The sequence below is a fragment of the Nothoprocta perdicaria genome, unplaced genomic scaffold (genome assembly GCF_003342845.1).
Source record: "Nothoprocta perdicaria isolate Ctin4 unplaced genomic scaffold, notPer1 scaffold_269, whole genome shotgun sequence".
NCBI lineage: Eukaryota > Metazoa > Chordata > Aves > Tinamiformes > Tinamidae > Nothoprocta > Nothoprocta perdicaria.
In genome coordinates, this window is record NW_020455498.1 from 455,452 (window position 1) to 569,145 (window position 113,694).

The 113,694-nt window shown below is 41.2% G+C and overlaps 2 protein-coding genes and 1 long non-coding RNA gene across 3 annotated transcripts; 2 read left to right on the forward strand and 1 right to left on the reverse strand.

Moving 5' to 3' along the window:
- Window positions 1-56,748: 56,748 nt before the first annotated feature.
- Window positions 56,749-69,238, forward strand: LOC112948555 (probable G-protein coupled receptor 141). Its single transcript, XM_026040809.1, has 2 exons — window positions 56,749-56,811; window positions 68,291-69,238. Exons 1-2 carry the CDS (start codon window positions 56,749-56,751, stop codon window positions 69,236-69,238), a joined length of 1,011 nt encoding a protein of 336 aa, XP_025896594.1.
- A 17,277-nt stretch (window positions 69,239-86,515) lies between these two features.
- LOC112948560 (probable G-protein coupled receptor 141) lies at window positions 86,516-87,379 on the forward strand. Its single transcript, XM_026040814.1, has one exon. The coding sequence runs from the start codon at window positions 86,516-86,518 to the stop codon at window positions 87,377-87,379; it is 864 nt and encodes a 287-aa protein (XP_025896599.1).
- A 13,393-nt stretch (window positions 87,380-100,772) lies between these two features.
- Window positions 100,773-103,844, reverse strand: LOC112948569. The gene is made up of 2 exons (XR_003249647.1): window positions 103,719-103,844; window positions 100,773-101,928 (listed from the first exon to the last, which is right to left on the reverse strand). It is a non-coding gene; the product is annotated as an uncharacterized LOC112948569 (long non-coding RNA).
- Between the last annotated feature and the right edge of the window lie 9,850 nt (window positions 103,845-113,694).

Sequence of the window (113,694 nt, forward strand, 5' to 3'; positions counted from 1 at the left end):
AAAGAAAAGAAAAGAAAAGAAAAGAAAAGAAAAGAAAAGAAAAGAAAAGAAAAGAAAAGAAAAGAAAAGAAAAGAAAAGAAAAGAAAAGAAAAGAGGAGCTGAAAGCAGGAGGAGCCTAGAAGCCAGAAGTGGCTGTGTAGTGTTAGCAAGGCTACAAGGACAAAAGAGACTAAGGAAGCTTCTCTACTCGGCAAGTCAAGTCACATAAACAATTGATAAGCACAATGTGATTCACAGGAGCAGGATTCACAGTGTCTGCCTGCTCACCTGGGGCCATAAAGTAGCTCTAAACCCTTTTAAGCACACACTAGAAAAGCTACCACGACACCTGTTCCCTCACTCCGGTTGCACTGGGGGAAAATTCCGAGTGATCTCATAATTGACTCAATCTCCTAATCATGCTCGTCACAGATGGGTGCTACTGAAAACAATTAGTAATTAATTTACAGAAGATCAAGAATAGTGGAAAAACATTATTCATTCAATGAAGATCATCGGTTTGCTGGCTCTGGAAGCATAACTGCGTATTAAGCAATAGGAAGGGACTCTGTTCTGTTCTTTCCCCCCCCCGCCGTATTATTTTGGGTAAGAATACACCATAGAAATGAGATATATACTCAGATTTTCTACTAGCTGGAAAGAATGAGAATTACTTGGAAAGACAAATTTAATTTTCCCCCAAAGTTTCCCTTTTCCCCTGGTGAAAGCGCAGCAAAGCCATTAAAATATGGATGAGGGAATCTAGGCTCCAGTCTGCACGACAGAAATCTTGCCATTGATTTCAGCAGGGCCAGAATTTCCATCTTAATGAAAAATGCCTTTTCATTTAATACAGAAGAAGAACCGCCTYGGCTTCAGCAACATTTGGAGGCCTGCATTTTCAAAAGCTACTTATGATTTTGGATGTTTGATGGAAGAAACGTCGCAGTGCCTGTCACGGGTCCCATGAAGGGCACAGCAATTCTGTACAATAGCACAGTTGGTGGCTGCTGCTTGGACAAGACTTAATTTGTTTGTCTCTTGTGGCTAACAGACGGAAGGAAAATGGGCTGAATTTGACACTCATTTGCTCTAGTGTAAATCCAGAAGGGCACCACTGGAAGAGAGGGGTATTTTTCAGGGTGCTTCCCCATTCTCTGGGCAGGAGCAGAATTTGATCTGGTGTCACTCCACTTTTCATAGGAAGAGTGATAAATTAGGATTAGTGGGAAGCTTTTCCTTTTGCTAATGCTTGGATGGGCACACAGCACATTTCAGCRTGCTGCCTTGCACAGCTAGAAACCTCCTCTGAGCCTTTTCTCATTTTGTTCCAGCAAAACACAATGGGCAGCGCTTATTTTCATACCGTCTTTCACTGCAAAATCCGCACAGTAATAAACCTGTTGGAATAACAAGGTTCTGGCTGCTGAACGAGAGGCTTGTCCTGAACAGAAGCTTGGTGAAATTTGCTCTGGGCACAGAGCCAGCGTGCACGAGGCAGCAGGTCACTGTGTGYGTGTGGGGGGTTCTCACCTCCTCGCCCCACACTTATTACAGGATGTCCTCGCAGAGCGGAGCGAGGCAGCACCCCAAGGATAGCACTGAAATGCAAAGCTCACCTTGCTCACGGGAGCGGGAGGCAGAGGGGGAACGGGCAAGGGGTGTCCCCAAGTCCCTTTTCCACTGTTTCTGCTGAAACAGAAAGCTCATCCAGCGCYTAGTGTTGGGGGACGAGGGTCTGCAGGAGCAGTGAGATTTTAGGGCACCACCGGCTGCGCTTTCAGAGGCAGCCTGGAAAACAGTGAGAAGCACCAGTGAGCACATTTTTCATGGGGAGTGAGTATCACAGACCATTTCCYGGGCATTGCTTGGAGGTAGAGACTGCTATTTTGGCTCCTGCAAACCTCTTGTTATGCTGAAGTCGATTTGCACAGGAGAAATAACCTAATCTTAGAGGGTGCTGCTTAGAAGAGTTTTACCTTGCTTTCAAATTGCATTGATATGAAAGCACATCCTGATACTGACACAGGGGTGTAGGTAATAGCTAACCTGCCAAGACTGCTTCAGTCCTTTCATCTTATTTTGGATTAAGATTTCCTTTTTTAAAGGAAAAYACATTCACACACGTATACACACACACACACATACCAGCAAAGTGCAAACTGACTGCCACTTTCCTAAAATCTATTCTCATGTCTCACTTGAAATTATATGAAAYGCTCTATTGCTTATTTTACCCTGAGGGGTTTAATAGGATTTCTTCTCTTTAAAGAAAAGTTCACAGCAAAATAGTAGGTTTTATGGCATACGTTGCTGATAAGCTGTGAGAGGCTGATCAATAGTCTCGCCTAAAAGATCATCTGTTTTTATTGGCTTCCATTTTTTAGGGATTCCTTTATGTCTCAGCGCTAGACACTTATCCTAGCAGTTCACAAATAATTGTATTTGACTGGTTGAGACTACCGAGATTTAAAAAATACAGACTCTATCTCATCTTAAAGGTGCTATTAAAAATTAGCAGCTTGCCCCTTGCCCAAGTTGCACATTATTCTAGTTCTAGAATCTATAATCTCCAGGATGATTCAGAAGGATCTGGAAAATACTAGTCCTGAAAAAAATTAATCTGTCCAGAAAAGGAAGAAAATGAWGTAGTTTTGTTTACTTTTGTTGCAGGGGGAATCAACAGCAGCAGTAATCAACTAAATGACCTGGTACAATTTCCTCTTGTCTTGCTAGTTTACTGAGTTTGTCAGTTTGATTACATTGCAAAAATGGCGTATGGGAGCTGGAGCACGGGAGAGTGGTTTCTGATGAATATTTTTAAAATGTAAGACATGTCATAACAGATGGTACCATTCCTGCATTTCGCATCTTCTCCTTAGCACTGACCAGCAGTCAGTGCTAAGGAGAAAGAAAGCAGTGCTTTCCTGATGCTTCAGGAAAAAGAAAAYACATGAGGCATCAGTGTGTTCAGGAGTACTCTGTGAGAAACTCCTCTCTTGTACCTACTACTCGCCATGATCCCACTTAGATCTCAGCTTCTTATCACCATTTTAGCAACTGTTTCCTACAGCACTGAAGTTTTTCATCAGAGGAACATTCAACTCCATGGCATTCCTTGCCTGAGAAATGTTTGCAAGATCTGACCTAGACACTGTTTCTTCATCAGCTGCTTTTGTGAGAAGCTAACTGGGCAACTGATTATTAGTGAGCTATAAAGCAATGCACCTTTAGTGGGTTATCTGCTGCCTTGGCAGGGCCCATCTGAACAGATTTCTGCACCTGAGCATTACCCAGTGAAGTCCACATTAGCTTTAGTCATGGGCCTGAGTCCTCAGAGCAAGAAGAATCTGCCCTTCTGTCTTTCTGGGCAGAAAGCACCGTTGCCTGAGTTCCTCAAAGCACTTGTGGCTGCTTTCCTCCTGTTGCAGAGAAGRGAAAACTATTTTTATGTATGTCCTGCTGTGGGAGAAGTGATACAGCTGGAGGTTTTACTGGTCACTGAGGCATGGAGTGTGTTTGCAGCAAGTTATTCAAGTGCAGAAGGAAGGGCAAGAAATATATCCTGGTATATCCTAAAGCTAGAGTGGGTTAGACAGCTTTTCCTGCTACTTATCTGAGAACTTGATGTTCCAATTTCAGGGCAGGTGAAATAGTAATAAATATTCAATGCCAGCATCATCTTTGATGAATAACCAAAATGCTAATCTGCATCYCCGCATGCTAACAGAGAAATGTCAAAAGCTGCACAGACTATGGTGTTCTCCCAAACTGCCTATTTCAGAGTCAAGAGAACCAGAGTTAAAGGAGGGAGGGAATTGAGGGAGAAATCTAATTGGAAAACAATGCTCACTGCAGCCTAAAGGGGTGTTCACACAGAGGTAAGGCCCAAGTAATCTGAACTTTTCTTAAAACAGCTGTTAAGCAGAAGATAACCACTATTATCGCTCAAAAAAAGAAAGAAAAAAAGAAAACCACTTTTCTTTTCTAAATGTTTTTGTTGCTCTACTTAACATATGCTCCTAAATGTGTACAGTAAATACTTTTTAAGTAACATGCTAAGATCTTTTCACGGTCTTCATTAAAGATCTTCTGAGATCCCAGAGATAGGAATACAAACTGTGTGTCCTACTGATTTTTCATGAAAACACATCAGGCTGCGGATGCCCAGTCTGATGCAGAGGACAGATGGCTGCTGCCAGCACTCGAGCTTCATTTTTGTCAGCAAATGCTTCATAACAGGACCAACGGTAGCAGCAGTCACATCAGATATATTCACACTGAACAAAGGTAAATAAATATGTTCTTCCCTAAACTGCAATCCAGGAGAGCACTGAAGCTCACCTATTCCCCATGAGAAATTGTTTTTGAGTTTCCCCCATCTCCTCCCCACTGGAGATATTTCCTCTAAGGGGGATCCTGTCCATAAGGGATTGCTCTTGTGTAGTAAACAACTTCTCTGAGGTCTCTCTGCTGTGGTCTTACCTGTAATTCAGCTTGTTTCAGCATATTGACAACCTTAAACATGATGAAAATACCCAGCATATTTCAGCATCACCTAAATAAAGCTGGAATGAGGTGGGGGCAGGAACAAGCCAAAAGCTTGGAGCATTTTCCCACCCTCCGCCCGTAACCAGGATTTCAGCATCCTGCTAAGGAAGAGCCCTGTGCAGATGCCTAGACAGGCACCAGAGCTGAGCCCTGGGCACCCAGCACCCAGCATGGGGCTGGCTGCAGGGCCTGGGCACCTGGGCAAGCATCGCTTGAGCACTTGCCCCTCAGGCCACTGCTCACACTGGGTGATCATGCCAAGCAGACACCTAMCATATCCAACACAGATCTTGCAAGATGCGTGGGTTCTTCTGCTAATGAGCTCTTTTGGGTTCTTCTGCTAARTCATGTGAGGATAGCAAGGAGCTTTTTCCTCACAGCTTGAGCACAAATTAATTCAGGGTCTGTCAGCAATGGACAACTAAAACTTCCTTCAACACAGCCTGGGGCTCCTTAGGAAAGCTCCCATTTTTACCCCAGCGGATGCTGCCCTGTGAACTACATGCAGAAAGGGGTGAGATCAGAGACTCGGTAGCTTGAGGGCAGAAGCTAAAAATACTCCACAATGGGGAGAAGCCTTATTTTTATCTGTATTTATAGCTGTGGCAGATGAAGACACACAAAGGCTGTATCCCTATTTCTGGACTTTATATCATCAAGGACAGTTCTTCAGGGAAACTTCGAAAAAAGCAAGCAGAAAAGTTAACACCCCAACAAACCACCCTTCAGCTAAGCTGTTTAAGGCCTATTAAAGGGAAAAGTTCTAAGTTCATAAATGTTACTGAACTTTTGTTTGCAGCAGAATGGCAAGGAAGTTTCAGATTTTATCTTTTCTAGGATATTGCTCCGTTTAGGCACTGTGTCTTTCAGTGTTTGGATGATCACACCTGCAGGAAGACTTGACAATGCTTATTGTATTCTCACCTCATTAAAGGGCCCCTTCTTCCTTAGTTACTTGCAGGTGTCAGGTATGCCTTAAAAACAGGGAAAGATAGGATTAGTCCTGGTGGATAGCGGCCAGTATTGCTACAAAATGTTGGTGCATGTACATACATGTCTGAGAAATGCACAAAAAGAACTCCAAGAATAAGATGTGGGTACTCAAGAGGTGGGAAATGCTGTGGTAATCGAACTGTGCCCTGGTACTTGGGAAATGTGAGAGATCCGTGGCACAGAGTATTAAGGTCTAACTGGATTCACTCATCAGTCATTCCCAAACTGTGCAGGAGTAGTAACTGTGTGGTCCACAGAGCTGAATCACTTGGAGCACCTCCAAGGAAAACTTTGATGCTATCAGGACATGTTGGTCTGTGGCAGTTGTCCATGGAGAAAGAGTATGGGAAAAAAAGTACGCAACCTTGTGAACAAGTCTTTGTTCTAGCGAGTGGGAAGTGAGAAAAAGGCCTCCTTCCTTTTCCCTTCCTGATGACCTGGTGGGAGGCAAAGCCCTGGGCTCTCAGGCTAAAACAAGCGGTACCACAATTGCTGCTGAAGCAGAGCTGGGGTTAACAAAACTGAGGGTTGGTTTTGGAAGGGTCCCTCCCCTCTTTTTTTGTAAAAAAAAAGAAGAAGAAGAGAGAAATAAACACCTGGACAATATCACTTTTGCCAAAAAATAAACCAGAATTCATAGATGTGTTGTACACTGCAATCTAGGCAAGGGACTTTTCTAGTAGCTTATAGAAGCCTGAGCTGCCCGAAAAGATTAATTTTCCTGGAGGAAAACACTGGGAAAAAAAATCCATCCAGGATATCATAGTCTGCACAGTCTCTGCCCAAACTCAGAGAATAGTGAGCAGGCTATGTCAGCCCCCCGCGCTCGGCAGCCAGCAGAAGGTGCCAAGCACGAGGTGGAAAAGGAAGCAGATGTGGGAGAGGAGACGGAGCGTGGAAGTCATCTGAGCGGCGGCCAGGGAGCTCCCCAGACRTCTCGCTGCAGGCAGCTTCCCTCGGAGAGAGGAGCTGAAGTGCCCCGCGAGTCTGCTAGGGAATGAGAGCCTGATAAAGAGGCTGTTTATTCTGGTTCACTTCCTATAACTGACTCGGTGACCTTTAGCACTCGCCTGCTTGGGATTTGAGTGGCAGGCTGTCAGCACGAGTGCCTGCCCTGCAGACACCTATAAAACACACAGCTCTTACAAAAGGGAAGCTTAGCCCATATGTTTATCTTGCTGCCAAGGCTGGGGAACTGGTGGCTCTGCTGGAAGTGTATCCTCTGCTCCCCGTGGGCTCGGGCTTGGRGAAGCAGACCCTGAAGAACATCAGGTTCTTCCTCATCTTTGTGCTGCAGCTGATGGGCAGACTCTGGAGATCTACATCTTGCRCAAGATCCCAAACTCAACCACTGAATCCTGTCTCAAAACACTCTCTCCAACACCTGCAAGTTGGCCGGGCTGCTTATGGAGASAGAAAACAGCCATAAGGCTTGCTCTTCTCTCCAGTGAAGACTACCAATTTCAATAYGTCCTTGGTAGCAGAGGGCCACCTTCTCCCTGGATTAGCTCCTACAGGGCAAAGTGGCCCTGGGAAAATGGAGAATTCTTCTCTAGAGACCCTCTGCCTAGTAGTATCTCTGCAAGCAAGCTCAGCATTTTCTTATGGCTAAAGAAATAATTCATGATCCTCCTCTATTCATGAGACACCAGGTTTCTGCTTTTCATAGGCCTTAAAACTCATCCATTTGTAGAGGAAGGGGTTTCTCCAGAGCTGAGAGTATTTATACCTGGTCCTCTGACTATGAGCATCCCACATGCATGTTCATGCATTGCAGCAAATTGCACATATCCTCATACTCTTGCTTGCCACTTTTTCAATTACTGTTTACCTTAACCAGGCAATCCAGGATAAGCAAACAGAGCAGTAATGAGAAGAAGGTTAATTTTTACAACCCAGATGCGTTTCAATTTCTTAAGTCAACACTTTCCAAGAAACAACAAATATAGTTTGTTTCCCCAAGACGCACAGATTTCTCCCTGTACCCATCACCCTTCCCCAGTAAAGGGGTTGCAGAGAGGCGCAGAGAGGGCACAGCAGAAGTGCAATTCTACAGATGCCTCTGATGTTGGATGCCATGTGAACTCCACTAGAAAAAGGTGAGCTTGTGTTTCTCCTTTCAGGATCTCTCTGGTGTTGGCTATGTCACCTGCATAAAGGGACAGATTTCTAAGAATCTAGACTTCCTACTGCAGGTATTGCAGAGATACAGGAGGATGAGATGGGACTTAGGTTCCCCACTCTGTTCCACTAAGTGCAGCGCAGTGGGATCACACCTAGTGACCACCCAATCTCCAGAGGTGCTGAGATCACTTTTAGGCTATTTCCTTTTCTCCAAATGTTTTATTATTTTCCACTTCAGCTTCCACAATAGCTCCAGGCTGGTCTGGTGGGTGCATTTCAGTGATTCCCCATACAAACCTTAGCAACATTTCCTTAGAAATACCTTTCTCCTAGCTTGATCATTAAGATAGCTCCAGAAGAGTAATACACTCCCCCTTAAAGTCGTAATAATAAATTATCAACATTTCTCATCTCTTATTTAATATACTGCCTGCTTTCCCATTCTTTCCACAGCTTCTGCTAAGCTGTTTACCTTTTATTTGCATTTGTGCAAGTTTGCATTTTTTTTCAATAAAGTAAGCACTAATAAATCCTGGAGGTTTTTGTTGTCTGTCCATGTTGTCTTCCTTTGCTACTTTATGCTTTCCTGCACGGACATAGGCATTATCATCACTTGCCCTGCTGGCCTATATCCTGCTTCCAAAACTGGATTATTCTGGATTTGCAAGAAGAAAACTCAGGAGGAAAACTGTAGCTTCTTTTGATGTTACTTCATTGTAGACATACTTGCTGTTGCTTGATACCCCAGCTTCAGGTGTAGTTCCTCTAAACATCCTCCAAAACCAGTTGCAGTTGAAATATCTTGCARGGATGGAGCTCTGCATTTGATTTCAGCTATTTCTTGCCTGCCCTGAGACCTACAAGCAGGCAATGGACTGATGCCCAGTAAGTGATTCTGAAACCCGTAAGACCACAACTGGATTGAGGCTGCACTTTCCCGTCCCACTCCCCCAAATAGGAGTCTCTTTTCCTAAGTCCCAACCCACCGTTTCCACCTAAATAAGCTGCACTTAACATAGACATGCAATGCCTACTAGTTGCTGATAACCTGCTCTCACAAGCTGATAAGGCATCAGACACTTTCCCCTGTATTCCCCTGCTCCCAAGCAGAAATCCGTCCTTTCAGATGCAGGCACAATTCTGTACAAGACATAGAACAAATCCCTGCAGCCCATTCATAAAAATACCCTACAAAAAACAAACAAACAAACAAACAAAAAAAAACCCCAAATATGAATATATTACTGTAAAGAAAAAAAAAAAAAAAAAAAAARAAAAAACAAGCCATCTTCTTCCCATTCAGATAAGATGCTGTTCAGAAAGATTTCCTGTAAAGGGCAAAAATGGCTCACAATATCCCGAGGTAAGTAGTGGCAGCTCCATAGAATCATAGAATAACAGACTCATAGAATGGTTGAGGTTGGAAGAGACCTCTAGAGATCATCCAGTCCAACCCTCCTGCTCCAGCAGGGACACCCAGAGCACAGGGCGGTATCCAGGTGGGTTTGGAAGATCTCCAGAGAAGGAGACTCTACAACCTCCCTGGGCAGCCTCTTCCAGGGCTCTGTCCCCCTCACAGGAAAGAAGTTCCTCCTCAAGTTCCTGTGGAACTTTTGATCCCTCAGTTTGTGTCYGTTTCCTCTAGTCCATCAGGAAAATAATTTAAAGTGAGACTGAGAATAGTCCCAGCTGGGTCCAACCCTACACAGACAGCACACGACCTGGTGTTTATCCCCCCSCATCCAGCTTCTGACTGGTGAAGACGGGCATGAAACCACCCGTGGTGACTGGCACCTACTTGTTGGCAAAAGCCCCTCTGCCAGAAGCCGCCAGCCCTGCTGCAGCCTGGCCTGGGACGGGGCTCCCCATGGGCACACAGTCTGGCCAGGGATGGGGATCCCCATGGGCACACGGCCCGGCCGGGGATGCTCCTCTCCTCCCGCTGCTTGCTGAGGAGCGGGAGGAGGGCCTGCCAAGTGCACTCATGACTCACACACGAGCTCAACACAGCGAGCATCAATATTAGGCAAGCCTCTGACACAGGACAGCACTCGGTCCTTGGAAAGATTATTTATTGCCCAGTACAATGGTTTTATAGCTGCTCTTTGACCGCTCATTAGAATTAACATGAGCTAATGCTGAGAAGTGTATGGATTTATTTTTACAGTTCAGAGCACTTAAGGATTCTGTATTTTTTTCAGACWTTTTACCCTCCCTCTAGAAACATGTGTTTTTGTTATGGGCTATTGCTCTCTTTGAAGGAGCTGTCATGCCCTTGACTGCAATCCCATCCACATTTTATTTTCCTCTATTCCTCTCCTAGTTTCTGCTTTCAGAAGGAATATACTCAATTTGTTGGTTTGTTTTTCCCCCACCAAAAATAAGGAATACAGAGGACCTTATTTGCAGTCTTTTTTTTCCTCTGACCTATCAGCCTCTGTCTGTTCATTTGCCAAAGTGCTTGGCAGCAACAGTTCCCTGAAAATGAGATAATTTGYGAGAGAAGACATTAGCTATGCCATGTGCGCTATCTTATTGGAATGCAAAAACATTCACAGCTCTTTAGGAGGTATCAGGTGATCTTTTTGTGCAAGATAACCCCCCAAAAGAGGAGAGCAACAAGGAAACAGAAGTGTTTCCCCACCAAATGTTTATTCAGTAGTTCTGGACAATTTAATCAACTGCCCTTGGAGCCAGACAAGAGTTGCAGGAAGGAACACTGCAAAAGAAGCAACAGCCGTTTGAGCATTTTCCATCATGCCTTTAAAAGTCATTTTGCCACTTCCCAAGGTGGCAGCATCTCCCCTTCCCTGGAATTTCTGACCTCAGCAGGTTTAGCTTTGCCTTTGCTCCCTGTCTCTAGAGTTAGGACACAGCAGTGGAGAGGGAGTCTTGGAAATTACAACCCTTACCTTGAACTGCAAAATCTCTCTTCTCTCTACATTTCCTTGTCCTTCAGTAGTGTCTTTCTTGGACAGAGCCACGGGCGTTCAAGAGGCTAATTAGGCTTTGTGGGGAAACACTTCTGTTTCCCTGTTCCCCTGCCACAGGGGATGAAGGTCACCTGCCAAGTGGATCTGCCTACTTTTTTAACAATACATTTTCATACAGCTCAAAGAAGAGAAAATGCTTCTCGTCCTTCGGTTAGTGAAAACCTACAAAGAATTTCTGACTTCTTGTGGTGGGATTGATTGGGTTTTACTTTTTCCTCTCCTATTCACCAGCAATTTCTGACAAATGGCATCAGCCTCTGGCTGCACACAACTCCTACCGGTGCTTCTACCTCCCAGAAGCACCACAGAGCAAGTAACATCTCCCCATAACAGAGTTTTGCTGGGAATTTGGAATAGAAGAAAGAAAAAAGTCAAGCTTTGGAACCTCTTTGTCGCGTAGTTGGGATTCTGATTTTTCTAAGGCAAATAGAAGTTTTGATCTGAAGCATTCTCACAGGGACATACTTTCAAAAACATTGAGCTTCCAGCTGCTAGAAGATCATATTCCCTTGTAGCATCCCTGACTTAGGATGCAAAAACATTGAGAAYTTTACCTAGGAGCTATCATCTAACCAGGCCACAATGAAGGAGACTGATATGGCCAGGACCAGGAACACAGCTCTAAAGCTCTGCAGCAGGACTGAGGCTTGCAAGTCTAGCTCTAGCTCTAGCTCTGCTCTTCTCCTTCCTCCTTGCTCTTCCCCTTCCCCTACAACAWCCAGGCCCCTGCCAGCAGCTGGCCATTTATTAGCAGCATCACAGATTTCCCCCACCTGGGACACACAGAGGCCAGATCGTTTGTTTAATTAAAGTGGCCTTAACAGCCAAATGGTTTATGGGCTTTCTTGCTGGTTTGTTGCAGAAGGATTATTTTACACACAAGGAAAATCTTTTGAAAGGCTTCCAATTAGCTCTAGTTTAAGCCATATGGGAAATGTTAAATGATGTGTCAAAATATCACTCCTATTCATTTAAGCAAAGTTGGTCTGAACCTTAATTTCCTTTATGCCTTAAACCCTTTTCATGATCAATTTTCCCCAGCGTCCAGTCCCTTCTACACTCTGATTGCACTTCATATTAATTATGAAATACTGCAGGATAAGTTCACGGGTTGTTCTCTACTCYGCTCTGTTATTTTGCCATTTTGTCATTCAGCCCTAGAATAACCAAACATCTATGAACTGCAAGCACTATATTTTAAAAACARTTTGCAAAAAATGTCAGCGGCGGGACACAGCTGGCTGTGATTTAATGACTATGGAGTATTAAGAATAGAAACAATTTCAGAATGCACCAAAATAGCTAGACATACAAGACCCTTGGCTGACTTAAAGYCTAGCAGTCTCTGTGTGAACAAGATGAATAGAACAGTTTCATAAGATCTCTTAATTCCAACAAGCAATTGGCAACCACACTTTAACCTGCTGATGCAGAGTCCTCTTGGCTCTGCCTTTTATCCTGGCTTTTAAGATAGATCTAACCAAGACCTGGCTCACATATGCTATACTCTGAGCTTATTTCCTGCCGGCTTTTATTACTGTCAGTTGCTCTTGCTGCTGCTTCAGAGACAAATTCAGATATTAAACACAGTCGACTTAGGCTTTGAAGCTGAACAAAGCTCTATGCAGATGTTTGACAGGAAACGAGAGTCTTAAATTCCTAGCAATTTTCAGAAATAGTTGTTTCTGATTGCCAAGCTGCCTCATGCATAAATAAAAACGGTGCAAACGGAATTCGCAAGGGACGCAAATCCTGGGACAATGCTGTCAGTACTCAAGACAGATACATTAATATCTTTTTAGGGATTTGTCCCTTGATTTCTAAATTCATTCACTATTTCAAAACACTTTTCAAGATCGCACAAATCTACGTCTTCAAAACGCATTTATTTTTCTCCATTCTTACCGTTTGCAAGCTTTACTTAAAAAAAAAAAAAAAAAAAACCTTAAGAAATTCAGCCCCTGAATCCCTTCCCCAGCAGGAATGCATGCTAGCCTCTTAAGCCTTTAGTTGTATGTTTTCTCAGTATCAGATTCTCAGGAAGGGACAGTGTTCGCTCCATGGCTTCCTGCTTAGCCCTCGGATTTACAGCTATGGCTGGGGGTTTAGAAGTGAAAAGCCCTCTCCTTCCCTGGATTACTTTTTCCACAAGGGGGTGTGAGTAGCCACATCCCCTTTTCCAGGATRCAGGAAGCAAAGGGGACAATGAGGGAAGCAATGGGGACAAGCATGTGGCCAGGCGTAGCCACATCTCTAATTTGACAGTCCATCTGCAATTGAATACAAATGCAGACTTGTATTTGCGGCAAAGGAGCAAATAAATGCACTCCTTCTGTTGGGCTGTCAGAGAGATGAGGGTTCAAGGACACAGAAGACAACTTGTAAAATCTGTAAACTGTAAATCTGTAAAATGTAAAATCTGAGAACTCGCTGCAGCTGAAGGGCCATCATTTCTGCAGTCGCATAACCTGGGGCCTGCTGGCTGCACAATCCAGGCAGGCTACGCAAGCAAAACAGGTCAGCTTGCAGCCTTCGGCTTCTGATAGCTTGAAAATATGCCTATTAGAGACAGACTTGTTCTGCACTTCTAGCCTTGATGACCTTATGCACCCTCTACCATCAATTATCRTAAATAGAAGTGAATTAGAGCAAAACATGATGTCCTTTTCCTATGTAATTGTGTGATGGAAGGAGTAGGGCAGATAAAAATCCACATCAAGTTTCCCTTGGCCACAAAGGTTGCTGGCAGGCTGTCTGATGCTATCTGTGGATCAAGGTGAGCAGCTCCAAAGCCACTTCGGGGCTGCAAGAAGGGATAGAGCCCTGAAATTTTCTCATAGCTTACCTTATAGGCTAGGAACTCTGAAGGGAAAACACTTTTAACAGGAAAAAAAATTTACTTTATTCAGATTTCATTTACAAAAAGCATGTGCATTGCACAGCTCTTCGAGACAAAGGGAAACTTCTTTTAACAAGCCAATCTACGACCAGTGTTACGGCAACAAATACTGCTTTAAGGCATTTACTTCTCTGTGATTCTGTCCTAGTGATGGCAGTGTCCAGGTGACACTGGTCAATGGCAGCCCGTGTCCCTGTGGTTCCCCCAAGCTGCACCAGCTTGGCCACATTACCTCTGCAAGGCCCAGCAATCTGCAGCCACATGTTATAACCAATCATGGGGTTTATCAGAGCAGGGCAATTGTTGACTGGGATGCCAAATTYGATTTTGTCTTCTCTGATAATTTTTGAGGCTTGCTTGTACCCAGGATGTATTTATTACTTGCACTGCTTCCCCCAGCCTGCTGAAATCTGTGTTTTATGAACTTTAGTGACTTTTTATCCCCACAGAGCCCTGTGTGTCCTGCTGTTCTCTGCGAGGCTGGGCAGCAAAGAGGTGCCCAAAGATGGCCAGGCTGTGAGGGTGGCCTCCTGAAGGGACATCTGTACCCCAAACGGGACAGGCTGGAATGCTCAGGGACTTTGGATAAGGAGGGCTGGCAGAGACAATTTACTATGAGAAAAAAAATGATAAAAAGGCAAGAAAAGGAGATAAGAAATAAGGAAGAAAAATGGATTGAAATTACAATCATCAGCTGCTGAAGAAGTAGATGTAGAAAACAATTAGCTGTGACAAGTCAGAAAACATTGTTAGAACTGGMGTTTTTTTTTAAATGCTTAGAAATCTCATTGTAAAGAGTGGCCAGTTACTCTGCAGAAGAGAACTCTCCCTTTCTGAAGTCTGGTCCATGGCTAGAACATCAGCGAACTCTGTAGCTTCTTTGTTGTTCTCATCTGTGTTAATATTTCTAGTGCTTCTCCCTGGTGCGAGAAACAGACATGATGTCTATTCTCCTTGCCCATGTAGGATCTTTTCTGTATCTAAAGTCTCAGAATCACATTTCACTTATTGCCAAGTGAAACTCTACAGAAATGCTACCACATTCCTCCAAGGATCACAGTACAACTCTGTAACTTGCAAGTTATCAATAAGTTGATATCTTGCTTTTCTTTTGTAGCAGTATGCTAACTGATGAACAGGAAAACTATGCTAAATGAGGCTAATCCCTCCAGAGTGTTCCTTAATGTAAATCACTTTACTGATGTTTAATTTCTATGTGGAAGAGATACTCATCAGAAGTGTCTACCATTGTCTTTCACTGTCATACCTCYGAAGAGTGTGCTCCTTGGGACTAAATTAATCAACTTCCAAAAAGATCTGAACTCCTGATTTGCTTGTGAGGTTCTGAAAAGAGTTTCTAACCATAGCTGTGCATTTATGGGCAGGGTTTGGCATGCTGTAGCTTTGCGGTTCTCACAGCACAGGCCATGGACACAAGGAGCAGGAGGAGAGGATTTTAGAGGGCTGTTTAGTCTTCTCACCTTCCAAACTTCACAGAAAAGGATGTCCTCTCCTTGCAGTTTTTGTTTGTTCACAGTGATGAAGATTCAAWGACGCTTAAAGCTAACTGGCTTTTTAAGCATAGCAATTCAACTGTACCAGTATATATAACATATATATATATATGATTTATAATCCATTATTGCCACAAAACTAGGCTCCCTGGTGAGSTAGGCACTATTCAACTATGTAAGTTTTTCTGATCCTGCTTCCAAATACTTATGGTTTCTATAAAGAAGAGAGGCAAATTAACCGTAAATCTTCTGGGCTTCAGATTACTCCTCTTAATGACATAAATAAACTGAGAATCACTCTCAACCCACAGGCCACTATGGGAGCACAGACTATACCAAATCCAGCTACTCTCAAATTTCTCCCATTTATATTTCCAGTCTATTTCGAGGCCCCCAAAAGGAAGCAACTTTTTACCAGGGATGGAAGGAGAAACTGGAGGTGCCACCAGAGATGGCCATAGGCTTGTGAGAGTGCAGCCATTAGACTGCACTAAGTCTAGTGTAGCACTAATATTTATAGGGCTGGGAGAACGTGCATAGGCGGAAGATCCCTCCTACTGCCTGCAGACTTACCTCCCCAGGATGGACCTGTCCCTGTCCATGGAATCAGGTGGCCAATGCTGAGGGTAATGTGTGGCACGGTCACGACATGCTGCCTGCCTCCCGAAAGAACTGTTGTGGCAGGATGTTTGTGTAAGGCACTGAGAAAACAAAGCGGTAGAATGGTGCATAAAAAGACACATTATACTCAAGAGGATTGAGCAGAGTGCTGCAATGATGCAATGCCACATAAAAATRATGCCATTTGCCAGCCCAGAATCATTTCCCAGGCAGTAAAACTCGTTCCTCAAAAGGGTCGGGGCGGCCTGTGCTGGCAAGTTGCCAGCCTGGGCGGCTCGTCTCTGAACGACAAGGGCAATTGCTGTTAGTGCCCCTTGGGCTGGGAGCTACAGGCTTGTGAAGCAAGTCCTGGCAAACTGATAAAAGAAAGAATGATGCCTTGAGACACTTGACCCGCTCCTGGTTTTGCAGGGTGAGGTGTTCGTGTTCTAGAAATTCCTTAAGGCACTGATTCCTCAAGCTGGAAATAACACAAGGCTCATCATTCTGTTTTTATCCCTTTTCAAGGGTGGAAAAGAAAATATTCTCCCTTGTTTTCTTAAACAAAATGGAAACAATGCAGCCTTGTTTGCCTTTGTTTTGATAGTTCCCTTGCTGATGCACCAGCATCTCCATTTGTGCTAGCACAGCTGTGGGAATACACACGATCCCTCTCTCTCCACTGGGCCGTGTGCTCTCCAGAAGCAGGACACAAAACAATGTAGGCCCTATATTAACAATGTYATTTGTGCGTGCCTGTAGGACAAGAGGGAAAGGGGGAAAGGGCAGGACGACAATGCTGTTTATTTATTGCATGCTTATTGCTTACATGCTAATTGGAGAATTCACCCCACTCCTCCCACACCAAAAGACACACGAATTAATTGTCAATTTATTTTATGTATGCGAATAAACGAAGATAAAGTGGGGGAGATAAAAAGAAAGAGGAAGTGGTCTATGAATGCAATCATTCTTATTTATGCAGAAAAGTACAGCTCTGTGGATTTCCCCCATCTGTTCTGTTATATAGAACCAAATTGGAGTTAAATGCGCTTTTAGAATAAATCATTATGGTCTAAATTGAACATGATTTGCAGGAAAATAAAGCCATATGTGTTACATTAATTTCTCATTTTTGCTCCATCCCGCTTCCATTTGGTTGGATGTGTGTCATGCTCTTTTCCTAAATGGTGTCACTGCTGCTGAGAGTAGAAGGTGACACTCCATTTTCCAAAGCAGGCTCAATCTTTCAGCTGAGTTACTAAAATGCAGGGGAGTCCCCACAGCTTCTGGAGGTAACAGCGTAAAGTGTCATTTGCACAGGTAGAAACTACGAGGAAATCTCACCAGGTTAATCAAACCACACCACTATAACACCCAAAGGAGAAGGTGATGCAGAGTGCAATAATAAAAGAAATTAAGCCCCTCTTGCCTTTGCATCATACATCATTATTTCAACGGAACAGAATGAGTGTTGCACCAAGCCATCAGTGACAGGGTGTACTTTAGAGTGGCACCTGGATTCTCAAGTCATATATGGAGATTTCATAGCAAGTTGTGTGGCCTGCTCTTGTGCAGCTGGAGTAGGGAATGGTCACTGGATCCAAAGGATCTTCTAAGGGTGCTAGATACTGAGCAAAGCCTGAATACCACTGCTAATTCCAGTCTCATATCATTCCTGATGGCTCTCATGGGCATGAGTTCCAGGTTCTGCTGGAATATTTCTTAACAGGAAAGCAATAAGCTTTGCAGCAAAAGAAGTGGCTGCAGGGCGGCTCACTAAAGAGTCTACTATTGCAGGTTTACTGATTTTTTATGTGGTGAATGGGGAAGTCTGTTTGAGCTCTTTCGCAGAGAGCACACAGGCAGTTTCTAAACTATGGTATGGTTAAGAAGCAAGCAGGATAAATGTTGAGCTTAATTCCTCCTTTTTTTTTCATCCTTGTTCCCACTACATRTATAAGCATTACAGAAGACATTTAGTGGAGAAATATTTTTTGAGGTTTCTTATAAAACATATTTCAGTTTGTGTCCCCTGTGGAAATGGATATACCCAAGTTTTAAAGCTGTTGGAAGTCCAGAGGAAAAAGGGAAGAAAGAGCCATGTTTACATCATGCACAAAGGCCTCGCTTTGCAGTTTAATGAGAAATGACAGCAAAAATGATGGCCCTTTGAGCTGCAGCAAGTTCTCAGATATTACATTACTTTACATGCAGTTATCTCCTGCGTCCTTGAACCCTCATCTCTCTGACAGCCCAAAAGGAGCATCTCTGGCTTCAAGGTTTCTATCTGCAGCCCTTCCCACCATGCTGCAGAGTGGAGATGACTCCACTGTCTTTCACCCAACCTGCCTTGGGTCTGCTGGCATTCTGGCTCTTGAGAAGGATCTGGCTACCATATAAAGAAACACATAATGTTTCTAATCCAAATTTTTAATGATTCTAAGCAGTTTTTTGGTTGCAAATTGAACTCACAAAGTTTTCCTCACCCCTCTGAAGTCAACTATTCCTGTTCATGCACCTACCTGTTCTTCYTAGAAAGCATTTAGGTCACCACCACCAGTGGCCGCTCACTGAGGGGCAAAATTGTGCTTTGCAGGCCAACAGAAAAATGCTCATTTTGTGTGGAAGATGCTGCTTGTCTCTAAGGACATTGAAGTTTGCACAGAGCCAGGACTGAAAGCCCTGGCACTGGAGACTCATGTTGCACCCAGACCTTTGGYCTGGCTCAGGATCTGTCCCAAGGACTCTGCTCCTGAAGCTTGCAATACTTCCTGCTCACCCACTAGCTTTACACACTGCTAAGGACCCAGAGGAAATATTTCCCAAGTAACTTGTATGGAATAGGTGTTGTTTCRTGTGTCATCCTATCATTTGATGGCTGTTGGTTGCTTGCTCTTGGCAGTTGGCTGCATACTAAGTGATAAATTAAGTTGGTGTTAGTATTTCTTTCTCRGCTCAGATTTGACTGAGCAAAATTTAATTAACTGTGGAAAAACACCATAGCATGAAATCCCAGTGCTCATTGGACATTTCGCTCTTAGAGGATTTCCTAATGAAAATCTGTATAAATGCACAGAATCCTATCAGTCAATTCAATGACTACATAAGGCTAAAATAATCACAAGCATTGAGTGCAGCATTAGGCACTATTGGCAGACAGGGACACTTAAGTCTATCAGCTCTGGGCCTTTCTTCCATCACTGCTCTCGGGCAAATGAAGTGCCCAAACTCTCTGGTTGGGTTCATGTACCTGTCACTGGCAGCAGTAGCAGTGCCAGCTTGCAAAGCTCATCTGCCTGGATATGGATARTTTGCAGCCTTTTAACCCTCCACACTATTAAAGGCCTCACCTTGGCTTTTACTAGGCCYGATGGGCAGGCATGAAGCTTTCTCACACTGCTGCTGGTGCTGTCACTGCAGGACAGAAAGTGCTTTCTGTCATCCTGAAAAGGGCCCATGTTTTGTCACGTTGTTCAATGCACTCAGTGAAACAGGCTGGAGCTGTATGGAGCACCAGAGTCAGCACGTCACAGGTTCCGAGGCCCATGAGAGGTTATCAGTCCTCCGCGGAGCCCGTCTTCCCCACTGGCTCCAGGGCAGACATGGAGTAAGTGGAGGGAAATCGGGAAGATAGGAGCATTTCTTCATCCTCCAAGCTGYTGGGAACACATGGCTGTGTAGTCCTGACCTTCCTCATCCTTCACCCTGTTCAGACTGTCCCTGCTGGAGACTCAGCAAAACCAGCCTCACAAATACTCAATTTTTCCTTGGGTGCAGCAGCATGGATGATTCACTTAACCTCTCCTACCTTTATGTATCTCTTAACTAATGTACCTCTAGCTGAACCAGCACTGTACTTGGCTGAATTGATCTACAGAAAGCTTTCCTCCACTTGAAATTCTTTTGGCAACAGGAGCTCATTAYAGAGCCAAACCACGTGTTGCAAATATCCTAGAGCCTAAGCCAGGGTCCAAGGGCAACACTGATAACAGGAGTTTCGTCTTTGTCATCTCACCACTCCAGCTGTGGGAATTGCATGGGGCAAAGCACTCAAGCTGCACACTGTCTTATAGAGCTGAAACACATTTTTTGATAGACAAGCCTTGCGAAACCAGCGTGGCTGGGCTGGTCTGCCAGACCTGAGCACAACCGTTGCTCCAAGCACAGGGCATGCCAGGCATGAGCCTGCTGTGCACCAGGCCTCTTTCATGTTACCTTCTGTTCCTGATCCAGCTTTCCCTGATCTTTACTTTTTCTTGGACAGAAGCGTGGGCATTTGGGCTGAAAGGCGCACTTCAGAAAACCTGCAGTCTGGATGCTCCCATGCCTGGGACCCCCAGGCATGCTGCAGCAGAAGTGATTGCCACATCAGCTGAGTCCCACCACCTCTGGTAACAAGGGCACAGCTTGCTAGGACTGGCACAGGAGAGGAGAAATAAGTGATAAAATTATCATTACATTATCCCTTTTCATTGTTTTGGCAGTATCCAGAGGGGAAATTTCCCAAACATTATCTTCATCTCTMTATATAATACATAAGCACTTTCTTAAGAAGAATACATGTTTTGATTTACAGAAAAATAAAATTGGAGCATCAGTATGCAGCTACAAACACACCCCGACCAGGACCAGGAGGAGGGAATACCCACTCCATATTACCAAATCTTGTGCTCATCTGCTGCTTGTCCTTTACTACAACATCTGGGGCAGCATTAAAGCCTTGGCTGCCTCAGATTAGGCACAAAACTAATAATGACCTGTTTTCCAGTGACACCAAGTACTTGCAGCTCCCAATGGGTCTCTGTGAACTTGGTCCTTTTTGGAAACAAGAAACCAGGCCTCTCTATAATCACATGTAAAAAAGCATCTGCAGCTGTTTAAGTAGGGCATGATGTTTTGTCCTTAATGAAGTGCACAAAACTAGACCTCCACCTTCAGTTATACAAAACCTCTGCATTTCAGTTACTGCTTGTAGTGAGTTGTGGCTACTGAGAGTAACTCATACCCACTGCTGTTTGGCTCAGTGGATGAAACGCAATATGTAAAACACCAGCCGTTGAGGTTAGCAACAGATGAAGGATTGTACAGTAGTGATAGGAGCTTTGCTATCCTTTTCTACAACTTGGAAACATGAACTTTACCAACAAAGCCCAGTTGCTTTTCAGCATCTAAATTTCACAGCACATCTGTTGTGTCTCTGCTAACGAAACTGCATGGATCTAGTTGCTTCTTCCAGAAATTTGCTCATGTCTGGATTGTTGCAGTAGATGCATCTGTCATGTACTGAATAACCAACTGGAAGTGTTGAATTAAATAGGATATTTCAGATTATTCTTATACAGACTCACAAATAACATTTTTTTTTCTGATTCCACTTACTATCCCTGTAATATCCAAAAGGAAATGGAGGAGGGAAATGACTGGAGAAGCAAGAAGAAGGGAAGGTTCTTCTACTTGAATAGAAACCAGTCTATAATATCCCGAATGTGGGACTACAACATTAGCTATGTTAGTGTTAGTGAAATACTTCCCCCTACCTTTATAGTTATGCATTTTCTCCAGGACAACTCCATGTAGGTAACACTTCATTAAGCCATATCATGAATTATATTACCTGAAAAATATTTCTGTATTAGCACATGGACAACATCTTGCTAGTGAGTGAGGAATGCCACAGGAAAAGCATTTGCAGATGAACCTGGTGATATGGTCAGGAAAAAATGGAGAACATGACATTTAGAATTGGCAGATAGCTATCATGCCTCTGTTTTGTGACATAGTYTCTGCTGGTGCCTTTCTTTTGGTTGAGGTTAAGTGTCTGGAAAGGCAAYGGGGATCCTTAAGACAGCACATGATGAAATCCTGAGAGGTTTTGGGTAGGTTGAGCTATCTATGTCTGTGCCCTCCCCACTGTGCATCTTCTGCTGCTACTACCTAGTTACATGAGCAGAGATTTATGCACCACTGATTTTATCTCACAGCTGACAAGGCCAAAGAGAACGGCAGTGGGGAAATTAAATGTAAAATGTTACCTTGACTGCATCTTTAAAGAAATCACTCCACTAACAGCACCAAATTAACTCTTGCAAAAATCATAACTCAAAGCCCCTTGGGCATGTGTAACATTTTGTATCACAGTATGAGATGCTAACTTTATGTCTTATTATATACATGTACTGAGACTGAAATATAGCAGCTCAGGGAACYATAACCTTGAATTATCCTGACTTATTTCAGGATGCCAAACCTCAGCCAAAGGATTGCTAGCGCATGGACTTTCCAACCTTTAGTGACAAAGAATACATCTTGTTTCCTTTTATTGGCTAAACCATATATTTGTAATAAAGTCTTGTAGGACTGCAAAGGAAAAAAGCAGACTCAATTTCAAAAACTGAGCTCTACTGACTGCAAATATTTAATACATAATATACCTATACTTTWAATTTAGACGTATAATAGTTGTTTTAGAAGCTTGCTTTTAAATATCAGCATCTTCACAGGTTTTGACTGGCAAATACAGTAACAGAATACATCCTTGTTGTCAAGTGTGCTAAACCTATCATAATGGATGCTGAAAGACAGAAATCAGTTCAATTCTCCTTGCTCAGCTGGAGAATAACTAGTAACATTATTAATCGTTATCATAATCAAAGACTGTGTGGTATCCTTCTGCTTATGGTTGAARGGACCTTGCTAAATGCATTTGCTTCAGTGAATTCAGCAGCGGCCTTCAGGCCTAGGGCAGTAAATAGGCTCTTTGGACAGCCCTGCCCAACTGGGGTAGCACTTGGCTTTGCATCTCCTCTGAGCCATATATGACACCCTGCTGCCCTAGGATACAATTACTGTTTTGGATCTAGAGGCTTTTTTTTCCCCCCAGCTATGGCATTAGTAAGAATATGAGGATGATGCTGCTCCTAACAGAGGAGAGCTTTTTCTAGCMTGAGACACAGGTTAGATATTGTCTATCTGTGCAAAATCTGCTGTGATAGCCTGGGAGGAGTGTAAACAGAGAAGACCACGGATTCATGCACGTTGCCTTATAGGAAAGGTTCTTGAGGAGATGTATCCCAGAACAGCTCATCCCATTTTGGATGAGACTATTGGGTTTGCTGAATGATGTTGAGGATGAGGTAGCAATTACACAGTGTGGCAGACCAGGGGAACAGAATCTGGAGTTGGGCCCAAGAGTTACTGGACACTGAAGCCTGGGCAATAGAGGTCCCATGCTTGGGGCCAGAAAGGGAAACAAATCTTAAAACTTCTCTTCATGAATCCTGAAGTTTCTATATAATGCAAGGAGATAAGCTGAAGCTCACTCTGAACAGTATCTTGAGGGAAGGTAAAGATACATGTGAACCCAATGCTGCCAGTTTTGCAGGTAATATAACCATCCTGTAGGAGGTAAGTAAAACATTGAAGAGATGTCTTCTATACATGTCTTGCCTTTATGATCTGTAGGGACTTTCATGTTCATCTGTTGTAAACTGGCAAATTCCATTGCGTGTCTTACATGCTTCAGTTTGCCAAAAATGCATCCTCTCCCAAAACAATTCCTCTGAAACAGGAAAACTCCCTCATCCATCATTAGCCATAACTAGAAATGAAAATACAATGGAAGCTAAGCCTCTGCTGTCACAGATGGGTGAATGAACAAGGTGGTGTGTCTCTCTGACAAAGATCAGGAACTGGAATATAAAGTCTTTTTCACCAACTGTCCCTTTCTGTTTTCTCCCTTCTTTTTATTTAACTGGGAATTTCTTAAATTCTTTAAATCTGAACTTATTCTTCATTTTGTRGGTACTAACATAATCAGCCCTGACATATTCTCTTGTTAAGAGCACAGTTTCAGCGAAGTGAATCATTTGATCAAGTCAAGGCTAGAGCTGCATTGTTTTCACTTGAAATGGCTACAGAGTCATCTGAATGAAAGTCTCATAGGAAACTCTCACTTTTTTTGACTGGTTCCTCAAAAGATATTGTTAGATTAGCTTATCCTATGAAGTCATCTTTTCTAGGGTGCCACATAGAGGAAATGCTGGCTCTCTTAACTGATTAATCATCATGCTAATRCCTGGACTTTCCCCCACGACCTGTTTTACCAAGCCAGAATATGTATTATCTGTAGCATATAGATACATATTTAGAAAACAGTGATACCATAAAGGGCATTATTGTTTTGTATGGGTTACRATAGAAATACTGCTCCATCATGACATTGCCTTGAGGAGCTGAGGTGTCAACAGAGTAGCCATGTGATTTGGGCGTGGAGACGCCACGAGTGGCTTCTGCCCTTTAAGTGTACCATTCACTGCAGTGACAGCAAGTGCACCTTGGTTTTCCATGAATCTAGGTGCTTGGGGAAAGCATAAAAAGGTGAACATCTTGTTGAGGATGGTGCCCGTACGGTGTCACAGAAAAAGCCCACAGCCAATGTCCTTGGCTAATGGCAACCACCTTTGTGACAAGGACATGGCTTCGTGTCATGGACACTATCTCTTTTATATCATGCCACCAGAAAAATGGGTCTTCTCAGTAATAAAAAGACCCAAGCAAACTATAGCAAAAACTTGTGTACATTTTTCAGAGTGAAGCAAACAAAGTGGGTTTCTCCCAGTACTAGTTCTTGAATTTCACATAGGTCATTTTCATTTCAAAATCATAATACAGAGAGAACAGTCATAGCTATAAGTCACACATAGTTTAAAAGCTGGAACTTACTGAGAGAGGAGTCAGCATCGCCTGGAGTGTTTGAAAGATCCCTCCAAATCCAAGTGCAAACGTAAAGAAAAGTGATGAGGGTTTGAGCAATACAACCTTTAGAGAAATAAAATCAAACTGAATTTTAACAAACAAAATTTTTGTTTATTAAACATAGCCTGTACTTCTATACTTTCAGGGTAATTAAATGCAGCTATTGTACAGCTTCCCTAGGAAATCAGAACAACRATGTGCTGCTAAAAGCCTCCTTACTCCAGGACTTCCTATGGTAACTTCAACTATAACAGTACGTTTTACCATATAACAGAAAACATCATCAGGTTGACAACTCTTTTCCCTGCTTTGTCCTCACAGTTTAGATATCTGTCTTTTGATTTGTCAGAAACTCTCCTGAGCCAAAGCCTCAAAGTAGAATGCAACTTGGACCTTGTAAAAAAATACGTATGCACTTCTGCTTCCAAACACTGCAGATGCATCTTATCTTCTCTGGTCTATGAGCCAAAAACCTCTGTCCAAAGATCTCCAAATGCTGGGAAGTATTACCTCCAATCCTCACATTCTGGGCCCGTSTTTAGTTATACTAAAAATAGCTGGCTAACTTGACTTAAAGTGTGTCAGCCTATGTAAACTGCCTTGAAATTGCTTTGGAAGATTTATTCTCTCAATCCTCTCTCACCTCTTGAAGTCCAGACTTAGGAAATTTTATTTAATTCAAACCCACAAGAATTTTTTCAAGTGGCATTGGCCAATGACCTACAGTATTCCCAGTTGCTTTGAGCCCTGTATTCTGGTTCAGTAATCCCCAGGATCTCCTTTGTGGGTTGCTGCAGTTTTCTTCTTCATTTCTTTTCCCATAACTACTGAAAAGCTTCTATCAGTACAGGAWGAAAAGCTCTGAGTTTGCACATTTGGAAAGGTTTTTGCCTGGGCAGTTCCTAGGGTGGGAGCAGCCCTGAGCATTGTGCGCTCTTTCTGTCTTGGAGAACTGTATTCCAGTCAAAAAACATGCTTTTGAAGGGACCTTGTATTTGAGGGCAAAAAAGTTGTAGTGGGATCTGGTGGCTTAAAACCTCAGTCACTGGAAGGCTGGAGTCCAGAGTGCACATCCTGATTCTACTGGCAGGCAAGAAGGAAGAGCTGCACGTTAGCCCTCACGGGCATCCTGCCAGCTCTGGATACTGCGTGTCCCTACAGCAGTTACCAGCCTGCTCTTCTTCTCGGGTAATAACGAGAAAAACACCCCTGGCTACTGAGTTAGCCCTTCACAGGACTCACTGTCTCGCTAGACCAGGCAGGGCTGGTTATGTGGTTGCCAACAGGTTCTGAAAGCAGACACTTCCACGTTTGCTTGTTTAGGAACAAGGCCAAATAAACTGACAGTGCTGAATAAATAATAATCATGATTGATTTCCCCTTTTAAAGTACGTTTGGCCAAATCATTGMATTATCCTGGATTTTTACTTCAGACCTCTCATTCTGCAGGCAGAAGCCACTTGAGTAAGATTTTAAGAAAATGAGGGAGTCTGTTGAAAAATTTTTACCACTGCAAGTATCCAAATAAATCTTATTAAATACCTACAAGCAAGGCTACATGGAAACTACTCTGCTCAGTGAGGATAAGGGACCTCACAGGACTCTGGCACTAGTGAGACCCCATGTTCTGCTAAAGACAAAGCTACTCACAGTGCTTGGTTGCCTTGAACTGCACAGACGGGTAACACCTGATGGTTATCAGAAAATTCAACTTCAGTGGCTTTGAGTTGATTAGAATCTTTTTTTTTTTTTTTTTTTTTTCCGGTCTTACCACAAAAGATATGCTTAAGATATAGCTGTAGAGGAAAATACGAAAGTCTATTCATCTGCAGAGCTTCTTCCTTTGAAAAGAAAGATGATGGTTTAGGACAGAAGACTGAACCACTGAGTATAAGGCATTTTTTTTTCTCTCTTTTTTTGTGCAATATTGCCAACTGGCTTTGAAGATTCAGATCCTATCCCTACCCACTTCTCTGCAAATAACTTCAGAGAGGGCCAGGGACAAATTACATTTCATTCCATTAACTGCAGCTATAGTCAGACCAAGAAATTCTCAAATGTTTAGCTGTCAGCAGCATCCCATCAGTCCCTGACAACATGGACTGCTGGAAAACTATTGCAGTTAAACAACATTTTATATGCAGATGAGTTTGATTTCTTCAAAAACCTTGCTGCAATGCAGAGGCAGTTTCTCTACAGTTTTCACTGTATTTGTAATAATGCCTGCCCCAGCCAAAACCATTCCAAGGCACAACCAATCTCCTGTGCTAGCTTACAGGGGAAAGGTAGATCTTTTTCTTTATTATTGTGAAGTTTTATTTATATCTCAATGGATACCTGACCTGCCAGGTAGAATGAAGAGCTTGCCAAAATAAAGGAGATCAATGCTACGAGAGACATAATGTAGTGTAACAGGCCTGAGCCCACACCTTTAAATTAGTGGCAATTTTGCCTCTGACTTCTGAGAAAAAGTGGGCCAATTTATTCARTATTTATAAGCCCAGGAGAGTGCTGCGAATTGAGTCCTGCACGGTAAGAGACAAAGTCTGCAGTAAACTGAATGCTGCAGCCATGGCAACTCACAACTCAGTTAATAATTTTCCAACATAGAAAGATATTTTTTCACAGCTCCCGAAACAGAAGCAATTTACAAAACTGACTGAGGTGAAGGCATTTGATATTCGCTGTGTTTTTCATACCCTTGGACTCCTGTTGGAGCCTCAGCTGCCCCCCGGGATGTCAGAGGAGTGAGGTCCCCCCCAGGGTGTGGGAGATCTCGGAGTGGGTAGGGAAGGAGGTGATCTGCCACTTGTGCTTTTATCACACCAGGTTTTCATATCTAGCGTATGCAGAGCATAGAGCTGCATGGGAATGGGTCAGAAAAGATATGATTTTTTCCCTGTGGAGAATTTCAGCACAAATGAAATTTTTTTTTTTTTTTTTTTTTTTTTGTCTATGCTTCCACTATTATAAAATCAGGGGAGGAAGCACTGCTGCAGACTGCCACCATAGAGACAGTGCAGGTCCCCGTTGCGCCCAGTTTCTGCAAGAAAGAGGCTAGATGTCCATTTTAGCAGTGAAGTACCCTTGCTGCAACAGCTGTGTGTGCTCCTAGCATGAACAGTTCCTACATGAGGCAAGCTCTCCTTAAGGGCCTTGCTATCAAACAAACATTTGAACTAGTTAAGTTTAGCTTAGCAATATTTTTCATATCAGGAAGGTGTAATACTCCTGGCCATTACATTAGAAGTATTGGTCATCTTATTCCCTACTGAGTGCAAAATGCTCCACAGACAAAAGGCAGCAATGCTAGTAGTTCACCACCAGTATTTACTTCTCCTGCATTGCTGGTGAAGCACAACAATTTTCTCACCCCCAAGACAAATTGTCTCCTTTTTTTTTTTTTKTTGTTGTTGTTATTTGTTTGTTTGTTAGTTTTTTCCCTATGAATCAATAATTTCCAAATGAGAGTGACTTATATTTCCATTCAAGTCTTTGCCATATAGTTGTGCCACCAGTGAAAGCCAAATGAAAACACCAAGTTGTTATCGTATGTTGGTATATTAATTAATTTATGAAACCTTACTGCATCTGGAAAAGTCAGCTAAGATTAAACACTCTTTTATCAAGAAATTCCTGGTTGCTGCTAAGGATATCAGCACATCTGTTTCTCCATGAAGTGTTGAATTTTGCTGTGTTGTTTTGCTTAACAGGAAAACTAAAATACCACCATAGCACCACTGAAGCAAAACCAGTGATTTAAATTCCACTCCATATTTTGGACATACCAGTGTAATAAAGATGATCATGGGCTATGGAAAATCCTTTTATTTCCATGAAAAGGGATCATATAAGGAAAGTGGATTGGGGATAGTCAGCCTCTGCTAGAGGGACTTTTCTGTAGGGCCTGTTTTTCTTCCTGCAGCAGCTGAATTGCTTTCCCATGAAAATGCCAGTAGCCCTGCTCTGATATGGCACTGTAGGCACCAGTCTGGCATTTCTTGCGTACCTAGTCATGAGCAATTCCCAGCGGACCTGCATCAGATAAATACCTTGGRGCTGTGAGGCCCCATCCTTTGAAGAAAACCTATCTGAAAACTATAGAAGGTGCAGGCAAGGGGGAAGTAAAAACTGAACCATCTGTTACCCTGAGGTCATGGCAGAAAGTAAGAAGCGCCAGGGAGAGTTGCAGTGGAAGAACAGTCTGCACAGCACTGCCAGTGTCTTCATTGCTAGGGTCACTACCTGCCTTCGTTTACCTTGGCCTTCATCACCCTGGATAGAGAAGTCAAAGTCAGTCTGAGCAGTTAAAGGGTAAGATGAGGCAAGGTGACATCGTCCAAAGAAGAAAGAATTCAGCTTTTGAGTCAGCCACAGGAAAAAGATTTTTTTTTTCTGAAGTTAATACATATTTTTAAAAAGAGATGGGTCTACCCGAAGACCCGAAGACCCGAAGACCAACACAGCTAATGGGGCCACAGCAAAAAAAAATTTGCTGTTCAAAGAGCTTTTCAAGTTATTAGTATCAAAAAAAGTCATATTCAAGGAGTATCACTTGACTAAAGCCTGATGTAGTTAAAAATGTGGAGCAYACAAGGACTCCTCAAGGCCATTTTTGTTTGTAGATAATACTCTCCTTGATCAGAGCAATTTCTCTGTACCTGGGTGCTTGGAAACAGAAAAGTGAACTGACATGGAAATGTTTCTTAGCGAGGGGAAACAATCAGTAAAGAGATACAAAGAACATCCTCGGGATCAGTTTAATTCCCTATATCAAGAAATAGGAAAGTGAATATGTGTTGAAGTGCATAATCTTTCTGACAAGGGAAAATGTTGAGTTGCCAGTCCAGCCTAAGCGATGTTCAGAATCATACAGAGTCATAAGGAAATCTAAGGTAATGAGGCTAGGGAGAATTTTAAAAAAAAAAAGAGAGAGAAGTAAAGAAGGGAAGGGGGAAAATGTGCTCTCTCTGGCCATATGCTGAAGGCACTGAGCAGGGGGAGAAACAGATGGTGTAGTTCAGATTTAAACTATAGTTTTCTTAGTTTTAAGCAATTACATTAATGTTCACAGAAAGTTTAACATTATCTAGAAGATACTAGGTAATTTTCCCCTGAAAATGACAACAGTGATTTAATCTTCTTCCTTTTCTCAATCCAGATGATTGCTGGATGTTGGCCACAAAGGAATGTAAGTTATAAACCTCATTGCCAAGCCAGATTTTTGCTTAATAAATTATCAAAACTTATTTAAGAAAATTAAGCTGTTACTCTATCTGATCTCTAAGAAAAAAAGAAAAAAAGAAAAAAAGGAAAAGAAACATTCAAAACACTCAAGAGAGAAATGTCTGCTCTGGTATTTATTCAATAAACCCTTTGATATGGAAATTATKGGTGTTAACTCCTGTAGCCTCAAGCCTCTCTCCAGTAGTTCAGATAATGTGTGCAAATACTCAGACATGTCACCCTCTGTAATCACAGGGGAACAGGCTTGCTGGTCCTCTTCAGGCTCATCCTCTCTGTCTTCTCTTTAGTGATATCTGAATATCTCAGCCTGCCAGTGCAAGGGCTGCATTTGTACAGCAACTGATAAATCACGGCTGCTCATTCTCCCAGGAAATACTGGTAACCCGGCACGGTTACAAACAAGACACGTGAATATCTAAATGAGAGGCCATCAGCATATCTGCTGAGACAAACCAGGATAAATGAAAATGCTGCATTGCCACTGAATTACCTGTCAGCAAGCTCATTTGCTGACCAGCCTGCTGTCCCATGGGCCTCCTTGTCAGCAGTAAAGCACCCAGACCTAGTGAAGGGCACTGCAGCAAGACTAGCCCTGTTCACCCCTTGTGCCAAACAGAGATTAGGAAAGACTTCCCAAAGTGACCGTGGGATCACGTATTCTTTATTTCTCCAGTATCCTTGATTTTGCAGGAGTGAAGGAAAATATGTCAAATTTTGTTAGAAGTGATAAATGTGTTGAATATGCAGAATGCTTAAGAATGACGCCCTTAAGCASGTATCCAGGGAAAAGTAAGAATAGGACAAGAATATATGGCACTTCCCCAGAGCACTGTCCCCACCTCCTGCTATTTTCAGCTCAAAGGATTACCTAAGCTTGATGTGGTTTGTCTATCTAGCCATCTTCAACAGACTTCCCTTCCAGCTATTTATTCAAGCTTTCAAACTTGAATCCATCTAACCTTTTTGCAGCCAAATCACCTAGTCCTTTGTGGATGAAGAATAGGAAGACCTGTAGAGTGGGGCAGTGCTGGGAAAAGGGTTTTGCAAACACAGGAACTAGCACATGCATGTGCCTGAGGTGATGAATCTTGGTAGAGTGGCATCTCAGTAGGGTGCATCTAGGGCAATAAGAAAGTTTCTATTAGCCTTGAGTAGAGACCTGCAGCAGTGAAGGAAGGAAGAAATGACAGCCTTGTCCAGCGGCTCCAGAAGGAGTTGATGAAGCCAGGAAGAAGAGAGAGAAAAAATATGTCTCTGTAGGACAGAGTGGGACCACAGACTCAAAGGGCCTTCCTCGCTTAGAAGAATAAGGCACATTGATCTAGGAAGACTATGCATACAGCTTTGGAGATTTGGCAGKTTTTTTTCAGTCTTGCACTCTTCTTACTCTCCAAAACTTGGAGAAAGGCAGGCCCCATTGCACACAAGAATTTCCTGACATTCACCTACCTCTTCCCAGGACTTCATCCCAGCTGGAGAAAAATTTGCATCCAGCTAGTTTTCCACAGGGCCACATTCAGGGAAGAGCTGTGTGTCCCCCTCTGCTCACAGAGTGCCCCTTCCTGCAGGCATGTGCCCGTCCCAGCTCTGGGCTGTCACAGTGCAGGAGCTGTGACACAGTGCAGACGTGTGTCCCTGTTGTGGAGCTGTGAGCAGACGTGTGTCCCTGCTGTGCAGGAAGAAATTGTCAGAGAATTCTTCTGTAGTAACCAACGAGCCTGTGTTTGCTGTGTACCTGCTTGCACATCTCTGGAAATATGGAAATAGGGAATCAGGCCTAGCTCAGGAAGGGGGACACCTGATAATCTCATGCAGAATAAGGCTGACAATTCATGAAAGAGGGGTAGTCCGTGGTTTGGCCAACTGAGACCTCACAGCAGCAGACACATTACATCAAGATAGTCCATATGCATTTGGCATTAGCCACAGCAATGTCGATGTGAGCCACAGTTTGCAAATTTCGTCTCTATCCAGCAACTTGCTCTCCTGCTCCTCACTCCACCCGTAGAAGGGATGAGGACAGACACTTGGTCAATCTGCATCCAAAAAGGTGTCTTTTGTCAGATGAAAGAAAGGCTACAAGAGAAAACTTTCTGTTCTGTGAAACAAAGCTGGATACTTTTCATCCAGAAATCAGATGTGCTTGTGGGTAGGGAAAAGCAAACAGCTGAAACAGAAGACAATTAACTTCCAAGATAAACTTAATTTCATCCAGCGCTGTCAGTGGAGCAGATGGGCTGGCACCCGTTACCCAGTGTGGGGATGAAGAGAAGAAAGTCCCTGTTTCAGTGAGGTTACCTGAGCAGGAGAAACTGAAGAATAGAGGAAGGTGTTGCAAATCCCCCTAACCTCAGTGAACACATAGCGTGCCTGAGGCACACAGACCCAGGCAGAACTAAAAAGCCAAACTCAGGATGTGCACAGGAAGAAGGCAGATAAGCAACGGTATTGTTCCTTCTTTTAAGTCTTGTACAATAGGTCTTTGTCAATGCGTCTGTGGCAATTCACTGGGCTTTCAAAGGTCCCACGTGGCAGTACCTTCACCATGGCTTCCATCACAGCTCCCATCAAGACTCTCATTGCATCCCATCCACTTCACCAGATGCAGTTGCGAGTCATTTAATACTTTTTCTTTTCTTTCATGCCACCACAAAGTGCTTATCTTATTTTTTTTTTTTATCTCACTTTATGGTCAATTTGCTCACAACAATTTTTAATCACAGAGCCAAACAACAGTACTAAATTTATCCTTTGCTACATTTTCTCCTGTTAAGGGTTTCTGTCATAATGTTCTCAGCCTGTGGGCTATGACAATTGCAGGGAAGGATGTAGATGGTTTAGGAAAACTTTTATAACTGGAGCAAAATAACAAGCAGATTCTCATCTTAAGATGAGACTTCCAAATTTGCCTTCAAGCTGTGTAAGCCCATCCTCACACAAAGTCTGGGGCCTCAGAACCAGAGTGTCTGCATTGGGAGAGCTGGATGCAGGAAAGCAGCATGGAATGTACCATGCAATAAATCATATGAGTTAGATGATATTTTCACAGACTTTCACAGTTGTTCTTCATATGATGAGGTTCTATCACAATTTGTATAAGTGTTCTGTCTTACAAGATGGGCTTCCTACTGTCCTATTACCTCTTAAATTAAAAGCTCTATTTTCTACACAGAAGCAAAACATTTTGCTGCTGCACTTTGCTTTCAGCACACTTTCTCTCTGTTGTAAACATTTTCTGTGTGTTTGCTTTCCAAAACTTGAGTGTTTCAGCCCCCGTAAACATCAGGTACCTTTAACAAAAGGCTGTTGGGCATTTGACAAGCCAGCCCTGCAGAACAGGTCTCATTAGAGAGCAGCTTTCATGTTTTCTCTAATCTGTGAAAAAGAGCAAAAAAATCCTCAGCAGCAGATAACAAGAGGAGGAAATTAAAACCATTTTCTGAGATATTTTAAACTTCCATCAGCAATAATTCACTGTTGCTTGATTTACTCCGTATCAACAACMAGGTCTGTCTCTCATGCAGCTGATGGGCAGTAAATCTGGAAGATGCAGGAAAGCATCAGTGAGGCTTGGAGACACAGGTACCGGCTGATACCTGCTGAAGCACTGACGTGCCCCTTTCAAACACAGAAGCAGATGTAGCTTCTACACTGAGATTACTCTGGTTTCTTTTCAAATAAGGAATTGGCATGAAAAGTTGTAACTAAGTTAAGTATTCTGCATGGCTTACRATGAATGCTTCAGTAAAACATGCAAGGTAGCACATTTTCCATAGTGTCTGCTTCCAAAAGTGATTCAAGGAGGGAGGAAGCACAATGCCCTTCTTGAGAGTAAAATTTAGGAATCTGAAGGACCATAAGAGCAACAAAGSCCAGAGAGATGGTTGCACTGGAATCTTCTTTAAGCCTCCATGAGCTGACCTGTGGGAACGGTGAGCCCTTGGTCAAGGTCTATTGCACTTTGCTATGGATGGGGAAGGCTGACTGCTCAGTGAAGCACACAGAAGATATAATGATGATCTCTGTCTACACAGGATTTTGGAAATCTGCAACCCTGACTGTCCTACACTTGGTCTGTGCAAGGCTGATGCCTGCAAGATATGTGAAGGCTACTCACAGCCTGCAGATTGCCCTACACTGTGAGCAAAAGGAGGCACCTATATCCTACCTGATGTGGATGTGCTTTGTGTGTATAGGAGGGGCCATCTGTAGGATTTTTGTCCCTAGGGAGCAGGGTGGTGGATTGTGTGGAACACTAATAGTCACAGAAGTGACTGGTCCTGAGTCTGGCAAACAAAACATTTTGGAGAAAAATTTCAGCTCCTGCCAGTTGTCACTGCTCCATTGATAGTGGAGTCATTTCAATTTTTATCAACAGAAGATGCTATTTAGATTTCATTACAGATTTCCTGCACTAATGCCTGTGAGGATAGGGGCAGGGCATTCTGGGATTTGGGGAACAGATCCGAATATGGAAGTTGGACAATTTTTTTGCAACTCCAGCACACCTCTAAGAGCAAGCATTCCCTAAGCATACTCCCTCTTGCGATGATACATGGTCTTTTTCTTCCTCTGAGAAGCTGGTGTGGTTCTCACAGRAAGGCACAGATGAAAGCATCTTTCTCTTAGCACTGATGAAATCTTTATTTAAAAGTGAGATCTCCTGAGAAACAATATGGCAATCTACAGAAAGCCAGTCTGGAGGACGTAAAATCTTCCAAGGTTAGTGTGGCCAAAGGCAAGTTTTATAGTGCTGATGGGAGAAGTTTTTCAGTAGCCAACATATCCAGGTCACACAAAAGGAAAACCTATAATATAAAACCAGTACTACACAAGAGCAGCCAAAGCACAGTAAGAGTCTGCCAAACAGTCGAGTAGAATTCCTGCAAAAAGAGAGACAGACAGGTAACACAGAGAAAATAAAGGCAATGCAGAACTGTTAATTTGAAGCCTACTGGCGTATCTCATCTTGTATTTTGTTCCCTTAGCCAAAACAGAATCCTTCCTTCCTGCTTCTGTCAGTATTAAATACTGAGAAATGCAGTAAAGACAACTCTTTTCCCTAAGGTTTTGTGGTGTGAACAGATGAAGAGGACACATAACGGAGAAAATAAATACTATTGTCATTTTACAGGTGGGGAACTGAAGTCCAGARGGGAGAAATTTGCCTGAGGTCATAKAGGAAGTATGTAGCCCTTGCTGAGAGACCAGCCATGCTCTTGATAATACAGCATGTCTTTTGTTTATTGTTCAGGCAAACMCCACATGCTTGTATCTGCTCCACTTGAGAGATTATTCCCACAGGTAAATGCCCTCTGCTAGCAGAAACAGTTTCCTGACATTAAAATGTACAKGTTTAAATGAAAATGAAACTCCAAAAATCAAACAAGCCAGAAGTACTTGCTAATTGTGTTTGGTCATGCGGCATTAAAAATGGTTCTGTATCCACAGGAGGGTAAAYAACATCAATCCATCTTCCTGACAACCCTCTACAAGATCCAGGCCAAATCTCGGTGCCATATAGGAAACAAAAWTGAAAACTAAACTCTTTTGATAAAGCCACTCCAAGACTACCATAGGAAGGCAACTAAATATTGGGAAATACTCCTGTGGTTGTTGGAGTGATGAATGAGGATAGATTGATGAGGTAAATGGATGSATTGATGGATAGAGATGAGGTAAATGAGCTACTGTCGCTGATCCTGACATTGACAGCTTTCAAGAAATATTCTATAAATAGCTGCAGCAGTAGTTCTACTCTGACAAAAAGACAACTAAATGAAGAACTCATCTCCTTTTCTTCAAACTGCCTTCAACCTGAACCTTGAAGACTAAGAAAACAGAGGAACATCATCACTTGCCCTGTTGCTCTAGGTCTCCATTCACTTCAGTCTACGTGTCTGTTTTACTTCAGTGCAGGCAAATAAAAGGAGAATGTCTCCCATAAAGAGTAAGTAGCCCACCTGTCAGGACTGGGCTGCTGGGGTAAGAACTGCAGAGAGGTGGTTTAATGGAAGGCTGATAATGAGYCGTTCAAGAGGAGAGAATCACATGCCCAAACCTCCAGTCTTCCTTCCTCTCCTCATGATAAAGGAAGGAGACAGCTGCCAGCAAGCAAATAGGTGCTGCATTTTGGAGGTGCTATGTAATCATGTTCATAGTTAAGGGCTCAGAATAGAGTTTGCACCCTGATTTCTTCACTCTGTTGCTTCACTAAGTTTGCATGCACACGGTTCTCCACTTCCACACATTCTTCTACATTCATGTTTCTCTCATGGTACTCCAGCACTTGCCAAAGTAATCCTGACTCCATGGTGCTCCAAATGTGCATGCACTGAGAACATTTTACCTACCTAAGCCGGGAAGAGGTTTTTTTTAAGTAACCAGCCATTGAACTCTGGGCCTAGAAAGAGAAAGAAGAGACATGAATCTCTTTGAAATTATGTTTTCTCATTCTAGGCTAACAAACCTTAAAGAATTACAGATGTCATGCAAACTAATAAAACTGAACAAGAAGTGGTGAGCCTGAGGTCCAGGGGTGGAGAAGCTATAAGGAAGCAGCAGGGTCAAAAACCTCAAAGATGAGTCACAGATGACAAAACAAGGTCTTCAGCCTGGAAGGAAGGAAGACAGAGAAGGCCCTGCAAGCCCCACTGTAAGCGGAGCAGTGCAATTTTCTTTCTTACCAGTTTCAGCATGGACATCTTTGGAGTAGGAGGTTTTGCATAGTTGTCCACCTGCTCTTCTTGTTGGCTGTGGAACAAAAAGAAATACCAAAGGAGAATGCAAGTAACTCAGTCTGAAGCAAGCAGAGATGGAGACAATGAACATGCAGCAAGAGGAGTTACCACCTAACAGATGCATGGGTTATGAAGAGGGATTCCATCTCTCTTCCCATTATAAAAGTGATTGCAGTAAAAAAAAGTTGTAGAACTACACCATCAAAGACAAAGACTAAATYGGTGGCATAACAAAGCAAAGACTTCTTTCTCAAGAGAAGAAAGAGGTCCATTTCTCCCTATCTTGAGTCTCATGTTTCTAGATTAGGCTGGATTTGGCCTTTTGTCTTCCAAAAGTACATACTGCTATGCTTCATTCTCAAGCTCTCTCTACTTTGCATGATGTAAACGTAAGCAAGGACCTCATGGACCTGGTGTGTAAGAGCAATCAACTTCTAAAATGAATTTCTCTCTAACTRCCTCTTAAGCAATGGAGAAGCAATAAAGATTCCTAGGGTGGAATCAGCTATTAGGATCAACAGCAGAGGCAAGGTAAGGCAAATGCTAAATTTCCAAGACAAGCAACACTATCRGCTGGCTGGGCTAACAACCTGAAATCTGCATTTTGTTCCTTGTCAGCCTTTACTGCTAAGCTGTTCAAACTCCTTCCTCCACTGTACCACATGCTTTTTGTGCTCCATGTTAATTTTCATCTTCTCTTTTACCTGTTTCCTGTTTCCCAGACTGCTATCTCATTTGGCATTTCCTTTGAGGTTTTTCTGTAATCAAAAAGAAAAATAATGATTTCCAGACACTTAGATGTGCTTGGGCTCATTATCTGCCTTAGGAGCAAAGGCTGAGAGAGCTGGGCCTGTTCAGCCTGGAGAAGARGAGGCTGAGGGGGGACCTGATCAGTGTCTATAAATACCTCAAGGGAGGCAGTGAGGAGGAGGGGGTGGCCTCTTGTCAGTGGTGGCCAGCGATAGGACTAGAGTAAACGGCCACAAGCTGAGGCACCAAAAGCTCCACAGGAACTTATGGAAAAATTTCTCAACAGTGAGGGTGACAGAGCCCTGGAAGAGGCTGCCCAGGGAGACTGTGGAGTCTCCTTCTCTGGAGACCTCCAAAACCTGCTTGGACGCAGCCCTGTGCCACGTGCTCTAGGTGACCCTGCGTGAGCAGGGCGGTGGACTAGATGATCTCCAAAGGTCCCTTCCAACCTTAAGGATTCTATGATTCTATGTTTCTATGATTCAATGATTCTGTGATTTCAGGGCTGCTATGCTACACAGCCTGCTGTTGCATGTTTTACAATTGTTTGCAGAGAGCCCAAAACTTCTTCTGATCAGACAATTATCCCTTCTCATCTGTTTGCATATTTTCTTGCACAAGTAATAAAAATAATTTTGTGTAGTGATACAGTAGATTTTTTTTTCTACTCCTAGTTTAWGAGCTTGAATGTTGTGTGTCTTTTACTACATGAAACAACTGAATCCATGACTTTATCCAGTCTTGGATTAGAAGTGATAGGGGGAGAGCCTAAAGTACCCACATGGTGGTAAGAGTGACCACCAATGAGACAGAGCTTGCTCTATTTGAGTTATTTTATTTAAGGAGGACATCAGTACTGCTTGTTCACCCCTCATCAGATATAATCCACCATGGTAGCAAAAAAAGGGAAAGGGRTCTTTTATTTTCTTCTGTGATGTTATTCCACTTTACCTGATGGAAGACATCACAGTATTAAAAATGGATGATCTGTACTGCACATTAAGTATGGAGGGTAGCGCTAGCATTGCAAACAATGAGGGAATTGAAAACTTTCTTCCAAAATATCAATTTTTGCATGATATTTCAAACTTCATTGCTCGCATTCATGTGGCACATTCAAAATGTCATTACATAACTCTTTGCACTACAGTATGAGAACATGAAAATGAATCCTGAAACACTTGACATGATTGGAAGAGGAGTTTTCAAACCAGGCTAATATTTACTGCTGACACTTCTCACTCTGCCTAATTTGGAAGTGATTGCTAGAAGGCAATACTTAATCCCTTGTGTTTACTGAATTTAGAGGATTTCTGCATTGCAGAGCAGTTGAGAAAAGGAAGAAAGAGACTGAAAAGACCTGTACTTAGACCCACATGGTATGAGCTCTGTATTTAGATAATGCAGTGGAGATGTATTATTTTGGAACACAGATTTTATATACCCCGTTACACGCAGGAAAGTACAGCCCAATAGTGAGAGAGGAGACATGCTTTAAATGGCACTTGAACTCAGGCCAACAAAGAGAGCTGCTGCTCTGAAAATAACCGTGTGGCTGCAGGCTCTGCTGCTGCTTCTGCTATTTATTCTGCRAAGGATAAATTAAGAACCTTGAGCAAAATGCTGAAAAATGGAGTTGCAATTGATAGTCAAGATATGCCCCATGTCTTTAGTCTTCTGAGAAAAAGATAACCTACTCCTTGCTTCTGATGGATGTGAGACAAGACTTTTCCTATCTAAATCTCACTTACATTTCTGTGGTTGGATGATTGGAGGATAGAGAATGAAGCTATTCTGTATAAATACCAGGTGCATGTTTGATAAACTATAAACCATACTCACTCACAATCAATAGCACATACTTCAGGCTGATTTGGAAATATTTTGAATATCATAAAATGACAAACCCAGAATAYAGGGCATGGCTAATACTTACAGCCCAATGAATTCAAAATGTTGCTTGAACTGCTCTTCTAAGTTGTTTACTTTTGTCTGCAAGTCCTTAAAAGTTCAAAACAAAACAAACTGATTAGTTTATCAGCCTGGTATACAATAAAAGTCAAATCAGAGCTTATTAGAGTAAGATAGCACCAATGCTGCACATGACTATTACTTTTTTCTGCCACATTGACTCTGATTGATAGAAACCTACAAGAATCTTCTCTCCAGGTATTACTTTTATTACTGTAACTTCATTCATTACTCATGTGCCAGTAATGAAGGGCRTCTCATTTTAAAGTTGGACTTTCTAGTTTGAAGACTATTGCAAATTAAAGCTTCTTACCACTGTTTTTTTTTTTTTTTTTTTCTTGCACATGAAACTATGGGCAGTCTCTCTGCAGTCATACCTATATTATATCTTACTCAATTGCTTTACAGTTTGACCTTCTTGTTATTGGCTTTGCAAAAGCTAGTAAGAAAGAAAGGCAGGCCTGGGATATGTAACAGGATGTCCTACCTCTAATACCTTGCCCTGCTGTATGACTACTCCTCTTGTTGACAGAATTTCATCTTTTTGCTGAAAAGCAATAAAATCAAATATATTTTGTTAGGAGCACAATATGAATGTGAAAACAGTAGTTCTGGTTAAGCTTTTAATGAAAAGAGATCTACCAGGAAGCTCTGACCCTGCACTTTCTATCTATCAATAGTTCATGCAGAGAGTAGATTATGTGACCATACTATCTATTTCACAGTGTTTTCAGACCCAGACGTTCGGGCTGATTTCAGTAGTGAAGAGGAATCTTAAAGAAAGAAGATTCCTATTTGTTCTGTAAAAACCGGCAGCTGTAAAAGAGACAGAAGCTGAAGCTCGTGTTTGCACAGAGATAAATGCTTGCAAGGGTAGCCTCATGGTTTTATCAGGCCCCAGAGAATCTATCCATACAGGAGGAAATTGTTTATGTCTCCTGGGATGACTTTTTCTTTTTCTTTTTTTTTTTTCGTTATTAGTGGAAACTTGAATTCTGCCCAGCTCCTGTGTGTGACCAGCAGCTAGTGGGAGATAGATTAGATACAGTATTTGACATCATGTGGCCACAGGCACTCTCGCTTACCCCGGGCTACATGACTCATGGGCCATGAGATGCAGAAACCTGTACACTCATGGGTGTAACAAGTCAGCTAGACATCCTGGCTCTTCTGTCGCTGCAAAGTGCACACATTTGGGACTTCAGAGACTGCAGGACCCAGAATCCTGCCAGTGTCACATTGCTCTCCGCAGCTGGGCACTGCAGGAAAGGCCCAGGGGATCCTGCTGGGCAATGAGCGGGGCACAATTCAGCAACATGGCCCTGTGGGACACCCAGGGCTATGACCAGCACAGCCCATAGGTCAAGGGAASGGATTATTGCCTGTAGCCAACATTCATTAGACCATGCGGAGATAGTGTCCAACTTTGGGTACCTCAATACATAAAAGATATAGACAAACAGGAGAATGCTCAGGGCAGTGTCCCACAATGCGGGTGCAAGAGACCTCAGCCCCTGAGGAGAACGTGCAGGATGGGACTTGGTCAACCTGGGGATCCGGCAGATTGAGGTAGAGTCTGACAGCAGTCACATAGGAGCTGATTGAGGAGGTGGAGCCAGGGTCTACACTGCGGTGCAGGGCAGGAGGGCAAGCTACAGCAGATTTAAGTTCAGATCAAGAATATGCAGAATAGCTATAAGGACAAAAGAATCCCATGATGACAGATCTGCACTGCAGTAGTTGCCCAGGGAGATGGCTCAGGCTCTGTTTTCAAGACCTGCCTGGATTCAGCCCTGAGCAACCTGGTCTGGGTTGACTCCACTGAGCAGGAGGATATCAGACCAGGTCCTCCTCTGGCTCCCTCCAAATTGCATTATTTGGTGATCTATGTCTCTGCTGACTAGACAGCTTGCTTTATGGAGGYCCCTCCTCTGCAGTATAGAGTGAATTCACAGACATCTGTGCCATTTCCAAACTTTGCTGAAGATATTGTTATGACAAGCACTTGCATTTAATTGTTTAGCTGGGAAAAAATAATCTCCTCTATTCATACTAAACAAAAAGAAACTATCAAGCAGTCAAAGGGGAGAGGCAGGGAAAAGGATTTGAAAGTCAAAACACTATTTTATTTAGCGCTACGCTTTTTTGAAGTCTGGAGATGAATATGAAGGATTTTATTTCCAGGAGGCTAATTAAACACCATCCATGTGTTTAGAAACCCTAAGTCCCTTCCATTGGAAAGACAAACCAAGGCATTAGCTACCCAGGTACTTGTATTTGTTCCAACAGCAAAATGGGAGAAGAAAGCCTGTTGACATGAGGCTGCTATTTTGCCTTCAAAATAGGAGATAAGGAAAATGCACGGCTAAAAATTGGTCAGTTAGCAGCTGATATCTGCATAGGAAAGGTGGGTCACCTACATCTCTTCATGGATGGATGTGTCATGAGAGTAAACACTKCGAGCTACTTTTGGGCAGCATCAGAAGAAAGCATAAAGACCCAGTAAGTCACAAGACTGAAATGTCTCTTTCCCAAACTCCTTCTCACCCTAAAATCTGTTCTCAGGTAATCCTTGTGTTCAGTGACAGCAGTGACGGTGGAGTTGTGGTCATGCCAATGAGAGCCAGAAAAATCTCTGGTCAGTCTGTGTCTGGGCAGAGTTAGATATTATACATTCATTTATTTCACTGCTGTAGGGGAAGCCCAAACTTACAAGGCATTTTTAATAAACTTACACTAAACTCTCACTCTCTTTCCTCATATTTCATGCATATTTCTTCCTTCACAAGTATATTTTAGTACCTTTATAATGTCCTTTCTCTTCTCTTCCATCCATCTCTCCCACTCCTGCAAACAGATCTGACACAGGAAAATGGTTAGAACTGGGTGAGGCTGGGCAGAGTGATGGATAGGGAGAAGTCACAGGTTTGGCAAGGTGGGAAACCAAAAATTAATCTTCTTGTAAACTTTTCATATCTTCTAAGTGACTACCCACTGACATTCTTAATGTAAACTAGGACATTTGGTTTAATTCCTATTAGAAAATAATGAATCATATCCTTTCTGTGTTGTTTTTTTTTCAGATCTTTTTCAAGTAAATGAAAATGAAGAAAGAAATGTAAAATGTGTGTGCATCTTTGTGTCCTCAGTCTACAACAGGTCTCTTATTGCAGCCCCATGTTGAATTAAGTGAAAGAGCAAGCATAATAGAAAGGAGGCATCATCCTTGCTGTTACCAACAAGAGCAACTGAAGTTTCAAGCCTTACTGTGTGCTAGATGGCACAAGTTTTAGATGAGGATATGGATTTTAATTTATGCATGTAAAATATCTGCTACAGCAAACAACATTCCTGATTAAGGACCCTGCCACAGGTGGCTTTACCAATGACCATGTCCCTTTCACCTTTATTCTTCTGCAGAAAACAGCCTCTTGAATCAGTTAGCAAACCCTTGGAAAACAGGAATATCTTATTGCAAATATTTGTATGCATGAAGTCAAGCTGCAAAGTTTGCATGCTTCACATTTTATGAAATGGAGGATGAATTACTACTTGCCCACTTGCCTTCAACTGATTTATGTCCTCCATACACAGAAGTTCTTGATCCTGAAGAAATTTATAGTCATACAATTGAGAAATCTGAAAGTTAAAATCAAATACATGTCATGAAAAATAAACAGTAGAGAGATGTAGATTCTTCTCTGTTCTCTTTATACAAGGGGATTTGTCAGATTTGTCAAATCTATATGTTTCTAGTTCAAAATGACAGCGAGTTTTTCTGTGAAGCCTAGATTTGAACTAGAATGATACAAAATGTAAAAATGACTCGAGATGTGCCTTTGCAGGCAATGCCATTTTAGTTATGCTTCCCACAAAGGACAAAATTAAATTTTCAATAAAGCCTGAAATATTAAGAAATATTAAGTGACATTTACAGCAATGGAAAAGTAGCACATGAAGGCTACTTCAAGGTAAGTCCTCAATATATTTTGGGGCATTTTTCAGGTTGTGCTTAGTTATCAGGAAGTTAATGCTATTTGGGAAGTGCATAGATAAAACTTGAATTTCTTTTTTCTTTTTTTTTTTTTTCATTTTCACTTCTCTGAAATATGCTGAAGTATGTAGTAAATATTCTGGTCTCAAGAGTCTTTCTTTACAGGTAAATATGCAGCAGGTAAATACTTTGGTCTTTGTGTGTATACACCTTCCCTCTTCTCATGAAACAGAGAATGAAGTCCTGGCCCTAGCTTGAATTATCACAATTATCACAAAGAATTCCAGAAAGAAAGACTCTAGTGTGACCAAGAGAAGCTCACAGCTGTGTGAATCAGTTGCAAAAGCTATGAGGCAGCTGCGTGCTTTCCCAGAGCCACAGATATGAGTTAGCAACTCCAACCAGACTGTAGTACCCTACCTCTTCCATCTTCCACTCCAAGTCCTTCTTGACCTTTGCAGGAGTAGAGCCTGTGTCATCCTTCTCTTTCATCTTGGTTCTTGGAGGCAGAGGCGAGCTCTGAAAACTGTAGGAAACCATGTCACATGAAGGACAACAGTTTGAGTGACCCCTCTGCTGTGATGGGAAGAATGGCAAGGTGGGACTGAGAACACTAAAACTGAAATTCAAGTTTTGTATTATTCCTTTTGTTTTCTCAACTCATCAGGTATATTTTTTCTTGATACACAGTACAAGTACACAACAATTAAATCAAGCCTTTTTATGCAACAAGGACTTAAACCCACCATTCAACAACAAAACATTTTGATAACATCCCCCTGGGCCCTGCCCCACAAGTATTTTTGTGCATTTATCAATTTTGCACTTTTTCATTACCTGATTTGATCAAGAACTGAAAGCAGCAAAACATGCAGGGTATAATTTTATCTCACATTTAATTTAGCCTAATTTGTAAAAAGAAGTAGACAAAATCTCAGAAAGTAACTGTGCTTTCTTTATGAGTTCTGGGTATGTTGGGAAACATCTGCATTTCTGGTCAGGCCTACTTTATACCAGAAAACATTTATGTTGCAATCTTTGTACTTATGCAAAACAAGAAAAATGTTTGTTTCCCACTTGTTCTAGGAAAACAGGAATTCAGCTCTGGTGGAATGTGCTTGGAGTGGCAGCCATACTTGACACAATTGTGAGCAGATCTCCTCAGACTGTATTTACCTCTCAGAATGTCTGTTTTCACTGAGGAGCTGCTTGTTTTCCTCAAGTAATTTATAAACCATCTTGCTGAGATCTGTCTTCACACTTTTCAGTCTCTCTGCAGCTAAGGTCAGGTCTGTAAACAGTATGTTCCTACAAAAACATTTGCTCAGAAAAATCTGTTGTTTTGCACKAAACATTGGGTCACGTCCCTTCTCCTACAGAGCTGGAAAGAGATATTCTGTTGGGGTGTGTAATTGCCTCTTCCAAAGTTTTTGTATCTGAAGACCTCACAATGGGTTGTCTGTTTTATGTTTAATATCAATTTCTTCTGGACTTTTGAGACAAGTTTGTAGGGAACGAATCCTCTTACCCAGTTCCTACAAAGCAAAACAATGTATTTTGTAGTAGAGACTCTTATAAAACTGCAAAAAAAGAAAGACAAACATGGAACTCCCTGGCTGTTTTTTCAATCCATTAAAATTTTAATCTCAACATTATTATCATAATGATTGAATGWATCTCTAAATTCACCTTCAGGCACAGAGAGGCTTGGGGCACTCATATAGAATATGCTGGTCTTGGCTACGAAGAGGAATTCCCATTAGGACTTCGGCTGTGAGGATCAGATGAGTTGGTGGCTGCGTGCCCATGCCCTGAGGGACCTCGAAGGGAAAGGACTGAGGTAGCACAGGCAGAGTCTCCTCAGCAGCAGGAAGTACTGGGTGAGGCCATAATACTAATCTTGGGATCTTTTCTTCATCCCAAGCACGAAAAGCTTTACTGCAATTTTGCTTAGGCTGTCAAGGACAAAATAATCTCCTTTTGGTGCTTTTGGAGGCATTTCCCATAGATAGTTCTGTGGTCCGATTTACACAGTGAAAAGATGGAGTTTTTACTCTGGTATTCATGGCTGGGATGACGTATAAAAAATAGTGATACTTTTTGGACAACTGTTTTTCTGAATGCTTCAGCTGCTTGGTTAACTGTAAGTAAGGAGGTAAGTAACTAAGAAGGATCTTGAGAAGTTGGTCCTTGTCAAGGTGACCAATATGAAAATGGTGACAGAAACCATTTTTTTACCAGAGAGAGCACGTCAGAGAGAACCTAAGGCTGTGTCCCTAAAATGTGGAGTAACACCTGCTTTTCCAGGCAACCATACTTGGATCCTAGGTTGGGCAAAATCCTATCTCCTCTCTTCTGATCTCCTCTTTCTAAGTAAAAGCATCACCTTTTATCCTGCTTTTGTGCCTTAGCTCTCCTTCATTTTGCCATCCCAGCAGAAAGAGGACTCCAGGCTTTAAAGAAGCTTATTCTCTATATTATCCTGTAAATACTTGTATTAGAGAAGGGATGGATTGGATGTATTGAAGGGCTGTGAGAGATGCTTGAATCGTCACTGCATAATCTGTTCTGCCAAAATTCATCACTTTAGACCAAGCGAAGAGAGACAGAAACCTGAGAAGAACTCACAAAAACAACAGAAGTCTCTTCTACACCTTCAAACCACTGTGTTACCAAGATATAGCACATTCCAAATAAATGTGTACCCTGTATCTCAGACAGAAAAACAACAACAACAAAAACAACAACATGGAAAAATGGGAACAAGATGATGAAAAAAATGAACTAAATGTGAAAGTTATGTTTGGAGAAGGCTGTCTTCCTTCACTTAGGAAGAATGAGTTCCACAGGAACTTCACAAAAATTTCTTGACARTGAGGGTGACAGAGCCCTGGAACAGGCTGCCCAGAGASGGTGTGGAGTCTCCTTCTTTGGAGATCTTTAAAACCCGCTTGGACGCAGCCCGGTGCCCCGTGCTCTGGGTGACCCTGCGTGAGCAGGGGGTTGGACTGGATGATCTCTGGAGGTCCCTTCCAACCTCAAGGATTCTATGATTCTATGATTTTCCAAATACCATGACAGTTATATCTAGTACTTTTTTCTCCCTAATGTCCTCGGGTATAGTGAGGTGGTATAAGACAATAATTTCTTAGTTAACAGAGACTACCCAGCTCTGAGAAGGACTCTTTGACCTTTTCCAGTGAGGCTCTAACTCAAGAGAGCCCTTTTTAATTAACTGCAGTGGCTGGAGAACAGTGGAGATGAACTACAGTTCTGGGGCCTCCCCATGTTTTCACTGCCATCAGCATCTTAAGCTGTGGTCATTGCGACACCCCAGGCATGGTCTGCATGGGCTTCCTGTCTGCTTCCGGTTGCATGAAGACAGATCTTGGAGGAGAGAGCAGCCACCCATGCGGCAGTGACACTCCTGGCGCTGCTCCCTCCGCCTGCCATGAGCAACCGCGCAGGACTCCTGGAAGGGCAGGAGTTCGCTTCTGGACCTCACATCCCTTGGAAGCTCACCAGACGTGGACCTTCCCCAGCAAGATGTAAGGCTCTTTTATTTTGCTTGTTAGTTTTCGGTTTCACTCAGAAATCTCTTTCTCCTGATAGTCTCAGGTAGCAGACATGTCATGTCAGTGGGGCTCTTAATTCTCATTGTGAATAGTGTCCACAGTTTCCATGTGATGGATTTGGTGGTAAAGCAGCTAAGGTCTTGAGACAGARAGGCATTCAAAAAACTTAAATTTCTAATACAGGATTGCTTCATATCCAGGACTCAGTTCAGTAAAGCCTGAAGAAAGCCTTATTATTCCTAAGAAAAGGAATAATAACTTACTTGAATGGGAATATTAATACTTAAATCTAATAATCTAAGCTAATATTCTGTTTTGAAAAGTGGGATTTGTATCATGCCTATCAAATAATTACTCTGCTCAATTGCAAGCTCCAGCTAACAAATACATGGCTTGGTCTTTCTTTCCTCAAAAAGAGAAACTGTTAGACATAGGGTCTTGAAAACCTATCAGAGATCACTAGCTAACACAGCAAAGACCAWAAATACGTTAGCTAGTTCCCTGTTAACTCTTTTTAATTGTAAAATGCAGTGTTCCAACACTTCARTGAAAATCACTCAAATACTCTAACAAAGGGAGTATGTATTATAAACCAAAAAGGGGAGGCTTTCTCCTCTTTGAGGCAACCTCTTCGGGAATATGGAAAGTAATAATTTTTCACATGTCCTTAATTCTGAGCCTTCTAGGATGCATAAAAAYGACCCACCGAAAAGTAAATCTGAATGACAGAAATTGAGAAGGATTAATGGGAAAGCGCAGGAAAGGCAGGATGCAGAGGCCGTGCAGGCAGAGCTCAAGAAGGTGATTAGAAGTGACACATAATTGAAAAGCTGGGTAGTCTCACGCAGGCATTGGTTACCATCAGGTGTACTGTAAAAGGAAAAAACCCACATTGCTCTTGCTAACCAATGAGTGCTATTCTACACCGTAGTAATTTTACAACTATACTTATGCTAACCCCAGAGACATCCTAACAAAATTAAACTGGGGCCCCTCAGTGAATTTATAGATTAAGCCGCGTGCTTCTACAGGACAAGACTGTGATCTCAAAGCTTGTAGCTATTTCAACAGGAACAGTGTAATGGATAAATACTGTGATACAGTTGTGGTTGGAGTGGTTCATATAGCAAGTCACAACAATTTTCTTTGTCATTCTGTAAGTGAGGTCTGTGGTGAACATCAGAGGTAGGGTGTTATTTTTCAGAGACAGCCTCTGAGGAACCAGAGATGTCAAAGGCAGATTTGGTGCCTCATGCTAACATGTGGGCTTCAATAAGCTGCAAAAAATTAGTGCTTCAGTCTATACTGCTGGAGCTGGTATTAATTCCACTAGTCCACAAATGACTTCCTCAGTTTTATTCCACATGTAGGAATGACTTTGTTGTTGTAGGTGTTGTTGGTTTAGAGTTATTATGTAGTTTGCTTTTGCGTATCTCTTCAATTTAAAGAGAGTCTTCTCCATGCCAGCCTCTAGGGACCAAGTGGCACGGTGGTGGTGGTGTAGCACATGGAAGTTTTCCTTTGAAGTGCCCTGCCGTGACTGCAAAGGGGAACCAGAAAGCAGATTATCATGACAATTAGCATGCAGATCTTATCCTGTAGGTGTCTGATGCTTTATCACTGAGCATTTATTTTTAGTTCAGACATATAAAAACCACATCCAAGTAAGTTCAGCTTTGGATTATAAAACAAATCTATCTAAACCAAGACACATATGCATATGTACAGAGGCTCAGATGTGTGATCATGTGCGTGCAGATGTATATAGGTAAAAAAAAAAGTATTATATGTCTAAGATCAAATACTTGAGGCTCTGCACCCACTTCTGGGAATACCTAGATGAGATGGGAGMTACAGCACCGAGCCTTGCCTGAAAGAAACCCTATCTTGGCAATAGAGGGAGTGTGAGTGAAGCCTTAAGACTCTCCTTAACCTCTTTCTTCATAGACAGGGTAGTACAGAGGGTCATTGAGTGTAACAGCAATGGTGTAGGAGGTGAGAAAAGATGCCTAAGTAATAAGGAGGATGTTCAGTTGTCTCAGTTTAAAATAGCAAGTGCTGTTTCTTTGATGAAGCTTTATCTTAACTGCCTGCTCAGACGGGGAGCTCCGAGACACAGCAACTGTCTCTCGGTCATGTACCAAATGCAGTCAGTGCAATGGGGAGCTCATGCTGAATGCCAGCCCCCAATTGCTTCCATCATGGATTTAGTTTTAGCAGCTGTTGCTAAAAGAAAATACATCCAAGTTCAGTGCAATGTGTAGCTTAATTTACATGGAAAGTATTAGCTCAAACTAATAGAAATATCACCAGAGTGATCTGACTGAAACAAAAGGAAATCCTATGTGGAGCCTGCATCTCCACGTGATGAACTCCAGCCTGGTAGCAGCTGCAACGCCAGCGTTCTCCCGCTCTTTGTTCTTCTAGTGGGGAATCCAATCTTCTCACAGTGGGGAATCCAATTCTAAGGAAAGCTCTAGAGAGACAGAGGTACATTTTTTTGTGCTCAAAATTCCCTGCTCCCTGATTTTTGAGWGCCTAACTTTTCAACCTCAAGGCAGTTTCTCCTTACACCAGAGAAAGGAGTCATCTTGTGAGGGTGACAGAGCCCTGGAACAGGCTGCCCAGAGAGGTTGTGGAGTCTCCTTCTTTGGAGATCTTCACAACCCGCTTGGATGCAGCTGTGTGCCCCTTGCTCTAGGTGACCCTGTGTGTGCAGGGAGGTTGGACTAGATGACCTCTGGAGGTCCCTTCCAACCTTAACCATTCTATAATTCTATGATCTTGTGAATGTTCAAATGCAGAGGGCCTCAGTCAAACAAGGAAGAGTCCTTTTATGGCAGCTGAGTGGTCATTTTTGTTTTGTTTACCAAAAGCTTTCTTGCTTGTGTATCAGTAGAAAATTTTGCATCTTGATTTCTTCACTGCTCTGCATCCCTCATGAGTTTTTAAAGTGCAATTTTATTGTTCATTCAATGGTGTTTTTTAAAAAACCTCTGCTTTCTCCAAATGTATGGAATGCCTGCATTATGTTTTTCAGTAGACATAGTGCTATAAGTGCAATCTCTTCTCCTCTGTGTGGCTGTAAGGACTTGATTTTCTTTTAACGTCCTAAGTTAGATTGGCAGCCATGACAAGCATGTGCCAGAATCTGAACTGTATTAGTAGGGATATTTTTATGTCTTGCTTGGGTTATCTTTTCATCTCAGACAGTTGCCAAATACATGGACCACTGTTTAAGGATAGCTGCTGAGGGATATGAACCCCCCCCCAGCAGCTAAGGATTTCTGCTTGTTACAGGAGAGAAAACAAGCAAAAAGTGACTCTACTAGAGAAAACTTCTGAGTTCCTCGCATTTCCCTAGTTTGCCCTACAAACAGATAAGCCACTAACTTTCACAGCCAAGAGCTGGAATGTTGAAGGAAATTCAGGACACCTCTCTCGCCCTATGTGTTTTCAGAATTTATAGTGTGTTTTACTTGCATCTAAGTTGCTTTCCTATACCCTCTGACCAAATAACACAAGCATATTTCACCGACAAGCTGCACTGGAAAACCTAGTGGGCAGAAGACAGATTGCTGCTGCCTCAAAACCAGCTCTAGCTGCCCATAGGCAAACTTCTCCCCAGACTGGGCTACCACAACAGCAGAAACAAATCACACTCTCTATTTCATTCTTTGCAAAACCTTACACAGCACAAACAGCCTACCTTGTTCTTCACACATTAGCCTCCAGTAGTTTTTGAAGGAAAAAAATAATTATACTGCACTATGGAAAAGATAAACCCTCCAGAGAATTCATCACCAAGTTGGATAACTCWAGGTGTCAGCAGTAGGTCTTGTCCACTGGCTTTTTTTTTTGCACTTCTGCCTTGTATGAACAAGTAAGGTTTAAGAAATATTTGATGTTCAGCTCAAATCAACTTTCCAGCAGAAATTATCCTCATTTTCCTCTAAGAAGACAATTTGCAGGCTTTTCTGAAGAAGTTCAATAACCTGTTGAGTGTTTAAAAGGTCAAGATATGTTTCAGATACCTTAACAGTTATCACTGTATCATAAATCTTTGATTCCTAGGAAAAAAGTTGGATAAAATATTCAAAACTAAGTGCTAGCAGCAAGCATCTTCCATGTTTCATGAGCAATTTTGGTAAGGTCTACAAATGTTGAGAAAAGTTCTATTTGTCCATGTTAAAGACATTTCCTTGTGACAATACGTGTAGGGCACATGTTCATACTTAAAATTCTCCAGTCTCCTTGCAGCCTTCCTCTGTCTAGACCACACTTCCAGACCTACTTCCATAGCATACCTGGAAAGACGTCAGGTGATGTCTCCTTTGAAAGCACAGTGGGCAATTTCTTCTTACCAGATGAGTGTCTCAAAGACCTTTCCACTATCCTCCTCCTTCTCATTGCTCAAGAAGACAGTGGGGAGATGCCATGAGATCTCATTTCAGCAACATAATAAGGATGTATGTTTACGTGCCTGCCTGCTGCTGTTAGCAGATGCCACCATGTCCATCACAGGGATGTCATAATGCAAACACAGTAGAAAAAACACTTGGCTGAAGACCAGTTGTCTCCAACCATGCTTATTCAACAGCACTTAAATGCCTCCTGTGTTTGCTGCTTCAGAATACATTGGATATTTGTTATAGGATGTTGAGAAGAGCATTGCATCCTACAGTGTGGAGTGGCACACAGAATAGATGTCTTGTTGGATTTCTGAACTGAAAGTCCATTAATACGTAGCATGTGAATGCCTGAGAGAGAGCATGAAAACTAAGATAGTGACTTTCAAGCTACTATGCTTTTATAATTAAAATAACTTTTTTTCCAGTCATCTAAGAATTGAGAGAATGGTTATGGCATTCTCCTGTTTTTGGTCCTTCAGAGTTTGCTACTCTCCAGAGGAAAAAGACTGAAACAATATTTCTCAGTTAAAAGAGTAAAGAATAAAATGGGAGAGGAGGAAGAGATGAGAGAATCGGCAGGTACCAGGTTTCTTCCTGTGGCAGTGGGTTATTTTTCTCATCTGTCTTGCCATGTATTTTACCTGTTTTGCTTTATTCCATCCACCTTTACTCATATACCTTACGCTTTTGTAAGCCCATATTTGCACACAGGAGAAAAAGAGTGGACAGGATATAGAAGACAAAAGCCATTACGGGTAAATTGACCTATACTGGTCTTTTTTTCCTCTCCTTATGTTTTTTTCTCTATTTAGTGTGGCTTTATTTGTATAGTTCTGTGACTTATCCATGGAAATGGCAGTATGATTCAGGCAGTATACCCTTTTAAAGATGCAGGAGGTAGTTCTGATGTTATTTATTGACTGGTATGATCGAGCCATGAGGATAAATTAAATCAAAAACAAATAAAAGAACAAACAAATGCTGAGTAAAACACGCTCATTTATAGTTGTACTTCTCTCTGCACCTTTTACCATGTCAGGAGTGGAGCTATGGCTGCTTCTGCAGAGGTCCGGCCTGCAGAATGTGCTGTGGCAGCCCTGCAAACCCTTGTGATGCAAGCAGTTGCCMACTGGAGAGATTCCAGGATGGATTTTGAAACTTGTCCTTAGCTTCAGTAATGGCCTCCAGGGCTGTCAACTCATCTGGGCCAAAGCACCACGGGTCCAACTCCAACATTGGTCCAGGTTACTGAGAGAGCTGGCCAACACCATTACGAGGACGCTGTCCAGCGTATCTGAAAGCAATCAGTTATGGAGCAAAACTTCCTGGAAACTGTATCCAGGCTTACCAAGGGGTAATTCCTCCTGACCAGCCTGGTTATCCTTTCACTGTAGCAAGGTTGATGACACAGCTTTCTACAATTCTCAGCTAATATTAAGGCCAATACTGTTTAATGTCTCTATTAATGACCTGGTTGATGGGACAGAGCATATCCTCAGCATATCTGGGGATGATACCAAACTGAGGCAGGTGGCTGATATGCTCTCGACAGATATGGGCTGACAGGAATCTCATGAAATTCAACAAAGGCAAAGCAAAGCCCTGCACGTGGGACAGAACAGACCTGTGTAACAGTGTGGGCTGGGAAAGGACTAGTGGATAGTGGCTGGAGGAGGGGGTACCTGTTGGACAACAAGCTGAGCACAAGCAGGAGTGTGCCCTGGCCGTAAAGAAGGCCAAGAGCATCTTGGGCTGTATTACCAAGAGCACAGGCAGTAGCTCAAGGGAAGTGACTACTGCTCTGCTCAGCAGCTTTAAGACCACAATTAGTAAGGGGTCCCTAGTGCAAAAAGGACATGGACATGCAGAAGTGAGTACAGTGGAGGGCCCCCTGAAGGCTGCAGCGTATGATGTACAAAGCCAGACCCAGAGGACAGTTCTGCTGGGGCAAAGCTAAGGCATATCTTACTGCTCTCTGCAAACACCTCATGCAAAGGTAGAGAAAGATGGAGACAGCTCTTTCTCAGAGGTGCAAAGCGATAGGACAAGAGGCAACAGATAGGAGTTGTTGAATGAGATGTTAGGAAAAGCRCTGTGATGATGCTGATGAAAGAGGAGCCCAAAGAGGTTGCACGATTTCCATTCTTTGAGATATACATAATCCACTGACCTTGAGCAATCTCACATAAACTGGCCCTGGTTTGTGCACTGGTTCAAATGGATAGCATCCCGAGGTCTAGACGAATCTAAATTCTCCTAGGACATTGCAAGCAGATCACTCTTTTGGTCTCATAGATAAATCTGTATTCCTAGGAGAAGTGCAAACTTTACACCTCTAAGAACCAAAGTCTCAAGAATATCTAATGCTCCCCTGCCAAATTTCTGGCAACAGATACTAGCTCCAGTTAAGAATACAGCCAATGATACATAAAATATAACGAAAAGGACTACAATAATAAATCCTTGCCAAAACTTCTTCCTCCTCACACGCCGTATTCTCTTCATTTGTAAAAAGAGACTGACACAATAATTTATAAAAGACCTGTTGCATATATATAGTGTGGATAAAGGAGGTATTCACATCTCATTGTGAGACTCTACCACTTAATTATGATACAGAAGCATTTTCAAGATCAGCAGGGACACTTCGCCCTTCCAGGCTGCCCTACTCCGCCATCACTACCTACATCTTAACATTACAGCATGATGAAAGCACTTGCAATGGCTCTCAAATCAATATATTCATCTCTGACATTGCATGAAAAGTATATTTGGAGCTGTAAGTTGCATCACAGGGATTGTTAAAAATAAAGTCTATGCAATGGCGAAGTGCATACYACATAACAAATAACCTCTTAATGCTAACTCACAATGAGCTATCATCTGAGCAACTGAACACGTTGAGAGGCTGGTGGCTTTCATATCACACGAGACAAACAGTTTTATCCATATATCCACGTAAGCGCATGTAAATGCACTTTTTTTTGTTTTTTTTTTGCTTTAAGGAATTTAGCCTTTTTTCTTGCAGCTCTAGATGCTTACAAGCAGACACATAATTGGAAATATTATTGTGCATTGAATGAAAGAAGGTAAAAAAATTAAAATCAATAGACTTGCTCCATGAGATTATCGCRGTTGGTGGCAGCGTCCTTTTCAGCTGTTTGCAGTTTATTGGTAATGAGTGAGATTTGAGAAGCCAAAAGAAGTTGGTTGTAGTTGCTCAGTGGCAGCTCTCTGCAGTTGTAGGGCTGAACGCAGAGGGATGAGGTATCATGGATGGATGGATGGATGGATGGATGGTCAGTCGGTCCGTTGGTCCATCTGTCTGTCTGTCTGCAGAGCCAGGGCCGGGTAAGCTCTATGGGGTGCTCTGCATAACTGCTGGAGTACTTCACTCCATGCAGAAGACAAAAGATTTTTTTTTCACCTTGGAGAGGAGAAGGGAAATGTTATTAAATTCAAATAAGAAGCCTTAAGATCTGGATGGAGTTGAACAGTTTTTGGTGGGAGGTAAGATTAAAGCAAAGCTGGGAAGAAAAGCTTTAGGATCAAAGTTAAAGTGCTTCAGCTTTTTAGTCATCCACGGAGGGAGATTTTTGTGACATCTGTGGTAGTAAAGAAGGATGTAGTTTAATGTCTGTTGGGGAATTCAGGCCTGTAGGAACCCAGGACTCCTTCTATGATAACATCTACACTTCTCAAATTTAATTTACTAAAAGAAAATGCAACCAGAAAGGCAAGATTGATGTTTTTGGCCTTGGTGATTTATCCTCAAAGGACGAAAAGGAATTTTCCAAACTGATGCTCATAGATGTCTCGGATACTTCTTTTATGAATAATGAATTTCTCATATTGCCTCAGTTGCGGAGTACTGCCAGTCTCCCTGGCAGTCAGCAGCACTCAGCTCTGCCTTCACTTCGGTGCCTCTGAGGACCCTCCCTGGTGCTTTTAGATAACTCTGGGGCTCAGCAGCCGAGTGGTTCCACGTCTACCGCTTTGGGACCTGGGGGTAGTTAGTTTAGACACAAGTTAACCAAACTTCATGTGCTCTAATATTGAGTTTAACTTTGCTGTCCTCTTCTCGCTCAGTGTGTAGAGGAGGCCTTTAGGAGGGCAACAGACAAAATCTGGACTATTTTCATTTTGTTGGTGATACTGAACTTTCTTCGGCTAGCTGGGAAAAACAGCTGGGTGCCTTTCTCAGTGATCAGGAAAAAGTAAGGAATTAACTGAGACAGATGAGTCAGACAAGGAGGAGTTGTGACTGGAGGGTAGAGAAAAATATCAGAAAGTTATAGCAGTAAAAATGACCTGTGTCACCAACAACAGACAGATGTATGCCTGTATCTGCCTATTCAGGCAATTACTGCTGGAAGACCATGTGTGAGAAGGGTTTCTTTTAATCTCTGCAGCAGCAGAAGCAGCTTTTTTCTTTCCCTGTTGTGAACCACAGCTCCATGACCCTTGTGATGAGGAGACAGAAAATAGTAGCTTTGTTTTTCACCTTCCTCCTTGAACTACTGCAGTTCTTATCAGCATGAACAGTGGAAGCACAGAAACATGTTACAACAGGGAAAATGAGGTTGCAAATTTAAAGGGCACTACATATTCCAAAATAACTATCCATAAACTTGCTSCAGTGCTGAAGCATCTCACTACACACGAGAGCTTGAAACTCCCTAGTGTTTTTAGCACCTATGRAAGAGCATCATTCCTCTGAATACTCTGATAACACTAAGTCCAAAGAGCCTCTGTCTGCTGCTCTTCAGGTTACGACCCTCACACAATGCAGCTTATCCAGAGAAATGGTGCAGAAACACAATATTTGAAGGTGAGGCCAAGGGAACCAGCTGGTGTGATGGCTATTTTGCCTKGCTTTGTGGCATGATTATATATTGCAGACGTTCACTTTATTTTGGTTTGTAAAAGTACTGGCTTTTGAGATGTGTTGCTCCAGGCAACTAGAGCTYGAGAAGGTTATGCTTGCGTTTTCTAAGTGGAAAAGTGAGTAATACCAATAATCAGATTAAATAATTCCAGTTCGACTTCTCTTCTGTACGGATTCATATAATGGCCATTGCCATTGCATCTATCATAGTGTCCAAACACCTTTCCAATTCAGACTGAATAAAGTGATTAACCCGCTTGCTCAGGTTGTCCCTTACTGTATCTTTCTCTTTTCTCAAGTGCAGAAGCTTTTGCAGTATCATATTTTGTTTTGGTAAGTTTCTATTGCATCCTATGATGAATTTCTTCAAGAGAAGGCAATATCATGGTCAGAGAAATTGCATTGCATTTGCAGCTTTGTAGTGATTCTCAGTTCATGGCTCTCCACGCCAGAGCCATCCCTGAGAGGAAGCAGCTCCACCACTTTATCCTTTTCTTAATGAGTCCCTGGGAAGTGCAGGCTCTCATTATGATCTTAACTCTGAAACTGGGAATAGATGTTTCGAAAGACAAGGACCAGGTTGCAGAGCATCTTGAAGAGAAGCAGCAAGATCCTGCTCTTCTAAGGGGATCTGATGTCGAAGTGGATGACCTGCTTGCTGGGTAGCATAGGTTGCTGCATAGACACTGCAGCTGCCCAAATTAGCTGCAGCTCCCTAAGGATTCCTGTCCAGAAAACACCTGTGGCTGCAGCTCAGCCCATGGGTGTCAACCGTGCTGATAATGGAGATCACACAATCATCCGTCAGGAGGAAACTTTCCAGGTAACCACAACTGGCAGGAAGTTTCTATTTTCTAGTGAAGCTGACAAACCCATGCCAGGTAGGGGTGACCTTAGTCAGGACTGACCAGTCTGATCTCTCCCAGCCTTGTCAGAGGCTGACACATGAGGCAGTTCTGTGCTTGGTGGCTCAGAGACCTGTCTCCACTGCTGTGTCCTAACGCAAGTGAGTGATTGCAGGTGAGTGTTGCAGGAGGCAGCACAAGTCCTGCAAAGTCAAGCTGTGCGTTTCTCAGAACTTGCCTCTTTTCATTCAGTGACCTTCTACTGAGAAGGATAATGCAGGTGAAGCAGTTTTTTGGGGGAAAAAGAAAAAGAAACATTCTTGAAGAACACATTCACCATGAGAGCAATTAAATACAGGAACAGCGGCACAGAGAAGTAGTAAAAGCTCCCGCCTTGTAAATATCCAAGACACAAGGTTGCACCATATGATCTCTAGAGATCCCTGCCAACCTGGACTTTTAYTGGATTCAATGGCCACCAGAGACACAAACTGGCAACTGCCTGTGGCAACTGAACAGATGTTCAGATACATACAGAAGTAGCTAAGCTATCTGTGAAGAAGTTAACTCAAGCCCTGAAAATCTAGACCTGGAAAATAGGGATTAACTAGATGGGAGGGAGATCATACTAACACTGACATTACTCAGTGCTACTTAAATTGGCTTGGATATTTCTGCATTGCTTTGCTTTCTGAATTTTGTGCATACCTTAGGCTCAAATGATAATGTGTGTATGTTCTTTGCTCAATGCCATACACAAAAACTGCGTAAATTCTTTATCCCTAAAACAACCTGTGCAGGTTGCTTCTGAATCTAAAACAAACCAACCAACCAAMCAAACAAAAAAGTGGGAACAATACTTCAAACGAGAATAACAAAATATACTGCTGAAATCTCTCACSAGGCTAATCAACTTCTTCCTAACCTAGCAGACCTTCCTGTTTCTGATACACAGCTGAAATAAAGATAATGTGAGGATAATCTTACATATTTTAGGTGTGGGAATAGACCGATTACTGGCTGAACTCAGATGCCCAATAACTCATCTGTGGAAGCTGAATCGGAAAATTTAATGGAGATTTCTTTTGATACAGAAATCATTATTGTCAGCTCACTGAGCAGCTTTCACTTCACTCCCTTCTCAAGTGCAATTAAGAAAAAATAAAGGTGTGAGCCAAAGAAATGGAAGCCTAAGGGAAAACCTGGAGTGAATATTGAATTATTGCTCTATCTGCACTTTTCATTGTGCTAATGACGCTTGGCAGTGAATGCTGAGATCTCTGAACATGAGAGCTGTAAAAGTCAATGGATTGCTCTTAGGGATGATCCTGATTTGATGGTGTTAAGAAAGAAGCAAGCTAGTGATGTGAATGTCTTCTCAGCCAGCAAATGCTTTCACTTTGCAATTCAGTTTGCAATTCAGTTAGGCACTGTGCTCTGTTTCCCTAACCTCCTCAAATCCGTAACACCAAGGAAATCAACAGGAAGGCTCTTCTTCACGTATATTCTCTCTTCAGGTATATTCAGACTTGTTCTTAATACACTGGCTTGGGAATAGGAAGCAATAATGCTCAGTAAACATATTGCTACGCCCAGCCCAATAAACCCTGTTGAGAAGCTAATGGGCACAGTACCCTCTTGATGTGGTTATTCTGCTTTAGCATCAGAGCTTGCATCTCCACAGGGTATCATCTCCTGCACCACCCACCGTTGCAACAGCTTCTGTTGAGCTATTTTGGGCAGCTCCCCATCATGTTGCACTGACTCTGTAAGGATTTCACAAAGGTCTGGAATGTAAATCCATCTAGCAGGGCTTGTAATGTCATTCAGCAAAGCCCTGTCAGTCTGGTCTCGGTTAAGAGAAGCTAATTAGAGCTATAGCAAATAATGATTCAAAATACCTAGAAACTCAAGTCTTTCAGCAGTTGAAGGTCTATGTAGTACTTACATCAAATAAACAGGACAAAGTGAAAAGAAGGGAGTTAGGCAGGGAATCCAGCCGACAATTTATTATTTTTAGTTCTGTATCGCATAGAGAGATCTAAAGACCAGTCATAAATAGGGGTGCAGGGGCATGGTGCTCYATGCACCTTAGTAAGACAAAGTCTTCTTTGCTCTTGAGTGCCAATCACAAAGGCAGATTTGGTCAAGAACTGCAGTCGAACACACGATGGAGTCATGGGACAACTAAAGGGGACAGCAAGTGAGCAGGACARGAGAGGGAGAGGAGCAGATGAGGCTCCTGTTGCAGCACGAAGCAGCCCCAGCTCTCRCTGCTGCCGGAGCTGCTCCAGCCGGGAGCCTCAGCCTGCACCCATAAATATTTCAGCTGCACTTCAGACAGGGAAAAGTCTAAAAAAATTCACCAGTAATGAGCTTATTCCTAGCACGTAGATTCACACTTCAGCAAATACGCTGGAGAGCTTAATCTAACACAAATGCTTCTCATTAGCTCAGAAGGGAAAGCTCCAGATTGAACAGTGAAATGAGCCATTTCAGCCCAAACATCTTCATGTAACGCAGCCCTCGCATGCACATAGTGCCTTSTTTTACTGTGTATTCTTTAGCCTTCCTGAGGAGGAGATGCTTTTGCACACCAATGTACTGAATGCAATGCTGAGCAATTTCCAAGAAATCCTCCTTTCTGAAAGAAATATGAGGAATCCTAAATTCCCTTCCAGCTCAGATGCAGTGCTGAAGTCGTGCATTTCAGTCTGATAGAAAATCATCTCCAGGATCAATCCAGCAATGTTGGTGCAAAGCTTTGGTTTCTGTGCTTCCCATACGCAGACACTAGACTATTGCATGGAGATGTGTTCCTCTGCCAGTACAGAGGACACATTTTACTACAATAAGTTTCATAAAAATGTAAATGTGTATATTCAGTACAAGAGATGTCATTACTGGAATAATTTATTTCCATCCATTTGATAGCATTTGTATTATTTTTGGAATCAAAAATGAAATAAAATCCAAGGATAAAGTGATTGCAGTACATATTTGAGGGAGAATAGTGATAACCTTGCATTGTAATTGTTCTTAAATAATACGTTTTCTTAAAGCCCGCTACCTGCCTCAGCAGGTAGGTGGTGAGAGGTTGCAGGCAGTTGAAACCAGTTTTAGGATAAGCCCTGTCCTTTCAGGTGACGGAAGGGCTTTTCCTTCTCGCAGGGGCAGGCGGTGCCTATGTGATTTCGTTCCCTGCAGTCCTGTGTCAGCCCAGGGCAGCAGCAGAGCCTCTCACTGCCCCTCAGCTCCTGCCTCAAGTGGTTTCCTCCCGGTGCCAACCAGCTCTGATGACAAGGGGAACAGCTGCCCTTGGGCTCCCCATGAAAAGCCAGTCTCCCCAAAAGCCCTACTGGCATGTGACAGATGGGAACTAGGATAGTAAAAACTGGAAAACTGGTGAAAACCTGMAGAAAAGGTTTATTTTAAAGTGACTGATTGCTGTAAATGTGCAGTTATTAAAAATAAGTGAGACGTTTTCCCAAAAGACCCATTTAGGCTGGAGCTTGCACTGCTGTATTCCGTATGTGGTTCTGTTTGGTCCTCAGCAATGAGCACCGAGGCCAGACAAGAAGACAACAYGAACAGGTAACAGGGAATGTGAGGTGAATGACTAGCACTGAAACAGTTTTCTCTGTCTCCACTTGTGATAATCTCCCCACACACCGTTAAAGAAATGCAGCACATTTTGATGTGGATTTAGCTGCTGTTTTGTTTTCTTTGAAGCACTTCTCCAGTGAAAGGGCTGGCTTTGGGAAACACCTGATTRGGAACTTGATGCAATTTTATTTATATTTTATTCTCTAGCATGGAATCAGATATAATTTTGGTCCTTGAGGTAGCAAGGTAGACTGAAGATAGGCATTCTTCACAGCACTCTGGCTTAGGTACTTTAAAGCCRAGTGGTTTTTCTTTCTGAGCAATGATGCCCATCAGCACCATTGGTAACTTGCCCTGATAACTTTTGCAGAATGGTAACATGAAAAATTTTTTTCTTTTCCTCTCTAAAGTAGAATAAGGAAGTAGGAAGACTCCACCAGATATATTTCCACTTTTCAGATGAGCTTGAATTTATATTTCTGCTGTTCAAATGTGCGTGAAATGAAGAATTGCAAGTCACATTGCCCTACCTATACTTTCACAAAATGTTCTTTCAGACGTGTCACAGGCAGTATGTCTCTCTCACAGAAGGCCTTAAACCTCCAGGATGACAGGCACAAATCACAACCCTGTCAGCACCTAGAGAGAGACATTTTAAGAAACCTGTGATCTACAAAGTGCTTTTCACTGCTATTGATAACAAACACTTTTCCTTTTGTAGATAATTAATATCTTTCTGCTCAGCAACTTGAAATATCAAGGCACATTAGAAATACGAATCAGAAATTACATTCTTGTTGGTTGCAGCTACAGGTTACTCACTATAACTGCATGCAAAATTTCAGCTATTCATATTAGCAGCTGAGCTTTTACTTACTGGTAAATTGCAATTAACTTGTCACAATTACAGCTTAATAACTGATTCAGTGAGTTTGCACACAGTATTAGATAGCAGAAACAGGTCCGTAGCTGGCACTGGGATGCTGAGGAGCTCTGGGCTTTGAGGAAGGAGCTCAGGATGTGGCAGATGCTGCTCTCAGGCTTCCCACACATCTCGTCCTAGGAAGCAGAAGCTGCCATGCCTGAGGACCCTCCTGAGGCACATCCTGGGGAACAGGAACATCCTCGGTGGTGACCAGTCCATGAGGCCATCTACCAAAGCTCTTTCACAGTCAAACACACAGGGCAATATGGGATTTACCCCTGTTTTTGAGAGAATAACTTAAAATCAGATCTCTTGTCAAAAAAAAAAAGGACTTTGCTCTATGTGATCAGCTCTCTGATACCTCAATTGCAGGAATTTTGAAGGTAACCACCTTCAGAGGAACCCTTCTTCAGGTCACCATTGCTACTAGCTGCTTTAGATTCAGGCACAAAATTAAAAAAGCAGGGCCTTGATCAGCCCTTCCAGCTGATCTTCAGCTCCTATTAGGGAATAATTTGTTGCTTCTAATGAGGTTGACTGTCTGACAAAATTCTGATCAAACTTGATTTATTCAGGAAACTGTCCCTAGCACTTTAGGGAATATTTCTAAAGTCACTCTTCACAATGAAGGAAGATAATGATGTCTGTTCCAGAGCAACTCGAGTGTTTCAATATTTGTTTTCATCCAGCGTCAGTGCAAGAATTCAACGTTTGTGTGGCAATGCAAACCCAAGGAAAAGAGTCAACATGGAGAGGCCTGTTTGTGATCACTGCTTGGGAAAACAGCATGGTTATGTATCAACAGTAYATATAATTTAAATAAAACATTTATCTGCCTAAGATCTGCTACCTGCAGATCTTTAAGATATGGCTTTATTCCCATTATTAATCAGCACATATTTATCCTAGAACAAGACGTACAAGCAGCCAAGACAACTTTACCCAAGAAGGTACAGAACTTGAATTGAGGATATATTAGCTTTCTATTTAACTTTGCCACAGGGATTTTATTTTGTCAGCTGCAACAGGAGAAGAACGATATGAATGCCTTTTTATAGAAGTTTGTGATCAGCTGAAGAAAGACTCTAGGAAAGAATTAATGAGTGTTAATATTAAATACCATTTGAATATCTCTTTAGCTGTTAGACACTGCTAGAAATGCAAAATGGAAAAAGATGATGTTCATCATATAGCAGTCTTTGGTGGAGAACCACAGAACTGTCCCTTGTGTTTTTTTAACCGACTGTGAAGCAACAGGATGTAGTCAGTTAAGATGTTCTTATGTAAGATTATCTGAATGTTAAATGTGGATACTCTTGCTACCCAAACTACTGCATTCAAATGGGATGTGCTCTGAGAGAAGCTTGTAAAGACTGCAAGAGGGCAAAATGGGCCTGGTATAAACTTATAGCAGAGAGTCTCAGTCCTGAGGTAGGGTCTTTTACCGTACAGGCCACCCAATTGCTCTTGACAACAGGGTGCTGAAAATTAGGATATCTTGCATGAAATGCATGGGAGAGGCATCCTAGATAGAGATGACTAAGAGGGGAGAGTAACATGAAGACCAAGGTGGAAGTTCTCTCTCCATGAACTCCTCCTTCACGGGGAATGCAACATGAAATCTTCCCGAGATTTCATGGACACAGACAGCCCGGCCCTTAGGTAGCCAAGGAAGGATCACAGCTGTTGCTCTGCCATAGCTTCAGAGCAGGAGGTGAGATAAGGATGCTTTAAAGTAACGACTACTCTGCTTTTTCTCCTTAGATCTTATCTAAGATGAAGAGCCAAGTAAACAACACTTGAAGCCTGGAGATAAACTCTAAAGTGTAAGTACATTCAGAATAAACAAAGGGCTCGGTCTGCAGGGCTTCTAACATGATGCTTGCAAATTAAAAAAATATATCCGATTACCTATTCATTTGATTTTGAATGTATTTTAGAACATCCCTGCACAACAACTTTCATCATTATTACATATTTGTAATTTCCTAGTACAGAAAAAGCTTATTTCATCCTTTTTTTTGAGTCATTACCCTGTAGTTCTACTTCTCCTGAAAGCCACAAGTGATTTTTTGTTTGTATTTTCATCCATCTTTGTGCACATCTTTTGTTCACTTTTTTTATCGCCCATTCTCTATAAAAATCATAATGATTGGTTGGTTCTCTCCATTAACGCATAGCTGGGATGATAAATGATTATCTACAGGAAGGTTCTCTGACTTCCATTCCTATGTAAAAACTGCAAAAATCTCAAGAAAAACCCCCATACTAGAACTACATCTACATGTTTTCTACTCCATTCATTTTTGTAACTATTTAATAGACTGGATTAAATTAGAAATTGTAAGGAAGATGATGACACAGACAYGAGCTTCTGAATGAGTTCTAACTCATTACTAAGTCATTTGAAAAAAAAATCAGCATGTAAATAACAAAGTAAATACAGATTTGATATTTCATATCTATAATATGTAATGTTTTCCTTTAGGCAGACATTTATACTTGAAGATTTAGATATGAGCAGTGGTTTGAAATTAAAAGGAGGCTACAGCTCTTCTCGTGGTATAAGCTGCATTATTGCCATAAGACAGCCCAGAATTAGCCCATATTGAGAAGCAGTTACAGCACTTTCTGCCAAGTGCAGCTCTGTGACTCAGATGTTTGTGACTGAGATGCCTGTGAAAGAAATGCACTTTTTTAGACAGCTTTTTATTAAGCAATGCTGGTGTTTTTTACTATTACCAACCTAGATTGGTATGATGAACATTTGTTAATTTTGAGAAACACTCCTTTTTTTTTTCTCTCTCTCTTTTTTTTTTTAAGTCTGCCTTATGTGCTTTCATGTGAATTGAATTTTTTTTCAAATTCAAATGAAAATTCTCAGTTGGGTGTATACAGACTACAAATGCTACTCCTTTAGAAGCAACTGTTGGATCACATGAAAATCAGTGGGAAGCCTGCCAGTCTTTCAGCAGATCCRTGCTGGAGTCAGGTAATTTTTGCCAGCATTTGTATCACACAGAGAGTAGAGCTCACTGTTTGGCTGGGATTGCAAGAGTATCATGATTGTTGACAAATTAAAACAACAAAAATTTGACAGAGTGTTTTTTCAATCTGGAGGCAAAAACATAAATAGCTATTGTGTCTTGAAGTTGAAGCTGTACAAGCTCAACTAGAAATTTGTCTCACCCTTCTTCTCTTCTCTTCTCTTCTCTTCTCTTCTCTTCTCTTCTCTTCTCTTCTCTTCTCTTCTCTTCTCTTCTCTTCTCTTCTCTTCTCTTCTCTTCTCTGCTCTGCTCTGCTCTGCTCTGCTCTGCTCTGCTCTGCTCTGCTCTGCTCCGCTCTGCTCTTCTTTTCCTTGTGCTAGGGTAATTGGGTAGGGTAATTGATAATGTAAAGAGAAAGAAACACGTTACTGAAGGTTGCAATGAATTTCCTTTTGCTAGGAAAATTTTGATTGAGGAAGAATCATATTTCTGAATGACATGTTCTGGACTAAACACAGAGCAATCCCAGTCCTGTGGGCTACACAGAAAGTAGTATGGAAAGAACACGATGAGCCTATATGCACTGATAACTGCTGAAACTTGAATTCACAGTGGTCTTTTTAGTGATTACTAATAAGTATTTTTTTTCCCCAAAAAAGACAGCATCTGGCTTCTTGGCAATCTCTCTCTTTTGTCAAACTAAAATGTAGAAATTTGGGCAATTTCCCCAAGCCCCTGTCATCAGCAGATATCTCTTTAACTTACGGCGATCAAATGAAGTGGTGGCCCACCACCTGGCCTTCCAAAGCACATGTCCTACAGAAGCTTAGCCAAGTAACGAGAGATGTARCACAGAGGAAGACCAAAACTTGCTCCAGAGCTTTAGCAATATCACTGGATGGGCGGTAGCTACAGGAGGATGTGGTAGAAAGGCATCAACACGGTGACACCTCTTTGAGGAGCAGCTCTGCTTTCGTAGAGGCAGTGGGGTGAGCTCTGTCCCTGCTCCCTCCCATGTCCTCRATGCCAAAAGCTGGCATTGGTGTGCCTGGCAGAAGAAGGCTGGGTAGGGCAAAGCTGCAAAATGCAGCCCCGAAGCTGCTCAGAAATGTGCTTCAGAAATTGGCTTGGACCAGAACAAGGGAAGGATGAGATGGAACTGAAACTCTGTACACAGGGAACGGGGACTCTGTAGCCTGCAAGGTGATGGTAAGAAGTTTTAAAGCTACTTTTTTTGGTACTGAGGAAACACTTGGCAGCACTGCAAGGGACTAATCAGCATGGGAGACCATTTCTGAGAAAGCTCCATACCATGTTCACTAGTCTCTTCTGTAGTATTTTTCTCTTCTGCATGGTATTTTCCCACTCTTGGAGACTCCTACAGCTCATGTTTCCAGTTAGGCTCAGTATAAAACCTATTGTCATATAATTAATAATTCTGTAAAACTTGCATTCATTCTCATTCCATGAACCTCCTGTTGATTTCTGACCAAAGTGTGTGGTAACTGTAATTCAGGTYACTAGGTCATAGCTATGCAAGTACAATACAAGTACAATATGAAATGTGATCTTATCAGAAAGTGGTATTTTCTCAGTGAAAATACTCTGCGTCATGTTATGCTCCATATTCATCTCCCAATGATGTTTCAGTCAGATGCCTCTAGTAGTGAGRAGCTGATAAGCTTATTTCATAGACCATAGTTATCAGTAATTTTTTATGAGATTAATGAAAATGAGATTTGCTGCCAAATCTTACAAAGAAGGGATTTAGCAGTGACTGCAAAATTCTGCAGAAGCCCTCACTTCAGGGTCTAGGGTGCTTCTGTGCAGGCATATAGACGTCTCTAGATGTCCTCCTAGCAGAACCACCCAAGAAAGCACCAGTTATCTGACTTCTGCTTATCTTTTCCTTCCTGCCTTCACGTCAGGTTTCACTATCAGACTCTGAACTGTGACCACGAGGCATCTTCCCTCTCCACACACTGAAYTGCTACCACTAGACCGCATTTGCAGCACATTGCCTTAGGCTGTGGCACTTTTTAAACGTTAAGTACACATTTTAAATTAAAGCAGTGTGATAGTGCCACTTTTTCAGAGACTTCTTTTCATTTTAAAGCTGAATGTCTTTAGAAACTGATGAAAAGCTATTGCTGATCCCTTCTGGCTTGCACAGTAATGCACCACAATGCAGCATCTCGGAAATAGCAGAACTGGAAGGAACTTCTATAGTTTCTGGTGCAATAGCTCAAATATGCCAGTCAGCAGCCTCTTTGACTAAAAGAGCTTTCTTTCTAACTTATTTTACATCTCAGAATGTATAATGTATGGTGTATAATAAATAATATACACTATATATATTTAGAATATAATTCTAAACAGAAAACCACTAAGACATACAACTTAAGGCACAGCACTTATATTGATATTGGCTATTACAAAATATCTATAGTCTTAGTTACTTTGGAATAAGCAGAGAATAATTGACCGTCCAATGTATAACAAGATCTTGGTTATTACAGGGCTAAGTGCTTATAAATATTGGTAAGAAATAACAACAAACAAAGCTTGGGGCATGTCACAAATATTAATGCCCCACTGTGACTAAAATCAGTTTAGAAAACTGCTACAGATGTTTCCTCATTTCCACAAAGAGAAAAATTTAAAAACATCTATTTCCCTTCCCACTTCAGTCAGTATGTGCTACTTAAAAATAGCCTAAAATATCAAAAAGATGGAGGAAATATTTTGTAAGGTAACATCACTGATTCCAAAAACTCAAAAAGATCTCGTGTTGTAGGATTCACAGACGAAATGGAAGACACACCAAAACTGGTTTTAAATTAGGTAGTTCAGATAGCAGCAGGGGTACAACTGGTGCAGCATGGAGTCAAGCACAGTTTAATTTCCCCCACTTTCTGTGCCTGTAGCATTGACATCCTTTTGTCACGTTCCTAGAAACGAAGACATTTCAGGATAATGCCCTTGCTGAACCCTTCCCCACCAATGCACTCCTGCAATACCTAAAAAAAAAAAAAAAACCTAAAAAAACTACCAGAAACTGAATTCAGATTTATCAGATTGTATTTAATCGCTCTTTGAAACAGAAAGGAAGCATTTTTTTTCTATTAAAAATTGAACTTATTAAACTTGCTGTCAACTTCTGGGTCGCCTCAGTCAGCCTGGGCTAGGCAGGCTTATTGGTACTAACCCAGGATGTCCTTTCCTAACATTTCCTGACATCCCATTTTGCAACACTCTTACTTATTGCCACATCATAGATACGAAATGGCCCCAAGCACTGGGACAGCACTGCCCATCCTACTAAATCTGCCAGGACCTGAGCAGGATAACCATGGAGCCTGAGTATTTATGATATTTAATCCATCGATCAGATAAACTATGCATGGAAAGGAAGGAGTTGGCTCTAATGTTTGTGAAATGCAGCACTCAGTAACAAACCAAATTTGGAGCTTTCATAGACTAACATATGGTTATTATCTGCTCTGGGAAGAGAATATCTTTGTTGCAAATAAACCAACTGATGAAAGAGTAGTGGAATTCTAATGATCTCTCGGATATATAATATATATGTAAATAACATGCAGATGCTCAGAAGAGAGGAGAACTAATAACATAGAGACCTCAAAAACCTGGCAATCATATCATTTGTCCAAGGATCTCTTCTTTCCACCTAATACTAATTCATGCATGTTGTAAGATTTTAAGATGTAGGCAGCTTCTCCTCCTAAGCTTCTTAGTATTTTTTTGCAGTATGTTTGGATAAAACCACCCATTATAGCTTCTGCTGGGAGTAAAGTCATGTAAGTAATTCTGGCAATACCTGTGGAGCAAGAGTTAGGTGGAAGGCTTTGATGGCTTTTCAGGTGTGCCTTTCCCCCCTTACCTCACCTTAATCTTTATGTACTTTTTTATTTTTAGAAGTTGTACAAGCTGGATCTCAGCAACATGATTGAGGAGAATATCACCAGTAATGCATCCTTTGCTGCCTTCTCTCACACCAGTACGGCAAGGGCCATCTTGATTACAGCCTACTCRGTCGCACTCGCTGGAGGTGGCGTTGGATCCATCGCCATGTCCTTCGTGCTAGTCAAGATGAACACCCTGTCTGTGACCACTACAGCAATTATCAACCTGGTTGTGGTGCACGGCCTTCTTCTCCTGACTGTGCCCTTCCGGCTGCACTACTACATCAACAAGGAGTGGATCTTTAAGATGCCTTTTTGTAAAATAGTGAGTGCAATGGTGCACATCCACATGCTCCTGACTTTCCTATTCTACGTGATCACGCTGGTGATTCGGTGGCTTGTATTCTTTCAGTGGAAGGACAAGGTGGAGTTTTACAGGAAGCTGCATGCGATAGCAGCAAGTGCTACTGTGTGGGTTGTGGTCATCATCTTTTTGGTGCCCGTCTTCTGTGTTGAATATGGACGCTCAGGGGAATACAATGATAAAACATGCTTCAAGTTCCACAAAGAGCTACAGCAGGATAGTGTGAAAGGCCTGAACTACACCATAATTGTGGCTATAGCCTGCATTACTTGCGTCCTCTTGGGTCTGCAGATTTTCATTCTGGTCAAAGTGGCGAGAAAATTTTCCTTCTCCCTCTGGTCACATCAGGAGTTCTTGGCTCAGGTGAAAAATCTGATTTTCATCTGTGTTATCATAATTTGCTTCCTTCCCTATCACCTCTTTAGGGTCTACTATATACAGCATGTGAATGATTATAACCAGTTAGAAAGCTACAATGAAATATTTTTGAGTCTGACCTCCCTTAGCTGTCTAGATTTGCTGTCGTTTGTGCTGAGCGGGAGCCGTCTCCTCAAGCAAAAGGTCGRTGTGCTCCGAAGCAGGTTGACTTGCTGTTAGCTTCACCTAAGTGAAACTTAGTTTTTTCACTAAGTTTCACAACTAACAGTTCACTAACCCGGCAGAATATGGTGCAGCACTGAAAGGGAGCAAACYCAGTCCTAAACAAATAGTGTATGCCAGAAATGGCATAATATACATAATATACGAGCACAGCCCTCTGCCTGCCTATTMATCAAAATAATGAGACTAACTCTCTCCACTATCTCAGGTAAAGCAGTACTGGTAAACCAGTAGGGTAATTCTTGGATTTTTTTCAGATAATTATCTCACAAGTTGTAGATACAATTGGAGGRGAGACAGCTTTAAGAGGGAGGAGAATATATGGACCCTTCTAATTTGCTCTTTTCAAATTATCAATTATTAAGTCAAAGGCACTAAAAGGAAACTGAAAAGAATTTGCAAATAAAGGATATGTATAAGGTATAGGTTTTTGAAATACAAATTTCTATATAACTTCCTACATTATTTCTTATTCACAAAAAATAAAATATTGGTCAAGATATTGTTMCTTCTGAATAGATCTGGTCCTCTACTGGAATGCCAGATGAAACTAGCTAGATTAATTGAACATTTTGATCAACTCTTTAAAAGCAAAGGGGCAATATATATTTATTTGCTGAAAGAGATCTTGAAATCTCCGTTCAGAGCTGTTATCATTACAGGAAAAAAGAATTTTATTTCTCCTTCTCATATTGTTAAAATACCTCCTACTGTAAAAAGTTACATGTCACTACTGCAATGAACATTGTAAATTTAAACTTGTGTTTTTATTTATGTAATTCTTCAATTACAAAAAATACATTTATTCAACTGAAAATAATTTTAACTGGATCATTCATACGGCAGTTATTTTCTCTTTTGAAATCAAACATATTCAGGTCTCCTAGGTAACACTGATGCTTTTCTTTTTTTTTCCTATGCTGCTTTTGTGAAATTCTTAACTTTATAACTTATTACTCAAAACGTTTTAGCTTAAAAACTGTACTAGAAAAGTTTGTACCCTGTACTAGTAGAAGAAGCTAAAATGTTACTGCTTGGATTGGAGAGATGGAAAAAGTTAATGAGCCTGGTGTATCTAAAAAGCCTATTAGACAGGCATTGTGAATATGGCCTTTTCTGAAGTTAAACGAACTGCATTTGAATTGAGGAAAAACTTAGGAAGACTGTTCTGTGAAAGACATTCATGCATTCAGAGATGTACTATTTTATGACTATTCCAAAAGCATATGTAAGTATCTAACTGCTATGACCAAGGCTAGCAATGGCTTTTTCTCTTCCCTCTTCTTGCCAACTGAAGCAAGATCATTTTTCATGAAGTCAGTCAAATACTATTTTCAAGTTTGGACAAATAGAGGTTATCAGTCATTTAATTCCCAGTCTCTCCTAGTGCTGTTAAATGCCAGTATCTCTTATTCTGGAGTTCTTTCCCTGTCTTTTAACTTCACCTTCAACATCTCTTGCTCAGATTGCTATCAAAAACCAATTTGCTATCCTTTCTGTTATCATACAATCTCCCTGCTATGCTTATTGATTTCATTCTCACAATAGGGTGATGTCCAAGATGCTTCAATATCTAACCTCTTCCCTATTCTTTTGTATGCTTTCTATTCTATTTCTATGCTTTCCATGCAGTCTTCCTTCGTGCTGAGAGCTCTCCCCTCCCCAGCTTACTATTTTTCAGCAGGTCTGATTAGAAGAGAATCTTTGCAGGCCAGTGCTTATGTAACATCTGAAGTTTGATATCACAGAAGTTCATAAATCAAGGGAGTACTCACATAACCCTCCCCTGGAGGGAAAAAATATCACAGCAAGAGCTGTTAAGGTAGAAAAGTGAATGTTTGCAGTGTGTGACTGGGACTYGCAAACTGACTGAGGGTTTTGTTGCCCTGAATGGATCGTGTTAAAGGAGAAGGTGACCATTACCCAGATTAAATAGTAATTAGTGAATTATGTAATTTTTTTAAAAACAAAGAAGGAGTCAGCTTGACTATATAGTGACTACCAGTTAATTACATGCCATTAGTGAAGTACTAAACTGCTCTGATCCCAACTTGGTTTAAGCTACATGAGCTAAGTAACTTTTCCCTGTGACAGAAAGGATAGAAAATCACATTTCAAACATCAGGAACAGATGGAAACAACATATCTGATTCTTCCAATAGCAATGATTTGGGTGGACAAAAATGCTTTGCGTGTGTTCTTATAGGCATTAGAAGCCGTTGTAACACTATATGATAAATCTTTTGCTGTAATAAAGATGTTAACAATTCCAAAGGATTATGTGCTGAAGAAGTTAAGCAAGTGTTTCCTGAAGATGTACATAAAAATGAAGAGTGTTTTGTATTTAACTTGGTGAAAAAAAAAAAATGAAGCTTATAATTACAAACGGCACAACTGTATCACTTGTATATAGCTTATATATAGCTTAACTAAACTTGTTCACTGGTACACTTGTGTATTTGATAAAAAAAACAATGGTTTAATTCTTGTAGAAATACATATATTAACAAATTCCTACACCGCAGCATTAGAAATAAGTCAGCCTATATTTTCTACAAATCAGACTTTACTCCTGGTGCTCCTGAGGGGAATGTGGAGTGGGGGTGAGGGGCCTAATTCCACGCGTTGCGTTGGTTTCCCCAGTGGGCACCAAGCCATGGTTCTTACAGAACCACCTAAACTCGACTTACCCGGGCTGCTCCTCTGGCTTCGGGACTGCTCCTGCCTGGCAGGAGTGCCTGGCTCCTCATGGAACAGGCGGCCTCCACCTGGGCTCGCTCCGGCGGGAACTGCAGGGGCAGCTGGCGACAGAGCTGGCGCCTTCAGCCCACGGGCGCCCCGGGGGCTGCTGTCCTGCTCAAGCCTCCCTTGGTTTTGCTCCTCATGGGCTTTGTGAGGGAAGCCGGGGCTGGGGAGCTCCTAGGCCGTGAGGCGACTGGGAGGCTCTGAGAGAAAACTGTGAGAGTCGGATGGCAGCAGGCRGGAGAGAGAGGCAGATTTCAAGCCTGCCGGTTTGCTGTGAGGGGCTCTGCTTTTGACTAAACCAGTTGTGATCTGGCACCGTGCTTCCCGTCTCATCCTCACTTTCCTCAGCCCGAGGTGCGTTCGCTTCCCATCACCAGGCCAGCCTGGCTGTTTTCTCTGTCACCTCCCGTTGATGTCCTGGGCTCTGCCCTGCCTCAGGCCCGGAGCTCGGCACCTCTGCAGCTCTCCAGCTGCTGCTCCTTGACCTTTCCACACTCCTCCTCCCGGGCACTATTCCAGCCGGGATGGCTGCCTCACCACCCAGCCTCTTCCTCTGAGCCTGGAAAGTTGAGGAGGGAACCGGGATGCTGTCAGGCAATGCTAGAAGTTTGGGTAAGGCCAAAGCAGCAGCTCAAATGTGGCCAAACAGTGGTCTGGGAACAGGAGTCAATGAAAGGAGGAGTTGGGAATTTGCAGTCCCCATCTTTTACTATAGAAGGAGCACTTGCATCAATATCTTCTGTTCATTATGGGAAATATGTCCTTTATGGGAAAAATTCCTATGGATGCATAGGAAACTGGTATCACAGAGTTTCCCTTAATGAAAAACCGCTTGCAAGTTAAATCCAACTTGCAAGAATGAAACTGTGCAGTAAAATGGCCTTCATAAGGCTAAAACTTGGAGGGCATTCAATATGTGCATATTGTGCTACTGTGAAAGATTTTGTAAAGGGATTGRAAATCATCATTTTTTCATGAAAAGACTATTTCAGCTCCTTATCACATAAAATAACTGCAGATTCCATATGCGTCACAAGATAATGACCTTTTATTACACCATTGGACTGCGTATTTTATTTTGTCCATCACCTGAGATGCTTACTGGTTTCTAGCATTTCTTAAAATGTCTGTCAATATCGTAGTCACAAGAGCCTGGTGTTTTCAGCTCAGTGGACAAAAAAAATTAAAAACAGATGCAAATTTTAAAAAGCAGAGTTGACCTCACAAGAATCTCTGTTACACAAATAAATTTTTTCATTACTTGTTGTGTACTTAAGGACAGGCTGAGAAATATCACAAAGAAAAAACACTTTTATATGTTGTCTTTTGAGCTAATAACTTCAAAAAAACTGRAGAATAGACATTTTGCATAATACTTGCCTGCTATTTTCTGTCCTACAGTGAAATAACTTCACTGAGAAATGACTGAAGATTTTAGTCATTTTGTAAAATGACTTCTTTCATGTTATGATTGTAGCATATGTTAGAATTTGGTGCAAGAGCAGTTATACATAAAAGGAGGTAGTTTGATCTGATTTCTTCACTTGCTAAGTAATTAATCCTAAAAATGCCTCAGGATTTCAAACCTAAATTGAGAAAAGAATTTTAGAAAAGGTGTAAGAAAAGTTCCAAGTACATGATCCCATAGCAGAAGTATTATACAACTATTGCTGAAACAAAGAAGGCAAGGCTGAATCCCAAGTCTAAGTCAAGACATGAATACTATCTTCTTAAAAAGAAAGTATGGAAGAAACATCATTGTTTTGCCATTTTTATGCACAGCCTTTTTATTTATGACTTGTGTGCTATTTCCCTCCTTTCAGATAAAAAACTCTACAGTGTGGAGACACTGATAAGCTGATTATGAAGAGGSAGACAAAAAAGAAATCTACCACATACTGAGCACTGAAAACAAATATATCTCAAAAAAACCCACATACAACTACTAGTCACGGTGGCTGCTACCATGCCTTAAAACACTTGTCATCCAACCACACAAACGTCACCAGAGATGCTGTAGAGCTCTTCAAATCCTCTGAGCAGCGTGTAGGAAAAAAAAATAATAAACACATCTCTTGGTTAGAATGTTTGMTGGTCAGATTGCTCTAAATAAGTAAGCAAGGAGCACTTAGCATGGGGCAAATYGACTTTTTCAATATGCAGTCCAAGTCTCCAGGCTGCTTGAAGTGAATAATCATTTACTGGGACTATTTCACCAAATTTTGGGTTCTCTCTCTGCTTACATTGAAAAAACAGCTGAGGTGACTCTCAAGCTCCTTAACATCTTACTCTCTTTTGGTGCYCCTGTTGCATTGCAAGATCATTATGGAAATGAACTCAGTACTGCAAGAACTAAAATATTTGTGGCCTATGAAAAGCTTGGTGCCTGGAAAACCATGACAGCTTCAAAGCCAAGACTTGCTAGCGCATCTGAGCAGCAGCAGTATTAAAGATATGCTCATGGAATGGATGGCAGACAAGAATTCCTGGGATTGAACTATGGGAATTCACTTAGCTCACTAAGAAGGATCACCACTAGCAGATGATGTTACTCCAGGCTCAGAAGCTGACCTCCATTTTCAGTAGTGAAACTCCAGTAAGTAGAATAAAGGAGCACATGGTTTCCAGGCTGGGCAGGTGGAAGAAGCATATGGAAAGGCAAAGCACGGCTGAGACAGCTTTAAGGTTGGCAAGAATGGAAACAACATAACTGTCCCTCCGGCTGAGCAAACAAGTTGATTCAAATACTGTGAAGCAAAATGGATGCAACAACAGCCCGTGCCATGGTGGTCTCAACTGTGAAAATTGCTTGTTCTGTAGTGAAAGGTTTAAAGAGAAACATAGAGGAAAATTATACTGGTTTATGTTTCTTAGTCAAACTACATTCCAACACTATGCTGGTTTTGAGGAATTTAAATTTGCAAATTAATGTATCAAGTTTTTTTTTTCCAAATTAAGATGAAGGTGATAAACAATAGGTCACTTATTTAGCAGTCTGCAGACCTGGAGGAGGGGAAGAGGGAGGTAAGGAAACCGTGTTTTCTTTGGTGAGAACTAGAACCACCTCAGCTCACCAACACAAAATCCTGCGTCCCCCCATCAGTGATTACTATTACCAGATAATATCTAATTATAATATTACTTATGTCACCTTGCCATAATGAAGGAACTAGAAAATGGCATCATTTGCTTTTGTTCTGATTTAAATGTCTTTTACTGCATGAGTTCAATTCATTGGGAGCAGTTACATAGTGTAGCTCTTTCTCATCACCAGTGTAACCCATATATATATATATATGCACAGTCTCTTTACCTCTGCTGTATTTCTTCTGTATGTGATCTAATAAATAAAATGGCAATACACTGTAGCAGTGCTCTGATAATTATGGATTTGATAATCATGAACAGCAGCTCTGTTCATGGCTGCTGGGTGGCTGTTGTACCCTTCCATGCATTTTACTTTGTCTCAACAATAATTGATCTGGAAACTGAGACTCAAAAAAAAATAAAGCAAAATAATGAAATAAGAGAGCAGAGTTCTCACTCTATCCACCGCCATCAGCAGACTGCAAACAAAACTGATAGGTCTTTCATTGAGAAGTATTAATGTTCAGTCAATTAAACAATTTGAAAGACTGAACCTTTTTTGGCGCTTTAGGGGAGATGGAGTTCTTTGTACTGCAGCTGTGGGGAGCAGATGATAAACAAGGTTGAAAAATAACATGAGCAAACTTTTAACCCCAATGAATGTGAAGCACACGAAGCAGCAAAATGACAAGAACAGACGAAAAGCCTGAGATGTGGAATTAGGCCCTAAGTGGTTACTGCACAGACAAGTAAGTAAAGACAARCTGTGTGACTAAATTGTATCTCTAAGAAAAATGTTCGTTGTTCCTTGGCTAAGATCCCCAAACTGGGCAAGATAATAGGTCATTTGTGATCACATTTAACTACGTGAGGGATAAGATAAAGTGGTAACAGAGGCATAGAGAAAAATACAGCATGTGAAATACATCACCATAACAACAACTTCTACAAAAGCATGTAGGAGTGTGAAACTCCTGCAGTTACTGGAGAACTAAAAATGAGAAAAAATAATTATTTTGGACCAAAGCAGTTTTTTGTCTTTTAATGTCAAGAGGCATTTTTGCTATTACAGAARAAAGACCAAGCTGATAACATATCAACAAGGACAGAGTCCTGTTGAGCAGATCTGAATGGGCGTATGAGCAAATGGTAGTTTACGTACATTACTCAATGTTCCACCTTAATAATTGCTGCAGGTTACTTACTATATTTAGTAACCATTTTTAGTAACTTGAAACTCCACAAAGCTATAAACACCAAGTAAAAATATGGAAGGGCGACTCACTTCTGTTTTATTAATATTGGTTAAAATTACAGAATCATAATAAAAGTATGTTCATAGAGATCTCTTGAGGTCATGTAGCCCTATCCCTCGCCCAAAACAAGGCTAAACTCAAAATTAGATTAGGCTGCTCAGGACCATGTCCAGCAGTGTTTTGAAAATCTCCAAGGATGGAGGATCCACGCACCTCTGKACTCCGATTCCAGAGATGCACCACTTACGTGATGATTCTTTTCTTAATTATTTCCTACATCAGTCAGAATTTCCCTCACTGCAGCTTGTGCCTGTTGCTTTTTGTCCTTTGTCTTGTGTGTCTCTGAGGCAGCCTGACCCCATCTTTTTTATAACCCCTGTTATTTAGAGGGGTGCTCCTATTCCCTTCACCCATACTTTCAGAGCCTTGTAGTTGTCTTCATTTGCTCTCTGTCTTGGTGGCATCATCAGTGCCCATACGACCAGGCAGCAAAGCGTATTAGTCTGAAAGCCAGACAAGCCTCAGATGTTTCCTTCAACATCTTGGCAGATATGTGCCTCTGTGCCCTGAAGAAATCCCCAGCCACTGTAACCCATTGCTTCCTCCTTCTGGCAATGGGTCTGGTCCATGAATGAGCTGTGCCCAGCATGAATGTCTCCCTCATCAGGACTCACTCCTTCCCACCTGTTGTGAAGATACTATATCCTCTCTGTAATCATGTATCTGCAGGTAGGAAAAGAACCACCTTGCTCCTGGAAGCCACAGGCTCCTGACCTCAGTTGTCAGGGCAGTTCTTTGAGYAGAGCCTCTGGCCATCTTCTTCTGGATGGTGCAGAGTTGGGTTCCTGCCCCACTGAACCTCTGCAAAAATGGTTATTCTTCAGGGGAAGGTTCACCTTACCTGAAGATCTGCTCTCTGCTTACCTCTTCCCACCGCTCCTGGAGCCTCAGGGACACTGCCAGGGGATAGCCCATAAGGGAGGCCTGTATGGTCTCTTCAAATGAGTTTTGTACCACAAGGGAGGCCTATATGGTCTCTTCAAATGAGTTTTGTACCCTATAAATGTTTTTCTTTCCTGGACTAACCCATATTCCAGGAAAGCTTTCTGGAAATACTTTTATGTTTTTGCAAACAAAGGTTTTCATCTTTGAAAGATCTGTATGTTTCATTTTCACAATATTTCAGCTGTTTGCTTCAAAACTGCAGTTTTCTTTTCAAACTTAAGCCATTTTTTTTAAAGAGAGTAAGAAGTAAAAGGAAAAAAAGTGAGAGAATTAATYGTCTCTTTATGTGTCCTCATTTGAACTGAAGGAACCTAATCCCTGGAATTATTTTGGAGCTTGAAGCCTCTGATGCAAAGGAACATAACTCATCCTTACAGATAAACATTATGCTTTTAAAGATTCTTATTATTTCCACTACAATTATTTCAGCTATTTTGTACATTGAAAACACAACTGAAACACATACATTTAYGTTCCTTTTGAGATCTGTAAGCAAATAGAATAGCAGCTGAAAGGATGTCACGTGGATTTGGTGAATGCATGTGGTGCTCAGGTTACAGAAAATTGTCCTTCCTTGTTTCCGTATGCAAGTGGGTGCAGCAACAGCCATCCTGCAACCAAAACACTTTTGAGGAGCAGCCCTGTGGCTTGGGTCAGTGGCAAAAATGGCCAAGGCCCCTTTCATCCTTGGAAGGCATCTATCGGGGYGGCTGCAACCAGCAGCATCCAAAAAGCACTTGTAGGAATAGGAATGGGATCTCTGAGAAGGAATTTGTACTGATAGGGCAGAGTCATGCTTGCAGTGGCTTTTAGCCTTTATTTAAATGAATACAACAAACATTTAAAAGCATTGTTATTTTCAGAAAGTGAGTTCACTTGAGCCAGGCTTATGATCCTTTGCTAAGTAAGGTCCATTTTTTTTTTCCTGCTTTAGAGGTATTTRAAATCAGAGCTGAACAGAGACTTTAGACTCTTTCAAATATTTTATGGTCCAGATCACTGTTTCCCTACAGAATGTTTGTGCTCTCCGAGGTCATCCTATCTGTGCAATAGGAGACTAGTCAGGCAGGTTTGCAAAGACATTGGTAGCCCACTGGCTATGACTAAAGATGAGATTAAAGGAACAGCAGCTTCTCCTTTTGATTCCTGTCAGAATGTATATTTACCCTATGGCTGAACCTACATAGGATCGTTAAGGCAGAAGCCTTTTCAGACTTTTGCAGCTGTTTAAATGTGGTTGCTCTCAAATCCTGCCTCTGCTGTATATGGACGTAAAAAAGGGAAGGTTCTTGATTCCTTTCAACAGTGTGACTGAGCAACAACTATCTTACTTTTCTTAGCTGTGCTAATAAAGTTCATTTTATTGATTTTTTGTCTTTTTTTTTAATGATGTTTTATTTAACACTAAGAAATTTTCTACCTTCATCCCTGGGCCTTCTCCTTGGACTGGGCATTCTCCTCAAGTCTCTAAACATGTAGTCTCTAAATATGTTGTGGCTTTGGTATCTCCGATTGTGTCTCAAGGTAACCCCAGCAGGCTTCAGTGGAAAGCGGAGAAAAAGCCCCCACAGCAGAGCTCCCTCCATCCCCAAAAGGAGGAACTATGTATTCCCTACAGACTCCCTCCTATTTCAGAGGCCTCTCCAGCCCCTCTGAAGCAGCCATCACTGGCACCTACTTCAGGACAATATTTGGACCGGAGGAATTTAATTATTCTAGTCTCTCTTTTCCCATTTGTCTCTTCTGTTGGCAACAGCTGCATTAAGATATTGAAGCTTCAAGCTTGTGGCGTTTTTGCCTTCCAAAAATGATTGGTAGTTGAGTAGAAGATTTTATAAAGTAACCTCATGTTTCATGTACAGAAATAATTTCCTCCCTGTGTCTTTTGCATTAACAAAGACTTCCCTCATCCTTCACTTCCAAGAGCTGCTGGTGGCTGAAAGAAAAGCCATTTAGTTAATCACTTCATTGTAAACATTCCCTTTCATCCCATTCTCTCTTCATACAATCTATTTTTGTTACAATGGAAAGATAAATCCAACAGGACTCTGCTAAACGGTTCATTTTGAATTTATCATATATCTTATTTTCATGGAGCTAGCTTGAAGTATGATAATTAGCTGCACAGCCCATCTATGCTTTAGGGTAGGAATGTTCTTACAATTACAGTAATTGCTCAAATCCTTGAACTGACAAAACTGAGAAACAGTAAAAGCAATTGAACACATTGATGTAGACAGTTTGATGGTACTTAGGTTCCTGTTCATTTTAGTACAAAAGCATTTTAATAGGTTGCACATATTCTCTTTACCATGTGTTCAGAGTATGGGGATATAAACAGACATCCGGCATGGCACGCATTTTATTTTGTTCCTGCAGACGCCATGGATAATGAAATCCCAGAGCTTCCATGATTTGTAAAAAAAAAATCACAGAGGTGGCATTGCTCCTTCACCTTGCAAAAGTTGAATGTGGCCAAATTATTTAGCTAATGTATAATATATTTAATAGAATATAGTGACAAACAAAGCTTTAGGAGATGCTGTCACCCAAGGGTCCTCACATATTCAGTGGAATATTCATTTCAAATAGGAACCCTGGGTAAGACTTAAATATGCATACAGTCTGCTTTATGATTTAAAGGTGTTTCCTCTTAAATGCCTTTTTTGTTTCCTGTTAAAAAACACCTTTTGATAAAGAAGCTGTTTGATTGTTGCTTACCATTATCATAGCACCAGAAGGAACAGGACTGCTGGTCAGGACATAAGTCAAAACAGCCAGGGTAATCACTGTTGGGGATTAAACTGCCAAATGAGGTTGCAATCTGCCCTTGAAAGAGGAAGAACTGGGCGCTTTGGAGCCAAAAGAAACCTGAGGCCTTGGGAGAGTGTAATCACAGAGGCCACCARAGAGATGTTATTTGCTTGGTAATTTTGAAAATCTTTTCTTAAACCACTGGTTACCCAGATCTGATGATGCCAGTGGTAATTGTGATTAGAATATAAAATGACACATTTGCCCTAAGAAATGTATGTGTCTGCCATAGTTACTGGACTCAGCGTGGGAGATGGACTGGCTAGCACGTAGMCTCGTTCCTGTTTGCTACTGGCATCTCCAAAGAGAAGAGGAGGGGTGTTTAYGATAATGAAGATCTCGTAAGAACTCCTGAATTATTCCTATCYGCACAATGCTTTGTCCTACATCCCTTCTACCCCCAAACATTGCAGAACAACTCTTTTTTTGATGTTGTTTTTTGTTTGTTTTTTTTTTTCCCCTTCTTCAAATTGTGGCCACGCTGCCTAGTGCACTTAGGTGTTCTGTGGGTGAAAGATTCAGGATTTCTAATGCACAAATAGCTTCTGCTTGTGAATTTGCATCACTTAAACTTTTCCAAACCTTTTGATTCCCCCTTTTTTTTTTTTTTTTTTTTCTTCAAAGGGCTAGAAAAAAGCAACCTCTGTGGCAGAATACAGGAACTGAAAGATTCAAACTTCAAACTCAGCCTTGCTTCTCTGGGCTAAACTTCATTTGAAATCCTACAGGAAATTAAATAAAAGAAGGCTAGTAGCCTGACTCATAAATTTAGTATTCAAATTTGTATTTAGCAGTAGGAACTCAAAAACTTTCTAGCTTCACAATCAATCAATTTTCACCCACTGAACACAGCATGGAATATTACTGCTATATACTAGGGATGTTCAGAGCCTTCTGTTGTACTGATTTTTATTTATTTTATTTCTTAGAATTTTCACTATGTATCTATATATTCATTTTCCAAGTAAAGGTAAATGCTAAGACTTTTTTTTTTCTTTTTTTTTTTGCTCATGCACTTGGTTTCCAGAGAACTGTGAAAAATCCATATCTGATACTTTGAGTTCTCTAGAGTTCAAAATTATGTTTTCTCTTTTTTCTTTTTTTCATTCCAGTAAGTCTGTATCTTGGCATATGTGCATTGATGGAAATGGGTGACAGGCTTCTAGCTTCTAGAACRATCAATCTTTAAAGTAATTTCCTACCGCATGTACACAGTTTCCACTTTCAGCATCCTGGTCTCTGCCTTGCAGAGGTCTCCCTGTAGCTGCATCCAGAACACCAACCTTTCCCCTTTTTTCCTGAATATCAGGAAAAGTGAGGCTCATTTCTGTGAGAGATGGCTACAAAGACCCAGGGGCATTAAAGATAATCATAAATGTATCTCTTTGTGCACCAATTGCATGATTTCTGAGTGTTTAAAATAAATGTGATTATCTGGTTCCATATGGAGAAAAAAAATCCCCCAAACAGACCTACACACACACATCCACACCTTGGAAAGCACCGTCTGTGTTTTGAGCACTTTCTGTGCTTCCTGCAACTCGTTGAAAACTGCTGTCTGTGAGAATATCTGCTCTCCTRTGTCAATTAATTGGCATACTTCTGCTTTCTGACTGTTTTCTAGTTTAATATGCACAAATCTTGTTCCAACTTTGTGTCAAGTGAATGTCCATTGGAAGGATGTAATTCCTGCAGCAGCCTTGTGGATTCCATGCAGTAGCAAAAGAAGATACTGGATTCTGTGGCTGTGACTGCCTTTATCAAATGAAAAAACAATGAAAGAGGGTAAAATGACCTGCTGCATAGCTGCCCCTAAAAAAGCAGCTTTCTGTGAAAGGCTGTGGGGACTGAAAACAAGAGAAAAGATTTTTGGACCAGGGAAAGGTTATGCTTAAGTGCTTGATATTTGGCTGACCTGTGGTTCTCTGAAGCTATTCCTTAGTACAAAAGGGCTTTAAAACCAGCTTTATCAGTTTTCCAGCATAACCTAAAGCAGGAACAAATGGGTGTTGGCACAGAACTGGACAAATCATTAGGACATAAAATTATATATACCTGYAAAGCAGAAGAATGGCCACAAGCTCCTGCGCATAATAATAAACTCATAATAATAAAACTCCTCCTTTTGCACTAAATGAACAAAATAGCTGTTTTGTTTCAAAAGGCAAGTCATAGCCTGCTTGTGATACACCCTGCCAAATTTCTCTATAAAAGTCCCTGATAGACTCTTTCTAGCTATCTAAGACAGAGCATCTACTTTTGAAGCATATTAAATAGGCATRACTGAAGTAAATATACATTATTATTCATAATAAGCAGAGAAGCCAGGTAGCCTCTTCCACTATGACAAATAAATCTGCAATCAAATAGATATAAGATTAACCTGAGAATTTCAAGWCTCCTGCTAACCTTGCTGACCATTTAATGACTGAAATTATGTTTTCCTTCGTGCTGCATGGATGGCCAATTTTGGCAAATTAAAGGGATCATCTGGCAAGGTCCCCAGTCATGAACTGTGACTACCTGGTTTTCCAGTCCCTGTGCCTCAGGCGCATCAGAGGGGCACTGCAGTAATCCCAGAAAAGGCAGTAAGGTGAAACTTGACACAAGTACTGCCTTTCTTGCTGCTGTTTATGACTTGTGTTTATACATAGCTTTATTTCCAGCTCTAACTCATTAGCAATAGAGTATTTAATGCTAATAAACTGTAGCATTTCTGAGTAGTTAGTACTCCAGGCTGGAAGCAGCTAAAATTTAAAACTTATTCAGTAACAGAAGCATAATTGTGTCATAAATCCTGGTCAAAAAGAAGTTTAAGTGATTACAGATGAATCCAGTATTGCTGTTATACTTACTGGTAAACATTATTTTCTTATACAGTGACATTGTAAACAGGAGAAGTCTACAGAGATGAAATGAAATCAAGAATTAAAGAGTTCTATTATGAATCTAGCTATTGCTTATAAGAACTTCTTTATACCTACATGAGAACACTCAGAAAAACTTCCATAAAGACTCATTTAGTCTCAAAACATCCAGCACGTCTTGTTCCTCTTCTCACAACACTTGCTTCCTCTTTTCCATCATTTTCTCTGACTAACAGAAAAATGAGAATTTAAGCCTTCTGTCCTCCATCATCTTCTCTGTTTTCCCCAGTACAGCCTATGCACACCTAGTAGTTGCTTTCCYTAAAATCTATTTGTGGTGCTCCTCTTAAGCTATATCCCTGCTGTGATAAGCATTTCCTCTTCCACCTTTATTCTTACCATGGGTCCAGGCAATCTCTTGCACTGAGGAAATCAGAATCAGAAACAGAAGCAAGGTCTGAAAGTTCATTTGAACAGGCTGGAATGACTCAGTTTCCTCTTGCACTCTCACAGGAAGCTGACCTAGAATTTAAGACATAGATTATAGAGATGATTGATTTTTTTTTCAAACAGAAGCATATGAAGATGAAAGATTAACAGATGCTGAACAGTTTCAATGTGAAACATTCACGGAAAATCTCAAGGACAAAGTGACAGAGAGGTCAGAAACATCAAGTACGGTTTCKGCTACCCAGGACTTCTAACATCAGCCAAACTCACTGCTCACRTGTCATGCAGCAGCCTGTCCTCAAGTGGGATTAAACTGATTCTGGATCCACACTTGGTGAGTGCCATTATTCAYGTAGTTGCTTTCCTTCAATGTTCTGTCTGCTTTGGCAATTACATGTTTTTCTGAACCTCAGCCCATGAGTCTAAACAGTTGCCAAGATAGGCTCTCCTGTTATAAGTCTTGGTCTAGATGAATTGATAACCTGTCCCTCAGAACTTTCAGAGCTCAGTCTACAGATATCTCACAGATTGCTCTATGTTCTTGCTTATATTGAAAACCCTTCTGTTACTCTTTCAGCATCCTTGTTTTTTCAAGTCTTCCTAGTTATTTATTCCAAATAGGTCTGCTTTCATATCTTATTCTTCCAAATGACTGTACTTAGCAGTAGCAGAGAAGCCTCTCAAAGGAAGGCTTCACCCAGCAGCAATGCTAGTTTGTCCCCAGCAGCAAAGCGTTATTCTGCTGCTGTTCACAAAACCTTGCACATTGTCCATTCTTGTTTGCTCTTCGAGCACTGACACCTCCCACAGTGATCTAGAACGCAGACTTAAGGATACCCTGGGCTTGCTTTCTCCAGCTTTTCTAATCAAGACACTGCTATTTTTCTTGTCCCTACAAGAGCCCTGGCTAGTGAGTCCCCATTGCTTTCAGTGAGCTACGTTAGTTACAGCAACACTTAGGCTTGGCTCTGCCTGACGCCTGCACTTCACACATACTCTTCAAGTGTCACTGGTGTCTGCCTGTTTTGTTTAACAGTAGGAATTCTGAATGTCTGTTAGTGCTGGAGTGAAATCTTTTGTTAGCTCTGCTGAACATGCACTAAAACTGCATTTGTGATGAAAAATCCTCTGCTCAGTTGCGTATGTCTTCACTTACTTGCTTAGTGGCCAAATCCAGTAAGTTCAAACTGTTACCAAATCACATCCCACCTGAACCTTAACAGCAACCAAGCTGTGGTCAACTATAGTCCTGCCAGGAAGGTTTATCCTACAAGTCCAGGGACGTTGCTGATCTCTGAGAGCTCAGCAGTTCCTTCTACATGAACAGCAAAATAGTGTTTGACTTGAGTGTTTGACTTCACTGTCCCTGTGTGAAGCAAAAAAACAAGTCTTGCCTCTTCCTGTAAGTGGGCTGAAGAAACCCACAGCTGATCTCAGTGACACCAATGTTTGTTTCTCACCCTATCAACCATACTATGGACATGTGAAATGGCAAAGAAGGGGAAAAAAACGCAGAATTTTTAAGGTAAAAATTATTTTATACATATCATTTCAATAAGTAATGAAAAATAAAATCCAATCTATTTCTGAGAAATATAATCATTAAATTTCCAAAAATTGCTAAAACTCCTGCTACCTAGTGCTGTAATTATGCCACTTATAAGAGAAAAGCCTACTTAAGGCCATTTTGAAATCTAGCAATATATAGTGGAAAGGGAAAATGTTTTAAGACCAGAAGGACATCTTACTAAGGCTAATAAAACTTGTCTTACAGCAAAGTTGCTAGGGAAGAAAWTTTTTCTAGCTTGCCCTAGGAATTTTAGCAGGTATATAAATTTAACCAGTTAAATTTTCTATGCATATGAAACATGCCTGTTAAAAGGGAACAAACAGAAGGTTTAGATCACTCCTGRATAGAGACTCCAGTGCTTTTCTAAAGATGTTTTGACTGAAGCTTCATAAATAAGATATTTCTCTGAAAATGTTTTGTACTTAGTGACAATAAACAGGAAAAACATACTTAAAGGTCCTTAACAGATGCTGATCCTAGAAGAGTGCTTTCAGAGTATTTTATGGATGCGTATAGCAGAGCTGAGAATTGCCAATTAAAACTAGATTATTGATTTCACATTTCAGAAGAATCAGAGACAGAAGAGTCTCGCTTTCTAAGTGACCATTTCTCAGCTATTATTTTGCTCTGTTCAAACTCTTTGCAAGATGAGACAGATTTCATTAGCAAAATATGTCTATACCCTGCATGCTATCATCATATTTTTGTGTGCACACAGAAACCTGTGATCAAGCCTAAACAACTGAGCAATTCATGGTTTGCTTTTTCTATAAATAAGAATGCATAAGAATAAATAAGAAAGCTGCACATTGCTACGTTCAGTGGGTGCCAAGAGGTTTATACATTTCAGAAAACTGTTACTAAATTAATTTTCAATTCCTTTTCACTTTTTCACAAAGACTGAGAGCTAAAAGCAAGAAGAAATTGATTGTTCATCTGCAGATCCTATTTTCTATGTGCTCGGTGAGTCTCAAAACCCAAATCTGCTGCTGCCTCACACCTGTGCTGGAGTCATCTAGCAGGATGACAAAAAGCTGACTCGTCTCTTTATCCACAGCTTATATATGAACCCTTTTTACATTCCAAGATTTTTCCCACTTTCAATTTCAGCTTGGTAAAAATGGGTGCAAATTAAACTTGTATAATTCATGAACAGACTGTGTCTTGACTATTCCAAAAGGCCAAATCTAGATGTAAATAATTAGAAAATAACCTTGGAATGCAGCTTAGTATATGATATTCATTCATAATATATGTGATATGGCTTTAACACCAAAAGGCATCTTTACTGCTGTCATATGTAGTATGCCAACTTTTATAATATCATATACTAGATAGGATAACGCTATTTCAAAAATACTGGAATAGCCTGAGCCTGGGCTATTCCATAATTAACAAGTAAGGGCAGCAAAGACAATATGTCTATTTTAAAAATTCCCATTCTTCATTTTCAGTTAACCTCCCAAGAACACTTAGGAAGATGCTTAACATCAGCTTAACTCAACAGACACATTCCTCAAATGAAACACTGACGGAAGTCTCGGAGAGTCTCCGCTCCATCCTCATAGCCCTGTACAGCATTGACCTGGCTGGTGGCACGCTTGGGGTCATCGTGATGTCCCGCCACTTGTTTCGAAGGAGATCGCAATCTGTGATGACCATCATCATCGCCAACCTCCTGGTACTGCACACCCTCCTCCTCCTCAGCATCCCCTTCCGCCTCAGCTACTACATTTTACATGAGTGGAAATTCAGCACGTTCGCCTGCAGGCTGGTGAGCGCCACCATCTACCTCCACATGTACACCACCTTCAGCTTTTACATTTCTATCATCATAATACGTCTCTTCCAACTGGAGTTTAAGAAGTGCTACACTACAATGGGGGTGGCTGCTGTCTGGCTCGTTGGAGCRCTGGTGATCTCACCTGTTTTTCTGTCTTACTACGGAACCTCTAAAACGTACAAATCCTCTGAATGTTTTCAGTTCCACCAGGAGATACAGGAAAAGCCTATGGTGATAGTCAACTATTGCTTAGTTGGAATACTGGTGATAATTTGCACTGTGCTCACCACAGTCCAGTTATCTGTGATCTGTAGGCTGGCTGTGAAATATTGGCCTGACATCTACTCCCATGTTGAATTTAGGGCTCAGGCAAAGAGTTTCTTCTTCATCTTGGTAACATTAGTGTGCTTTATGCCTCATCATGTTTTCAGGATATATTACATCCAAAACTACAACGTGGATAAAGACCRTAAGCTATTCCCATACAATGAAATTTTCTTAGCTTTAACAACAATGTGCTGCTTGGATATGTTGTGCTTCACAGCTGGAATAGCCCACTGAACTACTAGGAAATCCAGATGCAGTCTGTCACTATTGGATTTTGGCAGAAGTAAAACTGTCAGAACTTTACTGAACTAGGGAGAACGCTAAGTTTTCAGCATGGCTTTACAGGATTGTAATTTCCSTAGGTTTTGCGGTCTTGTAAGATATATATTTCTGAAGTTACTTTTTTTTATCTTGCTCTTGAAGGAAGGAGCATCAGCCTTGCTGTGTCTAAGTGTCATGAAGCTCATTAAGATTTTCCTTAACTGTCCTCTCTCTCTACTGATTCTGGTACAAATATCCATTCCTTTCTCTTTTTTTCCTCAAAGTTTTTTCTAGCAACCCACTGTAGCCAATAAATGGTATACTGTGAAGGACTAACAATTTCTTCTGACATCTGTGATACTGATGAAAGAGAGAAGAAAGATATTTTCCCTGACAGGTTTTGTACYAGTGATTTTAAATAACAAGGCTGAAAACAAGATATAAATGAAATGGTTTAGTAGAAGCCTTCTTTTCTTTATCTGTACAAACTAGTTACCAATGAATGAAAACACATAAATCTCACTACTTCAYCTTCATTTGCCTCATTTCAAAAACGCAACAAGATCCCTGATCACTGAATTATGGTAATCAAATATTTAGAGCGAATGTGAGATGAACCAGCCAGAAGTTCCAAAACTTCCGTCTTAAGTGACTCTCCCACCACAACTGGACATAATGATGTTAATACTTATGTCCATAGTAGTCTAAGAAAAAGCAGTTACTGTAATTCCTTGCCCATGATAACTGTAACTAGATTCAGAATTGAGGGATCTGATCCTCCAGTGAAGGATCAGCTACCCTTTGTAGAGGGAAAGATTTCATCAGCCTTCAGAAAAAGGCTTTGAGCAGAAAATCTCTTTGATGTCTGCTCACTTTCAGTTGCCTTGTTGATTTATTGTCAGATGCCATATTTTTCCCATTTACGGATATAACAAAGCAAAAGTAGAATAAACTAGCTGAACTCTGTTTAATCAGTTCAGCATATGCTCATGAATGTGTATACAAATTCATGCTGGAGTGTATGTTTCCTCCTTGAGACAGATTATATTCCTCGTGACCTTGAAAAGTGGAATGAAATAATTAATAGTCTTCTTCCCTCAGGAACTGCATCTGTTCTGGGAACCTCTATTTCATCTTTATTGTCATAGTAAAAGTTATTTTCATGATTGAATTCTGCATGTTCTGCTTGGTGGAGAAGGCCTCTAACCCTTCTTTCTAAAGCCYCACTGCTTTTTTCTGCATCTCAACAGCTTGGGTCCAGATTGCTCCCAACCTGGGTTCCAAGCATCCCACAGGGCTACACTCCTCCCTTATAAAGGGGCTATAAAATACCCCCTTCACTGTCGTGATTTGCAGTATTTCAGTCTTTGCTCCAGATTGCTATGATACCTGGATTCAAAAAGGCCAGAAGTTCATCTGAGAGAGTTAAAAAAGCTACACCTATCAAGCAATACTAGCGATGCCTCAGACATAAGGAATTTCTTTGAACAAGGGAGCCAACGTCCACTTCACCAATCCTCAATAAACATTTTTGTCTTTAATCATACCTTAATCCTGGTTGTACAAAAGCTCCCAGCTGTTACAGGACCCYTTCTGCCTCTTTTTAAAAGTGGGAGGGAGGTGCACGGGGCAGCTTCAGCAAGTCCTGCAGGCTCTTGAACAGTCTGACTTTAGGGCTTCCTTAGGCCTACCAGGTCCACTGCTGCTCATACAGTACTGTCTTCTCGGCCTGTGGTTTTCCATGGCAGTAGTTAGACATACAGTACCATACAATACAGGTAAAGTGCAAAAGGCCAGGTTCTGAAATGAATGAAAAGTTCCCAAACCAGCAACTTTTAAAATTTCTTTTCTTTGAAGTATACTTAGCTGGTAAGAGCCCTTAGAGGTGAAAAGTATTGGCGCTTCAGAAGAGTTTAGAGGAAGAAAAGGCAAGAGGAAGGGTCTGCAAAGAGACAAAGAGAGGCACCAGAGAGATATGGGGCAAATTGGATCTACCAAAGTATTTAGGAAAACTAATTAAGCTTTAGGTGAGACAATAAGCACCCTTTTTTTTTTTCTCCTCTGTGACCAAATAAAAACACTGTTATTTGCAGAAATAACCTGTGTTACTGCCTTTTCTTACTGACCAGTATTTCCAAGATGACCTCTATGAAGATTGGAGCCACTTGATGCAGCTCCTGAGTTCACTGATAGTCTAGCAGTCGACCATGAAAGGCTTCAAGTTTGGGAGTAGGAAAARGAAATTAAACGGCCCAAGGATTTTATGCAAACCTGGCCATGTTTAGAAGGCACTTTCATCCAACACCAGAGAGAGAGGCTTCAGGTACAAATCCTCAGCTATGGTTACAAATCATGTAGTTCCTACAAGAATGTGATTTCTCCAAGTTTTAGGGATAACTGGGAAATCACTTGTTTCTGATCAATCATCTACCATGACAGATCACACAGACTTACATATGACTCTAACTCCCATAAAACTAAGCATTTATCTTTTCAGTTCCTTCAGGAGAGGGCTGTTCTGTGCTCCATATGCTGGTATAGGGTTGATCAGGCAATCTACATATTTCATTTCCATCCATTTTTTAGGAGTTACGTTGCTAACACATTCTCTTATATATCTTATATATATATTCTTCTATAACACATTCCTTAATGCAAAGTCTGTATTAAGTCATATTTCATAACTAATGAAATCCATGTGTATTTTAAACATGAAATATTTAGGCAAAAATATATCTAAAATTATAAATATATTATTGATATAAAATAATAATATTTGTCTCCTCAGTGCACACATATGTTTCTGTAATACTACCTTCTAATATTAGAACACATTTTATGTGCATCTTTAGAGTTTTTCCATCACTTTCACATTTTATCAGTTTCTCTTCTTTTTCTCATAGTTCACCATATGTTTTTCTACATATATAAATATATTCACCTCATTTCTCTGTCACTCTCCTCTTCCATAGTTGACTGAACTTCTTATGTCAAAATTTCCTTTCTTCTGTCCTTTATTTTACACAGAAATAACATGGTCCATAAATCTATGAGAAAAGACTAGGACCAATGAGAAGTTTAACTCAAGGTACCTTGTAATGGTGTGGGCATCTGATTCTCTGTGGGCACTTTCAGTTCTGTTTCAAGGTATGTACCGAAATAATTAATTTCTAGGTTACAGAGTTGAGTTAGCCTGAGACCCTTCACTTTCCAGCTTGTCTGAGTGATGTCAAATGTCCGCTCCAAGGTCACTTGTGGACCCAGATCTACCTGGAAAACCTGGGATAATCTTGCCATAGTAATCCATACATAAAGACAGTTGAGGTGCTTGGATGAACTGCTCAGGTTAAGATTTTTCTTCTAGCAGAATGACTTCAAAACAAGATCTCCTACACAATTTTGCAATCATCTAGGGATTTTTTTTCTTCTTCTTCTCTGAGCAGAGGTCTAAAGCAGAAGTAATTTTGGACCCTCACACTTGATTCAGTCCAGCACAGATGTGTGAGAGCACTGAGTGCACAGGCAGCTTCTCCCCACCATCTCCTAGGGGGTCTGTCTGTTTGTGCTGGAGACTGGCTCTGCTGAGGTGCAGCTGTACAAGCCTGGATCAGTTTGCTGTGGAAACAGTGGTGTAAGAAAGATTTCTGCTGATGGGGAGCATCTCCCCACCTTGGCTTGGGAGCTGCACTTAAACCCAAACCCTTGCCCTTCGCTTTTGCTTGAACTTTGCTTGTTTGTGCCTCGCCACTTACTTTGCTGATCTAACCCTGATGTGATGACTCGTTTTCCTGACTTGACTTGGACGCTGTCTTATCACTGTGAACTTGTTTGGCAATCACTGGACTGTTGGCTGATCCTTGTTATTGTCACCAAATCTGCTCAGCTTGCCTGGCCTGAGTACTGTGGGACTGTGCCCCTCATCCATGAGGCCACTGCCCCTCATTCCTGCCTCAACAGCAGGAACCTGGTCYCCTCACAAGTCTTCTCTTGTCCCCTGACAGAAAGTCAGAGCAAGCTCCATTACTGTTAGACATGAGAGACTCTGAGGAGTAGCATCAGGAAGTGCAAAGCTGTCTTCACATTATCCTCACTTCAAATCTGCTGTGAGGTTTTATATACCAGAAAAATGCATGTAGATCAGTTCAGCATCTGTGGTGCTTCTTTCCTGCAGACACAGCCAAACTACCTTTATTATTAACCACTGCATTAATGGAGGAGAGTATGGAAAGGGAAGTGGAGCTTACACTTCAGCTATTCCTGCAGTTGTTAAAAATGGAAAAGGTTTTGCACCTTGGAAAAGGCAAAACTTCATTTAGTGCTTGTGCCATCAAGACTGTACATAATCCTCACTTCTTTTGCTAGCCATCAATCATTTTGTTTATCCCTCCTTCTGCATCTTGGCCTTCACCACTGATGTAGCTAGCATGGGTTTTAATCCAAGCTCTTGTTTCTCTCTCATGCTTGACTCTCTGTCTCTGTCTTCATTAACTAGGGCTCAGTCACGCAAGACCAACCCTTCACTGGCCTTAGTATGGTCTTTTTGACTCAGAGAATAATAGATTCAGCACTGATCTCAGTATCAGTTTTTAAGACCCACTTTAAAGTGACAGAATGTCAGAGATAAGAGGTTATCTCTAGATAAATCTCTGCCGTCTCCTAAATACTCAGCAAATCATCCAAAATCTAGAAGCACTCTAAAGACTGGTTAAAATAGAAGCTAGGAGCTCTACTTTCATTCTCCAGGAGCTTAATCTGAGAATTAAATTTGGAAAAGGCAATAATATTGGGCTCAGATTGTAAGATATTATTCTTATTATGAATTATGTAATGATACATTCCCTTGAAAACAGTTAAAAATGGTTAGTTTGAATGCCATTTATATGATCCAAGTAATTCTGGAGATAATTATACACATTAGTAATTGCTTTCATGTTAGCTGAATATGTATAATTGTAAACCATTTAGTCATCTCAATCATTTTTAATGCCATCAAATGAACACTGGAAAAAATCCCAGATGTCCTGAAGGAAAGAATATCAAATTGCTAAATGCATCATCCRTTTGTTGTTTTTCTTTGCATTAAGTTCTGCATAAAAAGAACAAAAACAAAACCCCACAGATACAATCCAGCTTCCTAAATTAGTTTAGTAACAAAACTGCAGGTTGAGCAAGAGGATGATTATAATCAAAAACCAACCTGTCAAAAATTCTCCCTAAATTGTCTCTAATTCTTTTTCTCCCAGAGGTCACATTCCATCTGCCTAAATATTATATTTGGAGAACATAAACAAACGGAGAATGTTATTTTCTCTCCTGTATTCTCTGCTATGAGACACAGAACAAAACTAAGCAGAACAACAGTCAAAGTCCAGGCCTGTCTGGATGATCCTGGACCTTGGCTTCCATCTCCATCACTGAAACAATGACTTTGACTACTTACTTCTGAGCATTGGCTCGTGTAAATGCCCTCAGGAGATCTCAGTGGGAATGCATAAAGCACAGAAAAACATTTTTAGGCCTGCCTGAATGTACRTGGGCATTTCCAGAACTCCCTCCTGCCAGGGCTCTGCTGCCACTGTAGCTGGCCTGATTCTGCTTAGCCCAGACAAACCCTTTAAACAGCTGGGAGTGATGTAAGCCCCCTCACAGGAAAGCTGCATTCAGTTCTAAAACTGAAATCTGCTAGTGGCCAGAATGGTAACGCAGGAATGAAGAAAAAATTCTCCATTTCCTCTAAATGGATCTATTGAGGTCATATTGATGATTTTGTCATATGAGCTTGTCCCCTCACTAGAATCAAGCAGAAGGACTAGATACAGCAGAAGGAAACAAAGCAACTCCCTGCCACGGGCACTGGCATTGTCAGTACCAGCCGGTGGGAGAAAAGAAAAGAAAAGAACCATGTACTAACGAGAACCACCAAGTAATGTCATTTKCCTTGGACAGCTCAAGCTGTCCAGTCCATGCACAGTCCATTATAGTCTGCATTCTTCATTCTGCTGTCTGCACTATCTGAAGCCATCACMATCTCAGTTTCACTACATATACGCTCAAGGATGCACTGAAGTGGGTCCACCAAGGTCACAGGGAGAACCGTGTTGGAATGACAGGCTTGCAGAGTGTGCAGGGCGTATGGACACAGTAACACTCGTCTCCATGAACACAGAAACTGTTCACTTCAGGTATTCTACCCAGACATCAGCCAACAGGTTCACTTATCTGGCTGAGCAGTACTTCTTACTGAAAATGATTTTTAGCTTTGAGTGCATGGATGAAAACATTGCAAAAGAGGTACAGGAGCAGAGCATTCATAGCACTGCTTGTTACACAGGAAAAAAATAAACATGGAACAAAATAAGCCCGCACAAACCTAGAAGAAAGATTAAAAAAAAGGCAAGCTACAAATGACCAGCAGAAAGCATAGTTTTCTCATGTTTTCTTTACTATAGTATTTTCTACTGTTGATGAGAAGCAACACACTGAACTTGTGATAGCTTGTGACCCTCTGCTGTCACACAAAGGGTGAGACATTACATTGTGTGGAGATATTTTGTACACAGATGACAATTTTGTGACCAGGYTGACATCCAAAGGACAGCAGACATAGCTAGGGAGCCAGGCACTGAGACTGTAGGAGATAAAAGAGTTGGGTCCCAGAAGCCATGCTGTGTAACAGCAAGTCAAAAGCAAAGGATGAAAATTGGAAAAARGATTGTAAATTCGGTCAGCAATGACTCTAATTGCTCACAATGATATATTTGCTGGCATTGTTTTAACAGAACAGGAAAGTCAAAGAGCTGCCAGTCAGTTGCTTCACCTATTCTTCAGCAGAAAAGAGATTTCTGGTGTTGAATAAAGAATAGTGAAGGGAAGCCAAACCTTGGGAGTTTTAGGGAGGAAGGGGAAACATCTAATAGCATGAAATCAGGTGCACTGAGCAGTATCACTTCTGATTCTTTAGACTCTAAAGCTTCTATTCAGACTCTTGAAAGGGCTCTGGTTCTGATCCACTCTGTATGTTCCCAGCCATTCCCAGTCAGTTCTCTCTCAAAGGTATATAAAGTCCTCAGCTGAACGCTCGCTCTCTGCCCCGTACAGTCTGCCCAAYAGTCAGGTTCTAGGTGGCCTAGTTTTGTGTTTATTTGTGGTTCTTYGCTGCCTCTCCTCAGCCTAGGCTCTGAAGCACACCCCCAGTGTCCCAGCTTCTGATCCATCTGGAAATGAGATGATTCCTGCAGCCTGGAGAGGCTCTCCCATTCCATGTAGATGCAGGTGAGCTTACAGGAAAGACCACACAGCAGCACTGCTGTWCATGTGGAAACACAGAGCCTGGTGAAGCTGCCTTGTGAAGCACTGGGCTTGCATAACGTGGAAGGGCAGAAAAGCGTTTTCCAGCAGAAGTCATTTTTCTCTTYGCTAAGGGAAGATACGATGGTGCCTTTCAGTGCTCTGCCTTAAAGCGAACAATAAAGCAGCTGACTGCTTTTAGGCCCTGCCAGGCAAAGAGGAAGGTGATGAAGACTGCAGACAAACAAAAGCTACAGGATACAGACCAGGAGGCATTTCCCTTTCTCCCTTGCATGCCAGTTCATAATGTCTCTTGAGCACTTGAGAAGGCTGATTTATGTTACATAATCGCTGCAAACAACACTGTGTATGTTCTAATACGCAGTGACGGCAAATTACATAACCTACCGAACACCAGAAAAATACAGAAACCCCTGCAATAATGTAGAGCCTCTATGCTGAATGATAGCATAAAAATGCAGACTGTGTTCATGCCACATTCTGCTTTTTAGAAGTATCTTAGACTATTAATGCCAATGACAYCACTAACTTTTATACAAAGATGTGATAAGCAATCTTTCACTTTTTTTTTATTATTTTTTCTCATAAAGATTCTTCCTCTTTCATCTTCATATTCTCTTTGTGTGGAAACCACCACTTGAATTTTGCAATATGAAAGCCAGGAAGTTTTATATAAAAAGCTTGTTTTTACCAAAACTGGAAAAGGAACTGGAAGTAAAAGGGAATATTCACATAACATAATTATGTTCTCTTTCCAAACATATCTTTCCTTTCCCTAGGTCTGTACCTTTCTGATTTTTTTTTCTGTATATTCTCTGTATTCTCAATGAATGCACTTGGAAGAAGCCTGAGGTGATCAGATAATCCCTTTTACCTTCTCTCTCCCTTTTGGAAGCACTTTTGTGATGTTTTCCTTTCCATCCTCTAGGTATTTTAGTGGGAGGTCAAGGGTCTGCTACTTTATACTTTGCCTTTCATCATCTCTCCTGGGTGTTGCCCTCTCTTCCATCTGTCTCCACTGCTCTCCTCTCTAGTCTATTGCCCATCACTGGCATAGCAGCGTACAGCAGCATGAAATAAGCAGCAATAGAAAGCTGGATACACCAGTATTGCTTTTTTTTTTTTTTTTTTTTTTTTCCCTGCAATATACAGAAAGAACAGAACAATCTGGGAAACTTCCCAGCAGTTTTATAGGAGCCTGTGCTACAGAACAGAGAAAGGCTAGGACAAAAACAGACTTTTTGAAGTCTCGACTTGAAGGATTGCTGTAAAAAGCAGAAGTGAGCAGGGATCTGACCCTGTGCACCATGCTTTATTTATTCCCTGGCCCATACGTAGCAGCCTTCTTTTCCAGCACTTAAGCTAACCAAGTGGCTGTCTCTCTACTCTGGATGGGGGGAATGAAGGAATGAATTTATAAAGAGACTTTTCATGGTGAGAAGYACCATGGTGACTCATTTTCTGCTCCTACTTTTTCTTCCACTGCCCTCTGGCTCTACCTAAAGATATAGAAGACACAGACTAGCAGAGCCTGTCCCSTAAACAGATTTCTAGTATGAGATGTGTAACTGTCACCAGGCTCCCTTCTGATTTAAGTCTACCACATTACTCTCACAATTATCTTGAAAACATTTCATCCTGCAAATAGGCACTTCTCCTAATTACTAGGATCTTTCCTCCTAATCCCTAGAAATCCTCAAAGCGAAAACATATTTTCATACAAACAGCCTTTGAAATCTGCCAGCTCTTTTTATCCCCAGACTTTTCCCTTTCCTTGAAATTTTACCACCTAACTCCGCTTGAAAATAAATCAGCAAAAGTTAACACTGAATTGGCTACAGCTTTCTAAAATGTTAGGCAACCATCACCATACAAGCAGAGAGCCTAACAAGCCCAAGCATCCCTTGTGCATGACAAGGTCAAAGATCTTTTCCTTTGTCAAGCAGCTTTGAGCTTTGCTGCCAAGCCCTGGGAGAGAGAGCAGCTCCCTGGCCCCCGAGGGAGCTGCGAAGTTCAAAGAGGCAAAGTGCTCTGTTGACATTTTGGAAAGAGAAAGAGATGGGGAAAAGGGACCAGGGGGCATGTGCTTAATTTACATATACATTTCTATGTCTTCAGAAAGCATTTCTGCCCAGAAGGCTAGCTGCCACACAACGGAGCAAAGCCTGCAGTTGTGATAAGGTGTAAAAGTTTGGAGCAACCGCCTGTGCCTGAGTGTGTTTGGGCTGAATAGTCACACTGGGCTTTTTGGACTTAAGGCACASAAATTGGAAGAAAAGGCATGAGAGTCTGTGTAAGAGATTGCTGCAGGATGAGAGAAGGAGAGAATATTTAATGCTCTTMTATGAGTTGAAAAAGCCAGTGGGTGAACATATATGCACACTTCTATCTACTCCCTGCTAAAGAGCAGGAGTAAGAAAAGCTGCTAGTAAAGCTGCAGAAATTATCTAGAGAATGAAGGAGCCCCGGAGCTGATGCAGGAAGAGGCTGGAGCAGGGATACAACAGCTGGTTGAAACAGCCAGTCAAACTGGGGCAGTCAGTGGTGCAGCAGGATTGCAGCAGGGAAGGGGCTGGCAGAATTAGAGCAGCTTGGGCCTGCTCTGTCCGCCAGAAGAGGGGCAGGCTCTTGGGATGTGAAAACCCCAACCTGAGAGTGAGGTGCTGTGCAGGACCTGGGAAGCAGGCAGGTTTCTATTAAGAAGCCAGACAGTTGTAAATGGCTATTACGCTGCTTCGGGGAAAGAATAGTTTGGTATCATTTCCCCATTGTCTTTTCTTTTTTTCTTTATTTAATACAATAATGCTTTTTTTTCGTACATTTGTGGGTGGAAAAACTGAAGTTCAGTGTTATTTTCCAAGCTGCTAGACTTGGGGCTGGAAGTGAGCTAGCCACCTCTCTGAGATAACCTCATGTTCCATGAGTCATGTAAGATAAYCGGAATAGACGTAATGCTCTGATTCAAATGAGACAATCTTTGCACCAAAACACAGTTTTTTACTCAAATCTCTGAATGGCCTTGGTGACAGCTTCCTCTGGCAACACCACCTGWAAAAATATAAAGATCATTTACCAAATAATCTCGTAATAGTGCTSTCTGCATGTTAAACATCACAATGAGATTAGAAACACTTAGAGGAAATGAAGGAACCCTGCAAAATCCGCAAGAATAAGAAAACCAAGAAAATTAAACCAGAATATTAGGTTTAAAAAAAGCTAATTTATGAAACTCAGAGCATTACAAGTCAGAATAAAGAAATGCAAGTTGAAATGGAGGAGAAAGAAACTCCACAACAATAAATAATAGTAAAGCTAAACAGCCAGGAAAAAATGAAAGGCATTTTCAGGAGAGTCTAAGTAGACCAAAACCTTGCACYGGCAAACATGGCATTGCTCTCACCCCAAATTGCTCTCAGTCACCCCAAATCAAAATAACTCTATGATTAACTATAACAATGTCYGATTCCACTAATTTTGTTCTAGAATTATTCTTTTACAAGCTCTCTGCTCACAGAGCTTGAAAAGGAATTCAGTTTTAAAAGAAATGCTGTGCTATTGTTATCACACAGAATGAAATCTGCTTAATCCAATCCTGTCTGATCAGACAGAATAATAAGATGCACAATAAGACAGCAATCAATCCTCTACACTTATTTCTATGAGAGCTTGTGCTTCACACAAGTTTCTGCGTAAAAGCKCTCAGTTTGCCTTCTGTTCACCCACCCTGCCTAGGCCACTGTGAGAATGATCAAAGCACCTTGCCTTACTATTCTGATAGCAGATAAAAACCCTCAGCCACCCAAATGCCTCCTCATGCTGATGTTTCCCTGAGCTGCTGTCACCAGAGACTCCTGCAGTCAGCTCACCTATATGTGATGGATGCTCTTTCATCCTTTAAGATGAGTCATGAAGACACTTCCCGCCAAGTGGGGTCCATCTCCATGGCACCGGAGAAAAGTGAGGAGCCAGGGTGAAACCCTTACATAGCAATTAAATAAAACAGAAGTCACCTAAAATGTGAGGCTTTCATAAAACATTGGGCCATGCAGCCAAGGTCCTGGGACTTCAGAAACTATTCAGGGTACGTCAAAAACTGCAAGAGGGATGTGGCAATGGGTWTGGCATTTTATGGCTATGCCTGCTCCGGGACGCTGACTCATGCCTGAGACCGTGCCGGCTTCGTAACTCATTGATCCTGCACGCAATGAGCCTACAGCCTCAGTGCCCTCAGTGCCTTGCTGGGGCTGTGACAAAAGAGCCAGCACGTAGCTAGATAAACTAGAGCTTGATGCTTTCTGCTGAATTTATAAGGCAGAAAAGAATCCCACAGATAAAATTTGCACAGAACTGCAGTTCAGTAATTCTTGATCATCAACTCTTCCTCCTGCTGCAAATCCACAATAGGATATACGTCAGTCTTCGCTGCTAAGGGCAAAGCCTGACACTTGTTTTCTGGTAAGTACATYGGTGCAGTAAGAGGATTTCACAAGGTGCTGCCAGCAAGGCAGTGGCACACACCTGGGCACTTGTTCCCAGAAAGGAGGGTAGTGGGAGTATGAGTTGTTAAGCAGCTAGAACTAACCRTCTGAGAGAGCTGAGTGATAGTACATGATCAGAAAAATAGTTATATGAGTGCATTAAAAAAGTGTAGTAAGTTTTCAAGCAGTCGAAACATGCCCTTAATCCATCTATTAAACTGAGAAAGCTCTTCTACATAGATTTAGACGAGGCTCTGTTAGAATATCTCAAATAGATCCTACTGTGACCCCAGGACTCATTTTTTTCAAGCATTAAACAATCGGGTCAGTTGCTCTGAGGTTTCCCTTTTGAAACCTGTGCCAGATTTTAGAGGAAAGGACTTGTGAACCTCTGTGGACTGAGATGTAATTGTGCCACACCGCAATAACACGAGAACAACCTGACACTCTCTGACTCATTATTCTCAAACACGGTCCTGTTGGGCTATTACATGACCTCACATAAACTGGTGAGCAGGATGGAAATGCACATCAAGCAGAATCTTCAGGCATCTCCATGGAACTAAAGGTGAAGAGATCTCTACTGGATTACCACCACCTCTCCCCATCCATCAGCACTGTACAGAGCTCGTGCTCCTCTCTTGCTAAGCTCCCTTATGTCATCTATCAGCGAGAGAGCAGCAGCGTGATCCTAAGCGATGCTGAGGAAGACTGATGTGCTTGCCAAGCTGCATGTGCAATCCTAGCATCACTTTATGTTTTTCCTTCTGTAGCTCAGTTCTGCCTTTGTATTTACTGAAACCTCAGCAAACCTTAGCTGTTTGACCATGCTGTTCCAGCAATGGGAAGAAAGGACTTGGCAAGATCAATGTCCCATTTCCTTTTCCCATGCTAAGAGGTCTTTTTCCTTTCGATTGGGAGTGGCCATTGTGCTGGGGTCGATAATGAGTAAGCACAAAGTATTAACTGGGGTTATCCCACCGACTCCTGAGAAACTATTGTAGAGTTTATTGGCAATCACAAAATGCCAATTTTCACTGTGGATACATGAAAATTTCTAAAGGGTAGGAAGTTATGAAATACCTAGTGGCAGCTTTCTGCTGGGAATCAAAATTACAGTTTTCCAGAGTAACCACATCAATCTTGGACTTTAAATCATTTTAGTGCTTTCACACAGTGTCCAGCAGACTACGGAATGACGTGTAGCAGTGACTGTTAATCAACTTTAGCTGTTATAGGAGAAGAAGTGCTGCTCTGCAGTGTGTGGAACTGCTCCTCATCCCATGCAGCACTCCTGAACAGCCCAAGCCAGTGCAAATTATATGAGCAGATCACTTTAAAAAAACACTTTCAAGAGACCTTACATTTTTTTAAGAGTTTCAGGGCTGTATGTAGGCAGATATTTTGATTTAAATAGCTACAATTAGAGTAGATCAAACTACAATTTAGAACTTCCAGACTAAGAAACACTTGTATTTATATTGAAAAATAGTGTGAGATTTGCAGAAGAAATGCATAGACTGATAGTGCTTTATGTTATAACCTCTTTCTTGATGCGTCAATCAAAACAGAATCAGCCCTGGATGATTGTATATTGGAACAACCATCAAAGGGTGAGTGCAAGGCTTGATCACATTTATACTTCCATTTAAAATTAGCGCACCATTTTAACCCCTGTAACTGAGCAACATAACTGCATCTTTTGACATGACTTTTGTTCTATCAATTAACTTTTCCAGTAATGTAACATGACAAACATCTCCAGCTTTGCCACTGTAAGGAGCATGCCAGCTTTATTGTGCAGAATGTTGTGCATGCACAACCAACACTGTGACAGCGTGAAGGGCACCCCGTTATGAAGCTTTCATAACAATGCAATTATTACCTCAAGACATTCAGACACCTCTTCCAATAACCACTTTTTATCTTTGATACCATAATCAGTTGTGCTAGATGACTCAAAATTTGCCACCTTTAGAAGTTTCTTTGTCATAATTCTTTTCAAGTTTGTTTTACAGAATTGCGACACTGGGTGATATCATGACATTTTTTGTTGGTTCCAGTGCCATGAAAGATTCAAGTGGGATTACTCATCAGCACTGCCTTTCCTTCCCTYTTCAGCGTTCTCACATGTGTCTGTCCACTTCTCAGCTCCCCAGAAAGCCCCTTTCAGCTGTTTCCTCCTCTGTAGCTGTCCAGGCACTGTGTGATACTCCTTGGATAGTGTCTCTGTTTCCTGTGTTTCAGTCCATCTTAAAGGCCCAGGTCTGTCCAAGTTCCTCCCCATGAACTGAGCTGGCCTCTGAACAGATGCCTATTGCTGCCTCTCACAGCTAGTTGTGCACCTTCTCTGACAAACCAACCACTAAAAAGAACAAGGATCAAGAATGCCCATATATTAGTGGAGCTACCGTAAACCAGTTACCTCAGGTAGWCCATTACTGAAAAAGCTCATACTGAAAAAAGGAATGATGGTACATAATACTTAACACAATGTTAAGAAATAAAGATTACAAAAGGTTAACAATTATTTTCTTTTTCATTTGGTTGCAATGATTCACTTTGTGGTTGGTGTTATGTCTCCTTGTCTTCCCAGTGCTCAAGCCTCTCATTCATGACACAGTCACTCAGAGGACAACTCACTGCAGCTAACAGTGGCCACCCAGAAGTCAGGGCTGTAGTTTAAGCTCTTCATCTAAAAGAGACACGTAGCTTCAGCAGGCAGTCCTTCCCAATCTAAAARAGATGTTTGAGATAATCAGGGTGAATTACCATCTGAAGGAACCAATCTATCTTTACCAATTACTGAGGGACAACTGCCTTAGGGTGGATGCCTCGCTTCTGCAACCCAGCATGAGGAAAAGGCAAGTACGAGCAGTACAAGGGAATTCACAACCCCCCAGTCCATCTCCAACAGCTAAACTGCTATTCCCTATAAAGCAATAGCTCTTCTTTCTGACACYCCCAGATCAAACATACAAGCTTTCTGCGCTTCCCATTACACATATTATTATCAAGTGACTAAGTGACCTCATTTCCAGTCTTAACGATTTAATTTTCACAACCTCATTAGATCTCTATTTTCTTTTGGGAATACTTGCTGTGAGCGAACTCTGCTGGGCAGTAAAATGTTGATGTCAGGAAACATCTGAGTTGCTAAAGATCACTGAAAGGAGCTATGCAGAATTTATAAGTGCTATTAATCAAGTAACAGTGAAGCTGGTGGAGAGATGCAATATAGTCTCAGGTTCTCCTCCATTAATCACTATTCACAACATACCATGAGCTGCTTAGCAAGTAGAGGAAGAGTGTTTTTGAAACTACTCTGTTACTGACATCACTGCATTTAAAAATAAAAACAAAAATGCAGCTCAATGGAAATTAGAATCTCACAAGGGATTTGTAAATAATTCATCTATTTCACTTTTTACTTTCACCCCAGGRACTTACTCCTTCCTTGTGTCATCTCGTCCTCAAAAAGATGAGCTAATTGGCTAGAAAAGCACACAGTAGTTTCATCTATGCATCAGTTTAAGTACTATTCTTTTCTGCAGTCTTCCTCAAAGAMAGGTAGTCTTCATGATTTCAAATTAAGAAATGAAGCATTTGGAGTAATACTTTGCACTATAATCTTCTCCTGGATGCACTTGTGTTTTCATTTGAGATCAAGTACTGTAAGATTTATGTGTCCACTAACTAGATTCCCTTCCCAATATAAATGTCCACTAATTAAGTTGTCTTCCACTTTTCAGTTTATCTGCAATAGATGATGTTTAAGTGCACCAGTGCTGACATTTATCTTATTAAAGCCTTGAGAACCAAATCAGTGCTACTGCAATATTATCTTTCTTTACATTTTTCACTTCTGGCTGAACAGACAATATGATTGATGATAGGAAGCCTAGTTATGCAGAATTTAGTTATTAGTAAAAGTAATATTTCAGTGAGTCATGAATAAAGAATTAAATGAAAAATAGATTTTTTAGTTAAAAAAAAAAGGCTACAGATGAATTTTCTTTAAAAAGCACACAAATTCCTCTTTTTAGTTATGATTATTCTTTGTGTTAAAACACAGTTTCAGAAAACAAGAAGTAGACTTGCATGCACTAAACCTAACTAGCTTGAAATCTGAAGTAGCAGCATGGTTGCTAGAGCAAAAAAGATGCTGAATGATGGTAAAAATTCAATCTAGGCTCAGAATCCAGGAATCCAGAAAAAATCAAGGAGAGAGGGAAAAAAACCCAAACATAGTATGTACACAAATTGGAAAAAAAAAAAAAACAAAAAAACAAGAGAGAAAGGCAGAGAGGGAGAATAAGTGTTCTCCCTTCCACCCTGCCCACCCCATGCCCCCCCAGAAAAAAAAAATTTGCCATTCTGCTGCAACATTTTAAGTGTCTTTTCTTTAAAGGATAATTTTAGTATTCATAGAATCACAGAATAGTAGGAGCTGGAGGAGAGGCACAGAGAAAATTTGGTCCAGTTCTGCTCAATCAAGGCAGCTGGAGTGGTCAGGTTTTGAATACCTCCAAGGACAGAGATGCCACAAACTCTCTGCGCAGCCTGATCCACGTTCAATCATCCGCACAGTGAAGAAGACTTGTCAGACAGACTTTCCTGTGTTTCATTTTGTGCCTGATGCCTGTTGTCCTTGCATTRGGAACCAGCAAGAAGAGTCTGRCCCCATCCTCTTTACATGCTACCCTCAGATATTTATACACAAGATCCCTCTGAGCTTTTTCTTCCCAGGTGAAACAGTTTGGGCTCTCTCAGCTCTTCCTCATGTGAGATACTCTTTACTGGACTTGCTGCAGCAGGTCAATGTCTTTCATGTACTGGATCCTCCTTCTCRCCCTTCCTAAAGATAGGGGTGATATTTACTTTCTTTCCAGCCTCTGTCACCTCTCCTGATCATCATGACCTTTCAAAGATAATCAAGATTGGCCTCATAACTGCACTGGCAAGCTCCCTCAGCATTTGTGGGTACAGCCTGTCAGATCCCTTATCGGTTCCTACTATGCCACAGAAGGGAGCAATTTTCATGAAGTATGTATGAAAATATGACTACATTGCCATGTATGACCCGCAAGTTAATGCAAAAACTCATTGCACAGTGCTGCCTTTGAGGAAGCACTGTCTAATATTCTCTTTCAATGCAACTAATGCCATCTTCTGGTCTGCTRCTTCCAGTACAGGGCCCCGTACTGTATCCACTACTGTAGTATATGCTCAGAAAAATCACACACAAGTCAACAACAATCCTGCAGTTCCATTAAGGTAGTTATTCAAAGAGTATATTAATTTCACTCTAAGTAATAAAGGTATTTAACAACATGTCTGAAGTGTAAGATGGAGTGGGAGAATCTACTCAGGTGTGACAAACTAAAAAAATAAGTATCCAGTTTCCTTTTTTCAGTTTGTTCTTATGTTAAGGACAAAACATTGCTAAAGAAAGAATCTGAGTGACCACAGGAAGGGAGAAGCACTGAAAACTGCTCTGCTGCTTGGCTGATGATATGATACCACATGTCTATCACTTCAGAACAGTATGAGAAAGTGTGAAGTTTTGGAACCAACTCATTGCTGTTTTGTCAGCTGTCACCCTTTCCTCGCTCCACTCCTCCACCATTCATATTTCTCTTCAGGTTCCAATTCTGCTGAGGTACTGACACAGTTTATAAGCAGCTSAGGATATACTGTATCCATATTTAAAGACTTCAGAGATGATTCATAACCACAAGACTTTGCTATTAACCACATCGTGCTACTTCCTGATCTTAAYGTTTCCTATTTTTTAAATAACAAAGCAGAGTACAAATATTATTCAGGATGAGCTGGGTCAGCGTAGAGTGAAATACTTCCTTTTCTCTTGTGCTTTTAAATATATACTTTTATTTACTTTTATTTAAAAATTCTCAGTGCTCAGACTAAATAAAAAGTAGAAACGTCCATCATCTTCCGCCTATGTAAGAAGAACTTGCAGTTCTTCATATATGTTTTCCACAGTGGAAAAGTCTTTCATTATGATAATGTCAGTGGGAGGCCACTGCTGTACACATACACAGAGTATGAAAGACAAACATCCTTGGCTGAATCTTCAGAGATCTCTAACTCAGGAGTTTGTTTTTTTTCCTCCAAATTTCTGGTGAAAAAGTTATCTTGCTACTTTTGAGCTAGTGCAGTGCCCTAATAAAATGCACGGTGAGAAGCAGGGTATAGCACAGTAATAGATATTACAGCTGAGAACTAATTCAAAGAGTTACAAAAGCACCGTGTAACAGCCTTCAGAYTGCCCTCAGATAGTGAGTAAAATCTTGGATTGGCTCAAAACTGTTTTGAGAAACTCAAGCTGGTCTGGATATATATCAGAGACAAATTGCTTCTATTCAAAGAACAAGACTATCATATAAAAAATAACAACAAATCTTTAGGTGCCAACAACATTCTTGCTGTGGGTGACAACCTTTTCATTAGCACATCATCAGTTGTGTAACACTTTGGGGACTTCTGTATGACACTTCAGCAGTGAGAAAAAAAGGAGTTTCCAAGGCATGCCTGAATTTGCAATAAGGGTTGTGTGATGAAAAGATGAAGAAGATTTTAATGATAAATCTGAACTTTATCATTACTTTGTGATGAGCTTGCTATTATACTAACAAGAGTCCTCCTCTTAAAACCATCCTCAAAAACACCTTTACATGTTTATGACAAACGTATCATTCCCACATTAAGCAGCTGATCTCTTTCACAGGACTGCAAGTATTTCTAACAATTCTGGCAACTCTTGTTTTGGATAACCAAAATGTATCTACCTGTCTTGTAAATTATTACAGGCTCCTTTAGTTGTTTTAAGTTACTTAATCTGTTTAAAATGACATTGATGAAAATCTCAATTATCCAAAAATGACTGATGGATTAAATTCAGAGGAAACTTGCATGTGACACTAAACATAGTGCATCTGATAGCATTTTGAATTATACTATTATTTCATTTATATACTAGACTATTCCTGACAATATGCAAATATTGGTCTGAACTTGCATGCGTGTTTTCCAGGGTGATTGTTTTTCTAAGTATATGCATATTGACCCAACATTATGAAAATTCAAACMATTTCTGTTCAAGATTTGTTGGCAKCAATTTATCTTTCTTGCATGCAAGAGGTAACGTTGTAGTTAGAATCACAGAACGTTTGGGACTGGAAGAGACCTTTAAAGGTTGTCTCATCCAACACCCGTGCTCAAGCCRGACCAGCTAGATCACATTGTCCAGGACTGTATCCAGATGGCTATTAAATATATCCAAGGTCTACAAGGAGACTCCACAACTTCTCTGGATAACTTGATCAAGTGTTCAGTCACACTTACAGTAAAAAGAGTTTTGATATTCAGGCAGAACTTTCTGTGCCCAGTGCCTCTTGTCCTAACACTGGGCACCAGTGGAAAGAGTCTGGCTCCATCCTTTGTACACCCTACCTTCAGATATTTATACACATTGCAAGGTCACCCTCGCACCTTCTCTTCTCCAAGTTGAGCAATCTCAGCTCTCCCACCCTCTCTTCATATGAGAGATGCTCCTTAAACATCTTTCTGGCCCTTCATTGCAATAGTTCTAYATCTCTYTTGTCCTGAGGAGCCCAGACCTGGACCCAGAACTCCACACATGGACTTGCCAGGGAGCAGTAAGATCTCCTCCCTCAACCTGCTGGCAAAGCTCTTCCTAATGCAGCCCAGGTTACTGCTGGCTCTCTGTGTCACAGGGTAGTTACTACAGGAGAAAACCCATTTTTGTGCCATGAATCAATGTAAAAATGGAATTGGACAAAGATTTGTCATTTCTTTACAATAAAAACCCTTCTGTGTCACTACCTTCCATTTGTTCTGAATTTGTGGATTCAACCAGCATTTAACACAGCTATTACAGGAACACTAAGCACTGGTTATCTAAGAAAGCCTGGTCCTGAACTTTACTCATGCTAAAGGACTATATGGATGTTTATCATTCATGCCAGAGTGAGACACATATTAATAAGATACTTGTTGGGTAGTAGCTTGTATTTTCATAATTTTGGGTCATAGTTAAATTGATTTTCTAGAAATACTTTGAGAACATTATTTCAAATAAATCAATGAGTGCTTGTCAGGCTCTTATGTTGGATTCTCTTCCTTTTCCTCTTCAATTATTTGTAATTGTCTTTTATATTTATACATATACATATACATATAAATGCATAATATTGCTTGTGATCTACAGTTGTAGATATTTTTAGAGAAGAACACATTATCCACAATAAAATTATGAAAATAAAAGCAAACAGCAATTTTATCCTTGGAATGTCTCAGCATACTGTTTAACAATTGCAGGAATTGGCTGTATGTCAATTTTTCCACAATTTCCTGCCCAGTGTGTCAACTTTCACCTTAATTTCTGCATTTGCAAACTCCATAAAATGTTTCCATTTCGAAAAAAAAAAATCCACAATGGGATTTTTGTTTAAAAAAGAAAGTTAATGAAACAAAAGTATACTTTTATGCAATTCTGAAAAACAAAGAGCTAAGCCAAGATATATAGGAAATTACAAATGAAAACCATAATGGAACCCTGAGTGTTTCGACTTTATAAACCATGTACTTTTAAAAAACTCATCATAACAAACAAACCATGTATAACAAATTGTTTCAATCAATTTAAGATGATGGAAAGCAGACTCAAAGAGAAAAAAAAACAGAAAGAGTAGTCTGTCCTCTGCACACCCCTTCACTCATTTGTGGCTGAAAAGATGTATAAATTATATTCTTTGGACTTTTTTTGAACAGCTTGTTGAATCATCAGTCCTGCAAAAAAATGCCCAAAGCTCTTAAATTCAGCACAGAAATTTAGACAATTCGCAAGTGCTAATTTGCAACAATTTACTAATTAATAATCAAGAGTTACAAAACCAATTAACAAATGTTTAAAAAAGAATTTCAYTTTTCATGACATGTTGAAGAAGCCAAAAGTCTGATATGTTACTTCAAATTGGTACAGAAATGGTGTTTTCTGGTGTGTGGGCTGACTGGGTAAGTTGCTGTGCTGCAGATGCTAAGGTCTCTGTTGAACGATGGTGTTATTAAGATACATTTCCTGCATACTGGTGAATCAGGCAGCGAGCGGCTGTGCTGGAGGTACCTCCTGTTCCCATCATGGAAAAAAGTGAAAAACTGCTGTTCCTCCAAGTGCTACGTCTATTTTGTGCATTGTGTCATGTCCGTCTTTCAGAAACTAAGCTTTTTTTTTCCTGAGAAGGATTCAAGGAATAACAGAGAACTTTTTGATACCATGTCAAAACCAACCAACTGAAAGCAAATAGAAGACTAAATTGATGGTTACAAATAAACAAGAGAAATAAAAATAAATAAATAAATAAATAAATAAATAAGAGGAAAAAAATCTAGAAAAGCAACATTGCTCCAGGAATCATTTTTCTTTCAGTCACTGAAATAACATGCACATTTAAATTTGTCTGCCTAATAAATTTCCCAGCCTTTTTGAACGTGTGTTATGACTTTTACCGTGAGTTCTGTGACTACTCCACCAGTTATAAGGTAAGAAAATAATCTCATTGATCCATTCAAAGAGGCTTATTTTTCTCAGGGCAGCTGCATTTTCCAGCATTTTGCAGATCATTCTGTTATGTGCATTTGTGCCATGTGGTAATGCAATTGTTGAGTAAACTTTCACTTTAATGAGTTTTTTTTTTTTTTTTGACTGACAAATAAACCATCTTGCTTCTGTACTGACAAGGGTGAACTCAGCATAAAATGCAAACTCAGCTATTCCTGCCAGTAATTTCACTGGCTCGCTATTGAAAACAAGTGTGCTGGATGCAGGAAGAAAAGGTGCTAGAAAACGATTCAAAAACTAGATTCAAAAGTTATACACAAACTCAAACAAAATTCAGTTTATATTCACATATCATGCTCCAAAAGCACGAGAGCTCTTTGACAAGCTGGAGCCAAAAAATCATCATCTCCCTCACGTCCACAGGCAAAATCTCCTTTTAGGAGGTGTAAGAAAAGTTATTAAACAATTCCTCCCTGCCTCGGCCTACATACTGCGTTACCCTGAGCTCTCGTGTGCTCTCGCATGTGCCCCTATTCAACTGCTCTTTCTTTCTTTTTCTTTTCCTTGCTTAGCTGATACTTCTTTCCCTGGTTTTGCTTAAAACTGTACTGAGGCTCCCCTCAAGGCTACACTTCAACACTGATTAATTGTTCAGAGTTATGGGGCCTCTCTTTTCAACCTGCGTCAGTATTTTCAAGGCCTTTGCACTTATCCCAAGCTCAAACTGTATGTCATAACAGGGGGCATTTGGTACCTAACTGGTTCACACAACAGATTTTCATAACATTTTGATTATAAGCCCAACAGTCCTGTCCTGAAGCCTTGTGCAGTTAGCATAAAGCTGACTAACACATGTTTCTACTGATAGTAATTTTTACTGGGCCATTGGGTACAAAAGTGCTTCTATGTTATTACCAGTTATACTACAGGAGTTCAAAACAAGATTCTGACCGTTCTGACCTTCTGGAGAGCAGCCCCGCAGAGAGGGACCTGGGCGTCATGGTGGATGACAAGATGACCATGAGACAGCAGGGTGCCCTCATGGCCAAGAAGGCCAACAGGATCCTGGGCTGCATTAAGGAGAGCATCTCCAGCAGGTCGAGGGAGGTGATCGTCCCCCTCTACACAGCCCTGGTGAGGTCACATCTGGAGTACTGTGTCAAGTTCTGGGCTCCCCAGTACAAGAGGGATGTGGAGCTGCTGGAGAGAGTCCAGCGCAGGGCTACCAGGATGATCAGGGGCCTGGAACATCTGCCCTATGAGCAAAGGCTGAGAGAGCTGGGCCWGTTYAGCCTGGAGAAGAGGAGGCTGAGGGGGGACCTGATCAGCGTGTATAAATACCTCAGGGGAGGCAGTGAGGAGGAGGGGCCGGCCTCTTTTCAGTGGTGGCCAGCGATAGGACTAGAGGAAATGGCCACAAGCTGAGGCACCAAAAGTTCCACAGGAACTTAAGGAAAAAATTCTTCGCTGTGAGGGTGACAGAACCCTGGAACAGGCTGCCCAGAGAGGTTGTGGAGTCTCCTTCTTTGGAGATCTTYAAAACCCGCTTGGACGCAGCCCTGTGCCACGTGCTCTAGGTGACCCTGAGTGAGCAGGGGGGTTGGACTCGATGATCTCTGAGGTCCCTTCCAACCTTAACCGTTCTATGGTTCTAAGATATTAATTAAATCCTGTTTAGCATGCCTCTAATTTTATGGCAACAGGCCACTTCTTTGGCAAACCTTTTACATATAGCTCTGGTCTAAGGTATAGACCATGATTTGCCTCTTCTCTACCCAGGAACCCTTTTCAGTGCAGCAGCCAAGACATGGGCATTCTCTAGGCAACACTCCGTATCTCTGCAAATGAAGTCAGGCCATACTCTTACATTGCCACAATTAGTCGTGTGCTTCAGATGCTGAATCTAAGGGTGAAGTGGCGGAAATGGAATGAGCAGAAGTCTCATGTGGAAAAGTCATTGAATTTGAAGTGTTAGGCTTGAGTTTGTGAAAACCTTAAAAATAGTTATGAGATCTATTCACTGAATTCGCCAAATAGTTGGAAATTGTAATTGAGAACACTGAACAAAATTTGGGTTTACTCTTTTGTTTAGAGTACAAATCAGATTTTAAATCTCATTTTATACTTTTATACTAAAAGCTGAATAAAAGAACTAGATTTGTAGTTGCTTGTATGAAAGGAATAGATCTGTTGTATTTAACTTGTTGTAAAAAAMCCACATTGTTATAACATACTGCACATACACAGAATAACACTACTGTATCAGTTTACAAAGAGCAAAAAGATGAAACTACTATGTCATCTTGGGAATACCTGGAASATCATTTACTTATTTCTAACAGGATTATCATTTTTATAGACTGTTTTATTGCTTACATAAAGCTATAATCTCTGTCATACAATAACCAAACAGTAGCCTGCAGCCTGATACAGTKTGTATTTACAGTGATATAAAAAAATCTATCACTTCAGCAATGTTTCAGCTGTTCGGCAATGCTGTGATAGCCCTTTAGAAGGCTTGTGCAGGACAGGGGATAATTCACAAGAAATTATGAGCAAAACTATCCCAGACAAATATGACAAACATATAATAAGTATTGAAAGAGAAAAGGTTAAACGTTTGCCTGTGTTTCAGATAGATATTCATCAGTTTTGTCCTTGAAGTCTATTGAGTTTGACATTTGATCAGTATGGATAACTCTGGAAGACTTCTGATCAACAGCTGACTTTGTAGAAAAAAAAAAAAGAAAAAAAAAAAGCAGACTGGGCAATAAGACTAAAAATTTTAAAATAAACCAGGAAGCAACTAAAATACATATGCCTCTCTCTGAAATATTAAAAATTTCAAGTTCCAGTTATTCTATTATACCATTGGACCATTTTCCACCAGGGAGTATTTTTTTTAGGAAAAAAATTATTAGGACATGGTGCCATCTACACTAAGAATATTATATGGGATGGCAGAGCTGTTAGCAATCTTTAAATAAGGAATTACTGCATACATTTTCCTGGAGCATGCTGCAGAAGATCTTTATGTGCTTTCCATCTGCTTCTATGCTCAAGATCAGTACTGGGATATCATGTTTATTACCCCCCAAGCCTCGGTAGTAGGTCCAGGAGCTAAAAGGTTTGTTAGCACTTGGGCTGCCTATCATAGTGACCCTATGTCATTGTATCAGGTGCTGTAATCTGTCCCAAGTGATATTATCTCAGAAGAGATGTCCAGGAAATTGCATGAAATGGAAAAAGGCAATAAAGAGAACAGCTCAGTTTAATTTTTTTTTCTATGTAAGTTTGAATGGGTGCAGCTTAAAAATATTTCAATTTCTTTTTCATTTCCATTCCCATTCCTGTCTTAACAAGGAATAGTACTTCATAAGCTATAGAATTTTCTACCCAGTCTGACCATGCAGATAATAACCTGTCTCCATGATTAGGAAGAAATAATATTTTCTGCTTGGGCTACATCACAATTCAAATCTTTGTTAAGATTTCTATAGTATTTTCAGCTCTGGTAAACCTTTCGTCAAGTGTGTTTTGGTGCTCACTTTCGTCAAGATGTGATTGGCTCCATATTTTTTCTCTTCTGTTGGGTTTTACCACAAAGAATGTGCTAAAGTTTTCCATATGAATCTATACAAGTGAGAACTAGCTCTGCTGCTAGTTTACCTTTATTTAAAATATTTGAATACTTTAAATATTGAAACTTGCTCATAATCTGATATTTGTTGCCAGATCATGCAAGGTTTGCTCTTAAGTAATATAGGAAGCTCCTTTGAGTCACCTTATCATCTTTTACCTRATTTTCCAGATCCAGCTCCAAAGATAAGAGTATTTTTTTTTTCAGTAGAGAACTAATCTGGACATATGGGGACATGGGAAACTACACATGGTTCCAGTGAATCACTGTATTTGAAACAACCAAAAAGCAGACTACCGGTTTGTTTTCAGCTAGTCTAAATATGATCCAGATCAGCTAACAGTTTATTTGATGAAGGCTAATTTGGTATGCCAAAGAGTGCATGCAAAGCTAATATAATTGGTGTAGCAACCTGTGATGAATTAGAACTGGTAAGAAGGGTCTATTTATAGCCTAGCTGAAAAGAAAATGAGGTATGGCTTAAAGAAAACAGAAAATTTGTCATCTCTTTTTTATCTTTTTTCACAGGCAAAAGAGTGATTGGTTTACTTCCTTAGTTTAGCTATACAAGCTTTATSAGCCACAACACTCAACTATCACCATTTTAGCTATTAATGCTGATGTATTAAGCATTCATCAAGTGTCTGAGATTTCTGTGAAATATGAAAGGGTCTTAGTGTCACAAACCTAAAGGGAAGTGACCTTCTTCCCTTCCTCTATGATGGAGCCCCCAAAAGACACTGACTAAACTGGAGTGCCAGCATCCTTGCAAGCTGCAGAGCTACAGAAGGGACCACAAAACATTATGCAATACATTCAAGTATGTGCTTAAGGTCTCCAATGTGTTTACTAGTAGATTGTCACTACAGCTGCCTAGACGGTGGCACATGACCATCTATTAGATAAAAAGATTTACTTGAAAAGGAAATTTATCTCTATTTTTACCTCAAAATACTGGTATTCTTTACCAGTCTCAGCAATGTTTACAACTGCTTTTTATTACTTGGCAAAAGGACATTAGTCATCTGAAAGTAAGTCACTGCAGCCATTAACATTATATGACAAAGAGCAGACCTGGAATCAATRGCATGCACAAAATGGAATGAAAAGTTCCAAAGTTACTCAGAAGGATTATACAGTCATTCATCATGAACCCATTTTGGTTTATTCCTTGCATAATTTCAGTGTTCTTAAGGATTATACAGTCATTCATCATGAACCCATTTTGGTTTATTCCTTGCATAATTTCAGTGTTCTT